The sequence below is a fragment of the Antedon mediterranea genome, chromosome 4, assembly GCF_964355755.1.
Source record: "Antedon mediterranea chromosome 4, ecAntMedi1.1, whole genome shotgun sequence".
Lineage (NCBI taxonomy): Eukaryota > Metazoa > Echinodermata > Crinoidea > Comatulida > Antedonidae > Antedon > Antedon mediterranea.
In genome coordinates this window covers 24,975,934-25,120,112 of record NC_092673.1, presented here as the reverse complement: position 1 = coordinate 25,120,112, position 144,179 = coordinate 24,975,934, and the positions used below count along the sequence as shown (strand labels likewise).

The 144,179-nt window shown below is 34.9% G+C and overlaps 8 protein-coding genes across 8 annotated transcripts; 6 read left to right on the top strand and 2 right to left on the bottom strand.

The window, feature by feature from the left end:
- Window positions 1-9,845: 9,845 nt before the first annotated feature.
- On the bottom strand, window positions 9,846-13,365 carry LOC140046116 (uncharacterized). The gene is made up of 2 exons (XM_072090644.1): window positions 13,328-13,365; window positions 9,846-11,967 (listed from the first exon to the last, which is right to left on the bottom strand). The coding sequence occupies exon 2, from the start codon at window positions 11,961-11,963 to the stop codon at window positions 10,332-10,334; it is 1,632 nt and encodes a 543-aa protein (XP_071946745.1). The 5' UTR covers window positions 11,964-11,967; window positions 13,328-13,365; the 3' UTR covers window positions 9,846-10,331.
- A 56,075-nt stretch (window positions 13,366-69,440) lies between these two features.
- On the top strand, window positions 69,441-77,108 carry LOC140047022 (ES1 protein homolog, mitochondrial-like). The gene is made up of 6 exons (XM_072091820.1): window positions 69,441-69,637; window positions 72,788-72,840; window positions 73,336-73,446; window positions 74,008-74,127; window positions 75,293-75,385; window positions 76,021-77,108. The coding sequence occupies exons 1-6, from the start codon at window positions 69,524-69,526 to the stop codon at window positions 76,304-76,306; spliced, it is 777 nt and encodes a 258-aa protein (XP_071947921.1). The 5' UTR covers window positions 69,441-69,523; the 3' UTR covers window positions 76,307-77,108.
- A 3,663-nt stretch (window positions 77,109-80,771) lies between these two features.
- Window positions 80,772-84,522, top strand: LOC140046110 (ciliary-associated calcium-binding coiled-coil protein 1-like). The gene is made up of 8 exons (XM_072090638.1): window positions 80,772-80,892; window positions 81,358-81,464; window positions 81,794-81,963; window positions 82,327-82,471; window positions 82,853-82,925; window positions 83,040-83,229; window positions 83,734-83,837; window positions 84,307-84,522. The coding sequence occupies exons 1-8, from the start codon at window positions 80,776-80,778 to the stop codon at window positions 84,391-84,393; spliced, it is 993 nt and encodes a 330-aa protein (XP_071946739.1). The 5' UTR covers window positions 80,772-80,775; the 3' UTR covers window positions 84,394-84,522.
- A 1,614-nt stretch (window positions 84,523-86,136) lies between these two features.
- LOC140047726 (aqualysin-1-like) lies at window positions 86,137-88,703 on the top strand. The gene is made up of 7 exons (XM_072092761.1): window positions 86,137-86,275; window positions 86,357-86,466; window positions 86,685-86,832; window positions 86,961-87,145; window positions 87,557-87,728; window positions 88,062-88,197; window positions 88,694-88,703. The coding sequence occupies exons 1-7, from the start codon at window positions 86,137-86,139 to the stop codon at window positions 88,701-88,703; spliced, it is 900 nt and encodes a 299-aa protein (XP_071948862.1).
- An 8,432-nt stretch (window positions 88,704-97,135) lies between these two features.
- On the top strand, window positions 97,136-106,868 carry LOC140047021 (ornithine aminotransferase, mitochondrial-like). The gene is made up of 9 exons (XM_072091819.1): window positions 97,136-97,479; window positions 100,307-100,484; window positions 101,780-102,004; window positions 102,448-102,671; window positions 103,148-103,270; window positions 103,548-103,676; window positions 104,085-104,198; window positions 104,891-105,035; window positions 105,329-106,868. The coding sequence occupies exons 2-9, from the start codon at window positions 100,310-100,312 to the stop codon at window positions 105,490-105,492; spliced, it is 1,299 nt and encodes a 432-aa protein (XP_071947920.1). The 5' UTR covers window positions 97,136-97,479; window positions 100,307-100,309; the 3' UTR covers window positions 105,493-106,868.
- Window positions 106,869-107,066: 198 nt separating this feature from the next.
- LOC140047020 (transmembrane protein 127-like) lies at window positions 107,067-112,545 on the top strand. The gene is made up of 4 exons (XM_072091818.1): window positions 107,067-107,162; window positions 107,636-108,086; window positions 109,313-109,483; window positions 109,930-112,545. The coding sequence occupies exons 2-4, from the start codon at window positions 107,780-107,782 to the stop codon at window positions 110,238-110,240; spliced, it is 789 nt and encodes a 262-aa protein (XP_071947919.1). The 5' UTR covers window positions 107,067-107,162; window positions 107,636-107,779; the 3' UTR covers window positions 110,241-112,545.
- Window positions 112,546-112,769: 224 nt separating this feature from the next.
- LOC140047014 (transmembrane anterior posterior transformation protein 1 homolog) lies at window positions 112,770-121,029 on the top strand. The gene is made up of 12 exons (XM_072091812.1): window positions 112,770-113,130; window positions 113,324-113,454; window positions 113,733-113,851; window positions 114,356-114,518; window positions 116,039-116,174; window positions 116,785-116,882; window positions 117,670-117,820; window positions 117,929-118,038; window positions 118,129-118,188; window positions 118,338-118,406; window positions 118,863-118,939; window positions 119,802-121,029. The coding sequence occupies exons 1-12, from the start codon at window positions 112,884-112,886 to the stop codon at window positions 120,124-120,126; spliced, it is 1,686 nt and encodes a 561-aa protein (XP_071947913.1). The 5' UTR covers window positions 112,770-112,883; the 3' UTR covers window positions 120,127-121,029.
- A 125-nt stretch (window positions 121,030-121,154) lies between these two features.
- On the bottom strand, window positions 121,155-124,150 carry LOC140047017 (uncharacterized protein C6orf163 homolog). Its single transcript, XM_072091814.1, has 4 exons — window positions 123,949-124,150; window positions 123,325-123,527; window positions 122,761-122,963; window positions 121,155-122,359 (listed from the first exon to the last, which is right to left on the bottom strand). The coding sequence occupies exons 1-4, from the start codon at window positions 124,064-124,066 to the stop codon at window positions 121,984-121,986; spliced, it is 900 nt and encodes a 299-aa protein (XP_071947915.1). The 5' UTR covers window positions 124,067-124,150; the 3' UTR covers window positions 121,155-121,983.
- Between the last annotated feature and the right edge of the window lie 20,029 nt (window positions 124,151-144,179).

The following is a 144,179-nucleotide window of genomic DNA, read 5'->3' as shown; positions in this document are numbered from 1 at the left end:
AATTGAAAAGAAACAAAATTACAGCAGAATCCCCTTCATCTGACACCTCTATTTTGGGTACACCATACCGGTACTTCCCGTGTAAACGGAAACCCTTATCGAAGTGTATAATTTATGGGGATTCTACTGTAATACATAATAAATCTTTTTGATTTCATTTACCTTAAAATAATAGTGATAAAACACACATTTTACATAGTATTTAGCCATTTTAAAAGTTGGATGTACACCATCGTAGATTACCATACCATTATGTTTTACAATGCATTTTTCAGATACGTTTTAAACAACTTAACTGAATTTGGAAGGGTATCAACATTGAGACTATTCCATATAATTGCTCCACGATAAGACAGACTTCGTTTTTTAAAATCGGTTTTTGGCTTCGGGATGAATAGCTGTGTATCACTGTGCCTTAGATTATAATTTATATCATTGTATGTAAATACATTATTTAGGTAAGGTGGGGCATTATCTGTCAAAACCTAATATATAACCATACAACATTCATATCTATCTTGATAAAATAAAGGTGACCAATTAATTTGTCTTAGTGCCTCACTACTAGGTGTGTCCCATGTTAGACCACACACGATTTGAGCTGTTCTGTTTTGGATAGTTTGAACTCTTTTCATTAGAGTTTGACTACTATTTCCCCAAATTATGTCACAATAGGTCAAGTAAGGTATTACAATAGAGTTTGCAATATGTTTTGTGGAAAATAATAGCTACATCGTCTGAGCATACCCAATCCATTTAGAGCTTTACCTCAAATGTATTCAATCTGATTTTTCCATGATAAATGTTCGTCTATTATGATACCGAGATGTTTGCAATATCGAACGCGTGGTACAACATCGTTATCTATATTAACTGATCTATTTTTAGTCGCGTGGAAGCGACTCTATAGTTCACTATGTCGGTCGGTCGGTCTGTCTGTCTGTCTGTCGGTCTGTCTGTCTGTCTGTCGGTCCGGTATCACTATGCGTTTTATCGCTTTCTGACCTTATCTTGATATCAGTTTAATCTAGCTAGGTCAATTTTTCACAGTATATTCCTTATGGCCAGGAATCAATGTGGTTACGTTTTCACGGTGCGCAATACAAAATTACGCGGTCTACGCACGATTTAACGAAATCACGTTTGTAATCATATCTTCACAACCATGAATCACAATTAAATAAAATTTGGTACTCATAATTCAGGGCATAAATCATCATATGGCAATACAATTACGTGCGTAGCGCATGTAACGCATGCGTACGCGCGCTTAACATTTTTAAAATTTATTTTCGATGAAATAAGAGTACATTTCAGGCAATTTTAAGCGTTTACAAAATTGCCATGAGTGCGCATATTTTGCGCGCGCACTGCGCGTTAAATGTTATTGCGCACTCTTTTTGCCCGATTTCTGTTTTCTTGACTTACTTTTCAACTCGAAATTACGTTATACGAGCACGTCGAAAGTGACAGGCTACGCACGTGTAAATTAAAAAAAAATAAATGTTTTTAAACATTTCAACATTTTTAAACATGTTCAGTAATTTCGGTCAGTATAGTTCACTATGTCGGTCAGTCGGTCTCTCTGTCTGTCTGTCTGTCGGTCCGGTATCACTATGCATTGTAGCACGCGACTTAATGGCTGTTGGCCTTGTTTTCTTTGGTGGTTGCCAATCGGTTTGTCGATCCGATCAACATGAACTCTGATTTAGAGACATTTAGACTCAATTTATTATTTTTTAGCCAATCGTCGATTTGTATAAGTTCTTCATTTATACTTTGGTATATTTCATTTTCATTTTTTGAAGAACAATAAATTTAGTGGGCCCACGATTGACCCCTGAGGCACTCCACATTGGATGTGTGTATAGTCAGACAATGTATTATTTACATTTGTGAATTGCTTTTGCTCAGACAGATAGCTCTCGAACCATTTTAAAACATATTTACTTAAACCATAAAGTCTCAATTTGCTTAATAGTATGTTATGGTTTACCGTATCAAAGGCCTTTTTAAAATCTAGTAAACAGATTCCGACCAGCTTACCCTCGTCTATTGCACTATACCAGTCTTCCGTCACTTTTGTAAGTGCAGTAGATGTTGAGTATGATGGTTGAAAACCTGATTGATTTATACATAACAGATTATTATTATTAAAAACGACTCGTTCAATTATTTTTGAAAGTATAGGTAGGACGGAAATGGGACGATAATTATTAGGGTTAGTTTTTTCACCATTCTTAAAAATTGGCGTGACCTTTGCTATTTTCCACGTATTTGGGAATTTACATGTTGTGAAGGAATGATTTATGATTCTTGTAATTGTTGGGGATATAATCGGGGCAGACAGTTTTAGAATGCTCGGTGGTAAGTTATCATGACCAGTGGCTTTGTTTTTTGAAAGATTACTTAAGTATTTATATACAAATTCACATGTGATGTGTTCGAATTCAAAATTATTTTCGGTGAAAGCATCGATTTCATCATAATTTATATCATTTATCGGCTCATGTATTTGTGATGCAAGATTTGAACCTATATTTGAGAAAAATGTATTAATTTCATTTGCGATGTCCTTGGCTTTATAGAGGACATCGCCATTATCATTGCAAATTGTTTGAATAGTTTTAGTTTTCTTTTTTGACGATATAATATATCTTATGGTATCCCATGTTTTTTTTACATCGTTTTTATTTTCTTTTATACTTTCTTGAATAAAATTAGCTTTACTTTTACGTATTAATTTATTGCACATATTTCTATACTTTCTGTACCTTTTCCAGAGTGATTCATTTTTAGAATGTTTACATTCTCTTTTGAGTTTATCTCTTTCTCTCATATTTTCAATTACATCATCAGAGAGCCAAGGAGCTGTTTTTTTTACGTACCCTGTGTTTCTTCCAAGGAGCATGTTTATCTAAGATGTTGGTTAGTGTAGTTTCGAGAAGTTTGTTGGCACTCTGACTTACGTCGCCACTGGCGGTAATACCATTCCAATTTACCATTAATAAATCGTTTAAAAAACTGTCTTCATTAAATTTTTAAAGTTTCGTGTCATTTTATAATTATGATCCTGTTTAATAATTTTATTTGTTTTATTGGAATCTTTATTATTTTTCGCCCCTTTCCCTATTGGCATTGAGTGGTCACTTAAGCCGACGTGGATAACTCCAGACTTTAATATTTTAGAAACATTTGAGAAATACATAACATCTATTAATGTTGAGGAATGTTTTTCTATACGTGTTGGTTCTTCAATGATCTGTTTTAGATTAAAATTTTCACTTAATTCAATTAGTTTCTTTGTGTAGCAATGTGGATTGTCAGACATAACGTCACAGTTTAAATCTCCCATCATCATAATATCTTTGTGTTCCAGTTCAATCTTTTGAAATATATTTTGTAAATATTCAAAAAGAACTGCTGTAGTATTTGGAGGTCTATACCACAATAGAACAATTAGATTTTTACATTTATCACGTACTATTTCAATAGATAGGAGTTCGAGTTCATTACACATTAGATCATTCCTAATTTTGTGGTTGGTTTTTAGGTTTATATAGAGTGCTACACCACCACCTTTTTTAGTTTTACGTCTATCTAGTCTGTGTAATATATAATTGTCAACATGAAAATCTTCATCAATAAATGTATTATCTAGAAATGTTTCTCTTAAGCCAAAAACATTGAAATTGTTGTTATTTTAGAATACGTTGCAATTCATCAAAATGTAAGTCTAGGCTACGTATATTTAAATGTGCAAATATAAAACCCTTTGATTTAGTTCCTCAAATATATGAGTATCTTTTTTTACTATTTGGTTTATATCTGTTATTGTATTATTCCTATCATTTATTACATATGAGTGGTTATCATTAATTAATACATCATCTATGGCCTGGGAACATTCAGTAGTATTGTTAGTCTCTTTTTCGGACTGTGACTTTAATGTACTTCTTAGACTCTTTGGTCAATTTTTTCGTTCGTAATAATAATGATCATAATTATGTACACTAGATGGCACGCTCGCTTCGCTCGCGTACCATCTAGGTCGTGCCCACAGATGGTTCTCGAATACACAGTATTTCCAGCGAGAAAAAAATGGAGATTTCAAATGTACGTACCGCAGGACTATAATACATTGTCGTTTACAGAAACGAATAAATATACACAATGATTTATGTAGTCAACCAAAATTAGCACCCTGGGAATTACTTCCGAGAGAGAAACAAAATGAGTCAAATTTTTTTATTTGGACTCATTTAAACAAACCCAATTTGTGTTTTGTATGTAACATTAAGGGTTGAGGGATGGGGGAAGAAGATAGGTACAAAGAGGAAACATTTTAAAATATATTCTTATCCACTCAGTAACGAAATATTGTTTTTAATGTTTTATAGGCCTATAAATAATATACCACTAAATACAGTAAAACATTTACGATTTAATACGGTACTTTGTTAAAACTCTCACTGTCATAGTCGATTGAAATAGTAAAGTACATGTAACGATACACCACTACGACGTTTATATATTTTTAAATTATTAATTAATACAAACGTTGAGAAGCAACTGTCAGTAATAACGTTTATTTATTTGTATATTATATGTTTATAATCTAACAGTAGGGCCTACCCACACTCACAGTAATAAAGTTTATTTGTATATATTTTTATATTACATCTAACAGTACCAACACTCACAGTAAGAAATTTGCGATTCAAATTGCGATCAAAAGTGGTTAATACCTTAACAGTATTGTACAGCATTGCAATACTATTTATGTTTATTCTCCAAGGGGGCCCATAAATCTAAATCTATACCTTTATGGTTAAACCAAATAATTTGGAATGTTTATTTGTATATTATATGTTTATAATCTAACAGTAGGGCCTACCCACACTCACAGTAATAAAGTTTATTTGTATATATTTTTATATTACATCTAACAGTACCAACACTCACAGTAAGAAATTTGCGATTCAAATTGCGATCAAAAGTGGTTTTAACCATTAAAATACCTTAACAGTATTGTACAGCCAGGGAACTCCCTGGTACAGCATTGCAATACTATTTATGTTTATTCTCCAAGGGGGCCCATAAATCTAAATCTATACCTGTATGGTTAAACCAAATAATTTGGAATGTTCCATTCATCACAAATCAATACATTTGTAAAAACGTATATTAAATGTATCAAAATAGTATTTTTTAAAGAAAATCGGCCTGTCTTCAACATTATGATGCTGTACTCGAACTGTTCAACCGGTTTTCAGCTATTAAAAACAATTATCGTAGGAGGAGATAGGAAAATGCGAAGCCTCCTCGCATTTTTGTGGCGGGTATTTTTCAAGATGGACATCCATTAGACAGTGTATACCACGATCGGAAAACACCCCTATTTGGGGCAAATCGTTGAACCTAAATTCGTTTTAATCGTCAATAACTAATTATCTAACTTAATTTAATTAGTAAACAGGGTTACATCAGGTGGTTAAAATCAGTACCGAAAGTACGAACCAACTTTATATACCATCGAGTAAAAATTCTAGAAGTAAGGCGCGATTTACCGAATTTTGCCCTTACGTAAATTTATATATAGATTACCACAATATCTTGCTTTATGACCATATTGACCACATGATTTACATGTTAACTGTTCTTGATAGTAGCATTCGTAAGCTTGATGGTTGTTTAGTCCACATTTCCAGCATGGTTCATACATAATATAGTTTGACTCTTTGGAGCAGCCATAACTAAAGTGTTGGTAACTGTCATTTCTTGCTTGTTGATTATAATAACCATGTCTATTTCGTTTCTAGGGGCGTGTATTTTGATTTCTGTTTGTATGTAAAATGTGGAATAAATGTAGACCCTTAGTATGCCGTCGTCTATTTTTGCTATCGGCCTCAATTGTGTAGGTGAAACTTTCGTCAGAGATCAATCAGAGATCAAATCAAAGATCAAAACGAAGATCAAATCAAAGATCAAATCAAAGATCAGATCAAAATAAAGATCAAAAAGATAGGCCCAGGTGTGTGTTTCGTAATCAGCTTGGATACCGGTAGCGTCCTTGGATACGGTTGATAGGCACGCTATCAAACGTTAAACGTAGCGTTGTGAGGCCTAGTCAGACAAGTTTGTTGAAAAACACACCTTAACTTACGATTTGACTTATTTCAGGTGGTATGTTAGTAAGCTTGAAAGTTCAAATCAAACAATATGCAGGGCTCAGTTTAGCAATAAGTAAGACACAATCGATTTTGTGACTTTTAAACATACAATTTATTGCCGATTTTAAAAAGCGTCGTTCAACATGTACGCCCTCAACGTTTGATGGTGGTTTTTAGGTGGACATTTATTGGAAGAAAGTTGTTTATTCAATGGGAGGGGGTATAATCTAATGGAAATAGACGCCGATTATTCCATATGATGTTTCATGGGAGTGACATGGTCACCGTTTATTTGAGGGGAATTTATTTAAAGATCGCCCTTTATTCGGTGAGTGAACATTGAGGTCAAATATCAAAAGTGATATTATTCTTCAAGTGTACAAAAATACATATATGACAAATTTGAGACAAACATTAATTATTTTAAGACCAGTGGTTATCGAAGCATTGTCCTGACGCAAACATTATTATTATTATTAGCGAACCCAGTCTTTACAGTAAATACAGGGAGTACTATATAATACGTTCGACTATCCTATGATCATGTGTGACAATCTTCAGTTTATACCAGGCTATATTTATGTTCAATCTTTTACTTTTGTTTACAATAATGAATAGTAATTCGTCAAAGTAACGAATTAAAATATAGTTATTAATTCCTATTATACACTGTTGCAGAGTCAGGTTGTTGAATGGTCTGGGTGGTAGTTGTCCGTCCGGGGGATAGTTGTTCTAAAGGGATAGTTTTCTGGGTGTTAGTTGTCCAGGGGCTAGTTGTCCTACGGAGGTAGTTGTCCTAAAAGAGTAATTGCCCTCAGAGTATTGTCCAGGAAGTAGTTGTCCTACGGGGAGTATTGTGTCAGAGGTAGTTGTCCGCGGGGTAATTACCCGGGGGGGGGGGGTAATTGTCCGGGGGGTAATTGTTCCTAGGGGGTAATTGTCCGGGGGATAGTTGTCCAGGGGGTAGTTGTCCTAAGGGGGTTGTTGTCCTAAGGCGGTTGTCCGGGGGGTATTTGTCCGGGGGGTAGTTGTCCTAAAGAGGTAGTTGTCCTAAGGGGGTAGTGGTCCAGGTGGTTGTTGTCCGGGGGGGTAGTTTTCCGGGGGGTAAATGTCCAGGGGGTGAATATCCGGATACGATTTAATATAAAATTATTAAAAATCAAAATGTTACTCATACTGTTTTTAATCAATGTGAATGAAATGTAGTATAGGCCAGGCCTTGGCTAGGGTAGAGCTACCTTATTTATTTGATTCAAATGACAGGAATTTATTTAGACGTTATATAAAACAAATAATGAATGTTTTGTAAAGCGTTATTTCATAGACAACAAAATCCAAAAATAGTGCATGAACTATAGGAAAACGCTATACAAAAGCGTTCGAATTATTTGACACAAAAATGGCTTCTAATTTTCAATGTCGTAACTCTTTATATGTCTTTCATCACATCTAGGGAGGACTAATAACAAATGAGGGCGCTATGTATGCATAGTTTAAATAGTTTAGTTTATTAATTTCTCCAAGTTGCGTGGCGCAACGAATGAAACGTACTTGTAATGGTATGACACATCATCGCGAGTCAAGTCCCAGTAGATGACTTGTGTTTATTTATCGCCAAACGCGAGTGTTGCCATACGAAAATTACACAGTCAATATCATCGTACTCCACAATTAGCTGGATTTTATATGTTTAATGACATTGAATGTATTGAAAATTACTCAGTCAATATCATCGTACTCGAGTATATAATATACGATTTACGATCCTCGCAGTGGTAGTCATGTGATGCAGTTTTACCCAATCACGTTCACGTATTTTCATAGGCTATGTAATATTATACAAATAATGTTTATGAGTGTAATGGTACAAATAATGGCACTTGGTGAATGATGAAAGGTTATATTTCAACGAGGCAATGAGCCTCCGTTTTTATTTTAGTAATTAATTTTATTAATGGTATTGATTTGTTAAAATATATATATATTTTTTATAATAACAAAAAAATAAATGCTAGGCCCTACATGGAAGTTAGGATACATCAAAGAATGAACCAATACAAAAAACACACAAATTCACCTCTCTTTTTATGCAGTATATGGCTTTTTGTGTGTTTTTTACACAAACTGCGCCGCCATGCTTATTACCATTCAGAGACTCGTTCATCATTTCATTTGTAATAATTTGCCTTTATTATTTAAATATTGTTCATACCCTTTTCAGTATATTAACAAATATATCCACGACACTTTATTATTTTATTTAGTCATCAAAGCATGCTCTATGAATTGAAAATATTATATAATTTTTATTAATGGGACGTAGTTATGGGATGTTTTGTTCCAAAATCAATCAATCGAACGTTATAATGTACTAGCGCACGCGCGCGAAATATTCTTTGGCGCAAGTACTTCTGTACGCTGTACACGTCGATATTTCACTGTAAAATGTGTAATTATATTTTTTTTAATATAAGAAAAACATGAAAGTATTTTGTTGCTTTTGATGCGTTAATGGAGACAAGTTTGACACAATTTAATCTGCATATCACGTGACTATAATCCAATGTCGTAACTCTTTATATATATGGCTCTGGACTAGCCTAGCTACACTCGACCCAGCAGTAGATGTTCAACTTGTTGTTGGCTATGTAATATGAACAGATATCACCTTTTATATCGGTAAAATATAAGATTTGACATCCACTCGGGAATGATATTATGATATTAATGTGGACCAATTTGCGTTTTTAAAAAAACCATTCCACTGTAACGTGCTTACACAGAGTGGTTGATAATTGTTTGGAAAGTTTTAATGATTCTGAACTGATCGGCGCTTGTTTCTTGGATATATATCTAAATGTTTTGTCTTGATACGATCGATCTTATATATTATAAACTTGATAAATACGGTTTCAGTGAAAATGTTTTTTGGTTTGTAAATTATCTGAAAAAAAGAAAACAGTTTTTATACTGCAACAATAGAAAATCTAAACTGAGAGATAATAACATTGGTTTTCCGCAAGGAAGGAAGTGTCCTTGGGCCCATTCTTTTTCTTCTATTTATTAATGATATTTCGCAGTCTGTATAAATGGAACTTCTGTAAAGTCTGTAAACGATTCTCTACAAATAATCTTGAATAATGTTATTGAATGGTATAATAGAAACCACCTCTCAATCAATACAGACAAAACTAAGGTCATGTTACTCAGAAACAGTCGTTTAGTAGATAATAACCAACTGGATATTAAAATTGGGTCTACCAAAATTGAACAAGTTGATAGTATAAGATATCTGGGAGTTATTATTGCTGAAATGTTAACGTGGAAACAGAATAGGGCCTACCCAGTCTATCAGTAACAATATTGGGTATAAACTTAAAATGTTGAGTAAAATGGCGGGATGTCTAAATAAATCATTATTAGAAACGTTGTTTTTGAGTACCATACAACCTTGTAGTGACTATGCGATAACTGTTTGGGGAAATACCTCTGAGCGAAGAAGAAGAGCGGCTCGCTTTGTTACCCACAATTTTTATTTTGTTGACGTGAAGGGTGATGACATAATTCAGGATCTTTCCTGGAAAACATTTGAAGAGAGAAGAGATTTTTATCTAGCTAGTCTAATGTATAAATGTATCCACGGTCTTGACAAATGAAATTGAACTAATTGGGAATGTACACACCCATTCAACGCGTGGAGTAGACAACTTAAATATTATTGTTATACTGTACCTGATTATACCCGTAGCAAAATAGATTCGTCTTTTTTAGTTGCAGGCGGAAAAATATGGAATGACTTGCCAGCAGATATAAAACATTTACCCACGAGTATGTCATTTAAAGCTAGATACAGATCTCATTTCTTTTATAGCATTTAATTTCCAGTTTATAATTTTAATATTAATAAATATATAAATAAATAAATATTATGTTCTCGAGAAATATATTTCCCTTAGCTAGCGCTTAGGGAAATATATTCCCTCGAACATAATAATAGTATAGTAATAATAGTATAATACTATTGCGCTATTTTGTATGTTCAGAATCAATTATTTCCCGAGGAGGGGAATCAGCTAGTGGCTGTTCTTTTTCACTCAAGCTGCTTTCGGCTTCAGAATCAATTATTTCTCGAGGAGGGAAATCAGCCAGTGGCTGTTCTTAATCACTCAAGCTGCTTTCGACTTTAGAATCAATTATTTCCCGAGGAGGGAAATCAGCTAGTGGCTTTTCATTTTCACTCAAGCTGCTTTCGGCTTCAGAATCAATTATTTCCCGAGGAGGGAAATCAGCTAGTGACTGTTCTTTTTCACTCAAGCTGCTTTCGGCTTCAGAATCAATTATTTCCCGAGGAGGGAAATCAGCTAGTGGCTTTTCATTTTCACTCAAGCTGCTTTCGGCTTCAGAATCAATTATTTCTCGAGGAGGGAAATCAGCTAATGGCCGTTCTTTTTCACTCAAGCTGCTTTCGGCTGCTTCAGAATCAATTATTTCCTGAGGAGGGAAATCAGTTAGTGGCTGTTCTTTTTCACTCAAGCTGCTTTCGGCTTCAGAATCAATTATTTCCCGAGGAGGGAAATCAGCTAATGGTTGTTCTTTTTCACTCAAGCTGCTTTCGGCTTCAGAATCAATTATTTCCCGAGGAGGGAAATCAGCTAATGGTTGTTCTTTTTCACTAAAGCTGCTTTCGGCTTCAGAATCAATTATTTCCCGAGGAGGGAAATCAGCTAATGGCCGTTCTTTTTCACTCAAGCTGCTTTCGGCTTCAGAATTAATTATTTCCCGAGGAGGGAAATCAGCTAGTGGCTTTTCATTTTCACTCAAGCTGCTTTCGGCTTCAGAATCAATTATTTCTCGAGGAGGGAAATCAGCTAGTGACTGTTCTTTTTCACTCAAGCTGCTTTCGGCTTGAGAATCAATTATTTCCCGAGGAGGGAAATCAGCTAGTGGCTTTTCATTTTCACTCAAGCTGCTTTCGGCTTCAGAATCAATTATTTCCCGAGGAGGGAAATCAGCTAATGGCCGTTCTTTTTCACTCAAGCTGCTTTCGGCTGCTTCAGAATCAATTATTTCCTGAGGAGGGAAATCAGCTAATGGCTCTTCGTTTTCACTCAAGCTGCTTTCAGCTTCAGAATCAATTATTTCCTGAGGAGGGAAATCACCTAGTGGCTTTTCTTTTTCACTCAAGCTGCTTTCGGCTTCAGAATCAATTATTTCCCGAGGAGGGAAATCAGCTAATGGCTGTTCTTTTTCACTCAAGCTGCTTTCGGCTTCAGAATCAATTATTTGCCGAGGAGGGAAATTAACCAGTGGATGTTCTTTTTCACTCAAGCTGCTTTCGGCTTCAGAATCAATTATTTCCCGAGGAGGGAAATCAGCTAATGGCCGTTCTTTTTCACTCAAGCTGCTTTCGGCTGCTTCAGAATCAATTATTTCCCGAGGAGGGAAATCAGCTAATGGCTGTTCTTTTTCACTCAAGCTGCTTTCGGCTTCAGAATCAATTATTTGCCGAGGAGGGAAATTAACCAGTGGATGTTCTTTTTCACTCAAGCTGCTTTCGGCTTCAGAATCAATTATTTCCCGAGGAGGGAAATCAGCTAATGGCTGTTCTTTTTCACTCAAGCTGCTTTCGGCTTCAGAATCAATTATTTGCCGAGGAGGGAAATTAACCAGTGGATGTTCTTTTTCACTCAAGCTGATATCAGGTCTACTTTCGGATTTACTCTTCACTGCTCTGCCTCTTACGGCTGACACAGCTAAAATAGCGAACATGGTAAGCCCAAGCCAAGACATAGTTCTGTAAAGAAATTTACAAATTGTATTGAACGAATTGTACCGTAGTTCTCTATTGATATTGTGTCTAAAAAGGACAGTATTTTTTATCATATATATTATATATATATATATATATTATATATATATATATGAAGGGCTGTTTTACTTTATCGTTTTGATTTAGCTTTTTGCTTTTTTTTTTTTTATCTCTGTTGAGATCCAGCCACTGACATTTTTTCAGTAATTTGCCTTTGGATTTATATAATTATACATATATCAGTATTTCACCGGGCGGTTTAGAATTTATTGTGCGATTCATTGTACCACCTGAGATGTAGCTAGTGGTGATTAGTCAACTAAATGTCTACGTCATAGAGTTGTGTCGAAGTTAACTTCGAAAGGATTGCAGCATTTTCTATTCTTTTCAAATCTATTGCTTTTCCCCGTTTTGAGGCGATTTCCCGAATGATCGTAAAATCAAAACGGTACTGAGTATGACCAACTAGCGTTCTTGTCACCAACTATTGTCATCCATTCATAGAAGTACTGAAGTAGTAGCCTATATGTACGGTGACCATAGAATGTGACCCGAGACATGACTAACTACGACTTTTAGTTGATAGAAGATTGAAAAAAAAATTGTTAAGAAGAGTTGTACTTTATGTGGATGTTTAATGAAATTATGTCAATAATGTTTACACACTAGGCATATAAATAGTAATGTTTCTTAGTATAAATAATTTTGAGTTAATAAGAATAAGATATAAGGAAGAAAAGCAAAGAGACTATGAAGCGGCTATTCATGAATATACAGTAAGTATCGTAGTTTTAAATTATAAATTTTAGGCGATCCTGTCAAAGGTCAAGCAAGCGCCTATAGCCTGCCACGTTTCGATATTCAATATTAAACTTGAGCTCGTCTCGTTAAAATAATATAATGATTACTAGCTGCAATGAGTCTATTACCACGGAATAGTATCGAATTATCAGAGTTGCCATATCCGCCATATACTGTGAATTTAAAAACTTCTCGAAGAAATAATAATAATTATAATTTTAACACATATTTAAGTGACACCAAATTGCATACCGTAGTGTGACCATTCTGTTTGTATTATATAACGGTATTTTGGAATGTTTTTTTTTTTCCTGATTTGAAAACATTTATTCATTTTTTTTTTATATTTGATTAATGCCAAGGGCTCGGTCATTAAAAAAATTACCGCTCATATTTTGGCCGCGGAGAATTGAAAAGTTATAGACGTCCCACACCACAGGTTTACGGGTTTTGAAAGTGCCATGTAATAAAATCAATAAAAATAGAACTTTTAGCGTCGATTAGAACTAATGACGAGATATAAAAACAGATTATTTTTTCTTACCTTGATATACTGTCGCTCTGCTAAGAATAATTTTGACGACCAAAAACTAATTAAGTGGCAATATGTTTTTGCCGTTTATATAGCTTGCTTCATACGATTTTTTTTTATTATACGGGTGGTCTTAAAACTTGAACCTGCTATTGAAGTATTATCATTTTGTTTTGTTTATTAAACATTCCATACATATAAACATTATAATGTTGAAAAAGGTCGAAAACAACCAGAGTGTTTACTTTCGCCATATGTTGTAGAAATGTTTAACATCATACGCATTGAAATCATAAAATAATCGATTATTTTACCGTCGGTAAGATTTTCGCGCCGCGGCTTTAGCCAGCTATGTCCTAAGAGGACATACTCATTAAGAAGCGTTATCATCGCGGTAGCTATAGTTCTAAGGCCGAACAGTTTTGGGAATTTGTAAACTCGACTATAATTTATAGGTCCTAGCTGCTGGAAAAAACGTCTGGGAAAGGAGAGTTTATGAGTCTATGAGGGCTCACGGTTAAACGATTTTGGATTCTCGCCCTTTATTGGTTGACGCGAATCAACAGACTGCGTAAGAATTTTCTCACTTGTACCGCCGTGAAGTCACGTTGTCTCTAGAGGGTATTCAGTTGCATGCCTACAGGTTGAGGTCACACACACATTTTAAATGCCATTTTTTAATTAGTAGATTGATATTTGGTGGCAAATAAAACATTGTTGGAAGGTACACATGTCTTCTTTCAAATGCTGTTGACAATTAGCAGAAATATCAATCATTTAATGAAATGCAACCAGATTACTAACACCTACCAAAATGGGAATGATGTGATTTATAATTAAATAGCTGTTAGATTTTGTGTATTTTTGTGATTAACCCACAATTAACTTTTTCTACTCACGTGGATACTATCGCTAAAAAAGCGAACCGGCTGCTCGGGCTGATGTGGAGACAGTGCAAATATCTTTCACCTCCGGCTAAATTTGCCCTTTATACCTCATTAATTACTCCGTCCTTGGACTTCTGTTCTGTTATCTACAACTCAATATCCCAAATTCATGCCACAAGAATCGATCGGATTCATACTAAATTTATCAAGTTCCTCGGCCCAGCAGCCGGTTCACACCAGTAAATTCTTGCCAAGTACTAGACGCACACGAACCGACATGATTTTTCTTTTTAATGCTTAAATTCAAAGTTTGATTGTAAATTTGTCTCTCAATTTCATTTCCTGTCCTTGTGTGTAAACTCCGTATTAATAATCTTTTAAAAGTGCAGTTTTCTCGTATTAATGTATGTAAAAACTGTATTTTTTGTCGGGTTGCTCATTCATACAATAATTTAGTTCAAATGTTTCTTTACATCGATATTTTTAGTTGTAATACTTCTGCTTTTAATGTAATTTTAATAATATATAAATTTGTTTGTTCCTTGTTCTTATTTATGTAAATCTAATGTATATTTTATGGCGATCCTGTTTTGGTGTTTTTCTTTACACTGTTGGATCTTGGATAAATAAATAAAAATAAATAAATATTTTCAATAAATTATTAAAAATTTTGTATTTATAGTATACAATTAACTAGTGAAAAATGGGCATTATGTGATTCATAAATAAAGAACTATCTTTGATTTGTATGTATTTTTGCGATTAAAGGACATCTTGTTAATAATCATTTAATATATCTGAAGAAAGAACAATTTTAAAATGTCGAGCGGCGTTTTTTGTAAGAAATATTTCTTGTTTATATATATCTGTGTATTCACATCGTGTTATTAGATAGGCAAAACTTTGGGTATATTAATAACTAACATAATTAAGTTATGTTGATTTACGGTAACAACAATGATCGTCTAAGACAATATTACCATGAACTTATAGTTATAGGACACCGTATCGATTGTATTTTAATGTTCTTCTGCAAATTAGTCATTGTTTATGTTTCTAAATATCAATGAAAACATAATGTTAATAATTTATTTTTGATTATTACAACATTTTAGAAGACAATAAAACATAATGTCGCATAAATCAATACTGGTCAAGAGTACACCGCTCTGGAGTCCTTTCGAAAGGAAAGAGTAGGGGGTTACCCCTGTGTACTGGTCCATCTTGGCATTCATCGTGACAGACACACGAGCGCCGTTTGGTGACTACTGCTGTACGACATGTTAGAGGGAAAAAAAGTTACAACTAAACACATTAGGCGGCGAATCTTATTACCTGTACTTTTTTGCGATAGTTTCTGTTATGATTGGTGCTTTTTGAGGGTTTGATTAATTATTTCTTAAAAGATGGATATTGCTGTAACATTATTTGCTTAAAAGCTTCTTTACGACCTAGCTCTTGACGTTATGCAATTGATCTAATTTGAGGTTTCGAATTCCTAATACAAAACTTGTCAATTACTCAGGAATAGCCGTACTGTTAGTTAGTAAATATATTGTTCACTTAGCTGAAGTTCATATTATTATACTATTAGCATACTACATTACAAAGTGACGACTGGTTCACTTAAATAGTAATAAGTAACAACTAATTTAAACTTAATCTAATGACAATTCATGTGGACAGACGAATGAGTGCCGTTTGGTGTTTAGCATTCAAAACATTCGTTTCATGGGTCTATATATATTTTTTTAAACCGTTCACCACATTTTTACAATGCATTCATTGGGTTACAACCATAAAACCATGACAAAAAAACTATTTTGGTTTTCCTAGGCTAGAAACGCCAGGAAACTGAAACTGATCTTGGCCAATTCTATTTCTTCCAACGAGTCTACGTCTTGTAGAGTTGTTCCAAATAATTAATCAAAATACTACAAACAATTTAAAGCTAATTTAAGTGCTTTTTTGTTTTTGGTCTAAATTAGTACATTTATTCTCCAAAAATGTTAGTTCCGTCGACGATCGAGTGCGATTTCGAATGTTATTATTCATGTATGCTAAAGTGGTCGCGAAAACAACAGGCGGCGCTGTTGATTTACGTGGGGTTGTTCACAGTCGGTCGTGAGAATTTTTTTTTGTACAAAAACAAGGTATTATCAGTAATAGATAAAATAACATGGTTACCACAATGAATAGTTTGGTTTTTTAACAGTAGATGGTTATTTGTCCTTGAGGTGAGGGTGTCCGGTGTGTAGCATGCCTAAATAATTTTAACTTTATTACTAGTAAATACTAGTCGACAGTCATCATAAAAAAACATTCTAGCTTCAGTTGATTTATTAAATACTTTAAATGCTTTCGTTCAAGCATAATGGTCGAGAGTAGAGAAAACGATAGAAAAAACTTGTCAGTCAGTATCTTGAATTCGATCGACAATGCATTTCACTGTGTCCTAACTGTTGCGAGTTAAAATCTAATGTACTGTGTATTGATTTTGAATCCAAAAAGTTACAGATATTCCTGAGGTTAGGCAATTGATGACGAATAATTTGTTTACTAGCATTCCATTTATCTTGGATCATTACTATTTTGCGAATGAATGTTCTTATACGGTATAGTAAACATGAGCATAAGGATAAAACTGGTCACACAACAAAACTTAAGAAAATAGGTGATGGGGGCATGGTTAAACTACGAACGAGTTAAAACAATGACAAAAGATTTGTGATAATATTCGTATTTAAATTTATTAGTCAATGTTTTGTATGACAGAAAGATTTCTTTCTAATGTTATATCAGTAATTTTACTCAATGCACATTTTATTTATATCCGTAGTTTTAAATTAAAATAAGATTCAAAGGTAAAACCTATCATCTTGCAGTTTAACCCGATCTTGGGCAAGTTATCCATATTCCGTTTCTTCTGTAGCGGGTAAAGATTCTCCATCTTCCACCATAATAATAATACAATCTACCACCACGCCTCCTGGAGTTTATGCTAACATAATGAGCGTGTCCACCACATAGTACTCGAAGGTAGTAATGGTTGTGTCTCCAATATACTTGTCTTCTATGTTGACAGTGTCGTCTTCGTCTTCTACGTTGACGGCGTGCTTTTCGTCTTCTATGTCGTCTTCGTATTCTACGTATTCTTCCACATATACAACAAGCTAATACTTTGTCAGCTCCTTCAGATTTAATTATGTTCTGAGGAAGGGAATCTGTCAATCTTTGTTCTTTTTCACTTAAGCTGAGACCATAGTATGTACTTCGACGACGCCGTCTTCTAAATCGATGGCGACGGTGGACATGATAGTGGTGGTGGTAGTGGTGGTGAATGTGGTGGTGTTGGAGGTGGTGATGGATGTAGTAGTGGTGGTGGTGAATGTGATAGTGGTGGTGGTGGTGGTGATAATGATGGCGGTGGTGGTATCGTCTGCAATGCACTTTGTGATGTCTACAACAAGCTAATACTTTGTCAGTTCCTTCAGGTTTAATTATGTTCTGAGGAAGGGAATCTGCCAGTCTTTGTTCTTTTTCACTTAAGCTGAGACCACAGTATGTACTTCGACGACGTCGTCTTCTAAATCGATGGCGGTGGTGGACATGATAGTGGTGGTAGTGGTGGTGGTGAATGTGGTAGTGGTGGTGGTGGATTTGGTAGTGGTGGTGGTGAATATGGTGGATGTGGTATTGGTGGTGGTGAATGTGATAGTGGTGGTGGTGGTGGATATGGCGATGGTAGTAGTGGTGGTGGTATCTGTGACGTCTACAACAAGCTAAAACTTTGTCAGCTCCTTCAGATTTAATTATGTTCTGAGGAAGGGAATATGCCAGTCTTTGTTCTTTTTCATTTAAGCTGAGACCACAGTATGTACTTCGACGACGTCGTCTTCTAAATCGATGGCGGTGATCATGATAGTGGTGGTGAATGTAATAGTGGTGGTGGTGGATGTGGTAGTGGTGGTTGTGAATGTGGTGATAGTGGATGTGGTAGTTGTGGTGGTGGTGGTAAATGTGATAGTGGTGATGGTGGTGGTGGTGGTGGTGGTGGTGGATATGGTGATGGTAGTGGTGGTGGTGGTTTCTGTGACGTCTACAACAAGCTAATACTTTGTCAGCCCCTTCAGATTTAATTATGTTCTGGGGAAGGGAATCTGCCAGTCTTTGTTCTTTTTCACCGAAGCTGAGACCACAATATGTACTTCGACGACGCCGTCTACTAAATCGATGGCGGTGGAGGACATGATAGCGGTGGTGGTAGTGGTGGTGAATGTGATAGTGATGGTGGTGGATGTGATAGTGGTGGTGGTGGTGGTGGTGATGGTGGATGTGGTAGTGGTGGTGGTGAATGTGATAGTGGTGGTGGTGGTGGTGGATATGGTGATGGTAGTGGTGGTGGTGGTATCTGTGACGTCTACAACAAGCTAATACTTTGTCAGCTCCTTCAGATTTAATTATGTTCTGAGGAAGGGAATATGCCAGTCTTTGTTCTTTTTCACTTAAGCTGAGACCACAGTATGTACTTCGACGACGTCGTCTTCTAAATCGATGGCGGTGATCATGATAGTGGTGGTGAATGTAATAGTGGTGGTGGTGGATGTGGTAGTGGTGGTTGTGAATGTGGTGATAGTGGATGTGGTAGTTGTGGTGGTGGTGGTGGTGAATGTGATAGTGGTGATGGTGGTGGTGGTGGTGGTGGTGGATATGGTGATGGTAGTGGTAGTGGTGGTTTCTGTGACGTCTACAACAAGCTAATACTTTGTCAGCCCCTTCAGATTTAATTATGTTCTGGGGAAGAGAGTCTGCCAGTCTTTGTTCTTTTTCACCTAAGCTGAGACCATAATATGTACTTCGACGACGCCGTCTACTAAATCGATGGCGGTGGAGGACATGATAGCGGTGGTGGTAGTGGTGGTGAATGTGATAGTGATGGTGGTGGATGTGATAGTGGTGGTGGTGTTGGTGGTGGTGGTGATGGTGGATGTGGTAGTGGTGGTGGTGAATGTGATAGTGGTGGTGGTGGTGGTGGATATGGTGATGGTAGTGGTGGTGGTGGTATCTGTGACGTCTACAACAAGCTAATACTTTGTCAGCTCCTTCAGATTTAATTATGTTCTGAGGAAGGGAATATGCCAGTCTTTGTTCTTTTTCACTTAAGCTGAGACCACAGTATGTACTTCGACGACGTCGTCTTCTAAATCGATGGCGGTGGACATGATAGTGGTGGTGGTAGTGGTGGTGAATGTGATTGTGGTGGTGGTGGATGTGGTAGTAGTGGTTGTGAATGTGGTGATAGTGGATTTTGTAGTTGTGATGGTGGTGGTGAATGTGATAGTGGTGGTGGTGGTGGTGGATATGGTGATGGTAGTGGTGGTGGTGGTATCTGTGACGTCTACAACAAGCTAATACTTTGTCAGCCCTTTCAGATTTAATTATGTTCTGAGGAAGTGAATCTGCCAGTCTTTGTTCTTTTTCACCTAAGCTGAGACCATAATATGTACTTCGACGACGCCGTCTACTAAATCGATGGCGGTGGAAGACATGATAGCGGTGGTGGTAGTGGTGGTGAATGTGATAGTGGTGGTAAATGTGGTGATGGATGTAGTAGTGGTGGTGGTGAATGTAATAGTGGTGGTGGTGGTGGTGATAATGATGGCGGTGGTGGTATCGTCTGCAATGCACTCTGTGACGTCTACAACAAGCTAATACTTTGTCAGCTCCTTCAGATTTAATTGTTTTGGAATCTGCCAGTCTTTGGTCTTTTTCACTTAAGCTGAGACCATAGTATGTACTTCGACGACGCCATCTACTAAATCGACGGCGGTGGTGGACATGATAGTGGTGGTGGTGGTAGTGGTGGTGGTGAATATGATAGTGGTGGTGGTGGATGTGATAGTGGTGGTGGTGATGGTGGATGTGGTAGTGGTGGTGGTGAATGTGATAGTGGTGGTGGTGGTAGATATGGTGGTGATGGTGGTGGTAGTATCTGTGACGTCTACAACAAGCTAATACTTTGTCAGCTCCTTCAGATTTAATTATGTTCTGAGGAAGGGAATCTGCCAGTCTTCGTTTTTTTTCACTTAAGCTGAGACCACAGTATGTACTTCGACGACGTCGTCTTCTAAATCGATGGCGGTGGTGGACACGATAGTGGTGGTAGTGGTAGTGGTGGTGGTGAATGTGGTGGTGGCGGTGGATGTGGTAGTGGTGGTGGTGAACGTGGTGATGGTGGATGTGGTAGTGGTGGTGGTGGATATGGTGATGGTAGTAGTGGAGGTGGTATCTGTGACGTCTACAACAAGCTAATACTTTGTCAGCTCCTTCCGATTTAATTATGTTCTGAGTAAGGGAATCTGCCACTCTTTGTTCTTTTTCACTTAAGCTGAGACCATAGTATGTACTTCGACGATGTCGTACTCTAAATCGATTGCGGTGGAGGACAGATTTAATTATGTTCTGAGAAAAGGAAACTACCATTGGTCGTTGTTTTTCACTCAATCTGATAACATGTTGATTGTCGGATTTACTCTCCAAATAATTTTCAGGATGGGAAACCGAGTTAACGTTCTCTTTAACTCTCTCTCTGTCATTTTCCACTGTTTCGCGGCTTAAGGCCGACACAACTAAAATAGCTGTCAGGGCAAGCCGAAGCCAAAACATAGTTCTGAAAGAAATATATAAATATACCATTTTAGGGAACAGATTGGACCGAATTGTAACGTATATTGTAATGATTGTTTTTGAGTGGAATGAAGAAAATATGAAAAATATATTATGACAAGCACCCTCTTGTCGCGCGTGTGTATGCTCACTCACTGACCCCCACACTCACTGTGTAACAACAATTAACAAAGTTGTAGTAGGCCTAATCGATTTACATAATGATTTACACGAGTGTGCTACATCACTTGTCTTTTCATGTGACCCACAACCGTCCAATCAAATGAAAATAATCTATTTAGGCGTGTTAAAATATAGAATGATAACACGACTCTATAAATCTTATTAACTTCATTGTCCTCATAATTTAAGGCCTTCTATTTTGTACACCTTTGAAGGAGGCGTGCGCAATGCAACGCGAATCTACAGCTCACTATGTCGGTCTGTCGGTTGGTTGGTCGGTCGGTCAGTCGTTTGGTTGGTAAACACTAACTTTAATTTGAGCACGCGACTGCAGCCATGTATATGGCCTTGTTCTTTATTAGTTTCGAGAATTTGCTAAAGAAATTCATTCACGAAGTTGCTTATCATTGTGTTAAAATATTCATAATGAATTAAGGTTTAGAAAATACTTTTTTTAGTTATTCAGATGCTCGATTCTAAAAAAACTATTATGGTAATTGTAATAATTCAATTGATTCAACTTTTTAAAAAGGAGAGAAAATGACAATAAAATCACAATTTAAAAGACAATACAAGTTGCGTTGCATTACGAATATCCATATCATGGACATATCAAAAATAAAAGTACGAACAAACGGATTTCAACGAATTCGAAACATTATTTGTTTTTTAACACCAGATGGTCGAAAGTAAACTGTTATTCAATTAGATATATTTTCAATCTTTAATCAATGTCGAAGTCTAGGACATTCAAAAGTGTATCTCTCCAATTTTGTCTAGGGATTAGAAATAGTTATAAACGGCACTACAAGTTGTCTTTAACGCGCAAAAGTCACCAGCCTCAAGTATCACAAGAATCTAAACATTTCTATAAAAAGCTGCCTGTAATGAACCATTGAACATAAACTCCTAAGCGAAGGTAAATATAACTTTTAACATGCAGAACTAATAGTTAGCCGCATGTGATACGAAATCAACAGATTAAAGTTTAGGTGATTATACAATATCTTGTTACGCAGCGAACGAAGTCAAATCGACGTTTCTCGCTGGAAAGGCAAAAGTCCTAGTCGATGTTTACTCTACAAACATTCTCTCAAACTTAGATAATATTCAATTAAATAGAATTATCGAAAGAGTTATGCAAAAGTCGTTATTCTTACCTTGATTTCTGTTGCTCTGCTTTTTTTAATGATATTGATATAGCCCAAAGCTAATGTAGTTATCTCAATGTTTTCGCCGTTTATATAGCATTCGAATAATTCGATTTTTGTTTATACTGGTGGTCATCTTCTTAATAAAGTATCATCATCTAAAGTGTTTTCTTCTTAAATGGACACCCATATGGTGTACAGTATAATTATAATTCGTTATCGGTGTATGAATAGAAATATTAAAACAATAGATTGTACATAATTCTATTTAAGAGTATGCCCTTATAGTATTGCGTTATCGACATCTGTCGGTAGTCAATGGTTTACTACTATAATGATCTTTATACACAGAGAAGAAATTAAATTGTTTCTCTATTAATTTATGCAAAATAATAATGATAGATACGATTAAAAACAACAACAAATAACCTAACAAATGTTGGACGTTGGGCTACTGATCGTCAGATCGAGGTTCGAATCCAACTCGCTTTGCTTTGCGCTGATTACTAGCTGTATTATGGGAGTATGTTTCCATACGTGTTTTATCCAAAAAAAATGACTGGGGTTCAGCGCTTAGAGGTTTCAAACATTAGGCACTATATAAATCCAGGATATTATTATTATGTTGATTTACGGTGCCCCATAAGTTAGATGGGAGATAATCAGTATCATGGACTTGTGGGACATCATATTCAGTTTTAACATTTTTGTCTGTACATTGGTCATGTTTATTGTGTTTTTCATATAAGACATTTATGTTTGCTTATAAACTGTTTCCGTAGGCCTATCGTATTCATAAAAACCGTAAAACCTTTAAAAATGTTTGCATAAACTTTTGTTATTGAGTGACATTTTTTTTTAAATTTCATTTATTATTTACATTGTGACTAAAGTGTGTGGATAGGATGTGAACACTTCTTTTAACATAAAAGTTAAATAATTACGATTGTGTAAAGTACGTACGTTATAACGAAGTACACTGTACCACCTAATGGATACCGAATGATTTTAATTCAAATTGAAGTGGCGGCTTCTAAAAGTTACATGTGTGGCCGGAAAATTAGTGTTGATATAGAAAGATTTTTAAAATCAATAAAAATAAAACTTCAACTACATCATTTGGAATGCAATGCAATATGGGAAAACTGTTTCCTATCGGAATTAAGGTTGGTTTACTTGAGACGCAACGCGATGGCATAGACGCAACGCAAGCGAGTTGCCTAATGAAAAGCAACAAGCGAATAATCCATCCATCACTTACGTTGCGCTACGTCCTTGTGTTGCGTCTCTGATGGGATCCAAGCATTAACAGATAATGCCTGGAAGATTCTTTCATATAAATGTTTCGTTGTACAGTCTCCTTTTGTGTTAAATGAATATCATCTGCGAAGTAATACAGGCGATTATCTGGATCATGTGATATTCTTGTATAATTTTTAATATTGTTGTATTAAAAAGGAAAAAGAAAAGTATGTATATTAAAATAGGTTGCATGTATATGTATATAATGTCCGACAGGTATCAGTGATTTTTGGAAATGAAATAATAATATAAAAAAAAGTATCAGTGATATGTATATTCAAGTCCGACAGGTATCAATGATATGTATATCAGAGAGTGGCCAGTGGTTGGAAGAATGCTGGTGCAAGCGACAGACGTTAGGGTAGACGTATCTTTTTTGGCTATTATTAGAGGGCGGTATGTGAGCATCATGAATTAATAAACAGGTTGTTAGGTTTGACTGAAAACAATGCTATATATATATTCGTACGATCAGATCATACGTACTGGAATAAAAAAGTGTTTTTAAACAAACTTTCGATGTCACGTGTCTTCATCAGAAGCATCATAGGAGATTCACTCCTTGGATTCTTCTGATGAAGACACGTGTCAAAAATTCAAAGTATGTTGAATTTCAAATCAAATCAAAGCAAATCAATTTAACATTTATTTCTTCCACAATAAAATAACAAATAAACAGCAATATAAATTGTAAAATGAAGGAAGAAGGCAAAACTCAAAAAGTAACGGCAGATGAAAAACAGAAATTATATTAATCATAAGACTTTGTGGCAAGCTAGCCCTAAATGAATGATATAAAGAAAAGTTACAAATGCATTAACGTACACAAACACACAGACAGGACAGGGCAAGTAAAAAGCAAAAAAAGACCATACGATCATGTGATAAAAAAAAAGCTGAGGATGGTATAAATACATTTTATAAATCGTATTTTGACAAAAGAAATTGTTTGGCTTTATGAGATAAAATTTTCCTGGAGGGGGTTGCAATGATTTCAGGAGGAAGGTCATTATATAATTTAACACCGCTATAACGGTGTTTATTTTAAAACACTTTCTATATATACAAATAAAGCTAAATGTTATCAGTGGAGTCTCCATTCAGTCACGAACTAGCCTGTAAAAACCGTTGACACAACATTTCATTTACATGCTTATATATTACACCATCTCCTAATTCATGTCATCATTTCTGGGATATATTTAACCCAAATAATGTTGAAGGAAAACTTGACCGAGAACCAAATTTTAACAACGTATTAGGGATGTAGGCCTACATACCAGTTCATTTACATGCTTATATATTACACCATCTCCTAATTCATGTCATCATTTCTGGGATATATTTAACGAAATAATGTTGAAGGAAAACTTGACCGAGAACCACATTTTAACAACGTATTAGTGATGTACATACCATTTTATTTACATGCTTATATATTACACCATCTCCTAATTCATGTCATCATTTCTGGGATATATTTAACGAAATAATGTTGAAGGAAAACTTGACCGAGAACCACATTTTAACAACGTATTAGTGATGTACATACCATTTTATTTACATGCTTATATATTACACCATCTCCTAATTCATGTCATCATTTCTGGGATATATTTAACGAAATAATGTTGAAAAAAAACTTGACCGAGAACCACATTTTAACAACGTATTAGGGATGTACATACCATTTCATTTACATGCTTATATATTACACCATCTTCTAATTCATGTCATCATCATGTAACGAAATCATGTTAAAGGACAACTGGACCGAGAACCATATTTTAACAACGTATTAAGGATGTACATTTTTTTTTCTTTATGTGGGAGCATCCCACTTTTATTTCATACAAACATCATTTTTTTTTTGTCTTGTGTGGGGTCTTCCCACTTTTATTATAATTCTCAGATTTATATGTATATATATTATATATAAAATAAAGGTACATTGTAGCAATTAATTATTTGTATGAATATTTCTATTTCTGTTGTATATTACTAAGATTGTTACAAGTTAACAAGTAGTTAAAAAGTAGGCATATTTACATAAAAAGATGATTAATTTCAATATAATAACCATGCTTTCATTTACAATTTTAAAAAGATGTTAATTAAAATATAAAGATAAAAGATGGTAATAAAAGTCTATGAACTGTCATTAAAAACGTACTTATAAAATCTTGTTCATGTTCTGGTAGAGAGGCTATAAACTCAGAGGAGAAATATAAAATATCCTCCCTTTTCACCAAGACAAAAAGGATGAGATGAAAAAAGAGGAATGCAAAAGTTTGAAAACTAGATAAGGATGATAGAGTGGAATGAAATATTTAAATGAAAACCGTAAGGTTAGAGTCCATACACCGTGCAAGTCCAAGATGCCATTTTGGCTCTGTGTGTATGTGAGACGCTTCATACCCGATGACATCTTATTATAATACTACTTCTACTTCTGTATACAATTTGTAATTGGGAAATAAACAAAACATATTGCATTTTAGAAAACATGAAAAAAAAACACTTCATACAGATTATATTCATGCTATCAATTGTAACAGAGTTTCCTTTTTTGCACCCCATTTACGTTGTGCCTTAATGAAGTTACACATATGTTCATTTTCTATTAGATTTTTAACTTCAGCAGTGAAAAGAATCCAGATCTTTTTTTTATCATCTTTATCTTTTCTTCCACCATTGGATATTATGTGTACCTTGTATATACAGAATAAAAACATAGAAATCAATTCATTTACAATATTGTTTTTTGTTCCTGTAACAATTTTAAACCATGTAATATTATCTTCAGCTGGAAAGCAATTAGCCAGCACACCTTTAAATTTGTGCCATGTCCATTGAATGGCATTGCATTCAAACAGCATGTGCTGTTCACTTTCTATCTGATTTATACAATTGTCACATAAATTATTTTCTGCCAAATTCCATAATTTTAATCTTTTTTTACACGGTAATATTCGATGTAAGAGTTTAAAGTTGAATTGAGCAACTTTAACTATATGTTTCATCTTGTATACCTTATAATACCATACTTTATTCCAATCTATTTCTACGTTATTTAGCTCACATTCCCATTTTCTTTGTGAACCTGGTTCAGTGGAACGTTTGTTTATAAAATATTTATAGTAGATAGATCCTTTAATGTTCTTATGCAACAATGAGTCATTATTACCTACATCTTGATTATTTGTATTGTCTTTTCTAATAATTTCTTTCCACCCATTTGGTATGGCATTCATAAGCTGTAAATATTCAATTAAACCATTATGTTTTTTATACAAATTTGAGATTATTTCACCTGCGGTACATACTCTATCATTTATAAATATGTCACCAATTATTTTATAATCAGAATATAACCATGATTTGAAGTACAATGATTTATTGTTAGATAGTATAAACTTATTTTCCCATAGTTGTTGATTTTTTATTTCTATTAAAGTTGTTGGTTCTGAATACACAATATTATTAAATTTTACAACAGCATTAATCATGTTCTTGTAGAATGTAGGCATATCTCTCAAGTTAGCATGATCATGTACATTAAGTTTAGTACTTTTTATTGTATATTCAATTGGGTGAAGGAAATATTTTGGTATGCATTTCCATTTACCTGGATCTGGACTTAACAGTCGCTTGACCCAATTCAGTTTAAGTGATTCAACCACAGAGCTAATATCTGGCATGTTTAAACCACCTTCCTTAATATTTTTAATTAAGGTTATTCTCTTTATCTTTTCCCTTCTGGTTCCCCATAGGAACGTATATAATAATTTTTCTATTTGTTTAACTATATCTTTGGGAACATCAATTATACTTGCGTTATATATAAACTTAGACAATGCAAGTGTTTTAATAATAGTTATTTTACCAAAAAAGGTAAGATTCCTTCTTTTCCATAAATTTAATACGTTTTCTAGGTTGGTAATTTTTTTGTCCCAGTTTCTCTTTTCACATAAATGCTTATTGTAACCTATATGGATTCCTAAAAATTTAACAGGTTCACTAGTCCATGTAATATCTAATGGTTTTGAAACACTATTTTCGTTTACACCAATCCACATACCATTTGTCTTTTTTCTATTTAATGTTAACCCTGAAACACTACAAAAAGACTCAATCTCATTAAAGAAATATTTTAAACTACCTTCGTCATGTGAAAAAATTACGGTGTCATCCGCTAATTGAGCAATTTTAACGATATTATCATCATCGTCATTGCTATTAGGTAACGTAATTCCTATACATTTAGAATTATTTCTGATATTTACTGCCATTATTTCTGATACCAGAATAAATAGCAAAGCAGATAATGGGCAGCCTTGTCTCACACCACACTCCATTTTAAACTTTTCTGACAACCATCCGTTGTTTACTATGACACATTCTGTTTCTTTATACATAACCTTTATCCATTTGATAAATGAATTTCCAAAACCAAAGAGTTTTAAAACCTTAAACAGCAGTATTCTGTCTATTGAGTCGAAAGCTTTCGCATAATCAAGAAAAACAATAGCACCTGTCATACTTTTTGCTTTTGTGTAGTCTAGTATGTCGTTTACCAGTCTTACATTTTCTCCTCCAAACCTTTTCTTAATATAACCTTTTTGATCTTCATTTATAATGGAACCTATAACGTTGTGTAACCTATTAGCTAGAATGTGAGCCAATATTTTATAATCCACATTAAGTAGTGTTATTGGTCTCCAATTGTTTAGGTTTTCCCTCTGTCCATTTTTGTATAAAAGATTAATAATACCTCTCCTTTGTGTTGTTGATAACATGCCTTTAACTAAGCTATAATTCAATGAATCACACAATAAATATTTTACATTCTCCCAAAATGTACGATAAAATTCTACACTTAATCCATCAATACCAGGACTCTTATTTATTTTCATTTTAAAAATCGTTTTTGTGCATTCTTCGACTGTTACAAGACCTTCACATTTTATTACATCTTCCTCTAACAACGTTTTTAATTTTGTGTGCTTTAGATATTTGTTCATATCGTTTAGAGGTATTTCTTTATTAGAGTATATGTTTTTATAAAATAGAACTTCTTCTTTCAGAATTTCATCATTGTTAGATGTATATTTTCCATTACTTTTTAAAACAGATTTAATGTGTTTTCTTTTAGCATTATTCTTTTCTAACCCTAAGAAGAATTTATTATTTTTTTCTTCTTTTTCAAACCAATCAATTCTGGATCTGACAATTGCACCTTTTGCTTCAACTAAATATATGCTCTCTAAGTTATCCCTTTTTGTAATTAATTGTTTTTCGATTCTTTCATCGTATACTTGATTAAGCTTTTGTGTAAGCTCGTTGACTTCTTTTATTAAGCTTACTTTATCCAAATTTCTTTCCATTTTCTTTTTTTTACAAAATTTTACAGAACATTCTTTTATTTTTACTTTAAGTAATTCCCAGAGCACGTCTGGTCTCAGATTGTTTTCATTTTTTTTTGTATTTTCAATTATTCCTTTTATTTTTCGGACGTATTCTTTATCGTTTAGGATACTATTGTTGATTTTCCATACTCCTGGACCTCTTTTTTCTTGATGTTGATCATTGGATATTTTTAGTGATATGGCCTGATGATCTGAGCATATCGAAGGTCTAATGTCTGTAGACAAAACATCACCATTTTTATTGAGGGAACTCGATATGCACCAAAAATCGAGTCTTCTATATGTATCTGTCCTTCTCCATGTAAACTGTGTTTTATTTTTATTCTTATGTCTCCATATATCGATTAAGTTATGTTTAGTCATACATTTTTTTAAAGCAGACGGTGAACTGTCATATAGATTTACACTATTGTTCTGATCCAATTTTCTATCTAAGATACAATTCATATCTCCTCCAATAATTATAAATTCGTCATTGGTAATACTTAAGTTATCAATCTTTCTTTCTAATTTATTAAAAAAGAGATACCTTTCTTTGTAATTGTTGGGTGCATATATGTTAAAGAAGTAAAACATTTTATCATTATATTTTACTCTAAGGATGATCAGTCTACCCTCATCATCACTATATTTGCACTCAATATCGTTGGGATCAAACCCTGATTTAAAAAATATTGAGACGCCTCTACTTTTCGTCGTTCCAAAACTATGATACGATGCGCCTTTCCACAACGTCTTATTATAGTTTACAACATTTTTATCAAGATGCGTTTCTTGTAGAAAAACAATGTCGAACTTTTGGTCATCTAACCAATTGAATATCTTCTTCCTTTTATACTTTTCTCTAATACCTCTAACATTTAGAGATATTAAATGTAGAGAATTATTTATATTTTTTTGTTTTTTCATTCAATATATATGCATATATACAGAATACCTCCTTATATACCCATTGGATGACCAAACACATATAATACAAAAAATTAACAAACACGCATGTGTTTCTTTCGATATTTTTGTTAAACATACAAACATCATATAAAAACAGTAATATACATTTATACAATTGCATTTTTGTTATCATCTGTTTGAATTACTAATGATCTTTGTATTTATTTCTATACCTATTATCATTATTCACCATAATTATTTTCATCATTAGGTCATCATCAATGCATTTCATTTCTTTTATAATCTTATATATTAATTATACTTTGTATAAGTATTCTTTGTACATACATTATCAATTAACAATTTTTTTTTCTTTTTAACATTTTTATATTTTTAATTTTTACTTTTGCTTGAAAATAAATACAACTTAAAATGCGTTTTTATCTTTAGTTAATTTTTATAACGTTAATGCATTTTCTTTCTTTTATAATCTTATATACCTTTCTTTAGGCCTATACCTGCGTTATCAATTAACAGATTTTTGTTTTCTTTTTAAAAAATGTTTTCATAAATACAATTAAGATGCGTTTTTATCTTTAATTAATTTTTATACATGTCATCATTAATACATTTCCTTTCTTTTATAATCTTATACATTAATTATACTTATATTTTTGTTTATACATACGTTATCAATTAACAAAAATTTTCTCTTAACAATTTTATCTTTTTAATTCTTGCTTTCCTTGAAAATAAATACAAATTAAAAAGCGTTTTTATCTTTAATTAGACCGTTTTGGTATTGCTTTCATATTAGAGTTAAGGGAGTAATATTATTCTTTGAAATAATGCAGCAAAATAAACAGATATCGGTCATGACCAACAGATAGTATAAATTCATTAATTTTTTTAAATTATATTTTATTTATAATTTTATAAATTAAGGATGTACATTCCATTTCAGAACAATCGCGAGATTTAAAATATCGCCGCGCGCGCTCGTCGTACAGCCGTCGCCGTAAATTTCTGTGCATGGCAAAATAAAATCTACCTCAAAAGTTTTCACTTTTATTAAAAATAAATACAAGAGATATGTGATGATGATACATATAAGCATTGGGTTAGAGCCATAAACTACGACAAAAAACTAGCTTGGTTTGCTTATGCTAGATAGGCAGCGATGTAGATTACGCCAGGAAAATGAAACTGATCTTGGCCAATTACATTTCTTCCATTTCATTTCATTTTCATTTATTCCACATTTATTTAGTCATCAATTACATCATATTTGCAATACAACTGATAACAAGGATCCTGCATAAAACCACGACAACAACTAGCTTTGTTTGCCTATGCTAGAAAGGCAGCGATGCAAATTACAATTCTTCCAACGATTCTACGTCTTGAAGAGTTGTTCCCATTAATTAATAAAAATGTAAGTGCTTTTTTTGTTTTTGGTCTAAATTACTGCATTTTGTTCTCCAAAAATGTTAGTTCCGTCGACGATCGAGTGCGATTTAGAATATAATAGTATAGTTTATGGCCAAAATAGTCGCAAAAACAACAGGCGGCGCTGTTGGATTTCACGTGGGGTTGTTCTAGTCGGTCTTAAGATTTTCTTTCGTACAAAAAAGAAAAACAAAGTAATATCAGTAATAGATAAAATAACATGGTTACCACGATGAACAGTATGTGGGCATTTGTCCTAGAGGTGTGGGTGTCCAGGGTGTAGTTGTACTATGGCATAATTTGCCAAATATTTTCTGAAAATAATAATCAGTCGAATAATCTCTGTTCCCGATTTCGGCATGACGCATGCGTAAATGATTTTAAATTTATTACTAGTAAATACAAGTTGTCAACAGTAATCATAAAAAAATATCCTGGCTTCAGTTGATTTATTAAATACTTTAAATGCTTCCGTTCAAGCATAATAGTCGAGTGTAGAGAAAACGATCGATGTTGGGCCCGATGCTTTTGTGTTTACCAAACATGTGATAGAAATGTGTTCGTAAACTTGTCAGTCAGTATCGTAATTCGATCGACAATGCATTGAACTGTGTCCTAACTGTGGCAAGTTCAAATCTTATGTACTTTGTTATGACTTTATTCAGGTGTCTGTTCTATTCTGTCTTTAAAAAAAAGTTCAACCATTGGGTTTATTTCAATGAATCAAAAAACGTTATAGATATTCCGGAGGTTAGGTAATTGATGACAATTAATTTGTTTATTAGCATTCCATTTATCTTGGATCATTACTGTTTTGTGAATGAATGTTCTTATACGTGTTTGTATAGTAAACATGAGCATAAGGATAAAACTGGTCAGACAACAAAACTTAGGAAAATAGGTGATGGGGGCATGGTTAAACTACGAACGAGTTAAAACAATGACAAAAGATTTGTGATAATATTCGTATTTAAATTTATTAGTCAATAGTTTGTATGACAAAAAGACTTCTTTCTAATGTTATATCGGTAATTTTACTCAATGCACATTTTATTTATATCCGTAGTTTTAAATTAAAAAGAAGAATCAAAGGTAAAACCTATCATCTTGCAGTTTAAACCGATCTTGGGCAAGTTATCCATATTCCGTTTCTTCTGTAGCGGGTAAAGATTCTCCATCTTCCACCATAATAATAATACAATCTACCACCACGCCTCCTGGAGTTTATGCTAACATAATGAGCGTGTCCACCACATAGTACTCGAAGGTAGTAATGGTTGTGTCTCCAATATACTCGTCTTCTATGTTGACAGTGTCGTCTTCGTCTTCTACGTTGACGGCGTGCTTTTCGTCTTCTATGTCGTCTTCGTATTCTACGTATTTTGCCACATATACAACAAGCTAATACTTTGTCAGCTCCTTCAGATTTAATTATGTTCTGAGGAAGGGAATCTGTCAATCTTTGTTCTTTTTCACTTAAGCTGAGACCATAGTATGTACTTCGACGACGCCGTCTTCTAAATCGATGGCGACGGTGGACATGATAGTGGTGGTGGTGGTAGTGGTGGTGAATGTGGTGGTGGTGGATGTGGTGATGGATGTAGTAGTGGTGATGGTGAATGTGATAGTGGTGGTGGTGGTGATAATGATGGCGGTGGTGGTATCGTCTGCAATGCACTTTGTGATGTCTACAACAAGCTAATACTTTGTCAGGTCCTTCAGGTTTAATTATGTTCTGAGGAAGGGAATCTGCCAGTCTTTGTTCTTTTTCACTTAAGCTGAGACCACAGTATGTACTTCGACGACGTCGTCTTCTAAATCGATGGCGGTAGTGGACATGATAGTGGTGGTAGTGGTGGTGGTGAATGTGGTAGTGGTGGTGGTGGATTTGGTAGTGGTGATGGTGAATATGGTGGATGTGGTATTGGTGGTGGTGAATGTGATAGTGGTGGTGGTGGTGTATATGGCGATGGTAGTAGTGGTGGTGGTATCTGTGACGTCTACAACAAGCTAAAACTTTGTCAGCTTCTTCAGATTTAATTATGTTCTGAGGAAGGGAATATGCCAGTCTTTGTTCTTTTTCATTTAAGCTGAGACCACAGTATGTACTTCGACGACGTCGTCTTCTAAATCGATGGCGGTGGACATGATAGTGGTGGTGGTAGTGGTGGTGAATGTAATAGTGGTGGTGGTGGTGGTGGATGTGGTAGTGGTGGTTGTGAGTGTGGTGATAGTGGATGTGGTAGTTGTGGTGGTGGTGGTGAATGTGATAGTGGTGGTGGTGGTGGTGGATATGGTGATGGTAGTGGTGGTGGTGGTATCTGTGACGTTTACAACAAGCTAATACTTTGTCAGCCTCTTCAGATTTAATTATGTTCTGGAGAAGGGAATCTGCCAGTCTTTGTTCTTTTTCACCTAAGCTGAGACCATAATATGTTCTTCGACGACGCCGTCTACTAAATCGATGGTGGTGGAGGACATGATAGCGGTGGTGGTAGTGGTGGTGAATGTGATAGTGGTGGTGGTGGATGTGATAGTGGTGGTGGTGGTGGTGGTGGTGATGGTGGATGTTGCAGTGGTGGTGGTGAATGTGATAGTGGTGGTGGTGGTGGTGGATATGGTGATGGTAGTGGTGGTGGTGGTGGTATCTGTGACGTCTACAACAAGCTAATACTTTGTCAGCTCCTTCAGATTTCATTATGTTCTGAGGAAGGGAATATGCCAGTCTTTGTTCTTTTTCACTTAAGCTGAGACCACAGTATGTACTTCGACGACGTCGTCTTCTACATCGATGGCGGTTGACATGATAGTGGTGGTGGTAGTGGTGGTGAATGTGATAGTGGTGGTCGTGGTGGTGGATGTGGTAGTGGTGGTTGTGAATGTGGTGATAGTGGATGTGGTAGATGTGGTGGTGGTGGTGAATGTGATAGTGGTGGTGGTGGTGGTGGATATGGTGATGGTAGTGGTGGTGGTGGTATCTGTGACGTCTACAACAAGCTAATACTTTGTCAGCCCCTTCAGATTTAATTATGTTCTGAGGAAGTGAATCTGCCAGTCTTTGTTCATTTTCACCTAAGCTGAGACCATAATATGTACTTCGACGACGCCGTCTACTAAATCGATGGCGGTGGAGGACATGATAGCGGTGGTGGTAGTGGTGGTGATGGTGAAAGTGGTGGTAAATGTGGTGTCGGTGGTGGTATCGTCTGCAATGCACTCTGTGACGTCTACAACAAGCTAATACTTTGTCAGCTCTTTCAGATTTAATTGTTTTGGAATCTGCCAGTCTTTGGTCTTTTTCACTTAAGCTGAGACCATAGTATGTACTTCGACGATGCCGTCTACAAAATCGACGAGGGTGGTGGACATGATAGTGGTGGTGGTAGTGGTGGTGGTGAATGTGATAGTGGTGGTGATGGATGTGATAGTGGTGGTGGTGGTGATGGATGTGGTAGTGATGGTGGTGAATGTGATAGTGGTGGTGGTGGTGGTGGTGGATATGGTGGTGATGGTAGTGGTGGTATCTGTGACGTCTACAACAAGCTAATACTTTGTCAGCTCCTTCAGATTTAATTATGTTCTGAGGAAGGGAATCTGCCAGTCTTTGTTCTTTTTCACTTAAGCTGAGACCACAGTATGTACTTCGACGACGTCGTCTTCTAAATCGATGGCGGTGGTGGACATGATAGTGGTGGTAGTGGTAGTGGTGGTGGTGAATGTGGTGGTGGCGGTGGATGTGGTAGTGGTGGTGGTGAACGTGGTGATGGTGGATGTGGTAGTGGTGGTGGTGGTGGATATGGTGATGGTAGTAGTGGTGGTGGTATCTGTGACGTCTACAACAAGCTAATACTTTGTTAGCTCCTTCCGATTTAATTATGTTCTGAGGAAGGGAATCTGCCACTCTTTGTTCTTTTTCACTTAAGCTGAGACCATAGTATGTACTTCGACGATGTCGTACTCTAAATCGATTGCGGTGGAGGACAGATTTAATTATGTTCTGAGGAAAGGAAACTACCATTGGTCGTTCTTTTTCACTCAATCTGATAACATGTTGATTGTCGGATTTACTCTCCAAATAAATTTCAGGATGGGAAACCTCGTTAACGTTCTCTTTAACTCTCTCTCTGTCATTTTCCACTGTTTCGCCGCTTAAGGCCGACACAACTAAAATAGCGGTCAGGGCAAGCCGAAACCAAAACATAGTTCTGAAAGAAATATATAAATATACCATTTTAGGGAACGGATTGGACCGAATTGTATCGTATATTGTAATGATTGTTTTTGAGTGGAATGAAGAAAATAGGAAAAATATATGACAAGCACCCTCTTGTCGCGCGTGTGTATGCTCACTCACTGACCCCCATACTCACTGTGTAACAACAATTAACAAAGTTGTAGTAGGCCTACTCGATTTACATAATAATTTACACGAGTTTGCTACATCACTTGTCTTTTCATGTGACCCACAACCGTCCAATCAAATGAAAATAATCTATTTAGGCGTGTTAAAATATAGAATGATAACACGACTCTATAAATCTTATTAACTTCATTGTCCTCATAAATTAAGGCCTTCTATTTTGTGCACCTTTGAAGGAGGAGTGCGCAATGCAACGCGAATCTACAGCTCACTATGTCGGTCTGTCGGTTGGTTGGTCGGTCGGTCAGTCGTTTGGTTGGTAAACACTAACATTAATTTGAGCACGCGACTGCAGCCATGTATATGGCCTTGTTCTTTATTCGTTTCGAGAATTTGCTAAAGAAATTCATTCACGAAGTTGCTTATCATTGTGTTAGAATATTCATAATGAATTAAGGTTTAGAAAATACTTTTTTTTAGTTATTCTGATGCTCGATTCTAAAAAACCTATTATGGTAATTGTAATAATTCAATTGATTCAACTTTTTAAAAAGGAGAGAAAATGACAATAAAATCACAATTTAAAAGACAACACAAGTTGCGTTGCATTACGAATATCCATATCATGGACATATCAAAAATAAAAGTATGAACAAACGGATTTCAACGAATTCGAAACATTATTTGTTTTTTAACACCAGATGGTCGAAAGTAAACTGTTATTCAATTACATATATGTTCAATCTTTAATCAATGTCGAAGTCTAGGACATTCAAAGGTGTATCCCTCTAATTTAGTCTAGGGATTAGAAATAGTTATAAACGGCACTACAGGTTGTCTTTAACGCGCAAAAGTCACCAGCCTCACGTATCACAAGAATCTAAACATTTCTATAAAAAGCTGCCTGTAAAGAACCATTAAATATAAACTCCTAAGCGAAGGTAAATATAACTTTTAACATGCAGAACTAATAGTGAGCCGCATGTGATACGAAATCAACCGATTAAATTAGAACGATAAAGTGTGGGTTATTAGACAATATCTTTTTACGCATCGAACCAAGTCAAATCGACCGTTCTCGCTGTTAAAGGCAAAAGTCCTAGTCGATGTTTACTCTACAAACAATTCTCTCAAATTTAGATAATATTCAATTAAATAGAATTATTGAAAGAGTTATGCAAAAGTCGTTATTCTTACCTTGATTTCTGTTGCTCTGCTTTTTTTAATGATATTGATATAGCCCAAACCTAATGTAGTTATCTCAATGTTTTCGCCGTTTATATAGCATTCGAATAATTCGATTTTTGTTTATACTGGTGGTCATCTTCTTAATAAAGTATCATCATCTAAAGTGTTTTCTTCTTAAATGGACACCCATATGGTGTACAGTATAATTATAATTCGTTATCGGTATATGAATAGAAATATTGAAACAAGAGATAGTACATTTTTCTATTTAAGAGGAGGCACTTATGGCATTGCGTTATCGACATCTGTTGGTAGGCAATGGTTTACTACTACAATGATCTTTATACACAGAGAAGAAATTAAATTGTTTCTCTATTAATTTATGCAAAATAATAATGATAGATACGATTAAAAACAACAACAAATAACCTAACAAATGTTGGACGTTGGGCTACTGATCGTCAGATCGAGGTATGAATCCAACTCTTTGCTTTGCGCTGATTACTAGCTATATTATGGGAGTATGTTTCCATACGTGTTTGATAAAAAAAAAATGACTGGGGTTCAGCGCTTAGAGGTTTCAAACATTAGGCGCTATATAAATTCAGGATATTATTATTATGTTGATTTACGGTGCCCCATAAGTTAGATGGGAGATAATCAGTATCGTGGACTTGTGGGACATCATATTCAGTTTTAACATTTTTGTCTGTACATTGGTCATGTTTATTGTGTTTTTCATATAAGACATTTATGTTTGCTTATAAACTATTTCCGTAGGCCTATCGTATTCATAAAATACCGTAAAACCTTTAAAAATATTTGCATAAACTTTTGTTATTGAGTGACATTTTTTTTTTAATTTCATATATTATTTACATTGTGACTAAAATGTGTGGATAGGATGTGAACACTTCTTTTAACATAAAAGTCCAATAATTACGATTGTGTAAAGTACGTACGTTATAACGAAGTACACTGTACCACCCAATGGATACAGTATGATTTTAATTCAAATTGAAGGGGCGGCTTCTATAAGTTACATGTGTGGCCGGAAAATTAGTGTTGATATAGAAAGTTTTTTAAAATCAATAAAAATAAAACTTCAACTACATCATTTGGAATGCAATGCAATATGGGAAAACTGTTTCCTATCGGAATTAAGGTTGGTTTACTTGAGAAGCAACGCGATGGCATAGACGCAACGCATGCGAGTTGCCTAATGAAAAGCAACAAGCGAATAATCCATCCATCACTGAAGCTTGGTTCCCACTAGAACGTAACGCAATGACGTAAACGCAACGCAAGCGTTTTAACCAATGACAAGCGAAGTTATAGACAGTTAGCAATCACAAGCGAATAAGCCATCGCTTGTGATTGGTCAATTCAATTGCATTGCGTTACGTCCTTGTGTTGCGTCGCTAGTGGGAACCACGCTTTACGTTGCGCTACGTCCTTGTGTTGCGTCTCTGATGGGATCCAAGCATTAACAAATAATGCCTGGAAGATTCTTTCATATAAATGTTTCGTTGTACAGGCTCTTTTTGTGTTTAAATGAATATCATCTGCGAAGTAATACAGGCGATTTTCTGGATCATGTGATATTGTTGTATAATTTTTAATATTGTTGTATTAAAAAGGAAAAAAGAAAAGTATGTATATTAAAATAGGTTGCATGTATATGTATATAATGTCCGACATGTATCAGTGATTTTTGGAAATTAAATAATAATATTAAAAAAAAGTATCAGTGATATGTATATTCAAGTCCGACAGGTATCAGTGATATGTATATTAGAGAGTGGCCAGTGGTTGGAAGAATGCTGGTGCAAGCAACAGACGTTAGGGTAGACGTATCTTTTTTGGCTGTATTAGAGGGCGGTATGTGAGCATCATGAATTAATAAACAGGTTGTTAGGTTTGACTGAAAACAATGCTATATATATATTCGTACGATCAGATCATACGTACTGGAATAAAAAAGTGTTTTTAAACAAACTTTCGATGTCACGTGTCTTCATCAGAAGCATCATAGGAGATTCACTCCTTGGATTCTTCTGATGAAGACAAGTGTCAAAAATTCAAAGTATGTTGAATTTCAAATCAAATCAAAGCAAATCAATTCAACATTTATTTCTTCCACAATAAATAACAAATAAACAGCAGAATAAATTGTAAAATGAAGGAAGAGGGCAAAACTAAAAAAGTAACGGCAGATGAAAAACAGAAATTCTATTAATCATAAGACCTTGTGGCGAGCTAGCCCTAAATGAATGATATAAAGAAAAATTACAAATTCTTTAACGTACACAAACACACAGACAGGACAGGGCAAGTAAAAAGCAAAAAAAGAATAAACGATCATGTGATAAAAAAAAAAGCTGAGGATGGTATAAATACATTTAATAAATCATATTTTGACAAAAGAAATTGTTTGGCTTTATGAGAGAAAATTTTCCTGGAGGGGGTTGCAATGATTTCAGGAGGAAGGTCATTATATAATTTAACACCGCTATAACGGAGTTTATTTTAAAACACTTTCTATTTATACAAATAAAGCTAAATGTTATCACTGGAGTCTCCATTCAGTCACGAACTAGCCTGTAAAAACCGTTGACACAACATTTCATTTACATGCTTATAATTATATTACACCATCTCCTAATTCATGTCATCATTTCTGGGATATATTTAACGAAATAATGTTGAAGGAAAACTTGACCGAGAACCAAATTTTAACAACGTATTAGGGATGTAGGCCTACATACCAGTTCATTTACATGCTTATATATTACACCATCTCCTAATTCATGTCATCATTTCTTGGATATATTTAACGAAATAATGTTGAAGGAAAACTTGACCGAGAACCACATTTTAACAACGTATTAGGGATGTACATACCATTTCATTTACATGCTTATATATTACACCATCTCCTAATTCACGTCATCATTTCTGGGATATATTTAACGAAATAATGTTGAAGGAAAACTTGACCGAGAACCACATTTTAACAACGTATTAGGGATGTACATACCATTTCATTTACATGCTTATATATTACACCATCTCCTAATTCACGTCATCATTTCTGGGATATATTTAACGAAATAATTTTGAAGGAAAACTTGACCGAGAACCACATTTTAACAACGTATTAGGGATGTACATACCATTTCATTTACATGCTTATATATTACACCATCTTCTAATTCATGTCATCATCATGTAACGAAATCATGTTAAAGGACAACTGGACCGAGAACTATGGCAAGCCTCAGCTGTCTGAAGTATTCAAAATATTATATTATTATATCATTTTTTTATTATATTATATATTGTATTGTAATGAATTATACGTTTTGCATTATATTACTTGGTTTTAGCATTATATTATATCTATTTCTAATATATTATGTGAAAAATGTAACAAATTATTGACTTTTTGTATTATATTATTTGGTTTTAGCATTATATTATGAACATTTAATATTATATTATTAATAAAATACATTATATTATAATATAATTGTATTATATTAAACGCATTTACTTTACTTTATAACATACAACATTATTATATTATACGGATTCGTTAGTTATATTATTATTTTGTATGATGTTTATTATACGTCACGGCTTATTTCAGTTCTTCTACCTCTTTCTCTCCCTCCCCCTGTTCACTAGCAATCAGCGGCCGGCAGAATCTGAATTGTGACTGTTGAAGAATAACTACGTACTAGGCCTAGCCTAGGCCTACTAGGGGATCTAGACAAGTGACCAAGGATCACCGGACAGCTACAACTAATACTACAATACAATAATACTACTACAATAACTACTACTGCTACTACCTAGGCCTAGCTAGTGAGTAGTAGGTAGGAATATACTAGGCTCTAGGGCGTATGTATGATGTTAACTACTAGGGCCTAGGCTAGGCCTAGAGGCCTACTAGTACTAGGCTAGGCCTAGACTTAAGTTGTAGTAGGCTAGGGCCGGGCCTGCTGCCTTAGGCTAGGCTACTACTACTACTACTACTACTAGGCAGCCCATGATGGGTACGAGTAAGCCAAAATTTTGGATATATGTAAACCAAAATTTGGGTACGAGCGTGTTGGCATGGCATGCGTACGGGTTGACCTGTATCCTTCTAGCTAATCGTACTATGCCTAGGCCTCAAGTAAGTCTACGCTACCCAGTCCGGCTACAATATGGTCTATTTTGTTTTATAGCTTTATTGATAGCTGGGTTCAAATCTGGGTTGGGACGACTTTTTCTCATTCTAAAACAGATTTCCTTATCATAATAAAATAATATATGAATTTATTTGTAATATTATTGTAATGTATACACAATATAAGTAATTGCCATTGCCTTTATTACTATTAATTATGTATTATACGGTTACTCCTAAATTATACTATAGTATAATTTCCTTGTTATATTTTACAATATTTTCTTCCTAATTCTACAATTTTGTCTTTCACAGCACAAATTTATCATACTGAATCATCACACACCAAGTCTCATAAATCTCTACTGTATTTGTCCAAGCTACTCCAGCTACATGGTATTGCCTTGAGGCTAAACTACACGGTATACTGGCACTACCATCATTCCTGGCTCGTCAACCTGTACCACATAAGCACAGTTTCAGTTTATTTACCATTTCAATTTCTGAACATAAGAGATGAACAACTTATATGGATGGATAACCGTAAGAGCGGAGCTCGTTTACCGGTCACCCGTTAGTGCAGTGACATTACAGAAAACATAAAGACAGGACAAAGGTGCAATACTTAACAAGACATGTGAACACTTGTGTTTGCCACCCCTTGGATAAAATAATATATTTATTATATAAAGGAGAAAGTTAGATATTATAATATTTCTTTTTGATCATACAATGATAATTTTTAAATTACTTCTTAAGAAGTCATACTACTGATTCAAAATAGTGACTTACACCCTGTGGTCAAGGCTTTATTTGCTCTTATGCGTATTTCCTCCAACATACAGAGTACATAGGACTTTTTTTATTCATAACTGTTGAATTGTTTCCCAATACATAGTACCTATTGGTATTATATCTAAAAATACAAAGGCGGCTAACACAGATAGTTCCATATATACAGTACTCTTTTATAGATAGATGTATCTCTCCAAACTACTCCCAACTACCTAATCTAATAATAGTACCATTAGCATACTACTATACACTTTGTAGACAAGAAATAAGTTGTATACACCTACAGGACTTATGGTAGTACAGTCGAACGCCCTCTAACTGGCCCGGTCAACATAATCTATACCTAGATTATTACAGTATTTAAAGTACATTATTACAGAGTTTTTTTTTTTTTTGCAGAAATCAAAGTTATGTGTATAGAAAGCAGTACTCGTATTAAAAACTAAGCAGGTTGCAGGTCTTGAATGCAAACTGGCAGGATATTTTGAATATTTTTTGTTGTTGAAATGATGGAATCCTAACTTCAATTTCCACGAACTGGAGACGAAGACATATTATGACCCTTTTATTTAAATTTATTTGAATAGACCTCCATGTAAAGAAATTAAAGGCTACATGATTGTTTTATATTTTAATATGTGATAGTAGGAAATCATTGTGTATAATGAGGACTATGAATCTGATATTTACTTGCATTCTTATCTTTTTAAAATATTATTTATAATGCCGGTAATGAGTTTAAAATTTAATTATATTGACTATTTATATATTATGTATTAAATAAATTGGTAAGGCCCTATACTGTTATTATTTAAGGAAAGTTTATATACACTATTATTTTATGCCTACCAATATTAGTATTAATTGTTTATGTAAATATTTTGTCTAATTGCCTTGATTTTTGTATAGGCCAATGGCATCAATGTTTTTCTCAAAGCAAATTAGCCTAATAATGCCACATTTAGACACATGATTCATTGATTTCTGATATTCTGTACTTGTGTATGCATTACTAAAATAGTAGTTAATATATTTCATTTATAATGTATGTATAAACATATATTCATATTTTTTTTAACATTTTTAAATTTAAAAATTATTACAATACCTATCTACCTTTCTGATATTGTTACTATTATATAATATTTTTGGAGGCAGCAATAAAAAAAAATTAAAAAATTTATTTGACTTATACTGTACTATGTTAGTTCAGGAGATGAAGTGTGTGTGAGCAGAAACTAGTGTGTTGGAGGTTGATGGTGTGAGGTGTATAGTTGTCACTTTAAGACCTAAATTAGATGTTTTCTGAAGAAAAGAAGTAAGCGGATACGCTTTCAAACAACTCCAAGAAGATTCACACAAAAATAATTACTTTCCAATAAAATAGTATAACAGTGTATATTACAGTACATTGAATAAACTCGAGCGGAATAATAACACACATAAAAAAACATTCATTTTCTTGTCGAAAAGTGCCCTCTCTAGTTTTCTATTAATTTATTAATAATTATTATCAATTAATGAGTAATATGAACATATTTTTAAAATTTAATGCTGGAAACTGTATCTACTCCTAACAAAGTTTCATATCTCCAAATTTCATCAACGTATTCAAAGCACTTAAATAAATTACATTTAACATTACAAATTCAGGTTTTGGATATAATTTTGCTTAAAAACATATACAAAAAACATCGATAAAAAATACTTTTCGTATTCAAAAACATTTTATACTTGGTATAAATGTTCAATATAGGTTGCTCCATCCATATTGCAAACCAAAAATAACTATCAAGCCATATCACTGATTTTTTAAATTTACGTTTTTACAAAATGTACACTTATGAAAGACCATACAATTCCAACTCGTTTTTTTCAAGCTAATAACTATTTTGAAAAAACAACCAACAAAAAACGTTCATGAATGCAATTTTTTTTCTGTGAATAGAGCAACCTATAGTGAACATTTATACCAAGTATCAAATGTTTTTGAATACGAAAAGTATTTTTTATCGATGTTTTTTGTATATGTTTTTAAGCAAAATTCTATCCAAAACCCGAATTTTTATGTTAAATGTGATATTTAATATTGAAGTGCTTTGAATACGTTGATGAAATTTGGAGATATGAAACTTTGTTAGGAGTAGAACCAGCTTCCAGCATTGAATGTTAAAAATATGTTCATATTACTCATTAATTAATAATAATTATTAATAAATTAATAGAAAACTAGAGAGGGCACTTTTCGAAAAGAAAATGAATGTTTTTTTATGTGCGTTATTATTCCGCTCGAGTTTATTCAATGTACTGTAATATACACTGTTATACTACTTTATTGGAAAGTAATTATTTTTGTGTGAATCTTCTTGGAGTTGTTTGAAAGCGTATGCGCTTACTTCTTTTCTTCAGAAAACATCTAATTTAGATCTTAAAGTGACAACTATACACCTCACACCACCAACCTCCAACACACTAGTTTCTGCCCACACACACTTCATCTCCTGAACTAACATAGTACAGTATAACTCAAATTAATTGTTCTAATTTTTTTTTTATTGCTGCCTCAAAAAATAATATATAATAGTAACAATATCAGAAAGGTAGATAGGTATTGTAATAATTTTTAAATTTAAAAATGTTTAAAAAAATATGAATATATGTTTATACATACATTATAAATGAAATATATTAACTACTATTTTAGTAATGCATACACAAGTACAGAATATCAGAAATCAATGAATCATGTGTCTAAATGTGGCATTATTAGGCTAATTTGCTTTGAGAAAAACATTGATGCCATTGGCCTATACAAAAAATCAAGGCAATTAGACAAAATATTTACATAAACAATTAATACTAATATTGGTAGGCATAAAATAATAGTGTATATAAACTTTCCTTAAATAGTAACAGTATAGGGCCTTACCAATTTACTTAATACATAATATATGAACTATATTACACAAAAGAAATATAAATGAATTTATAAGGACATGATGATTATCAAAAATAGTCAATATAATTAAATTTTAAACTCATTACCGGCATTATAAATAATAATTTAAAAAGATGAGAATGCAAGTAAATATCAGATTCATAGTCCTCATTATACACAATGATTTTCTACTATCACATATTAAAATATAAAACAATCATGTAGCCTTTAATGAGTTTACATGGAGGTCTATTCAAATAAATTTAAATAAAAGGGTTCGTGGAAATTGAAGTTAGGATTCCATCGTTTCAACAACAAAAAATATTCAAAATATCCTGCCAGTTTGCGTTCAAAAACCTGCTTAGTTTTTAATACGAGTACTGCTTTCTATACACATAATTTTGATTTCTGCAAAAAAAAAAAAACTCTGTAATAATGTACTTTAATTACTGTAATAATCTAGGTATAGATTATGTTGACCGGGCCAGTTAGAGGGCGATCGACTGTACTACCATAAGTCCTCTAGTGTATACAACTTATTTCTTGTCTACAAAGTGTATAGTAGTATGCTAATAGTACTATTATTAGATTAGGTAGTTGGGAGTAGTTTGGAGAGATACATTTATTTATAAAAGAGTACTGTATATATGGAACTATCTGTGTTAGCCGCCTTTGTATTTTTAGATATAATACCAATAGGTACTATGTATTGGGAAACAATTCAACAGTTATGAATAAAAAAAGTCCTATGTACTCTGTATGTTGGAGGAAATAAGCATAAGAGCAAAGAAAGCCTTGACCACAGGGTGTAAGTCACTATTTTGAATCAGTAGTATGACTTCTTAAGAAGTAATTTAAAAATTATCATTGTATGATCAAAAAGAAATATTATAATATCTAACTTTCTCCATTATATAAATATATTATTTTATCCAAGGGGTTGCAAACACAAGTGTTCACATGTCTTGTTAAGTATTGCACCTTTGTCCTGTCTTTATGTTGTCTGTAATGTCACTGCACTAACGGGTGACCGGTAAACGAGCTTCGCTCTTACGGTTATCCATCCATATAAGTTGTTCATCTCTTATGTTCAGAAATTGAAATGGTAAATAAACTGAAACTGAAACTGTGCTTATGTGGTACAGGTTGACGAGCCAGGAATGATGGTAGTGCCAGTATACCGTGTAATTTAGCCTCAAGGCAATACCATGTAGCTGGAGTAGCTTGGACAAATACAGTAGAGATTTATGAGACTTGGTGTGTGATGATTCAGTATGATAAATTTGTGCTGTGAAAGACAAAATTGTAGAATTAGGAAGAAAATATTGTAAAATATAACAATGAAATTATAATATAGTATAATTAAGGGGTAACCGTATAATTATTAATACATAATTAATAGTAATAAAGGCAATGGCAATTACTTATATTATGTATACATTACAATATTACAAATAAATTCATATATTATTTTATTATAAGGAAATCTGTTTTAGAATGAGAAAAAGCCGTCCCAACCCAGATTTGAACCCAGCTATCAATAAAGCTATAAAACAAAATAGACCATATTGTAGCCGGACTGGGTAGCGTAGACTTACTTGAGGCCTAGGCATAGTACGATTAGCTAGAAGGATACAGGTTAACCCGTACGCATGCCATGCCAACACGCTCGTACCCAAATTTTGGTTTACATATACAGTATCCAAAATTTTGGCTTACTCGTACCCATCATGGGCTGCCTAGTAGTATTAGTAGTAGTAGTAGCCTAGCCTAAGGCAGCAGGCCCGGCCCTAGCCTACTACAACTTAAGTCTAGGCCTAGCCTAGTACTAGTAGGCCTCTAGTTAGGCCTAGCCCTACCTAGTAGTTAACATCATACATACGCCCTAGAGCCTAGTAGTAGCTACCTACTACTCACTAGCTAGGCCTAGGTAGTAGCAGTAGTAGTTATTGTAGTAGTATTATTGTATTGTAGTATTAGTTGTAGCTGTCCGGTGATCCTTGGTCACTTGTCTAGATCCCCTAGTAGGCCTAGGCTAGGCCTAGTACGTAGTTATTCTTCAACAGTCACAATTCAGATTCTGCCGGCCGCTGATTGCTAGTGAACAGGGGGAGGGAGAGAAAGAGTTAGAAGAACTGAAATAAGCCGTGACGTATAATAAACATGTACAACATAATAATATAACTAACGAATCCGTATAATATAATAATGTTGTATGTTATAAAGTAAAGTAAATGCGTTTAATATAATACAATTATATTATAATATAATGTATTTTATTAATAATATAATATTAAATGTTCATAATATAATGCTAAAACCAAATAATATAATACAAAAAGTCAATAATTTGTTACATTTTTCACATAATATATTAGAAATAGATATAATATAATGCTAAAACCAAGTAATATAATGCAAAATGTATAATTCATTACAATACAATATATAATATAATAAAAAAATGATATAATAATATAATATTTTGAATACTTCAGACAGCTGAGGCTTGCCATAGAGAACCATATTTTAACAACGTATTAAAGATGTACATTTTTTTTTCTTTATGTGGGAGCATCCCACTTTTATTTCAAACAAACATCATATAAAAACAGTAATATACATTTATACAATTGCATTTTTGTTATCATCTGTTTGAATTACTAATGATTTTTGTATTTGTTTCTATACCTATTATCATTATTCACCATAATTATTTTCTATTTTTTTTACATGTCATCATCAATGCATTTCATTTATTTTATAATCTTATATATTAATTATACTTATATTCTTTGTACATACATTATCAATTAACAATTTTTTTTTCTTTTTAACATTTTTATATTTTTAATTTTTACTTTTGCTTGAAAATAAATACAACTTAAAATGCGTTTTTATCTTTAATTAATTTTTATACATGTTAACGTTAATGCATTTTCTTTCTTTTTTAATCTTATATACCTTTATTTATACCTGCGTTATCAATTAACACAATTTTGTTTTCTCTTTAAACAATTTTTTCATAAATACAATTAAGATGCGTTTTTATCTTTAATTAATTTTTATACATGTCATCATTAATACATTTCCTTTCTTTTATAATCTTATACATTAATTATACTTATATTTTTTTTTATACATACGTTATCAATTAACAAAAATTTTCTTTTAACAATTTTATCTTTTTAATTCTTGCTTTCCTTGAAAATAAATACAAATTAAAAAGCGTTTTTATCTTTAATTAGACCGTTTTGGTATTGCTTTCATATTAGAGTTAAGGGAAGAATATTATTCTTTGAAATAATGCAGCAAAATAAACACATATCGGTCATGACCAACAGATAGTATAAATTCATTAATTTTTTTAAATTATATTTTATTTATAATTTTATAAATTAAGGATGTACAGTCCTTTTCAGAACAATCGCGAGATTTAAAATATCGCCGCGCGCGCTCGTCGTACAGCCGTCGCCGTAAATTTCTGTGCATGGCAAAATAAAATCTACCTCAAGAGTTTTCACTTTTATTAAAAATAAATACAAGAGATATGTGATGATGATACATATAAGCATTGGGTTAGAGCCATAAACTACGACAAAAAACTAGCTTGGTTTGCTTATGCTAGATAGGCAGCGATGTAGATTACGCCAGGAAAATGAAACTGATCTTGGCCAATTACATTTCTTCCATTTCATTTCATTTTCATTTATTCCACATTTATTTAGTCATCAATTACATCATATTTGCAATACAACTGATAACAAGGATCCTGCATAAAACCACGACAACAACTAGCTTTGTTGGCCTATGCTAGAAAGGCAGCGATGTAAATTACAATTCTTCCAACGATTCTACGTCTTGAAGAGTTGTTCCCATTAATTAATCAAAATTTAAGTGCTTTTTTTGTTTTTGGTCTAAATTACTGCATTTTGTTCTCCAAAAATGTTAGTTCCGTCGACGATCGAGTGCGATTTAGAATATAATAGTATAGTTTATGGCCAAAATGGTCGCAAAAACAACAGGCGGCGCTGTTGGCTTTCACGTGGGGTTGTTCTAGTCGGTCTTAAGATTTTCTTTCGTACAAAAAAGAAAAACAAAGTAATATCAGTAATAGATAAAATAACATGGTTACCACGATGAACAGTATGTGGGCATTTGTCCTAGAGGTGTGGGTGTCCAGGGTGTAGTTGTACTATGGCATAATTTGCCAAATATTTTCTGAAAATAATAATCAGTCGAATAATCTCTGTTCCCGATTTCGGCATGACGCATGCGTAAATGATTTTAAATTTATTACTAGTAAATACAAGTTGTCAACAGTAATCATAAAAAAATATCCTGGCTTCAGTTGATTTATTAAATACTTTAAATGCTTCCGTTCAAGCATAATAGTCGAGAGTAGAGAAAACGATCGATGTTGGGCCCGATGCTTTTGTGTTTACCAATAGATAATGATAGAAATGTGTTCGTAAACTTGTCAGTCAGTATCGTAATTCGATCGACAATGCATTGAACTGTGTCCTAACTGTGGCGAGTTCAAATCTAATGTACTTCGTTATGACTTTATTCAGGTGTCTGTTCTATTCTGTCTTTAAAAAAAAGTTCAACCATTGGGTTTATTTCAATGAATCAAAAAACGTTATAGATATTCCGGAGGTTAGGTAATTGATGACAATTAATTTGTTTATTAGCATTCCATTTATCTTGGATCATTACTGTTTTGTGAATGAATGTTCTTATACGTGTTTGTATAGTAAACATTAGCATAAGGATAAAACTGGTCAGACAACAAAACTTAGTATAGGCAGGGAAGAGTTAAACTCTTCCCTGGTATAGGCAATTAGGCGACGGAGGCATGGTTAAACTACGAACGAGTTAAAACAATGACAACAGATTTGTGATAATATTTGTATTTAGATTTATTAGTCAATATTTTCTATAATAGACTTCTTTCTAATATTATATCGGTAATTTTACTCAATGCACATTTTATTTATATCGGTAGTTTTCAATTAAAAAGAAGATTCAAAGGTAAAACCTATCATCTTGCAGTTTAACCTGATCTTGGGCAAGTTATCCATATTCCGTTTCTTCTGTACCGGGTAAAGATTCTCCATCTTCCACCATAAAATAATACAATCTACCTCCACGTCTTCTGGAATTTATGCTAACATAATGAGCGTGTCCACCACATAGTACTCGAAGGTAGTAATGTAGTCCAAGAGCATTAGGGTTTGACCCGGACATTTCTGGTAACAAGCTAATTTTTTCAGGAAAGGTCCAGAACTATGATTGGAACATCATACTAAAAGTCCTGAAAAATCCTCCTTGTGCTCTCCGAGAAATTCAAGATTGCGTCCAAAATGGCTGCCATTTTAATTAGTCTATAACTTTGTAACCGCTTGTCGTAGAGTATTGATTTTGGTGTCAAATAGTTCACGATATATACATTCCTATTTACTCTAACAGAAAATTTTGTCAAAAAATGGTCGCTACTGCAGTTTCTGGCAGTTTGACCTTTGACCTGGTATTATCATATCTCGGTAATGGCTTATCATAGAAAATTGGGATTAGGCCCAAATTGTTCAGAACATGCATATTTTTATTTGGTGTAATGAAATATTTTATCCCAAAATGACCGGAAGTGAGGTTATTGACCTCTTATTGACCTATTCATATATCTTTTACCGTATCTCAAGAAATATTTATCGTATAGCGTTACTTTTGGTGTCAAATTGTTTGGAACATATACATTTCTATTTGGTCTAATACAACATTTTGCCCTAAAATACTCGAAAGTAAATTAAATTATTAAAAATTAAACAAATCAAAGAGCTGCATAGTCAATAACTAAGTTGGTTAATTTAAAAAAAAAAAGTGTTATTCCACAACAAGCGTTACATTTTATTGGGTAGTTGAAGAGTGTTTTGTTGTTTTCAACGATAACCTTGAGGGTAAATTTTACTTTGATAGAACAAAGAATATCGGTAACACTTGTTACAAAAAATGGACATGAACTAAAAACAGGGAAACGTAAATTCTCATACTAGTTATGGTTGAAATGTTATTGCTGCAAAATGTCACCCATATGTAGATGTCATGAATACATTTTAAATGCTTTATTCGTCTTTAACTCACGTTATATACGCGAATTAGTGCTTTGTTGAAATCACGTCGTTGTTTTTGTTATTTTATTATTTTTGTTCATAAAAGTATAACTTTTATGTAATTAGGAAATGTATAGACTTTATGATACTGTGAAAATGAAATGTTCAGGTCATATACATTTCGCATGAAAATGCCCAATTGGCAAACACTACAGTATGTACATGGCATATATTATACTCAGGATTGTCAGAAACAAATGTAAAGACCATTTTATTTGTAAAAATAATGTATTTTAAAACAGGAAACCAGGTCATTCCTTGTTTTAAAAGAGAATGCACCCTTGAATGTTCTCTAACTGGCAAGCCTAGACTTTCACCTTTTAACTGTTTAAAGATGAAAACAAATTAACGTCATAACTGTTTTGGGCAAACATGCAACAACACCTACAGATGAACATGATAATGATGTGAAAAAAGCAACAAACACCAAGTTGTTGAAGATGCAACATCAGATGATGAATGACTGTAACAGAATGCTGCTGATCAATGTTACAGAGATTTAAAGACCCTTATTTTGCATTATTTTCAATATATAATAAATCCTATAAAAGGCAAATGGCGATCATTTTTTCATCTTTAAACAGTTAAATATGTAACTGGGGGACTAGCTCAAATGATAGAGCACTCACTTAGTAGAGGTACCGGGATCATTGCCTGCGTCTTTCAATCTATTTTTTCATGGATTTCCACAAGTACCAAATAAAATCTGAATCTGAAAAAAAAGTCTATGCATGCTTGGTAAAGGGTGTTTGATGCGAAATACCTAGGGTACATTCTCTTTTTTTCATAAATAAACCATATAACGAACATTTAAAACAAGTAATGTTTCAAAATGCATTATTTTTAATAAGTCAGTCCATATACATGGCTGCATGCGCGTGTGCAAATTTGAGTTATTGTTTACTGAACTACCGACCAACCTACCGACCGACCAACCGACCGAAATTGGTGGAAATGTTTGAAAATGTTGATAAAATTTTAAAACATGTATATTTTCCTCCAAGTATTAATATCCACTGTCAAAATAACGAAAAAATATGAATATGAGTTAGTCTTTACCGACCGACCGACTAACCGAAATTGCTGAAAATGTTTAAAAATGTTTTAAAATGTTTAAAAACATATTAATATCGAGTGTCAAAATAACGGAAAAATATGAATATGAGTTAGTGTTTACTAACTGACCAACCGACCGAAATTGCTGAAAATGTTAAAAAAATTTGAAAAATGTTTAAAAACATTTATATTTGCCTCCAAGTATTAACATCCAGTGTAAAAATAACGAAAAAATATGAATATGAGTTAGTGTTTACCAACCGACATCGTATTGCAGATAAAGGGTCTTTGACATTTGTTTTTTACAATCCGGATATGTGCCATGTACATAGCTATTTTCCAATTGTCTTTTGCTTACTTAACCAACTTTGATTAGCCACTGACAGTTGTTCTTTGTAATTTATTGACTTTATATTTTCTTTTTGTAACAATTCACTTTACCTGATGATGTACTACGCCAAAAACATGTTTTAAGGCAGAGTTAAAATGTTGTTTTTGATTTTATCTACAGTATTCATATACTCTGCCTATGCAGCTCTTTGATTTTTAAAATGTTCAATAATTTAACTTACTTCCGAGCATTTTAGGGAAAACTTTTGTATTAGACTAAATAGAAATGTATATGTTCCAAACAATTTGACACCAAAAGTAACGTTATACGGTAAATATTTCTTGAGATACGGTAAAATATATTTGAATAGGTCAATAAGAGGTCAATAACCTCACTTCCGGTCATTTTGAGATAAAATATTTTATTACACCAAATATAAATATGCATGTTCTGAACAATTTGGGCCTAATCTTAATTCTCTATGACAAGCCATTACCGAGATATGATAAGACCAGGTCAAAGGTCATACTACCAGAAACTGTAGTAGCAGCCATTTTTTTACAAAATTTTCTGTTAGAGCAAATAGGAATGTATATACTGTGAACTATTTGACACCAAAATCAATACTCTACGACAAGCGGTTACAAAGTTATAGACTAATTAAAATGGCAACCATTTTGGACGCCATCTTGAATTTCTCGGAGAGCACAAGGAGGATTTTTCAGGACTTTTAGTATGATGTTCCAATCATAGTTCTGGACCTTTCCTGAAAAAATTAGCTTGTTACCAGAAATGTCCGGGTCTGCCTATACTTATGAACTAATGCTCTTGGACTAATGGTTGTGTCTCCAATATACTCGTCTTCTACGTAGACGGCGTGCTATCCGTCTTCTACGTCGACGGTTTCGTCTTCGTCTTCTACGTTGACGGCGTGCTATTCGTCTTCTATGCCGTCTTCGTCTTCTACGTAATCTGCCACATCTGCAACTAGCTAATACTTTGTCAGCTCTTTCAGATTTAATTATGTTCTGAGGAAGAGAATCTGCCAGGCTTTGTTCATTTTCACTTAAGCTGAGACCATTGTATTGGTAGTGGTGGTGAATTTGGAGATGGAAGCCGAAGTGTTGGTGGTGGCGGTGGTGGTGTCTGCGACGTCTACAACAAGCTAATACTTTGTCAGCTCCTTCAGATTTAATTATGTTCTGAGGAAGGGAATCTGCCAGTCTTTGTTCTTTTTCATTTAAGCTGAGACCACAGTATGTACTTCGACGACGTCGTCTTCTAAATCGATGGCGGTGGTGGACATGATAGTGGTGGTGGTAGTGTTGGTGGTGAATGTGATAGTGGTGGACGTGGTAGAAACGGTTGTGTCTACAACACACTCTATAGGTGATGAGTACTCTAAAGTGACGCCAGCTTACCCATCTTCCTTTTCTTATGTAGCGGGTGATAATTCTCCATCTTCCTCCATAATAGTAATACAATCTACCACGACGTCTTCTGTAGTTTACACCCACATAACGGACACGTCTACCACGCTGTACTCGACGGTAGAAACGGTTGTGTCTCCAGCACACTCTGTAAGTGATGGGTACTCTAAAGTGACGCCAGCTTACCCATCTTCCGTTTATTCTGTAGCGGGTGATATTTCTCCATCTTCCACCATAATAGTAATACAATCTACCACGACGTCTTCTGTAGTTTATACCGACATAACGGACACGTCTACCACGTTGTACTCGAAGGTAGAAACGGTTGTGTCTCCAGCAAACTCTGTGTAAGTGATGGGTACTCTAAAGTGACGCCAGCTTACCCATCTTCCGTTTATTCTGTAGCGGGTGATAATTCTCCATCTTCCACCATAATAGTAATACAATCTACCACGCCGTCTTCTGTAGTTTACACGGACATAACGGACACGTTTACAACATTGTACTCGAAGGTAGAAACGGTTGTGTCTCCAACACACTCTATAGGTGATGGGTACTCTAAAGTGACGCCAGCTTACCCATCTTCCGTTTCTTATGTATCGGATGATAATTCTCCATCGTCCACCATAAAGTAATACAATCTACCACGCCGTCTTCTGTAGTTTACACGGACATAACGGACACGTCTACCACGTTGTACCCGGAGGTAAAAACGGTTGTGTCTCCAACACACTCTATAGGTAATGGGTTCTCTAAAATGACGCCAGCTTACCCATCTTCCGTGTATTCTGTAGCGGGTGATAATTCTACATCTTCCACCATAATAGTAATACAGTCTACCACCACGTCTTTTGTAGTTTACACGGACATAACGGACACGTCTACCACATTGTACTCGAAGGTAGAAACGGTTGTTTCTCCAACATACTCTGTACGTGGTGCGTACTCTTAGTCCTCCAGCTAACCTCCATCTTCCACCAAAGTAATAATAAAACCTTGCACCACGTCTTCGGCATCTTACACGTACTACACGAACACGCCTACCACATTTTATATGGAGATAGTAGGCGCCTCGTCGTCGGAACAGTCGATAACGACAGCACACTCTTCGTCTTCTACATCGACGGCGTACTACTCGTCTTCTACATCGACGGCGTACTACTCGTCTTCTACATCGACGGCGTACTACTCGTCTTCTACATCGACAGCGTCGTCTTCTACACCGACGACATCGGCGGCGGCATCGTCTGCATCGACGTACTCTGCGACGTCTACAGCAAGCTCTTACTTTGTCAGTTCCTTCAGAATCAATTATATTCTGAGAAGAGGAAACTACCAATGGTTGTTCTTTTTCACTCAAACTGATAACATGTTGATTGTAGGATTTACTCTCCAAATTAATTTCAGGATGAGAAACCGAGTTAACTTTCTCTCTGTCATTTTCCACTGTTTCGCCGCTTAAGGCCGACACAACTAAAATAGCGGTCAGTGCAAGCCGAAACCAAGACATGGTTCTGAAAGAAATATATAAATATACCATTTTAGGGAACAGATTGTACCGAATTGTAACGTATATTGTAATGAATGTTTTTGAGTGGAATGGTACAGATAATGAATGTTTTTGAGTGGAATGGCGAAAATATGAAATATATATGACAAGCAGCCTTTTGTCGCGCATGTGTATGCTCACTCACTGACCCCCACACTCACGTGTAACTTTTTTTATTCGTTTATAAAATCACAATTTAAAAGACAATACAAGTTGATTAAAGGGACATTACGAATGTCCATATCATGCATTACAAATCAAAATAAAAGTATGCACAAATGGAAACCGATTTCAATGAATTAAAAAAATTAGTTGTTTTTCAAACACCTGCTGGTCGAAAGTAAACTGTTATTCAATTACACCGATTTTCCATCTTTAATCCATGTCGAAGTCTATGACATTAAAAAGTGTATCCCTTCAATTTTGGCCAGGGATGATTAGAAATAGTTATTAACGGCACTACATGTTGTCTTTATAGCGCGCAAAAGTTACCAGCCTCTCGTATCACAAGAATCTAAACATTTCTATAAAAAGCTGCCTGTAAAGAACCATTAAACATAAACTCCTTGGCGAGGTAAATATAACTTTTAACATGGAGAACTAATAGTTAGCCGCATGTGATACGAAATCAACCAATTAAAGTGTAGGTGATTATACAATATCTGGTTACGCAGCGAACGAAGTCAAATCGACGTTTCTCACTGGAAAGGCAAGAGTCCTAGTCGATTTATACTCTACAAACAATTCTCTCAAACTTATAGAATATTCAATTAAATAGAATTATCGAATAATTTATGCAAAAGTCGTTATTCTTACGGTCACGGAACTAATAAATAAACATTTATCACACCCATCAGTATAACCAAGTCATGCCATCCTCATATTAAAGAAGGATTTAATATCCAAACGAAATTGAAGGGGTCGTCGTATAGCGGTGAAAGACCGAGTAAATAAATCTGGAGCCGGTGCAAGTACGGGATTTGAACATTTTTCTGCCATAAATGATATTTTAGGTCATAGACCAAATATAAACCCAAACCCCAAAACGATCGGCTGGTTGGTATGCCTGACAACCAATCGATAATGCCGAGCCCAAGTGTTTGGTCTAGGCCTGTAACTCCTAAACCAACCACTACTACTTTTAATAACAACGAAGGTAGGTCTATGCGTGCGTTAGAGTTTGATTAATCGCCAGCGAGTGACATCATATCCGTTTGTAACGCAACTTCGTTGCAATGAATCTGAACACTTTGCTCTTACGACGCTCATTAAAATATGACCTTGGCTGTGATACGAAAGCATAACTCCGTAGGTCTGAACATACCCTTAGTCCATTTCAACTTTTGCTTTGGACACACTGATTGATTTAATGTTACTGATAATTAACAAAACAGTCCGAACACTCTACTTTAATGAAAATATTACTTTGCAGGCTCCATACTTTGAACTTAACAATTAAATTGCAGTCATTTGGGTACTGTAAATGATTAAACCACACATATTCTTTTAAATCGTGATTCAGCCAATTATAGTTTTAAAAAACAATAGGACCTTACACCTGTCCCTCTGTGTCAATACCAAAATCACCTCATGGTTACTCTAAATATAGATTTGTAGTGTAATAATGTTTATCAATTCACTACAACTGTAAACAGGATAATCAGCATAAGGATAAAACTGGTCAGACAACAAAACGAGTTAAAACAATAAAAGATTAGTGATAATATTCGTATTTAGATTTATTATTCAATAAGAGAATGTAATTTGTATAACATTGATTATGTACAGAGAATAATGTTATCGGTAATTTTACTCAATGCACATTTTATTTATATCGGTAGTTTTGAATTAAAAAGAAAATTCATCTTGCAGTTTAACCTGATCTTGGGCAGGTTATCCATATTCCTTTTCTTCTGTAGCGAGTAAAAAATCTCCATTTTCCACCATAAAAATAAAACAATCTACCACCACGTCTCCTGGAGTTTATGCTAACATAATGAGCATGTCTACCACATAGTACTCGAATGTAGAAATGGTTGTGTCTCCAATATACTCCTCTTCTACGTAGACGGCGTGCTATCCGTCTTCTACGTCGACAGTGTCGTCTTCGTCTTCTACGTTGACGGCGTGCTATTCGTTTTCTACGTCGATTGTGTCGTCTTCGTCTTCTATTTTGACGGCGTGCTATTCGTCTTCTACGTCGATGGTGTCGTCTTCGTCTTCTACGTTGACGGCGTGCTATTCGTCTTCTACGCCGATGCTGTCGTCTTCGTCTTCTATGTAGACGATGTGCCATTCGTCTGCTACGTCGATGGTGTCGTCTTCGTCTTCTACGTTGACGGCGTGCAATTCGTCTTCTACGCCGATGCTGTCGTCTTCGTCTTCTACGTTGACGACGTGCCATTCGTTTTCTACGTCGATGATGTCGTCTTCGTCTTCTACGTTGACGGCGTGCCATTCGTCTTCTACGGCGACGGAGTTTTCTTCGCCTTCTACGTTGGCGGCGTGCTATACGTCTTCTACGTCGACGGTGTCGTCTTCTATATCGACGACACCGGTGGTGGTGGCGGTGGTAGTGATGGTGGAAGTGGTGGTGAATGTGGTAGTGGTGGTGAATGTGGATGTGGTAGTGGCATCGTCTACAACGAACTCTGTGACGTCTACAACAAGCTGATACTTTGTCAGCTCCCTCAGATTTAATCGTGTTCTGAGGAAAGGAATCTGCCAGACTTTGTTGTTTTTGTCTTAAGCTGAGACCATAGGTTGTACGTCGATGACGTCGTCTTCTAAATCGATGGCGGTGGTAGACATGATAGTGGTGGTGGTAGTGATGGTGGTGAATGTTATAGTGGTGGTGGTGGATGTGGTAGTGATGGACATGATAGTGGTGGATGTAGTGATGGTGGATGTGGTGGTGGTGGTGAATATGATAGTGGTGGTGGTAGTGGATATGGTGATAGTGATGGTAGTGGTGGCGGTATCTGCGATGTCTACAACAAGCTAATACTTTGTCAGCTCCCTCAGATTTAATTATGTTCTGAGGAAGGGAATCTGCCAGTCTTTGTTCTTTTTCACTTAAGCTGAGACCATAGTATGTACTTCGATGATGTCGTACTCTAAATCGATTGTGTTGGTGGTAAGATTTAATTATATTCTGAGAAGAGGAAACTACCAGTGGTTGCTCTTTTTCACTCAAGCTGATAACATATTGATTGTCGGATTTACTCTCCAGATTAATTTCAGGATGGGAAACCGAGTTAACGTTCTCTCTGTCATTTTCTACTGTTTCGCCGCTTAAGGCCGACACAACTAAAATAGCGGTTAGGGCAAGCCGAAACCAAGACATAGTTCTGAAAGAAATATATAGATATACCATTTTAGACAACGGATTGTACCGAATTGTAATATTATATTTTTATCTTTTTTTTTTTGGAAAAGCAAAAGTCCTAGTCGATGTTTACTCTACAAAGATTTCTCTCAAACTTGTTAGAGAATATTCAATTTAATGGAGTTATCAAAAGAGGTATGCAAAAGTCGTTATTCTTACCTTGATTTCTGTTGCTCTGCTTTTTTTAATGATATTGATATAGCCCAAAGCTGATGTAGTTATCTCAAATTTGTCACCGTTTATATAGCATTCGAATCATCCGATTTTTTTTTATACTGGTGGTCATCTTCTTAATAAAGTATCATCATCTAAAGTGTTTTCTTCTTAAATGGACACCCATATGGTTGACAATATAATTATAATTAGTTATCGGTAAATGAATAGAAATATTGAAACAATAGATAGTACACTAGTATATAATTTTGTTTAAGAGTTGGTCCTTATAGCATTGCGCCATCGACATCTGTCGGTAGGCAATGGTTTACTACTACAATGATCTTTATACACAGTGAAGAAATTAATTTGTTTCTCTAATATAATGTATGCAAAACAATAACGATAGATACGATTACAACAACAACAAAAAACCTAACAAATGTTCGACGTTGGAGAGATCGAGGTTCGAATAATCCAACTCTCGCTACATTGCTTGTATCCTTAGGCAAGATAATTTACTTACGTTTGCCTCTCTCCACCCAGGTGTTTAATGGGTACCCGGTTAGATCTAGACACAACTTTGCGCTGATTACTAGATGCATTATGTTACCGTACGTTTTTGATCCCAAAAAATGACTGGGGTAATAATGTTCAGCGCTTAGATGTTTCAAACATTATATGCGTTATATATGTTATTATCATGTTAATTTACGGTGCCCCGTAAGTTATATGGGAGATAATCAGTATCATGGACTCGTTCATCATATTCAATTTTAACATTTTTGTCTGTTCATTGGTCATGTTTAGTATGTGTTTCATATACGACATTTATGTTTGTGTCAACTGTTTCTGTATTGTATTCATAAAATACCGTAAAACCTTTAAAAATGTTTGCATAAACTTTTGTTATTAAATGACATTTTTTTTTAAATTTCATATATTATTGACATTGTGAGTAAAGTGTTTGGATAGGATGTGAACACTTCTTTTAACATAAAAGTTAAATAATTACGATTGTGTAATGTACGTACGTTATAACGAAGTACAAACCACCTAATGGATACAGTATGATTTTAATTCAAATTGAAGAGGCGGTTTCTATAAGTTACATATTTATATTAAATATTAAATTGGAGATGGCCCAGTGATCGGAAAAATGCTGATGTAAGCAACAAATACAGTATTAGGGTATACGTATTTTTGGCTATATTAGAGGACGGTATGTGAGCATGCGTTAATAAACAGGTTGTTAGATTTGGCTGAAAATAATGCTATATCGAATGAAAGTGCATGCGTACTGGAATAAACTTACATCACAAATTCGACATACTGTGAAATGTCGATGTCGCGTGTCTTCATCAGAAGCATACTAGGAGTGTTGTGAGATTTACTCCTAGGATTCTTCTGATGATGACACGTGTCGAAAATTCAATGTATGTTAAATTTGTGCTGTAAGTTTATTTTAAAACACTTTCTATATATACAAATAATGCTAAATGTTATCAGTGGAGTCTCCATTCAGTCAAGAACTAGCCTGTAAAAACCGTTGACACAACATTTCATTTACATGCTTATAAATTACACCATCTTCTAATTCATGTCATCATTTCTGGGAAATATTTAACGAAATAATTAGGGTTGTACATTCATTTCAGAACAATCGTGAGATTTACAATATCGCCGCGCGGGCTCGACGTACCGTTGCTGTGACATCACAAGTGCATGGCAAAATAATATCTACATCATGAGTTTTCACTGTTGTTAAAAATGCATACAAGAGATAGGCACCGTCAATTTAACCTGTATAAAATTTGTCTGGTATTTTGAAGAAACAATAAATAAATTCAACATTTATATTTTTACGATTTATTTAAAAATTGTGTTTACTAAAAATATTCACGATTTGCCAGACTTGTCTATTGACCCGAAACAGCTAGAAACATGACGTATGATGCTCTGGAATCTTTCAACCATATCGCACTTAAAACTTTTCACGCTGCTGCTCTAGCCCGCTACGTCCCATTAGGACTACTCAATCAGAAGCTAAAGCAAACAGCAGTTATAGTTCTAAGGACAGACAGTTTTGTGAAAATGGAAACTCTACTATAATTTATTGATTCACAGTAGACCCAAAAAACGTCTGGGAAAGAGTCTATTAGGACATGTCATGCTAAATTACAAATCCCTAAGCATTTCTGGTATATTCACTGTCAGATATTCATTGAATTATTATCGAAACAGTCCATTAAAGTTTGTGTTTGTAATAGGATACTTCACAATTGAAATATCTAGGGTGATGAAGTGACCCCCAGATTTGACCTTAGCAATAAAATTAACTAAAGTGACAGAAATTGAGTATTCACTTCTGTAACAAAAATATAATATTTATTCACATATAAAAAAAGAAAAGAAACCCAAAAACCATTGTCTGACAGACAATTTAAGTATTTGTTGCTTGAAATTACATTTTTTTCCGGTAAAATAACTATTATGTGACAATAAAATGACACATTAAAAAACATTTGAAATAAAAAATAATTTTCAATAAGCGAGCAGGAGCAGCGTTTTTTGTAAGAAATATTTATTTTTTAATACGCGACGATCGCGGTGATTTTCGGTGAATAAAGACGATGGTGTTTATAGTTCTCCACCGGCCTAAACTCTTGTATTCAAAGACGATGGTGAGTAAATTTTAAAAGTTCATGAATTTAGGCGTTCATACAGACCGACTTGATACCTAGCTAGTAGTGTAGGTAGCTTAGCCGAGGCCTAGGAGGCTAGGCATAGGCGCCCTAGTGGAGGCATATCAATAGGATGATGCAGAGTCGCCGCCACACATCGACGACCGTCGTGTGTCACGCCACTACAGAGGATCGGAACGTTTTGAGTGATTCCAACGCGTCATCATATACGTCATACTTCCAGCTACCTCGTGGGTCGATAGACAAGTCTCGCAAAGAGCATGGATTAATTAAAGAATATTCTATTCTTTAATCCATGCAAAGAGCGAACATTTCTAGTAAACAAACCTTTTAAATAAATCTTTAAAATATAAATGTTGAATTTTGTTATTGTTTCTTTTGCCTATCTGGATATTAAAGTGTTTCTTCAAAATACCAGACTGAACATTTTGGCAAATTTAAGCTTAATACAGGTCAAATTAGCAATTGAAGTGACAGTACCTATCTCTTTTGTGTTAACAACAGTGAAATTTCATGAGGTAGATTTTTCCATGGACTTGTGACGTCATAGTAATTTACGGCGACGGATGTACGACGAGCGCGCGCGGCGACATCGTAAATCTCGCGATTGTCCGTACATCCCTAATACATTAAAATGATCAAGTTGCCCTTAAAGTCATGGAAATTAGGCCTTCTATAATTTATAATTAAATAAATATTAATATAAAAGAGAGTGTATTACGAAATATGTCATTGAGACATCGTTTTGAATTTAAAAAATCGGTAAACAGACACAATATTGCGTTAATTTTATTTTCGAAAGGAATAATACAACAAAAGTTCTGCTGTATAAAGATGTAATTATACTAATTAATAAAAAACATCGGATAATAATAAAGGTTAGAGCAGAAAAAATTTATGATAACAAGATTATTAATATTCTTCATAAATCAATTTATTTGCATTAATATTTTATCAACGTTATTATTACTTATCAACTATAACACATTGGATTTATAGATGACTTATCTTTTAAATCTGGATTCCTAATAGTGATGATATGTTGTTGTAGTGACGACCGTTCCACCACCGGAAGTGTGAACGGTATGAGTCGAAGTTGAGGAGTGACCACCGCCGCTGCCGCCCGAAGAAAAGCTTGAACCACCAGAACTGTGAAAGCCTCCGCTTGAGCTGGAACCGTGACTGGAAGAGTGGTGGATTACGTGGGACCCTCCACTTGAGCTGCTGCTTGAGCTGAAGCCGTGGCTTGAATAGTGGTGATAGTGGCTTACGTGGGTGCCGTAATAGTGGTGGTGGTGAACTGTGTGACTTGAACTACTTACTCGAAAGCTTGAACAGCTTACCCATTTACCGTTTCTTCTGTAGCGGGTAAAGATTATCCATCTTCCACCATAATAGTAATACAATTTACCACCACGTCTTCTGTAGTTTACACGGACATAACGGGTACTTAAACCATATCTTATTTGAAGATAGAAATGGCCGTGCCTCCAACAAATGGTATACCTTTGTAATACTTTAGAGTTATGTGTAAAGCGATATCGGTAGCTTACCCATTTGCCGTTTCTTATGTAGCGGGTAAAGATTCTCCATCTTCCACCATAATAGTAATACAATTTACCACCACGTCTTCTGTAGTTTACACGGATATAACGGACACGACTACCACGTTGTACCCGGAGGTAGAAACGGTTGTGTCTCCAACATACTCTGTAGGTGGTGCGTACTCTAAAGTGACGCCAGCTTACCCATCTTCCGTTTATTCTGTAGCGGGTAAGGATTCTCCATCTTCCTCCATAATAGTAATACAATCTACCACCACGTCTTCTGTAGTTTATACGGACATAACGGACACGTCTACCACGTTGTACTCGAAGGTAGAAACGGTTGTGTCTCCAACATACTCTGTAGGTGATGCGTACTCTAAAGTGGCGCCAGCTTATCCATTTTCCGTTTCTTATGAAGCGGGTGATAATTCTCCATCTTCCACCATAATAGTAATACAATCTACCACCCCGTCTTCTGTAGTTTACACGGACATAACGGACACGTCTACCACGTTGTACCCGGAGGTAGAAACGGTTGTGTCTCCAACATACTCTGTAGGTGATGCGTACTCTAAAGTGGCGCCAGCTTACCCATCTTCCTTTTCTTATGAAGCGGGTGATAATTCTCCATCTTCCTCCATAATAGTAATACAATCTACCACCACGTCTTCTGTAGTTTACACGGACATAACGGACACGTCTACCACGTTGTACCCGGAGGTAGAAACGGTTGTGTCTCCAACATACTCTGTAGGTGATGCGTACTCTAAAGTGGCGCCAGCTTACCCATTTTCCGTTTCTTATGAAGCGGGTGATAATTCTCCATCTTCCACCATAATAGTAATACAATCTACCACCACGTCTTCTGTAGTTTACACGGACATAACGGACACGTCTACCACGTTGTACCCGTAGGTAGAAACGGTTGTGTCTCCAACATACTCTGTAGGTGACGCGTACTCTAAAGTGGCGCCAGCTTACCCATCTTCCTTTTCTTATGAAGCGGGTGATAATTCTCCATCTTCCTCCATAATAGTAATACAATCTACCACCACGTCTTCTGTAGTTTACACGGACATAACGGACACGTCTACCACGTTGTACTCGAAGGTAGAAACGGTTGTGTCTCCAACATACTCTGTAGGTGACGCGTACTCTAAAGTGGCGCCAGCTTACCCATCTTCCTTTTCTTATGAAGCGGGTGATAATTCTCCATCTTCCTCCATAATAGTAATACAATCTACCACCACGTCTTCTGTAGTTTACACGGACATAACGGACACGTCTACCACGTTGTACCCGGAGGTAAAAACGGTTGTGTCTCCAACATACTCGGTAGGTGATGCGTACTCTAAAGTGGCGCCAGCTTACCCATCTTCCTTTTCTTATGAAGCGGGTGATAATTCTCCATCTTCCTCCATAATAGTAATACAATCTACCACCACGTCTTCTGTAGTTTACACGGACATAACGGACACGTCTACCACGTTGTACCCGGAGGTAGAAACGGTTGTGTCTCCAACATACTCTGTAGGTGACGCGTACTCTAAAGTGACGCCAGCTTACCCATCTTCCTTTTCTTATGAAGCGGGTGATAATTCTCCATCTTCCACCATAATAGTAATACAATCTACCACCACGTCTTCTGTAGATTACACGGACATAACGGACACGTCTACCACGTTGTACCCGGAGGTAGAAACGGTTGTGTCTCCAACATACTCTGTAGGTGACGCGTACTCTAAAGTGACGCCAGCTTACCCATCTTCCTTTTCTTATGAAGCGGGTGATAATTCTCCATCTTCCTCCATAATAGTAATACAATCTACCACCACGTCTTCTGTAGTTTACACGGACATAACGGACACGTCTACCACGTTGTACCCGGAGGTAAAAACGGTTGTGTCTCCAACATACTCGGTAGGTGATGCGTACTCTAAAGTGCCGCCAGCTTACCCATCTTCCTTTTCTTATAAAGCGGGTGATAATTCTCCATCTTCCTCCATAATAGTAATACAATCTACCACCACGTCTTCTGTAGTTTACACGGACATAACGGACACGTCTACCACGTTGTACCCGGAGGTAGAAACGGTTGTGTCTCCAACATACTCTGTAGGTGACGCGTACTCTAAAGTGGCGCCAGCTTACCCATCTTCCTTTTCTTATGAAGCGGGTGATAATTCTCCATCTTCCTCCATAATAGTAATACAATCTACCACCACGTCTTCTGTAGTTTACACGGACATAACGGACACGTCTACCACGTTGTACTCGAAGGTAGAAACGGTTGTGTCTCCAACATACTCTGTAGGTGATGCGTACTCTAAAGTGGCGCCAGTTTACCCATCTTCCTTTTCTTATGAAGCGGGTGATAATTCTCCATCTTCCACCATAATAGTAATACAATCTACCACCACGTCTTCTGTAGTTTACACGGACATAACGGACACGTCTACCACGTTGTACCCGGAGGTAGAAACGGTTGTGTCTCCAACATACTCTGTAGGTGACGCGTACTCTAAAGTGACGCCAGCTTACCCATCTTCCTTTTCTTATGAAGCGGGTGATAATTCTCCATCTTCCACCATAATAGTAATACAATCTACCACCACGTCTTCTGTAGTTTACACGGACATAACGGACACGTCTACCACGTTGTACCCGGAGGTAGAAACGGTTGTGTCTCCAACATACTCTGTAGGTGACGCGTACTCTAAAGTGGCGCCAGCTTACCCATCTTCCTTTTCTTATGAAGCGGGTGATAATTCTCCATCTTCCACCATAATAGTAATACAATCTACCACCACGTCTTCTGTAGTTTACACGGACATAACGGACACGTCTACCACGTTGTACCCGGAGGTAGAAACGGTTGTGTCTCCAACATACTCTGTAGGTGATGCGTACTCTAAAGTGACGCCAGCTTACCCATCTTCCTTTTCTTATAAAGCGGGTGATAATTCTCCATCTTCCACCATAATAGTAATACAATCTACCACCACGTCTTCTGTAGTTTACACGGATATAACGGACACGTCTACCACGTTGTACTCGAAGGTAGAAACGGTTGTGTCTCCAACATACTCTGTAGGTGATGCGTACTCTAAAGTGGCGCCAGCTTACCCATTTTCCGTTTCTTATGAAGCGGGTGATAATTCTCCATCTTCCACCATAATGGTAATACAATCTACCACCACGTCTTCTGTAGTTTACACGGACATAACGGACACGTCTACCACGTTGTACTCGAAGGTAGAAACGGTTGTGTCTCCAACATACTCTGTAGGTGATGCGTACTCTAAAGTGGCGCCAGCTTACCCATTTTCCGTTTCTTATGAAGCGGGTGATAATTCTCCATCTTCCACCATAATGGTAATACAATCTACCACCACGTCTTCTGTAGTTTACACGGACATAACGGACACGTCTACCACGTTGTACCCGGAGGTAGAAACGGTTGTGTCTCCAACATACTCTGTAGGTGATGCGTACTCTAAAGTGGCGCCAGCTTACCCATCTTCCTTTTCTTATGAAGCGGGTGATAATTCTCCATCTTCCACCATAATAGTAATACAATCTACCACCACGTCTTCTGTAGTTTACACGGACATAACGGACACGTCTACCACGTTGTACCCGGAGGTAGAAACGGTTGTGTCTCCAACATACTCGGTAGGTGATGCGTACTCTAAAGTGACGCCAGCTTACCCATCTTCCGTTTCTTATGAAGCGGGTGATAATTCTCCATCTTCCACCATAATAGTAATACAATCTACCACCACGTCTTCTGTAGTTTACACGGACATAACGGACACGTCTACCACGTTGTACCCGGAGGTAGAAACGGTTGTGTCTCCAACATACTCTGTAGGTGATGCGTACTCTAAAGTGGCGCCAGCTTACCCATTTTCCGTTTCTTATGAAGCGTGTGATAATTCTCCATCTTCCACCATAATAGTAATACAATCTACCACCACGTCTTCTGTAGTTTACACGGACATAACGGACACGTCTACCACGTTGTACCCGGAGGTAGAAACGGTTGTGTCTCCAACATACTCTGTAGGTGATGCGTACTCTAAAGTGGCGCCAGCTTACCCATTTTCCGTTTCTTATGAAGCGTGTGATAATTCTCCATCTTCCACCATAATAGTAATACAATCTACCACCACGTCTTCTGTAGTTTACACGGACATAACGGACACGTCTACCACATTGTATACGAATGTAGAAACGGTTGTTTCTCCAACACACTCTGTATGTAGTGCGTCCTCTAAATCTTCCAGCTAACCTCCATCTTCCACCAAAGTAATAATAAAACCTTGCACCACGTCTTCGGCATCTTACACGTACTACACGAACACGCCTACCGCATTTTATACGGAGGTAATATGCATTTCCTCTTCTAAACAGACGATAGCTGCAGCGTATTCTTCGTACTCCTCCAGCTAACCTCCATCTTCCACCAAAGTAATAATAAAACCTTCCACCACGTCTTCGGCATCTTACACGTACTACACGAACACGCCTACCGCATTGTATACGGAGATAGTAGGCGCCTCGTCGTCGGAACAGTCGATAACGGCAGCACACTCTTCGTCTTCTACATCGACGGCGACGTACTACTCGTCTTCTACATCGACGGCGTACTATTCGTCTTCTACATCGACGGCGTACTACTCGTCTTCTACATCGACGGCGTACTACTCGTCTTCTACATCGACAGCGTCGTCTTCTACACCGATGACATCGGCGGCGACATCGTCTGCATCGACGTACTCTGCGACGTCTACAGCAAGCTCTTACTTTGTCAGTTCCTTCAGAATCAATGATATTCAGAGGAGGAGAAGCAACCAGTGGTTGCTCTTTTTCACTCAAGCTGATATCAGGTCTACTGTCGGATTTTCTCTCCAAATTAACGTCAGGACGAGAAACCAAATTGACGTCATTTTGGTCATTTTCCACAGATTGGCCTCTTACGGCTAATACAACTAAAATAGAAAACAGGGCGATCCGAATCCAGGACATGATTCTGTTTAAAATATATTTAAAAAAAACTATCAATAGTAGGCCTTATCATAATTATTATATTTCAACAAATTACGTGTACAGTATAAATATTTATTAAAGTAAAATGATTATAATATCGTGTATTTCTTTATATAGTCCTGTATGGATTAAAATAAAAACTAAAACAAATTGTTCTTACCTGGATTGCTATTGCCGCTCTTCCTATAATATTGAAAACACAAACTACTCCAGTTCCCATTTTTGCCGCTGTTTATATAGCATTCGGAGCACAATTTTTTGTTTTTTCCTGGTCTTATTCTAGCCTAAACATTCTATTGAAGTAGTACCATCAACTAAAGTGTTTATTAAACATCCATATGGCAATGGAAGACTGTTTCCTAAGTTGTTATAAACACGAACAAAATGCTTTAATTCGAAAAGAATAAATTAATGATACATCAGAGAATAGGACAGTTGTATATTAAACGGACACCCTCAGGTCCATGGGGAAAGGTGGTGGTCGTTGCGGAAGAGGCTCAGAAGGCCAACATTGTTATCGATTTTTTTTTTTAGTTTACCAGTGGAATGTCAGGTTAAGTTTTAACCCAAAAGTGCCACTTGTTGTATAATAACTTTGCTAATAGTATGACATATGGCACTGCTAATATAGTTGATGTTACATTACCTACTAACTATAACCATCAATATAAACTCAATTTGAGTTCAATTGTCTACATCATACCAACTGTACTACTTAACAACCCTTTAACATAAGGCATATAATAATAATAATTTAAATATATGATTTATGAATAATTTTTTTATATTCATTAATATTTTTTTTTTTCATGAATCTTTAATTTGGTCAATTTGTTTAAAAGTAAACTTTAAGCATTGGTGGATTGGTGATGATTTAACCTGTATAGTTAGAGACGTTTTTTTCTGGCATAAGACAATAATTGATTTGATCGAATCTTTAAATTTCAGTAGATAATAATGACGTCATTACACAAAAAATCACCAACCAAACCCGGTTTTATTTTGAGTAAAAAATTAGCTGCAACGTGATCTGGATCGGGATCATTTTACTCCAATAAAGCAGGAAAGCTGCATCAAACTAGAGTTTATGACCCGTGATCTTTGTTATTAACAAACCCGCTTTTCTGTGTTTTATTTTTACTTTTTTAGCAGAAATAGAGAAAAAATATTTTTGCTCCAAAATGTTTTATTCATCTAACCGTTTATATGACCTTTGTCAGACTATGCGTAATCACTCTTGTATCTACCTAGTTTGGTTGTGTGTACCTTTAGAACTTAATAATAAGGCACTGATTGCGTTTCATATATTTGAAAGCACGCTCGAGTTGACTTTTTCTCGAGCGTTTTAGCCTATTGAAGCACACACTGTTTTTGACTGCTGTGAAAGAAGGTTAGGCCTACTAAGAGTAACATGCTGTCGCGCCTACAAATTTGGAAAAAACCTTTGTATATACACATATTACGTAGCAGTTCTTGTAGTATGTCTGGATCAAGAGATCTCCATAGCAAGGCGAGAGTCGCTGTGGTAAGACCAATACAATTGATTAACATTTAAAAAAAGGGATTGGCATATAATTAATAATAATAATATGACCGGGCGGGTATTGCTCTCCGACGGACCGGATAACAAGCCACAATGCCAAGCCTGTATTGTAGGTCTATCTAGGCTAGGCGGCCCTAGTTAGATAGCAGCCAGAGAGTAGGCCTAACATCGTGTCTAGGCCTAGCCTCTAGGAAGTCTCTATTATGTCTGTAGACTGAGGTTTCCCAAATTCAAAATCAAGGCTGTGGCCCAAATTTTGAAAGGGTCGCAGGTCATCTTGTTGAGAAATTGGAAAAAAAGAACAACAAAATGAAATGTTTTTGCATCGTATGCAGCTAAAAAGACTGGACTCTAGAAGTAAAATAACATTTAAAACAAAAAACCCAGTGAACTGTTGAGACGAGATTTATTGTCCCCTAAAAATATGGAAAATAACTTTTTTTGTGACATTAAAAACACAAAACAAGTTATTTTTTTTGGAGGGAAACATCTTTTAAAAAATATTCATCCTCAATTTCAGGAAATATTCAGTTATTTTTATATAATTTTAGTAGTCCAACCAGGGCTCTCGCAGAATCGCTTGCCCGACGTCCCACGGCAACCAAAAAAATTTTATGTGACATTAAAAACACAAAACAAGTTATTTTTTTTGGAGGAAAACATATCTTTAACAAAATATTCATCCTCAATTTCAGGAAATATTCAGTTATTTTTATATAATTTTAGTAGTCCAACCAGGGCTCGCAGAATCGCTTGCCCGACGTCCCACGGCAACCAAAAAAATTCGTCAGGCAACTAAAATTTAACATGTCAAAATCAAATTGTAAAATCACCGAAAATGTCAACAATTCTGTGTCCTCAATGGGTTAATTATTAATGTATACTGTCCATAAAATGTTCGCACAGCCCTGCTTTAGTCTACAGTAGGTAGGGATGCTAATAATAATAATAATAATGTAAATTTGAGCGATCCTATCTGTCACAATGCAAAAATGAATTGTTTTTTTACAATGATATCAAATTTAGTTTATATCATTTTCATCCATTCATTGTCAACATTTTATTATATGGTGATGAATACAAAATCAAAAATGACAGAAAAAAAAATTGAACCATAGTACAATTTATACTGTAAGCTGCAATAGCTCAATTTATACTGTAAGCTGCAATAGCTCAGTGAATACTAAATATGATTATTTAAACACCATTTTATTTTTCACTTAATATACTTTCCAATGGGACAGCACTTAGGCTCCTTAAAGGGGGATTCTGGGTTTAAAATTGCTTTTAAATATCGTTTCTTTATTAAATAAAAAATATTATAACAATATAGACATTTCAGAATGAAGAAGTAATAACGAGAAATTAAAAAAATTAAATTTCATATACATTTTAGGGTAAATTCATGGAAAGTCTGTTTTTTAGCAGCTTAGGGAAGCTCATTAATATTCATGAGATATTCACAAAATCACGTCACCAGTGGATTCCAAACTCGCGACGTCATGTACGTTGTGTTTGTCAACTAATTTACATCTCTCTCCCCTGTCAAACGACGACCACCATTGTGATCATTGTGAAATACATTTTTTGTAGATTTTCTAAGCTAGGCCTAAAGTGTAATAATAACAGTAGTAGCATATATTTATTTGACATTTAATGAAATACAAAATTTAGTACAGATACGGAGTCATAAATTATACTATTTTTATACCTCTGTAGTACAGATCGTATTATCGGCTTCACGTACAATACTACTCTAGGCCTAGCCTAATAATAATATGGGCGAGAGCCATTCTGACTAGGGATTCCATGCCACGATGGCTACGTTAAAACAATGGGGCCCATGGGCCTAGCTAGCCTACTACTAGACGATTGGCCCATAAATAACAAAACCCATCCTATCAACCAAACTCCTAAACAATCTAAACCTAAAACATTCTACAAAATCGGCTGTAAATATTGAAGCAAAACAAGGTCCGATCGCCGTCCACACGTATGGTGTCCCGATCGTCTAAGTAGGCCTAAAATAAATAGGTTTAGTTTACTCTCCAAAAAAGCGGATACTCATGCATCAAGCAAGTAGACCAGGTAGTAGGAAGGAGACCTAGCCGATCCGGCCCAGTTAAAAATTGAGCTAGCTAGTGTAGTAGACCCTATGCGAATTGATACTACCAGGCCTTTTACTATAGGCTGCAATACACAAATATTCCAACTCTCTCATTCGAGCTATATTATCTATACCATTCCGGTAGGTCGAGTCAACCTTCAATCAAATACTGTACATCGTTCATGTTGTGATTATAGACGGGGTATACTCGACCCGACCAGTTTGGTATTGTTGTATCTGCTTATCACGTGACGATGCCAGACATGGGCAGCAGAGAGAGCACGTGTATCGTCGTCTCGCTCGATCCTCAGCAGGAATGTACAGTATACGTTACGCTTCATTGATTTTGATTTTTCCCTAAGTCGGTGCTAAAATCGGCAAACGTAAAGTGCAAACATATCTAATTTTTCACTGTTTTGATGAATTCTCATAAAAAATTGACTTTATAAATGGGAAGACCGACTAAAATTACATCAGATAAGTATAATTTTACAAAATTAATTGATATGGTTTATGATAACGAGTCGTCGGAAGATGGACCATTTCACGAATTTCCTATTTTGTAACCACAGTGTGATTTTGCCGTAGCTGCACTTGTAATCTGGCCTGATTTCACAGCCTTCGTTCTGCTTCACTGGGCGCTTATATAAATTGAAACTTTTACCGTTCAAGAGACAAACAAATATATTTTACATTTTTTACTATTCATTTTAAACCCGGAACCCCCCTTTAAGTAACTCTGAAAGTCACCAACATTTGTAATGTAGGATTAGGGCCTAGCCACCTAGTTAACAGTTTGTAGTGACTAGGCCTATCTTTATTTTATGTTTACAGTTTAGTGTTTTTTTACTGCTGTAACAGTAGCCTCCTACTGTACATGTAGTATTGGTTTAATAGGACGAGGCCTACGGTCTATTATTATTACTATATTTAGTTTTAGATATTGCTGATTTGTAATGAATGTTTTTATACAGTACATACATAGGAGCTATTAATTCCTTAACTCAGCTATTTTATCCAAATAGGTTTTCTCGGGATCAGGTGTCTACGATGGAACTGAAGTCCATGAAGCGTCTGCGTATGTGGTTTTTATTCTCTTTGTGGTGGGTTGTAATAGGCCAAGGTGCAAAATCAACTACAGTACTTTTTACCTTCCATGCTGACTTTCCACTGCTCCTTTGACTGTTTCTTTTGTTTATTGTTTGTTTTAATTCTTACAGTTACACTTCTTTAGGCAATATTTTTGACGTGTTTTTTACAATTTTGCCAATTTGGCCAAGAGATGTAAATTGGTCAGTATTTTTGGAAATAAAGAGATTATATATATTATGCAATGCATACTGTATTCTCACATATTATATACTGGCCTGTATTATAAATTGTAAGGGTATAACATTACTTGGTTCATCATTTATAAGTAGCTACTGTACATTTCCCAGTTTACATACCAATAATTAGAATTTCTTGATATTTTGAGGGCATTATTAGCAAAAATTGGAATGAACAAACGCTTTCTCTTGCAATGATGATAAACAATATTACTGTATAACGCTTCATACATTTCTTTACATAGAGTGCTGGTTCATCTCAGCAGGAGTGATGCCAATGTTGCTATGTTCGCCCCTGACAAGCAACAGATGCATGTGATTGACCATACTAAGGGAGAGCCTACCAAAGAGACCAGGTTAGTACAGTTTTTTTACACGACAACCCCAAAAGGAGGCGATAATGCTACGAACAACAATTGTTATGAATGATACACAATTAAGTAGAGAGCCAACAACAACACATAATTTTTATTTTTAATATTCATTTATATTAGGCTTAAACAAACTAATGCACTGTACAACCTCTTCAGTGGAACACCCCTATTCAGAGGACACTGCTTATGAAACGAACAAGAGGCAATATGTTGTTTAAAATTATGGCAAATCTCTATTCAGGAGAAACCTTATTCAGGAGAAACCTTATTAAGGGACATCTTGTTGGGTTAGCAAAAGTGTCTCTTTAATAGAGGTTCTACTGTATCTTGTTTTGAGTTCATCTTGCATTGAATGTGTGACTAAATGCTGTTTATCTAAACCAAAACGCCATTTGACATTACAACAGGTTATTTGATGAATTTAGAGAGAAACTCAACAGTTCTTATCAGAACTAATACACATGGTGTACCGCAAGCTTTATATCAACATTGATGGATTTATTAATTATTATACAACAAAAATACATCTATATTTTGTTTCAGGAATGTTTTGGTGGAATCGGCAAGAATTGCACGTGGAAAGATTGCTGCTTTGTCGACACTTGACGTTAATAATCACGATGCGGTCATCTTCCCGGGTGGATTTGGTGCTGCCAAAAACTTGTAAGCTTTGCTTATAATTACTCATCTTTGTTATTCTAATAGATAACGGTACTGGGTTTGTTTCTGGCCATTTTCACAGAATGTTTTAAACCTAGTAACTCAGGCCTTGTCTTTTGAAAATGATAGTGTGTACTACAAATTGCACTCCTCAATACATTCAGGGATGCTGCAGGTGTGCTGTTTGTTTGGAGTGTGTTAAGTGAGTGATCACGCTCACCTTAAAAGACAAGGCCTGCTACTAGTAGACATTTTTACAGGGGTGATAAAGCTCTTACAAATGTAATAGCTAAATTATTAGCTTACAGCTAAATTACTAAAGATACTATTTGGTAAATCTTAACCAACGAGATACTGGGTAAAAAAAAAACTTTGAAGATATATTGGGAAATTGTTTATTGCATAAATTGTGCAATGTTTCAATACATCTGACAGGTTTACCTAAATTGATATACAGCTGTAGAAACCCCTGTTGAGGGGACTTTTCCTGTGTTGAAATATATGTTTACCACACAGACAACCCCTATTCAGGGGACACTTTCCTGGAAACAAACAAGGAGCAATATGCTTTAAATCGATATGCAGCATTTGGGACACCCCTGTTGAGGGGACTTTTCCTGTGTTGAAATATATGTTTACCACACAGACAACCCCTAATCAGGGGACACTTTCCTGGAAACGAACAAGGAGCAATATGCTTTAAATCGATATGCAGCATTTGGGACACCCCTGTTGAGGGGACTTTTCCTGTGTTGAAATATATGTTTACCACACAGACAACCCCTATTCAGGGGACACTTTCCTGGAAACGAACAAGGAGCAATATGCTTTAAATCGATATGCAGCAGTTGGGACACCCCTGTTGAGGGGAATTTTCCTGTGTTGAAATATATGTTTATCACACAGACAACCCCTATTCAGGGGACACTTTCCTGGAAACGAACAAGGAGCAATATGCTTTAAATCGTTATGCAGCAGTTGGGACACCCCTTTTGAGGGGACTTTTCCTGTGTTGAAATATATGTTTACCACACAGACAACCCCTATTCTGGGGACACTTTCCTGGAAACAAACAAGGAGCAATATGCTTTAACACTACAGTCCCTATTAAGGTGTCCCCTTAATAGGGTTCAGTTGAAAGAAATCTGTTGTGTTTTTCTTAATCTAGGTCTACATATGCAGTTGATGGTGCTAAGTGTAAGATAGATCCCACAGTCGAAAAAGTCATTAAAGATTTTGTTGCAGCCAAGAAGCCATTGGGGTAATGATTAATATTTTCTCATTGAATAATTTCATCTGATTAAATTAGATTGTTTACAAACAAAGTAGTTAGACATTGTATTATACTGTATATTAAGGGTAGAATAAAATGTGTCCAAATTAATTGACTGTAGGTAAGCTTCACTTTGTTTATAATACTTAATACTGTTTATGTATTGTATTTAGCATGATTTTCTTTATATAAGTTGAATTGAATTGAAGTCGTACATATATTTTTGCAGTGACTGCCTTATAAACTATGTCTACATTAAAACATATATATATTAAGTACTGCAGTAAAAAATATGTAGTTACTGCAGTAACTGCCACAGTATAATAAGTTATTTTTATTTATTCTGTATATAAAAAAAAACCAAAACAATCTCAGAGGGAAAACATGTGATTTACAATACAAGGACAATTAAATAAAAGATGATTATAGAAAATTAAATGTTATTATAATTATCATTATTTGTTATGATTAACAATTATTTATTTATATACAAATTCAAGTAAGCTATCTTTTGCTATTCTATTGAGTACAGGCAAACATTAATAGAAAGATATTAAAAATATAATTTTAAAAATTGAGTATCATATATTGGTATGATATCTTATGTTTATATAAATTTTTAGTTTGTGTTGCATTGCTCCAGTGTTAGCAGCCAAGTTAATCCCTGGATGTGAGGTGACAGTTGGACAGGACAAAGATGATGGTGGACGCTATCCATATGCAGGCACTGCCGGAGCAGTGCAAGAGATGGGAGCAAAACATGTCAACAAGAACGTATCCGAGATCCATGTGGACGAGGCCAATAAAGTTGTTACTACGCCAGCATACATGTGTGAGACGAAAGTGCATGAGATTCATGATGGCGTAGGAGAAATGGTTCGAGCTGTTCTTGATCTTTCTAAGGAATAAAAGTACAATTATCTATAATATTTTAATTATTGATTTTAATATATCGCCGTTACATAATAAGATGAAAAATGTCAATATAGATATTACGGTATGGAACTGTAATACTCTTATGTGGCATGACTGTGTAAGGCTTGGTGGTGATAATGACACCATAGCATACCAAGATACAAATAGGCTATCATGAAGACATTTATTTTGTGTTTAATTGAATCCTTATTAGGTATTTTGTTGTGGTGTGTATTGTAGTTACCTTGGGTATGGCCAGAGGTTGTGTACTATATGACCAATGCCACATCGAAAGTTTGTGAAATAATTTTTACTGATTGTGATAATGAAAATACCCACAATGGTTTGAGGTAGCTATTGTGTAAACTTTTATACGAAAAAAAAGAAATTCCTTCTCGGGCACTCCCTGAGCATCTGGTTGTTCTAGAGCACTTTGGATGCTGCTGACTTGACAACCAGATCAGAAGAGAACTAGATCAGTGTAATGGTGGATGTTGTAATCTTTTCTTGGGAGTTTAAAAAGGAGTCTTTTCAGCCAATTGATTGTCCTCACTGTTTGTACTTATATAATACCTTCCAATCCCAGAACATCATTAATAAATTAAATATTTATTTTCAGGGCTAAAGACAAATACATTGATGTAACTATAGAATCAAAACTAATTGAAAGTAGACATAAACTTAAATCAAGATGATAAACATTTATTAAAATTAATTAATATGTTATTGAATCACAGAACTGAAATAATAAATAATCTATAACTGTTATAAAAACTTAATTACATTGGCTTCTTTTTTGTTAATATTTGGAATAGATTATTTTAAGTAATGTTTAAAAAAAATGAGTGACGATTGTGTTTATGATATGCAATTGCGATGCTCCTCATATACTGCACATGTGATGTGAACCCTTACTCCTGAAAAACGTCTTCATAAACTGAATTGTTGGCTATCATTATAATGATTAGAGAACATGTGCTTTCATAAGCTTCACTGATTATCTGCAGCTCCTCCACGAAACCTAATGTGAAGAGAGAGTGGAAATGGTCAGTAAATTGTGCCTACACAAATTTATTGAAGACCGGTGAGGACACCACCCCAACAATATTTCAATTAAAAATGGCACGAAAAGACAATAAAATCTATAACAAGAAAAAAGTTTAAAAGACAAATAGATACAGGATAGACCATGAAAGTCTTATTTTCTAACTAAGACTAAGAGTCCTCTTGACGAAAACATCTAGAAACAAGAAAAACACGTGTAAACTACTGTTTTGACTACATTAAAAAAAATATAACCGACACAAGAGTTTTTATAAAATTATACATTTGATTCGTTTAGGCATAAGAGTATGTCAATATATTAGCAGAGCAGGCGTGCATTGCATTTGATAAACAATATTCTAAACCCCAAGATGCAGCAATGGAAATTGTTTTAATGTTTCTTTACTCGTTACCATGCTTCTTGCTTAAACATATTTTGGTCGATCTCGAAGTGGAGTGCACTTACCACCATCATAATCGTATATAGCTGTTGCTTTGCATAATTCTCTCATCATGTAAAATCAGACATCATATTCATTGAACGGGTGGTTATTAAGTATACGTCAACAGATCAATATAAATACAGCGGTTTGAGATTGAGACCATTGATTGTTCATTGTCCTTAAATCATGTCTGAACGACGTATGACACCGTTACACCTGTTTTAATGGAGTTGTTGATAAGAATGTTTAATAGTCCGTAGTTCATTATTTTTGTGTCTGTGATTGCTGCTAACTCACGCCGTGTGTCTTTTAGGCCTATAATTCGTTTTACTATTCGATGTAAGGCCTCCATTTAATATAAGATTTTGAACAGGATTTAAAAGATTTTCCGCAGGAATCACACAGTGTTTTTTATTTTGTAAAGTAAGTTGTTTTTTTTCTGCATCTCTGCTGTAGACCGCCCTTACCATTATTCTTGGGAAGGATTATGTGTACAGTATTGATAATATAGGCATGTATTAAGAAGGAATTGTGAACGGTAAATCAATTCTTAATTTAAACATAGTTAAAATGTGTAAATTCTATTAAGACCATTAAATATGTTTTGTAATATCTAGGTATTATACTTGTGCTGACTTTTTATAATACATCTTTGAGCGTGTATGTGTGCTACGCTGTGTGTGATATGATTTGGCTTTATTCGAGAAAAAACATACGTTTCTTTTTCCTTTAAACCCTGTTCTTTTTTTTAATCTTATTGTAACAAGTTCTCTAGCTCAATAGGCCAATAATATAAACATGATTTTCACGATGTTTTTATGCAAGTATATTTATTAACTAATTAATTATTTTATCATAAATGTCATTGTGTATTATAATATGTTGTTATGTTTTTGTTACACCATCCACACATGTTTTAATTTTCAAGATGTTCATAATTATTCTACCAGGTTCAGTTATAATGTAAATTACAACCCAAGAACTGAATCTGATAGAAGATTTATTTTTGGGGGGAATCGGATCTGGAATGCTGTGAATAATTTGAACGTGGGGTGTTATTTTATTCATTTGTTTTATAGTTTTTTGTATATGTATCGTTGGTTTGTTTTAGATATTGTTTTGTAATTTTACTGTGATTTGTGTATAACTGGGCCCTCTGTGAGAACAGTTTTTAACTGAAAAGGTTACCCAGTATAAAGAATAAATAGATAAAATATTGTGGAAGAAACAAATAGAAATAGAAATGTTATACATTTATATACATTATACTAATATTTTGCGATCTAAAATATTGAGTATAGTCTTATTTAGGAATCCTATCATGAACAACTATCATCAGTAAGCTTACAGTGTGTACGTTTATCGTTTTTTAATGAGCAGAACAAATACTAGTTAACTGAACCTGCTCGTCATTAGGACGACAAATATTCACGTTACTAAGATATGATTATATTTACTTGGCAACATTGTCGTTTGTAGAAATGTTGTCAGTATTCAAGCAAACATAGTTTGAACAGATAAGTGCAATTGTATAATGTAGGATGGTTATAAGTAGGCTTTTGATATTTCATGTGTATCAAACGTTATTGGGCAGTTACGATCACACTCGGCTAATGGTAAGTTAATGTATGCTTGCATGTTTTCATCTTCAATACAGTACGACCGAGCAAGGTTTAAACAAGTTGTTTGATGAAAAAAGGGCGGGATACGATGATGGAGCTATACTTAAATATCTCATCTCATCATGGCGACTACGATGATATATATATATATATTTTGGCCCTTTACGTTCTGGTTGTCTGGTTCCCTGTTTTTCTCCGATTTTCTAGACTACAACTAAGTGTTTATTATATTCAACTGTTTTTGCTGTTTTGTCGTCATCGAGAAAACAATAACGACCACCCAACCATGCCTTTATTCGTGGTAAAATAATAATACATAAGTATTTTAAATATTGTTTTATATATTTGCATAAAGCCATTTCAGACGATGTCAAAACCTAGGCGGCTGCGAAGAACGTCTTCGACCATCTCACCACTAGCCGATCGACAGGTAAGATGCATGTAGGCCTAATGATGGCGACCGAACTTTATACTGGCATGATATAAGCAATTAACGCGCTTGAGGATAAAAGGAAATCCCTGACCTATCATTTCATTTCTGCTAATTAAAGATTAACCCATTAATACTAACAGTTGATATAAACGTTATGATAATAATAACACCTAAATTCCTGTCATTTGATTGGAAGATTGTGGATCACATGGCGTGCAATAGTACGCACTATTTAACGATCGTTAATAGTAGTTTTTTTCGTGTACGGAAAAAAATTCTTCTCGCATACGAAAAGCAAAATCAAGACCATTACTGTTTCTGACCGTAAAATCCAGCTCGGCTTCGTCTCATTGAAATTTAACATTTCATCATTCACCTCATGGCATTATTTGTACCATTCCACTCATAAACATTCATTATTATATTATAAGTTAATTGTCTTTAACTATATTTGATTTATTTTTTCAATTTTTTTTTAGCTTGGTGATCTAAACAAGACAAAGAGACGGGCTTCTATTGCAACGTTGCCTCATAGGCCAAAATCGAAAAAACCTTCAAAGGACTATGCAATGACAATAGTACGCTTGAGCATTGATTTTTTTAAATTTTCCTACCTTAATGCATAACAAGTATTTATATAATTACTGTCCACACTATACGATTGCTTTATTAGTTTTACAATACTAATATGCATATTAACTTGGTAAATCAACATCAAGTATATTAAAAACTACATCAATAAAACAAAGTTAACAACATGTTTCGGGTAATAATTTGTTTAGGCATTTACCTTTGCGCAATTGCTCAGTATAGTTTTTCACAGCAAAAGAAATTAAGCACACACCCCCGCGCAAAACAGAAAAAGTTGGTGTATTTTTAACCGATGAGGGCGATATTTCAAAACTCCATAGCAACTTTAAAATGGCGAACACAACAGTCAAAGGGTCAGGAAAGAAAGCCAAAACATCACATGCTACTATCCAAATTATGGGGAAAGGGCAAGACGCATATAAAGATATAAACTGGAAGACGTTGAGTGTATGATTGTGTATATTTAGTTTTTTTAAAAACCAACAACAATAGCTTAAATTTAAGCGATATTCTAGGCCTGCCTTTTCCGTTTTTTGGGTTGTGTTTATGTTACTCAATTGAGTGAGGCGGTCAAAACACTCTTTTGCCCGGCCATTTTCGAATACAAAGAAGGCATGTAGGGGCCTAGCCTAGGGTACAATTAGATTCGATTTGAACCTAGCCTAGGCCTAGTGATAATATATTTCATGCATGTCTCTATCTAATATTTGTACTACTACCTAGGGCCCACTAAAGATGCATCCACTTTATAATTTAATTAATTAATAAATGAGTTAACAATCATTCAACTTACTTAAAATTAAACTTAACAAATATTAACAATAACCTGTCTGTAGAATTAGTAATAGTAGGCCTACCCGAACACTATTTTATTTGTATATAAAAGTGAGAGTGGATGTTGTATTAAAATAGGATGAAGAGGCCAGAAATCTGGAAAAGAAAGGTTCTCTTGCATGGAAGATCTTGTCAAACTCACAGACACAAGCTCTTCAAGAGATGACAGTAGAAGATGTTGAGAAGTAAGTGCAGGCGGTCGTAGACTGTGTGTATCTAGGGATGGCCTAGGCCAGTAGTCAAGACATGCATAGCCTATCAATCCATACTAGTATTTAGAGTAGGCCTAGTTGTTTTTATTGGTTTTTCAAATTTCTGACTTTCATTTATATTAATATTATAAACTTGAATTTATATTAGAATATGTAATTTTTATTAATTTTCATAAGAAGTTTTATGTTCTCTAAGATGATATTTCAATTTTAATGTAAATATGAGAATAAATTTATAGTTGATTGAATTCAGTATTGTCATCATTATAAACAAAAGCCTGTAAAAATGTTAATGTTTTCAGAAAATTAGCCGTCATCTTGGAATTAACAAATTCATCGACTGAACCTCAGGATGCTATCCTACTTGACTATTACACAGTTGGGTTTTGGTGGGCCAAAGAAGAGGGTTTCACATCACAACAACTGTCGGCATTCATCACAGTGTTAAATAGGCTGCTTGGAAATATTAAAGGTACTGTAGCAAATATGGTAGTTTGTTTTTTGTTGATTCATTTCATATAACCAATACAATAAGGAACAACAATAAAACATGAGCATAATGAATAACAGCTAAGGACATGCGATAGGTCACCCCAAACAAAAACTAAATCACAGTCACTGTTAAGCAGCAGTGACCCTCGGATATATAAAAAATACATTGAACAAAATATAGAAATAAAACTTTAAAAAAGTATCCCCAACTAAAATGATTTATTAACAATAAATATTCAGATTTAAAATTAATATACTGTAGTTAAAATTCATGATACAAATTGAAAATTCCAAAGCACACGTTTTAAGTTTAAATGCTTTTTTTCTTTTTTAATAACCATAGATAAGAATTGTTCGTTATCAGAAAATATATCAGATTTAAAGTCCATGATGGTTGGTATAGGAGCAGACAGTGTTGAGGCATCAGGTGGTCTTGATTTTTTAGATGTTGAGCAAGCAATAAAGATATCTGACTATATTAAGAGCTCGTAAGTAAATATATTTTGTAGTCGAGGTAGACCCCTGCCTCGATATTGCTCACTGGACTGTGGCGTGGTAAATGTGTATCCCGTTCCTTTATTTTGCCACCTAGTAAGTTGTTCTGGATCGTGATAGCAATAGCTGTGGATGTGGATCTCTCGGAGACTAGATGAAAGGGATTGTACATAAAATTTATTTAATTTTGTATACAAAGAAGTTGAATTGCAACTTAGCCAGTGGAGCAGTAGTCTTCAACTATGAAGTTTGCTCCTAAATGGAAGGAGAAGAAGGAAACTTTTACTTCCTGTGCATACTGAATACAGAATAGTGTATTGCCATTTATATTAATATCATATTGTTTATCAAATTTCATTACTAATCTTCTGTAGGTTATTTCAACACCATAGAATGTATGAATTCATGTTTCATGGTCAAAGGAAAGAAGAAATCATTGGTACAGAGGTAAAATACTTTAATGTTTATTGTATAGACAATGGAGAGAAAAAGATTGTTAACTGCATCGCAGCACTTGTTCTGTTATTTTGTCACTTCAATAAATTGTGTGTTTATTTACAGCTTTGCGTTAAAACATTACCTGCAGCTAATGTCCCCTTCCCAGCTCCACTTGATGAAGGTCTTGTTGAGGACGCGTATAACGAATATATTGCACCACCAGAAGCATTTGATGAAAGCGAAAATGAAGAACTGACAAAATCTGCAACTCCAAATGAAGAACAATTAACAGAAAAAAAAGATGACTTAGAAGGTATGCTATCCATTTAAACTTGCCCCTTCTTTGATCATTGTGAGGTTTTAAAAATGGGATTTATAGAAGCTCATGTGGCTTATTTGCTTTTTATTTTATTAAGGACTGTGTCAACATTATTCAACAGTAATGCTTTAATTTGTTTATACATACACATGGTTAATTGCATAAAATCATACATTATTGCAGTAAAAAAATGCTTTCTACAGTAACTGCAGTAAAATGATTTTGGCAGGTAAATGCAAAATTTGATTTCGCAAGTAAAGATTCAATGTTTTCAATCTTTATTTAATCATCATCTTTTTTTGATCATCATCATTCCCGATTATCAAATAAAGATCGAAAAGGTTGATTAATGGCTTACCTCTCGTTATTTGAAGTCTCATACTATGCTATTGTCATGATTTCTGATACTTTGTTTAATTCAGTTTGTTTATTTCCACAAAATAATAAAATGGCCCATTTAGTAGGGTTTATGTAGATTTGTTATGAATTCTTTTACAGTGTTTAAGGTCCAAGTGGAGGTTGATCCTTTGAATGACGTCACAGCTGACGATGTCAAGCAAATGTTTGATATTGTGTCTGCAGAATTGTTTGGAAACTTACAGGTAAGTTTATTGTTGTCAGAAAGTTAATTTCAGTATCCATTGATGGCACGTGAATAAATATAGTAATGGAAATAACCATGTTCCTCACAATTAGTTTTCTCAAATGTACTTGGTTCTTGAGGTGATAATCCCTATTTCAGCTCAAATAATGCTATATTGTTGGGATTAGGTGCAGGCAAACCGGATATAAAGGGCCCCCATCATTGCTGTAACATCAACAGAACACAGGGGTAAAAGATGTCCTGGGCTCTTTAAGGTGCTCATGAGCCATAAATGTATACTAGACCTCCATTTTAAGTAAGTCTTGTTCACTACTAGAACTATGAATAAGCCCATGTTGCTTGCGCTATGTTAAAGTTACTGTAGGTTGCAGTGTAAATAAACTCAGCTCGCCTTGTACTTACTATTTAGTAAAAACATTCTTCCGTCTGCCTATAATCTATCAAACCTTCACTTATTCCATTTAAAGATTGACGTCACTAGAAAGCTACGTGAAAGAGAAGTGGAGATCATAACAAGAATAAACAAAATACACAAAGTTGCAGAAACTACATGAAAGACATTGTTCAGTCATTTTAATTTATATCAATGAGTCAATTACCTCTTTGACGTATTAACATAAAATAATATTTCATAAGAGTATTATTGTATTAAAATTACATGTGTATATTTTGTACAAATAACATCAAGTATGTTTGTAAATAAAGATTTTGAAAATATTATATATCTATTTATTTATTTATTAAATTTTCTGCCATATACAATACAAAAAAGACAAAAACAAAAGGCAAGGAAAGACCAAACAGGTGCTAAACACCTATGCTAGTTGGTCAACCCAGAACAGAGCACAGAAATAAACAAAACAAAAATTACATTTTACAATTAAAGCATCTACAAGAAAGCGACCAACTACACACATTTTCAATATCAAAATTATTTAAAAAAATAAATATTGAGATATTTATTTTGCAGTTACACGTATGATTAAAAAAAGGAAATACAGTGAACTTGAGAATTTTTCGACGTTTGGGTTGTTATGTTACAACCATGTTCTGGAGTAATACATATATTAAATAATAATACGACATATTTGGATTCCTTTCTATCAACAAACTAATCTTCCATAAGCCTGAACTGTAACGATGTATAAAGGCAAAGTCTGTAACAATTATCATCAGTAATATCAAAGGTACATACAGATAGTACCAATACGTGCTTTATCCTGATACCAATTGTATGTATAATGATAAAAACAGCAATACATTGATCATCAAGTCAGGGAGTAAACCTATTTAGATTTTGTTCTCGATTGGACATATACCACATCGCAGCTATATTTCTTCTATCTGGTAAGTATGTTATTCAAATGAATTGAGTTGTAGAAATTTAGTAACATATAGTTTACTGTATATGGTATAGGCTATTAATCGGTAAAAAATCACCCATTTATACTGGAAGGAAGCCCTACAGTAAATCTGTAGGATTTTCTTAAACTCTAAAAATTTGACGTCGTTTGTTATTTTTATAATTTTATTCAGACTTCAGTTTGTTGATCTGAAATGATGAGATCCATTCGTCTGTTTTTTATCATTGCTTTCGTCGGATGTGTTCAGTCAAGAGCACCTCTGCTGAGAACAGAAGATCATATACTTGATAAATACATCGCTGTACTTAAGGTAAGTCTATAGAGCTTGTATGAGGACATTAAAGATACATTTTGTCAAGTCCCAAAGGTGTCCCCTTAAAAGTGGTTTCTTTTTGATAATTTACAATTTTATTTTCAAATTAGGATGGAGTTGACGTGAATGCGGTAATAGACCGGTTACAAGAAATTGTCTATGAAAAAGAACTTCGCTTCGACGTCAAGCACAGGTACAATGCGGTTCTAAGGGGCTTTAGTTTTACGGCACCAGTAGCTGCCATCGAGTTGGTGAGTTTCTGATGATGACGATTATAGATAAGGATGAAGGATGCCAGAAACGGTTGTATCGATACCGGTGACGATACGCAATATACTAGTGCTTTGATTTGACACAATGAAGAGATAAGAGGACGATAAGCGGTTATGTCGACGAATAGGTTCCATAAAGCTCTGTCTACACTATTAAACTTTATGTGACAAAAAAATGTGATTTGCTCATCGAACATGATGATGTCATATCACTACCATATTTGGTCATATACTACACCATATTTGGGCACATCACACTTCTTTTGTCAAACAAGTATGATAGTGCAGACAGAGCTTTAGACGAAGCTTATACTGTTAATGATATGCAAAGATAAATATGGAAGACTAATGTGTTTATTCCAGATACGTAGCCACTCGTCAATAAAGTACGTTGAAGAAGATGGTTTTGCATATGCTGATGAAACTTGGGGATTGGACAGGATCGATCAAGTCAGTCTGCCACTGGGAAACACGTTCGTCCCAGAAGGTATAAATCGTTTTAAAAGAAATGGTCTCATTTTCCAATAACAATTATTTTCATGTTGCACATTAAACGTTTGTATTACAGGAGATGGCAGTGGAGCGCATGTATACGTACTCGATACTGGTGTACGTACAACGCATGAAGAATTCGGTGATAGGGCGCAGTTTGTAAAGGACTTTATGGACGACCCAGAGGTATGTCTGCGATAAAATATATATCATATATAGCTTATGTCTAATCCAAGAAACAACGTATACATGAATATACATGGATTGTATGAAACACCTATACTGACAGGAGGGAAAAAGGAGGAAATTATTGAGGCCGATCGTCGAACACTCGTAGAACATTCAATAATTGTTTTCATGATTTAACTTTCTAAATTAAATTACCACCTTTTCTACATTCTAAGGGCAATGGCACAGATTGTAGGGGCCATGGCACGCATTGCAGTGGGACGGTTGGTGGAACCAAATATGGCGTTGCCAAGAAAACCAATATCTACGGAGTTCGTGTACTCGGGTGCAACGGTAGTGGCAGTTGGTCTGGAATAATAGCCGGTATGATTGTTTGGAAATAAATACAATAAAGATATTAAAATATTAGCAGAAAAACCTATCGTATAAAAAATATTAGGTCTAGTATCGTTATATATGGAATGGGATAATTTTATGTTCCTAAATTGCAGCTCTGGATTGGGTTTCGGTAAATGCGCTTCGACCAGCTGTCGCGTCAATGTCTCTTGGAGGTGGTGCGACGTCAGCTGTTGATGATGCCGTAAATAAACTCTACGATGACGGTATTCTATCACTCGTGGCTGCTGGTAACAACAACTATGATTCCTGTAGAAAATCACCAGCAAGAGCTGCAAAGGTATATGACGAGGTTGTGGTTCAAATCCTTGATAGGGCACTAGATGTATTTGGTTTGCTCTAGTTCGAAAGCCACAAATACTGTCAACGTTTATTTTTCTTCTATAGTGATAGTCTGGCTATGTTATCTGGTAACCTATTTTGCAATATTCATGCATGGAGAAACAAGGCCATATACACGGCTGCAGTCGCGTGCTCAAGTTATTGTTTACCGACCAACCGACATAATGAGCTGTAGAGTCACGTTGCACGCGACTAAAATAAATGCAGAGCCACGACACCTATTTATATAATCGTAACGTTTATTTATGAGGCATCTTAAGAGACATATTTATGTAAAATTAAGTAAATTTTAAGGTAAATTAAAAGTAATTTATAAAACAAAATTTATATTATTACTGCTGCACCATAGGCTGTTACAGTAGGAGCCACAAATATTTTGGACAACCGAGCTTCTTTCTCCAACTATGGTGGATGTGTGGACATCTTTGCACCAGGTAGAAATATCACAGCTGCATACAATGGAGCCGATGACCACTACAGAACCATCAGCGGTACATCGATGGCCACACCTCATGTCGCAGGTAAGTTTACTAATATAATATAAACTATATATAGGCCTACCTGATAGTTTGCGCGCTATTTTATTCTTACCGCGTACGCATTAAATTCGTTTTTAAAATTTGCATTGTCGATGCCAGCTATTTACTGCGCGTTGTAGGCAGACTTAAGAAAAAGTAGTAGTAGTACTATAGTAGTAGTAAAATAACTACAGTACTACTTTTTGGTGAGGAGGACTAATGCCGCCTCCCTCTCATAATGCGTATAAAATACTGGAATATCTTTGTGCAAACAACTGCACAACTATATGTGTTTGTTTATTGTTTGTTATTTTTAAACCTAAACAATTTTTGTAGGTGTATGTGCACTCCACTTAAGCCGTGACCCCACATTAAGTCCAGGTCAACTAACCAGTTTGCTTCTAAATGAGGCGTCACGTGATCAACTAAAAGGCATCAATGATTCGCCTAATCTTTTGTTATACATTAATGGGTACGTACGATCATAGTGATTTGAGGAGTGAGGGATGCTTTGTATCTTTATTCATTTAGTGTTTGTTTGGCAGGATAGTCAGATGCTCACATCTTTATGACACTTGTGAATAAATAGGTAGCTTATTGTTTTGACAAGTCAGTGAAACAGTGTGGTGGTGATGTCAGACTCCGTTTTCGGATCTTTTTCTGTTGTCTTGTTCAATTTGTTTTATTAGGCTTTTTACTGGTTTATTTAACAATAACATTTACTTTCTTTTTACACTTGTGTTAAACAGCGCATGAAACTATTTGTATTTTGCGCTTACAAATTTAAAACTATGAAACCATTAATAGGCCTCATATGGCATTATTAGGCGAATTATAAAACATCTGGGATATCTAATTTACATTAATCAAATTATCACTACAATACATTAAAGGCATATTGTTTAGCTTGTTTATGCATAACTTATTAGATTGTACTTTTAAGTATATTTCTATTGCCTTTTTTGCAGGAGAGTATGAACAAAAAATTAAGTGATGAAGTGATGAAACCGTCTTACAAGAAAAAGGTTAACGTGTCTGTTGTAGTCTTCTCATTTATTAAACGTATATTTCTTCTTGTAGAACAGTTGCTAAGATAAATAAAGGTTGTGTAATTTGAAATATTTATTAAAGGGTACCTCCGAGCTTTTGTTCTATTGTTATACAAAACAATAGCGATATTGATTAAATCAAAATGTATTGTTCGTGTCATTAATAATAGTCGCCGTCGCAAAATAAAGCAGTAAAACTAACTAATTTGGATTTGGAATTATTTGCGTGCTAATAAAAATGCACAAACGACGTGCCATACTTCAATCGTGGCAGTGCAAATGCAGCCATGCATTAATCCAGGTATATAAAATATACCACATTGGCTAGTTGAGAATTCTCAACTATTACCGCAGTACGCCTGTAACGACGAAGCCTACCGGTATAATGGGATAGGCTGATTTCCTTGTTAACTTAAGGGGTCATTTAATTACTGAATTATGATTGGTAGTAAAGGAAATTTACTGGAATCCTATTGGATGGTAAGGTGGTAGTAGGACCATGTCCATCCCATTGCAGTAATAAAGTTGAGCCACCTGCGACCATTACAATGTCCTACCATGCTAATGTAGGAGTGGGGAAATGTTATGCTCACTACTGTTTCTTTTAATAATTTAGTACAATTAATAAGAATAAAGAATACACTTAACAATATACAACAAATAACATTAATGTACGATGTAGTTTAACACTGTTCTCAACTATAGTCATTTTGGTATACTTGAGCACATTGATAAAGAATAGGATAAACTTAACAATATACAACAAATAACATTAATGTACGATCCCGTTTAACACTGTTCTCAACTATAGTCATTTTGGTATACTTGAGCACAGTGATAAAGAATAGGATAAACTTAACAATATACAACAACAATGTACGATCCCGTTTAACACTGTTCTCAACTATAGTCATTTTGGTATACTTGAGCACAGTGATAGAATAGGATAAACTTAACAATATACAACAAAAGACATTAATGTATGATCCAGTTTAACACTGTTCTCAACTATAGTCATTTTGGTATACTTGAGCACAGTGATAGAATAGGATAAACTTAACAATATACAACAAAAAACATTAATGTACGATCCAGTTTAACACTGTTCTCAACTATAGTCATTTTGGTATACTTGAGAACAGTTATAAAGAATAGGATAAACTTAACAATATACAACAAAAAACATTAATGTACGATCCCGTTTAACACTGTTCTCAACTATAGTCATTTTGGTATACTTGAGCACAGTGATAAAGAATAGGATAAACTTAGCAATATACAACAAAAAACATTAATGTACGATCCAGTTTAACACTGTTCTCAACTATAGTCATTTTGGTATACTTGAGAACAGTGATAAAGAATAGGATAAACTTAACAATATACAACAAAAAACATTAATGTACGATCCCGTTTAACACTGTTCTCAACTATAGTCATTTTGGTATACTTGAGCACAGTGATAAAGAATAGGATAAACTTAATAATATACAACAAATAACATTAATGTACGATCCAGTTTACCACTGTTCTCAACTATAGTCATTTTGGTATACTTGAGCACAGTGATAAAGAATAGGATAAACTTAAAAATATACAACAAAAAACATTAATGTACGATCCAGTTTAACACTGTTCTCAACTATAGTCATTTTGGTATACTTGAGCACAGTGATAAAGAATAGGATAAACTTAAAAATATACAACAAAAAACATTAATGTACGATCCAGTTTAACACTGTTCTCAACTATAGTTATTTTGGTATACTTGAGAACAGTGATAAAGAATAGGATAAACTTAACAATATACAACAAAAAACATTAATGTACGATCCAGTTTAACTCTGTTCTCAACTATAGTCATTTTGGTATACTTGAGAACAGTGATAAAGAATAGGATAAACTTAACAATATACAACAAAAAACATTAATGTACGATCCAGTTTAACACTGTTCTCAACTATAGTTATTTTGGTATACTTGAGAACAGTGATAGAATAGGATAAACTTAACAATATACAACAAAAGACATTAATGTACGATCCAGTTTAACACTGTTCTCAACTATAGTCATTTTGGTATACTTGAGAACAGTTATAAAGAATAGGATAAACTTAACAATATACAACAAAAAACATTAATGTACGATCCCGTTTAACACTGTTCTCAACTATAGTCATTTTGGTATACTTGAGCACAGTGATAAAGAATAGGATAAACTTAGCAATATACAACAAAAAACATTAATGTACGATCCAGTTTAACACTGTTCTCAACTATAGTCATTTTCGTATACTTGAGAAAAGTGATAAAGCATAGGATAAACTTAACAATATACAACAAAAAACATTAATGTACGATCCCGTTTAACACTGTTCTCAACTATAGTCATTTTGGTATACTTGAGCACAGTGATAAAGAATAGGATAAACTTAATAATATACAACAAATAACATTAATGTACGATCCAGTTTACCACTGTTCTCAACTATAGTCATTTTGGTATACTTGAGCACAGTGATAAAGAATAGGATAAACTTAACAATATACAACAAAAAACATTAATGTACGATCCAGTTTAACTCTGTTCTCAACTATAGTCATTTTGGTATACTTGAGAACAGTGATAAAGAATAGGATAAACTTAACAATATACAACAAAAAACATTAATGTACGATCCAGTTTAACACTGTTCTCAACTATAGTTATTTTGGTATACTTGAGAACAGTGATAAAGAATAGGATAAACTTAACAATATACAACAAAAAACATTAATGTACGATCCAGTTTAACTCTGTTCTCAACTATAGTCATTTTGGTATACTTGAGAACAGTGATAAAGAATAGGATAAACTTAACAATATACAACAAAAAACGTACATTAATGTACGATCCCGTTTAACACTGTTCTCGACTATAGTCATTTTGGTATACTTGAGCACAGTGATAAAGAATAGGATAAACTTAACAATATACAACAAAAAACATTAATGTACGATCCCGTTTAACACTGTTCTCAACTATAGTCATTTTGGTATACTTGAGCACAGTGATAAAGAATAGGATAAACTTAATAATATACAACAAATAACATTAATGTACGATCCAATTTACCACTGTTCTCAACTATAGTCATTTTGGTATACTTGAGCACAGTGATAAAGAATAGGATAAACTTAACAATATACAACAAAAAACATTAATGTACGATCCCGTTTACCACTGTTCTCAACTATAGTCATTTTGGTATACTTGAGCACAATATACAACAAATAACATTAATGTACACCATTCTGTTCAACACTGTTCTCAACTATAGTCATGTTCATATACTTGAGCACAGGGATAATATGAAAAACATAATAACACTATAGTATTTGTAGATGAATGACGCGGATACGTACATATGTTCATAAGTAATTGATATAAATTGACTTTTAAAAGTGGAATTAACACAAATGATTGTAGATAAATATGACGTGAATTGCACGTACATAATGTTGATGAGTAGTATATTTATATAAATCGACTTTGAAAAGTGAAATAACACTAATATTTGACTCTCTGTCACATTTACATATCACACGTTAGACCATTAATGGAATATGCAGCTCCTGTTTGGTGTAATATCCCAGATAAATTAAGTGATGAACTAGAAAATATCCAGATTTCTGCAGGTAGAATATGTACTGGTGCGTGGAAACATACAAGTCATAATGCATTAAGACAAGAATTAGGCTGGTTATCATTGGAAAAACGTAGACAATTTCTTAACCTAATACTGTTTTTTAAAATTATTCATAAGTTAACACCAGTGTATCTTTACTCCTTATTTAATTTTTCTGACAATATTGAAGTTTATAACTTGCGTAACATCCGAAATATAATAATTCCATTTTGTAAGACCACATCATATCGTTTATCTTTTGTCCCATCTATTATAACACATTGGAATGAGTTAAATAATGAAATAAAAAATTCCTCATTTCTTGTTGAGTTTAAAAAATTGCTACTGAAATCCAATTTGTTTGAAACAAAAAAACGTTCTTATTATGATACAGGTGATAAGAAGATTAACCAAATTCACACTAGAATCCGACTTGGTTTCAGCTGTCTCAATTCGCATTTATTCTTACATGGACTTCGGGACAATCCAAATTGTACTTGTGGCTTTAATGTTGAGAATCCGCTTCATTTCTTATGTTACTGCCCTAATTATAATACACAAAGAGATATTCTACTTGTAAGCGCTAACTCAATTATTGAGGATATCTTAGCCAAGGATTTTTCTTTAACATTTAATTTTACATTTTTAAGTGAAATTTTTATTTTTGGTTCCGATCTTCTTTCGAATTGTGAAAATGCTTTATTATTTTATTATGTACAACAATTTCTTGTTAATTCTGGAAGATTTAATTGATGTTTCTGTTAGTTGTTTTAAAATGTTGTATTTGTTAATCTGAGGCGCCTTGAAGCTAAGATGGTTCCATCTTGTAAGGCGCCTCTGTGTAATATACTAAATAAAAAAAAAAAAAAAAAAAAAAAAAAGTTGTACACTATTGATCATATATGAATATGACGTGAATTGCACGTACATGTGTTGATGAGTAGGCCTATATTGATATAATTGACTTCGAAAAGTGAAATAACACTGATTTGTAAATGAATATGACGTGGACAAGTACATTTATTGATGAGTATATTGATAAATCGACTTTTAAAAGTGAAATAACACTAATATTTATAGATGAATATGACGTGGACACGTACATATGTTGATGAGTATATTGATATAAATCGACTTTTAAAAGAGAAATTAACACTATTGATTGTTGACGTGAATTGCACGTACATATGTTGATGAGTGTATTGATATAAATCGACTAAACGTTAAATAACACTATCTTGTACAAGTACCCTCACTTGCACTGATGAAGGGCTAGTGTTGCCCGAAAACTCTGCTAACGTTTCTGGCTGTTTTACTTTATCGTTTTGATTTAGCTTTTCGCTTCTTTTTTTGTATCTCCATGGAGACCACAGCATTATTAATATTTCAGTATTTTGCCTTTGGATTTACTAATATTAAAAGTGAAATAACACTAATGACTGTAGATGATATGACATTTATGTTGATGTATATAGTTTTGTATATATAATATGCATACGTACATACGTTGATAGGTATTGATATAAATAGATTTTTAAAAGTACGGTAATAGACACTTTATTTGTAGATGAATACGACATGGACAAGTTGCAATAAATTCTATCGTTATATCGTATGTTGATGAGTATTGATATAAATCGACTTTTTTAAAGTAGAATAACACTAAAATGTATAGATGGATATGGCCTCAACAAGTATTGTATTAAGCGGTACTGTATATTGATAGACTTCATACCTGTAATGTCAATGAAATCTGGCAACAAGAATTGTGTTTGATCCTCCTAATAGTATTCTAATAATCTTGGTTTGTAAAGAAGGCATGAAAAATCTAAACGCATAGCCAGGGGAGGGGTTGGAGTTTCGAACAAACTTCCCTGTGCCCGTCCTACGGTTTTTGTGAACTTTTTAGTAGCGTGCAAACGCGACTCTACAGCTCACTATGTCGATCGGTCGGTCGGTAAACACCAACTCAAATTTGAGCACGCGACTGCAGCCATGTATAGGCCTATGGCCTGTTTATACTAGAAATCAGCAGTGAAAGTATATGTAAATAATATGTGTTAATATAGAATTAGTTTTTTTATTTTTTAATTTAATAAATAGTATTAAAGTTGATCTTATTCTTTATCTGTGATTAATTATACTCAAATGACTATAGTTTAAAACAGTATTAAACGGCATCTTACATTAATGTTATTTGCTGTTTATTCGAAGTTTATCCTATTCTTTATCACTGTGCTCAAATATACCAAAATGACTATAGTTGAGAACAGTGTTAAACTGGATCGTACATTAATGTTATTTGTTGTATATTGTTAAGTTTATCCTATTCTTTATCACTGTGCTCAAGTATACCAAAATGACTATAGTTGAGAACAGTGGTAAACTGGATCGTACATTAATGCTATTTGTTGTATATTATTAAGTTTATCCTATTCTTTATCACTGTGCTCAAGTATACCAAAATGACTATAGTTGAGAACAGTGTTAAACTGGATCGTACATTAATGTTTTTTGTTGTATATTGTTAAGTTTATCCTATTCTTTATCACTGTGCTCAAGTATACCAAAATGACTATAGTCGAGAACAGTGTTAAACTGGATCGTACATTAATGTACGTTTTTTGTTGTATATTGTTAAGTTTATCCTATTCTTTATCACTGTTCTCAAGTATACCAAAATGACTATAGTTGAGAACAGTGTTAAACTGGATCGTACATTAATGTTTTTTGTTGTATATTGTTAAGTTTATCCTATTCTTTATCACTGTTTTCAAGTATACCAAAATGACTATAGTTGAGAACAGTGGTAAACTGGATCGTACATTAATGTTTTTTGTTGTATATTTTTAAGTTTATCCTATTCTTTATCACTGTGCTCAAGTATACCAAAATGACTATAGTTGAGAACAGTGTTAAACTGGATCGCGTACATTCATGTTTTTTGTTGTATATTTTTAAGTTTATCCTATTCTTTATCACTGTTCTCAAGTATACCAAAATGACTATAGTCGAGAACAGTGTTAAACGGGATCATACATTAATGTTATTTGTTGTATATTATTAAGTTTATCCTATTCTTTATCACTGTGCTTAAGTATACCAAAATGACTATAGTTGAGAACAGTGTTAAACGGGATCGTACATTAATGTTTTTTGTTGTATATTGTTAAGTTTATCCTATTCTTTATCACTGTGCTCAAGTATACCAAAATGACTATAGTCGAGAACAGTGTTAAACTGGATCGTACATTAATGTACGTTTTTTGTTGTATATTGTTAAGTTTATCCTATTCTTTATCACTGTTCTCAAGTATACCAAAATGACTATAGTTTTGAGAACAGTGTTAAACTGGATCGTACATTAATGTTTTTTGCTGTATATTATTAAGTTTATCCTATTCTTTATCACTGTTCTCAAGTATACCAAAATGACTATAGTTGAGAACAGTGGTAAACTGGATCGTACATTAATGTTTTTTGTTGTATATTATTAAGTTTATCCTATTCTTTATCACTGTGCTCAAGTATACCAAAATGACTATAGTCGAGAACAGTGTTAAACGGGATCGTACATTAATGCTATTTGTTGTATATTATTAAGTTTATCCTATTCTTTATCACTGTGCTCAAGTATACCAAAATGACTATAGTCGAGAACAGTGTTAAACGGGATCATACCTTAATGCTATTTGTTGTATATTATTAAGTTTATCCTATTCTTTATCACTGTTCTCAAGTATACCAAAATGACTATAGTTGAGAACAGTGTTAAACTGGATCGTACATTAATGTTTTTTGTTGTATATTGTTAAGTTTATCCTATTCTTTATCACTGTTCTCAAGTATACCAAAATGACTATAGTTGAGAACAGTGGTAAACTGGATCGTACATTAATGTTTTTTGTTGTATATTATTAAGTTTATCCTATTCTTTATCACTGTGCTCAAGTATACCAAAATGACTATAGTTGAGAACAGTGTTAAACTGGATCGTACATTAATGCTATTTGTTGTATATTATTAAGTTTATCCTATTCTTTATCACTGTGCTCAAGTATACCAAAATGACTATAGTCGAGAACAGTGTTAAACGGGATCGTACATTAATGTTATATGTTGTATATAGTTAAGTTTATCCTATTCTTTATCACTGTGCTCAAGTATACCAAAATGACTATAGTTGAGAACAGTGTTAAACTACATCGTACATTAATGTTATTTGTTGTATATTGTTAAGTTTATCCTATTCTTTATCACTGTGCTCAAGTATACCAAAATGACTATAGTTGAGAACAGTGTTAAACGGGATCATACATTAATGTTATTTGTTGTATAATGTTAAGTTTATCCTATTCTTTATCACTGTTCTCAAGTATACCAAAATGACTATAGTTGAGAACAGTGTTAAACTGGATCGTACATTAATGTTATTTGTTGTATATTGTTAAGTTTATCCTATTCTTTATCACTGTGCTCAAGTATACCAAAATGACTATAGTTGAGAACAGTGTTAAACGGGATCGTACATTAATTTTATCCTTTGCTTTACTGTGCTTTGATTTGATAAGCAAGTTTGGTTGCCCCGCCCCCATATGCTGCCTACTAAATTAGGATTCCCTAGCTTTTCTATAAAAATTGAAGTACCCACAATGCATGTTATACGGAAGTCATAGTCTTGTAAAATACAGACACAATAGTTTTTATCGTATTGTTTTCATTTAAATATCACTAAGATTGTCTTAAACTACAAACAACTAAAATTAGTGAAGGTATGCAAGTGTTTCTAAATATTTATTACTGGTAGTATTAATACAATTTGGATTATATCATTTTCCAGAAAGGTAGAAAAAAACATAAAATAGTTGAGAATTCTCAACTAGCCAGGATGGTATAGGAAATATAGCTCATTAATCCCATTAAGTACACACACAAACGGGCAGGATCGAGGCATGTGTTGATAGGAGCTCGTCGAGAAGATAAACGTGTTTTATCACCTACTTGACCGGTCCTAAATAGATATACGGATAAAACTGGTATGAATATTACTTATTTGAACGTTTTGAACTCCTATTAATAAGTTATGCTATGTTTAATTTACCATAATTGAAAGAAGCGGCTGCAAATAATAATTGGTATGAAAATATTGAGACTCCTATAGCCTAGGCTATAGTATTTATATATAAATAGTCTCTTTACTAGCCTAGGCCGGTCACAGTGCATTTCGGCCGCCAATCATTTCGGCCGCCAATCATTTCGGCCGCCAATCATTTCGGCCGCCGGTTATGGAACGCCCAAATTCATGAAACTCCAAAAAGGACAAAATATGGCATGATCATTTCGGCCGCCAGGTATGGCGCGCCAAATTGAAATAGCCAGAAATAACTCATTAACTGTACAGTATTACACAGTGAAAAAAAAACTTTATCAAGTCTATGGTCATTTAAACTAGAGATCAGTTGTGCAATGGGCTAAATACATTTTGTTTTTGCCGTAGGCATAGATTTAAAGTTATATTAGTTACGGTATTTTACCGTCTGAATATTTTGGTTAAAATGAATATTGATTTAATGTTTATTTTTTTATTTATTTTACAAGTCCCGAAGATGCGTGTGCTTTGTAAAAATGTGTTTTATGAATCAAGTCAAGTGTTTTTGACTGGCACATAAAAAAAACTTCAGCATCACCTCCTTCTTATTAAAAAAATATCATTAATATTCACTGTAGTGATGGCAATGTGCACGCTATAATATCGCTGCTGTTTCTGGAATTGAAGACCACCGATTCGGCTTAATAATACAGTATTTAGGCCTAGTAAAATATTAACATTTTAACACACATGGCGTGTCATACATATTCAAGAATAATTACAATTCTGGCGGCCGAAATTAACAATACATATTTTGTCCTTTTTGGCGTTTCATGAATTTTGCAATTCCATAACCGGCGGCCGAAATGACTGGCGGCCGAAATGATCAGACACCGCCTAGGCCTAGTAGTAGGCCTAGCTAGGTAGGAAAGAGGCCTCCAGTCAGCAATAATAGTTTAGGCCATCGAACCAACATGAACTTACCGACGTCGGCGGGGGTTTGAACTGGTCTAGAGGCGGACACCAGTTTGGCCTAGCTAGTTTACCAGTATCTTTCATACATAATAAAAATATCTTAATTATTATTATTTGATAGAATCAGGACATTTGTCATTATTCATTAAAGTTTTTGTTTACTTTTTACACATATTGTATAGATAGTAAATACAAATATGCCTATCGCAGCCAACATGTGTTTTTATTTTTTTTCCCTTTTTTGTAGTCACTGAATTATGACTCTTCTCATACTTGTTTCTTTTAAGCCTGTTTTCCTGTCGACGTTGAAATACGTTGAGTTGCGTTTAGTTTAAAATCGTTAAAGTTGAATGAAAATAAAATAGCGATGGCGATGATCGAGTCGGACCGCTAATTTAACTTTTACACTTGTTTTTTTTAAATATCAGACCTTAAAAGTGTACAAAAAAGGTGAAAAGAATCGTTGCGTTGTAAACATTCAAGAATTGCCAGCGCGTACCTATTTTTTCACAAACTGCAATGACGTAATTTGTGGACCATTTGATTGGTCAGTTTTAACGATCGTAATCGTTAAAGTTGAACCAAGTTCAACTTTAACGATTTAAGATTTTAACGATTTTCAACGTTAATTTTTACCCCCTTTTCCTGTTAAATCGTTGAATATGTCAACTCAACGCAACTCAACGTAACTTAACGTCGACAGAAAAACAGGCTTTAATAATCGCCGTCAACATTGCATTTTCTGTCATACAGTATGTCAGCGCAAATACACTGTCAGGTCACTAATTAACGCAAAACTTGTATTTCTGAGACATATTGTACATTCTTAAAGACCCCTTCCCTGCAATTTTGGACGTTTTTTGGAAAATAATACATATATATCACTTTAAAAACATTAAACCATGTCATTCCTTGTCTTAAATGTACGTTTTATGGTAAATTATGATAAAAAGTGAGAAACAATGCACTACCTGAGTAGCTCGCGGCGATCGACCTCTCGTGGACGGTCTTAGGCCTAGCCTAGCTAGGCTTAGTTTTGTAGGCCTAGCTGGTAAACATCGGTAACGTACGAACATCGTACGCTACCTATATACCTAGCCTGACGTTGTATAGTTGCTGCATTAATTGTCTTTCTATTTTTGCCAGACTCCGTTGATACAAATTGGGGGAAAACCCGGTATTTTCGCTGAAAAGTTAGGAGTCTTCCATTTGTTTTGGCCTCACGATCGATCGAAAAGTGGGCGAATTACAGGTGAAAAACAAAAATATCAATCCGCGCGCAATGCATTTTGGGATTTATAGCGGGCCGCTATAATTATTAGAAGCGACTTATTTTTCACATTTTTAACCGTTTAAAGACGAAAAAAGTTATCGCAATAGGATCATATTTTTTTTTTTTTTACATTAAATATAGTTTGTGATCTTAAATTAGATCTAAAAAACGTAGGGAATGGGGCTTTAAGGCTGATCAATTATTTTTTACACCAAAATCACCTCAAAAGTTAAGAAATAATGTTTTCACTGGTAAAATGACAAAATAAATAGTTAAATTCAACTAAAAACCCACTCACTGGCTGGCAGCCAGCTTGACTTTTTTTTTCTTTAAATTACTGTTTTTCATTTAAACATATTTTTTTTAGATAACTATTATGCAACATTAAAATGGCATATTTTAAGGATTAATTTTTAAGGGGACAATTCATCTTTAAAGAACTTTGTACTGTTAGTCAATTCAGTCCCTGTAAATTGTTTATTAGACCCTGCTGACAGTATTACATCAGTTTATCTTTTATTTGTAGAAAATGTTCAGCAAACATGTGATCAGAGGACAACAGTTCGTAAGCAAGCTGACCCGCGCTCAGAGCACAATAACACGTCCAGTTCCTGCGACAACTTCCCAGCAAGTGTTTGATAGAGAAGCCAAGTATGGTGCACATAATTACGGCCCTTTGCCTGTAGCAATTACCCGAACTAAAGGTAAACATTTCTATTGTTTTACTTGTTTTGATTTTTTATTACAATTTATTTTATGCAAGTAATGTAAGTTGTACTGTAACTAATTGGTTTGTTTTTAATACCAACTTGTGTAATACAAGAATGTGTACTTTTGATTTCTGATTTTGCATTTATTTTTTTTAAATCACAGTCCATGGTTATTTCTTTTAAACTACAGCATAAAAACCTCTTAAATTGTAAAAGAGATATAAAATCTGAAATCAAGCATAGTATTAGTAGATCAAATTTCATTTGCTTTTAAAAGTCTGTGTTGGTTTTCCCCAACAATAGTATGTGTGGGTTTGTCTCTGCAATGTTGAGTGAACAGTATATTATGGCTTGGCCCCAGTAGTTTTACAGTAAATGTCAATGGTGTATGCAGCTTTGCCCCAGTAGTCTACCTCCGCCAAGGAGGTATATGTAATCGATCGTGTGTGTTTGTTTGTTTGTTAGCACAGTATTAGCAGGATTATTCAAAAAGTAATTACAAGATCTTTACCAAAATGAATATACAGATAGATATGTGGTTAAGGACCATTCCATTAAATTTCCATTTTGGACCATTTGAGACTAAGGTCCCAATTCTGGACGACTTTTTAGTATACTTTTCTGACCTGCTACAGTGCTTGTGTGAAAAGATAAGACGGAATTTTTCAAAAGCCGGCTAGCAGTCTTAAACTAACAAGTAAACTGAAATTGCATTTTCTCGAACTACTTGTCCAAACAACTTCATTTTTGTACAAGAAGCAAGAGTTATAATTTGTGATTTGTCATTTTAAAGCTTAATTGGATTTAATGTGCACCTTTTTTTATGCGAGTAGTTTAAAAAACCTATTTCTTTTCAAATTAACTCGTTTGATTTTCGCATTGCTGTTCTATTGTTAGTCGACTGAAGCTATTGTTAATTGAAAGGCTTGTTACATAACCATTACACCAAACTCGCATACACATGCTTGTAGTGAAATTAGCCTAAATCACAAACAGCATTAAGACACACACAAATATATATTGTGCAGCCTTTCTCCAGCAATGGTGGGTGCAGCTTTGCCCCAGAAGTTTTAAGTGTTATCTTTTTCCAGCAATGGTGCATGTGACGTGGCCCCAGTAGTTTTAAAGTGTAGCCCTTTTCCAGCAATGGTGGGAGCAGCTTTGCCCCAGTAGTTTTAAGTGTAGCCTTTTTCCAGCAATGGGAAGTGCAGTTTTTCTCCCAGCAACCTTGTGTTTCGAATTTATATTACAGCAACACTAAATTTTACCCATTTTGCCACAATCGACAGGTGTACATGTATGGGACATAGACAACAAACGTTACTATGACTTTCTGAGTGCTTACGGTGCTGTCAACCAGGGTCACTGTCACCCTAAGATTATAAATGCCCTGAAAGATCAGCTCGACATCATGGCGCTTACATCTCGGGCATTTTACACAGATGTATTGGGCGAGTATGAAGAGTATATCACCAAGATGTTTGGTTATGACAAAGTCTTGCCAATGAATACAGGTAATGAATATTAGGAAGGTTTCGCAATCTTATGAATACAATAACGAAAACGGATACATAACACATTTGTGATACTTCTGAGCTGATTTCCATTTCGTATTCGTAAAGCGTATTCGTGTTGACGAGTATCACCAGTTATATTCGTAACTACAACGAGTATAGTTGTGTACATTTTGCATTTGAATCAAGGATTGATTCATGATTATAATATAATTATAGATTCATTACTAAAAAAAAGTAAATTTTGCAGAGTATGACAGGATATAGAACCTTGTTTTCTTAATTTCTGGTTTTCTGAGCTTCATCAAGTTTTCTTATACAGTATAACCTATGTGTTTACTAGAATGCAAAAATTGTCATTTCCTCGGATGATATCAAATGTTATATTACCCCTCTTTTAAACAGGCATTATCTGTATAATAGTAAAACCTTTCAAAACCTAGGCGTTGAAGGCGGTGAAACAGCCTGCAAACTGGCAAGAAGGTGGGGCTATGATGTTAAAAAAGTACCAGCGAACAAGGCGAAGATTATATTTGCTAATGACAATTTCTGGGGAAGAACTTTGGCAGCTGTTTCATCGTCAACTGATCCTAGCTGCTACGAACGTTTTGGCCCATACATGCCTGGATTTGAACTGATACCATACAATGACCTAGCTGCACTTGAGGTACAGTAGGTTTAAATCTTGCAAGTTTATAAGTAACCATCCCCTTCCCTCTTCTTCTCCCACCCCATTGTCATACAATTAAATGAACACCCTAATTCTTCTTGTGAAACACAGCTGTTTTACTATGGTATAGCCATGATTTAGGTCCAGTAAGCTATTATTGTACAGTACATTCTTTAAAAAAGTCTCATTAATTAAAGAATAAATTAATTAAATTTTAAGTGTTTCTCTTTATAAGTGTGAACGGCCACTCTCCCTATGATTGTGAAGTTAGCATGTTAACTACCAAGCTAGAGTGCCACTACTCCAGACACCTTGTAAAGTAGTTGGATCTCTTTAAAAACTGAAATTGCCTATAGCAGATACATTTTTTACTATCTGTGTAATTAGTCTATAAAGCTTGTCAACTATACTATGCTTTTAGTGTATATTTCATGCTTGTTATATAAACAACATATTCCATTCTTTTGATTTAGAAAGCTTGCCAGGATCCAAATGTAGTTGCTTTCATGGTAGAACCTATCCAAGGAGAGGCAGGAGTTGTAGTTCCCCATGAAGGCTATCTGCAAGGAGTAAGAGACATATGTACCAGACAGAATGTGAGTACTGTAGCCTTTGTGAAGGAAAACAATTAAAAGGTGGCTCTCAGGCAGCCTAACATTTAGAAGAAGCGACTAATACAATGGGGAAACCCACATATCGTACAACCCTTTAGTTACTCAATACACGTAGCCTACACAGTACATGAATAGAAAGATTTGCTTTTTTAAGAAAAAATTAAGATAGCATTCAATGTTGTGATTGACAGGCATTAAACAGATAAGATATTAAATTGTACAAATATATTTTAGTAAACAAAACACTTTGAAACTTTAGGTACTGTGGATCGCTGATGAAGTGCAGACTGGGCTTGCCAGAACTGGCAAGATGCTATGTGTTGATCATGAAAACGTTCGTCCAGATCTAGTTATCTTAGGAAAAGCATTATCGGGTGGTGTATATCCAGTAAGTATTTACCAAAATCTGTTTCTGTATAAGAATAGGACTCAATTTGGTTTTAATATTCAACCTCCAAAGGACGTTATGACATGCATGTGAGGAGGATTCAAATTGGCTTTAAGATTTAGCCTCCAAACAACAGTCAATATGAGATACATGTGCTGAGGACTTGTTTTTTTTTTTTGCTTGTTTCAATAATCAACCTCTAAAGGATGTTATGACATGCATTTGTGATGTGGAGGATTCAATTTGGCTTAAAGATTGAGCCTCCAAAAGGCAGTGAATAAATGAACCATTACCTGGAAAACAATACAAACTTAATAAAGTAACAAAATAAAAATTAACTATCCATGAACTGTACATTAAAATCATGGCTAGTTATTTTCTGATTAATTAGCATAATTTGTTCTACAGGTGTCCGCAATCTTAGCAGATGATGAGGTGATGATGACAATCAAGCCTGGAGAACATGGCTCCACATATGGTGGAAATCCACTTGCCTGTAGGGTAGCCATCACAGCTTTAGAGGTATACACTTGAAACCTTATATTAACAGTTGAATTAATATAGTTTAAAGATGTTTGTTAATGTAAATAGATACTTGATAGTGTAATAGAAAAAAAGTAAATCTTTTATTAACAAAGTACCATATGGACCAGTCAACTGTGTGTTTAATTTATTATTCTGTTTCATTATGGTTCACTGTGTGTCTAATGTATATTTATATTTGCACTTTAAACAATGAATTTGATACATGGTAAAAAAAAAATCCCCCACACCAAGTATTGGCTCCTGATACAAATTGTTAACTGTGTGCCAATAGAAAAGACTAATTTACATGCATTTTTTACAGTGTGTTCACTGCCTATAGAAACACACAGTCAACCATGCCAAGCAGCTTTGGTTTGTGGTATCGGACTTAAGTATATAATGTACCTAGATGATAGCATAACTAATCCATATGGTTGGACATAAGGCTTATCAAGTAACCAACTTCCCTAGATTTCAGCCAAACTAAATCTCTGTCTACACTATCAAACTATTTTAACAAAAAATGTGTGATGTGACCAAATATGGTATAGAGATATGCCCAAATATGATATGACATCAAATTGTTTTGTCACATAATGTTTGATAGTGTAGAGACAGAGCTCAACAATTAATAAACCAGCTTGGTTTAGACACGAGAATAAATATTTCTAAAAAATATATTTTTTCAGGTTTTGGTAGAAGAGGACTTGGCAAACAAAGCTGATAAACTGGGTGTTATTCTTCGTGAAGAACTCAGCAAACTAAATAAAGATATCGTGTCAGTTGTACGAGGGAAAGGATTGATGAATGCCATAGTTATTAAAGATACATCAGGTATACAGTGATGTAGCTAGAGTAGTTAAGAGTGGGTGGTATATAAATAGAATTGTATTTTGAGCTACGCAGAGGTGTATTGGGTTGGTGATATGTTGAAATTATGCTGGGTAGATTACATAGCTTTAGGGTGGGTGGCAGACTTTGAAGTTTGGTATCACCACCACAAAAATTACAGTACATCCATGGCGTATGAAGCTCTGATAAGCAACAATAATTCTTGCCTTGCTGGAATGTTTTCTGGATCTTACATAATAACAATAATATATTCTTATATTATTTTTTTGTCACAGATTACAATGCATGGAAGGTGTGTCTCAAACTGCGTGACAACGGCCTGCTTGCGAAACCGACGCACGACCACATCATCCGCTTTACTCCACCGCTTACCATGACGGAAGAACAGATGAGAGAATGCACCGATATTATTAAAAACACAATCATGAGTTTCCAATAGATTCTGAAAATATTTTAGTTATATTGCAGTGAAATAAGCCTGAAATACTTATTATTATTAATTGTTATTGTTTCTTGCTGATGATGTACAGTATCTTGAATCCTCAGCATTGCTTCTGCTACTAAAATAGGCGTCATAATAAAATAATCATAATCATTACTATTATCAGGTATAAAAAATTGTTTATATTGCTCAAGCCCAATCCAACCAGGGAAGTGCGAGTGTAATTTCAGTCTTCCCTAAATCCAACCAACCAATTTTTCAATTCAATTTTTAAATCATATTATCAACCACCATACCTTGTCATTACATCGATCATTTATATTAACTATTAATTTGTTATTAGTATATAGTATTGTTACAGCAATAGTATTGACATGCATATTAAAATGTGTGTGTTTCTCACGTTTGGTGAAATTCAATAAATAATTCCCATAATACTAATTACCACAGCTCTTATTACATTGGTGATAAAACTGTGTTTAAAATAATAATTTATGTAACGATAAATAATTGATTGCAACAATAATTATACAGTAATTTTGGTATGGAATACCTTGTAATTATTAATTAGTATTCTGTATATATTACTCTGTATTATATATTTATAATACAGAGTAATGTATTTAAAATCAATCCAGTTATCATAACACTTCATTCCATGTCAATAATTTATTGAATCATAACAATTGTATACAGTTTTCCTGAATAATGTATTGAACAGTTGAATCAATTTAGATTGAATTTAATCAATTTAGATTTAATATAATCAATTACGATTGCATTTCAAAAATAATGTGCACTTTAATAATGCCATGCATTGCTGCTATAACAATAATGTATTAAATCATTAAAATAAATTATATAATTTCTTCTCTTAAATAACTTTTTCCTGAAATGGGAAATTGTGGAGCCACAAAGTAATATTATTTTGGGGGTTTTTCACACAATATCTTTGTTTATAAAACAGTTAATGTCATGTATCTTTGGGTTCATAAATGTAATAATTGTGTTAAAATTAGAATGATCATGTTTAATAAAAACAAAATGTGTTACTAGAAAACTACATATGCCACTCTAGAACTAATATAATACAGTATTTTATTTATTACTGTCAAAATTTCGCATAAAATGTGTTGATTGATATATTTAAAAATAATGGTGATGTGATCATACTTAATTGGTTATCTAGACAACAGTGGTTATACACTATAAATAATATAGTTTTTTTATTGATAATATTTTCGTTGCCTCTACCCCTAAATGCCGTCTCAACATTAATTCTCCAGGGTTGTTTTACTATTTATTTACTTTACAATTAAGGTGTTGCTTTTGACTTTTACTCTAATAAAATACTGAATATAGAAAAAGTACAATTTATTGCCTTATATGTTTTTATTTGTCAACTTTTGTTTCTACAGTATTTTTAGTTGTCAATCATAAAATAATTTATAAATCACTATTGCAATACCAAATTTCAGTTACATTTTTGGAGAAATACTGCTGTTACTGTTGTGATGATATCTTGAAAAAACAAAACAGCGCCATCTATAGGATATCGGGAATAATAAAAACAAGAAAGGAACGACGAATAATCTCAAGAAACTTATCGTGTAAAAACCTATATTATTTCATGTTTATGTAATGAAATTGTGCATTGAAATATGACTGTAAGTATCTTTAATATTTAAAGGACATACATGTACTAATATAATCGTGTAAGATGTACTATATTATCATTTTTAAACAACTTTTGTGGGCACTTCCTTGTTTACCTCTCGACTACTACGACGACGGGCGCAAGCAAGCAATGCGAAAAACACTAGCCAGCCTACACAACAGGAGGCTTAGCCTATCAATACGAGAAACTGAACATAATAGGGCCTAGAAATCTAGAACTTGTAATTGATGTAACTTATTATTCTGTATTGGATTATTTCATTAGTTAAAACAAATTAACCCGAGAATGGCATTTTGTAACAGTTTATGTTTCAATAAATATTTTTTATCTGTCCAACTGTTTTGGATGTTTATTTAGGCTAGCTAGCTAGGTCCTACAGTAGAGTACATTGTTATATTATTGATTAATATATACAATACATACTATGATGTATTATTATTAAGCATATTTTCTTTTTTTTAGAGTATAAGTGATCATCAATTCTAATTCGAAAATTCAGGAAAAGCTACAGTAGTTTATGCAACCATTCTGAATAGTAATATCTACACAATTTTCGCCATTTTATTAATAATTCTTAAACAAAAACAATAAAGAATATATTGCATCATGACAAGCAGTAACAGCAACAACACGACTTCAGCAAACACAGTGACCACCTCTTCATCGAGCTCTGGCAGGTCAAGTCGTAGACATCGTAGAAGACATCGTCATCACAGACATCGACGTAGCAGGCAAATCAGACCAAAGACAACTGAACGAAACCTTGTAGCCGCAATCATGGGCATGGTTGTTATCGCGTTCTTAATCGCTGCGCTGGCGGAGCAGAAATGGTTCAGTCTTCATGGCGGTAAATGTGACAAGGAGTATATTGGAGCATATGAATTCCTCACACCGCATGTTGAAAATACCCCTTGTAAGTTCCTATTGTTTTTAGATTTACATTTTTTTTAATGTTCATTTTTAAATTTAATAAATATTGATAATGGGACAGTAGACTGGAGCCTGCAGAGTAACTTTGGATTGGTTACCGTAAATTTTCTAATACTTTAGTAACCCACACTCTAATAGTAAGCCCCCTTCTAATAGTAACTCACCTTCTAATAGTAACTCACCCTAGTTAAAAACAATCAAAGAATAATAACCCAGGGTTACAATTAGAAGATTTACGGTAAATCAGTGTACCATAATTTACAGCTACGATAGGTAAAATCGGTCAGCTAACAGGTTTACATTTTAAATACAATACAAAAACAGTACCCCTTCTTGAACTCAATGTTAAATTTTAGTTGATGCCATCATGACATGCCCCTACTGTACGAACTCCCCCGTGATTACTGAATTACTGAATTTTCTGCTATTTATTAAAAAGATATTCAGATTATATTCAATATTTTAGTTGTTTTCAAAAGTATTATTGGTGATGTGCAAATTCCCACCTTTTGACAGCTAAAATAAAATTATGAATAACTTTTTTTTTATACAGTAGATTATTAATATTACATTTAATTAGCACTTCCATTTAAAAATCCTGGATCTGCCCTTGTCATAAGATAAGATAAAAACAAATTAACAGAATATGCATCGTCACATCCTACTTGAACCATTCCCACAAATATTTTTTAAGTAATGTCATAGTCTGTTCAAGCAACACAAATTTACACTCTACTTTTGTATTTTTGATATGACATCATCTTGTCCATATATGGGCACATCACATTTGTTTGTAACATAAAGTTTGATAGTGTAGACAGAGCTTAATAATACTTTCTACCAATATAATATATACACATTGATAAAGATGTATTTTTGACATACAGCAATACTCTCTAAATATTTTTTATGTCCAGTACCGGTAATTCATATGTTTAAATTCGACATGAGGTTAAAAATTTAATCACTAGGGGTGTAGTGTAAACGTCATGGTTTTTTCTAGTTTTTAATGATTGCTTTAACAGAATCAGAATTTATTAAGTGTGAAATTACAAAAATGATGGTGAAATATACTACAACATTCTTAATCTAGGAAAAAAATCTGAACTATATTCTTATGAAAATGTAATTATACAGTTTTCTTAATATTTTGCGTGTGGAAGAAATTGTCTTCAAATGATTAATAATAATAACATTATTTTATTTCAGCCATGGAATATTGTATCACCTCTCAGGTTGTTACAATAATGAGAATTAACATCAGTTTCATCTTCCTGTCTATCATTAGTAGTCTAATCGCATTTTTCCTCGATACACTCGGTCCGATGAAGCACGTCATAAAGACAATACGGAGACACTCGGTTGGAAATATAGTAACAGGTAGGCCCTCTTACGATCATTTTATTTCATACTGTATGCTGGCTACAATATTCATGTTTTTCAATCCATCTATGTGCCATTATTTATGTTGCATTGTGGGATTTATATTTGCAAATCATGTCCATATTTTGGTACAGTGTGTTGTGAGTAATTAAAAAATATTCTGAAAATTCTTTTTGTCTTTGTTTTTTTTTCTTTTATACGCATCCAACAGCAAACACAAACTCACCAAAAACTATGGATAAACTATTTTATTATTTATCATGCTTATAAACTAAGTCTCATTTGAAGCTTAGGGAGTGGAGTTGGAAGAGTCATGAGTAAACAACTCTGGTACTAAGTCAGGATTGGAACCTGGACCCCTGGATGTTTTAAATAGTCCACAGTACATAATATAATCTCATCAACTGTGTATTAAAAGTAATCAATGACATTTTTATTTTTAGTTCTCTTGTGTGTAACCATCTGCGGATTCTGTTACTGGGTAACAACACTTATGGAAAAAGTTTTGAACAGCTACAAGTTAGCCGAGGGAAGTAAAGTATCGGTATCATATGACGTCGGCTTTTATCTCGTGGCTGGAGCCGGCTCCCTGTCTGTCATCATCTCGGCAACTAACCTCTTACGGCGGTACTCAGCATATGAAGTCGTCCCACGGGAGCGACTGATGGATGATTGGGATAACTTTCTGGAGGCAGAGTTGCGAAGTGCTCCTCAACTTACAGAGATGCCTCCACCACCCGCTTACACCCCTTAGCAACATTTCAGTTAAACCCAACACTGATGTATTCAATATTAAATTATACTACATAGAAAAGGTTTATTTTTAATATTATTTTGTAATACAATAACTAAATTGAGGAGTGGAAAAACAATCAGGGGTCTGTCTGTTACTTTTTACAATTTTAAGGCATTTTCATATGCAAACATTAATTTGTCTTTCATTATCATTTAAATATTGATAGAATTTACAAAAAAATTTTAGAATTTTTATTTATTTTTTAGTTCAATACATAGCGTACTCATGTTTGAGTTCAGTACATAGAGTGCTCATGTCTGAGTTTAGTACATAGAGTGCTCATGTCTGAGTTCAGTACATAGAGTGCTCATGTTTGAGTTCAGTACATAGAGTGCTTATCTAAGTTCAGTACATAGAGTGCTCATCTGAATTCAGTACATAGAGTGCTCATGTCTGAGTTCAGTACATAGAGTGCTTATCTGAGTTCAGTACATAGAGTGCTCATCTGAATTCAGTACATAGAGTGCTAATGTCTGAGTTCAGTACATAGAGTGCTCATGTCTGAGTTCAGTACATAGAGTGCTCATGTCTGAGTTCAGTACATAGAGTGCTCATGTCTGAGTTCAGTACATAGAGTGCTCATGTCTGAGTTCAGTACATAGAGTGCTCATCTGAGTTCAGTACATAGAGTGCTCATGTCTGAGTTCAGTACATAGAGTGCTCATGTTTGAGTTCAGTACATAGAGTGCTCATGTCTGAGTTCAATACATAGAGTGCTCATGTTTGAGTTCAGTACATAGAGTGCTCATGTTTGAGTTCAGTACATAGAGTGCTCATGTTTGAGTTCAGTACATAGAGTGCTCATGTCTGAGTTCAGTACATAGAAGTGTTCATGTTTCAGTTCAGTTACTTGAAGAGGTAATTTTTTAGTTAAGTTACTTAACACTTAGTATATGTTGAGTTCAGTTGGAGCACTTACTGTATGTTTGAGTTCAGTTACTTTGAACACTTTCAGTATGTTTGAGTTCAGTTACCCGGAGCACAACCGAGTTAACTCTTAAGCCTTGTAAGTTTGAGTCATGATTCTTAGCCTTGTTAATAGAAATAATCACAGCAGATATTGTATTGTTTTTTTTTTGGTTTGAAGCAATGTTGTGGGGATGGGGAAAGGGTGGGCGTGTGGTCTAATGTTAAAAATTGTTGATTCTTTTTTCATAAAAATGATTATTTTTAAACAATTTTTTTTTTATTTATATTTTTAGATGAGGATGCAATAGAATGTTGCTGAATGTTCTGATTCATGTTGTGTGTATTGTGAATTGTAAATACTGTATTTGTAATAAATATATTTTTCAAATCTGTGTTGTAATTAATGACACTATTATAGGATATAGTTTTTTCTCACATTTTGTTTTTAATGTACAGAGTTATGTAAAAGGCTACCTGCTTAATGTACTTTCTGTATAACATTGGTTATTATTACATGTATACCTATAATAATGTTATAACTATCATTACAGTAAATAAAGAAGGTTACTGTATATTCTTAGCTATTATGATTATATTGCATATATTTTACAGAAATAGTATTAATAATTATATTGTTAATTACTATAGTATACAATAGCTCCAAAATGATTTATGATTATGGATTATTTTATATGATTTTTAAGTTGACTATAAATACATTTTTAATTTCTATTCATAAAATATAGTTGTATACCATTTGATAATTTTCTTATAATACTTCTACTAGAAATAGAATATTACATAATTTTATTAAAAATGAAAGGTCAACTATTCCAATAATATCTAATATTATAATTTGTAGGTAATTCTTATTTTTATAAATTGTATTATTGAAAGCTAGAACTATTATAGCGTTGTTTGATTTGAGAAAATTGGCAGCATAATAACCATGTAAAAATGATTTGGAAAAGAAGTGTTTAAAAATATTACTTAAATAATATGTGATTTTGACTTGGAAAATACCAACAGAAAGGGAGTCTGCAATTATGCAATACAATGCCTAGCGCATCATAAAATGATATTACAGTATTGGGTTCCTAATTTTGGGCTTGCCATTGACAGAATGGACGATACATTTTATTTGTATCGACAAACTTCCAAGCGTAGGGAGAAGTTACATATTTTGGATTTGTATGCTATAGGTATTTCATATAATTGTCATGAGGTAAAACCAATAGTTTAATTTTTGAGTACTGTAATATTTTGTCGGTTTTTTTTGAGGGACACGAAAACATACCTTGTGTACATTTTTAAACTTTATCAAATTTCCAAATAAAGATTTTATATACTATCATCATATGTATTGTTTGCCACTTTGTAGTTGTTAAGACCGCCAGCCTCCATCTCACTTTATGTTGTAATGATGTCTTTTTTATGTGTTTTATTAATGTGGAACACACTGAATGAAACAAGTTTTGTAAGATGACAATAATTAATTTCACAGCAATATGTAAGAGGCGAATTTGTAAAATTGTAGGTGGCGCTCTCTTTTTTTTTAGAGTCAATCGGGTGTACGCATGTTTACCATGACCATTTTGCGGCATATGCGTTGGCATTTTTATGTCTTTTTTATGTCTGTATAATGCTCAACTATTAATTCCACGTATATTTTGATAACTGCAGGTTTTTATAATGCAGTCTGATACTAGCACTTTGGGAAAAGGTGATTTTATCACACAAAAAGATGGAGAGGAATCCATTGAGGCTAGGCCTCGGTGTAGCGGTGGTAGGCCGACGAAGGAGGAAGGTGACACAGATGGCGAAGCTGTCGGTGTTGACGTTGTACCACCATCTCCTCCTGAAACTTCGAAAGCTGAGGGGGTGGCTAAAAATGTGTCTAATACAAGAAGAGAAAGCTTTACGAACAATTCAGATAACAGTACGCGGTTTTAAACGTTTTTATTTATTAATATTATTAATTATACAATAATATAGCCTTCATGAATTGAAATACCGTATTTAATCGAATCAATAAACACCCAGCTTTTTAAAATATAAACTCCCCCCTCGAGTAAACACCTCCCTCTGTATTTCATCAAAAAGATAGACTTAATATAATGTTTATTTTTCAGATCTTTCTTTATTCAAGTATCTAAATGCAGAATTAACAAGAGGTTATTTTCTACAACATGATGAGGCAAAGTATGAACAGAAGCGAGAGCGTGTTTACACATTTTTTAAAATTCAAAAAGAAGTTGAAAAGGTATTAATTATTAATTGCGTTATACTATACAGTATTATTAAACTATGGATATATTTAATATCTCTATGCTTTTATTATTTCCCTTTTTCCATAGGTGTGTGGCTTTTGACTTTATTGTATTCTTATTTTCTGCTTTAATATATGGACAGGAGGATGTCATATCACTATAATATTTGGGCATATCACTACCATATTTGGACACATCGGACTTTTTTGTCAAACTAGTTTGATAGTGTAGCTTTATGTTTTTTATTGTACAGTATTCATTTCTTTAACAGATGATGTGGTATGGATTTTTCCTCTGCATGGATGCCTTTCTATTTTTATTTACATTCCTACCAATGCGAGTGTTCATGGCGCTCCTCAAGATATTTATTGGACCCTGTCAAATGCAACGGTAGGTTGTGGAGTGTGTGCTTGCCTCTTCATCATGAATTCTTTCTATATACTTTTTGTTTGGAGATATGAACATTTTATTTAGATCTCTCAGGGTTTTGGTAATTATATATGTTATCAAGAAGTAAGGAATGCAGTGTGTGACGTCACAGGCGGTATCGTGTGGTCGCTATGTCAGAGGAAAAAAAGAAAAAAAATTAGAAAAGTTATGACTGCAGATGGTCGTACAATGGCTATTATAAATTTTCTTGTGTGTAAGCCTTTTTGTTAAAATTTAATGCAGAAAACTTCACGCATACATCAAAATTCAGTTATCTTTGTAATCCAGGAGAAAATATTGAAAACCTGGAGCACAATATTAGTCAGGGAGACAGGTCTAAAATTCTGGAAGTCTCCCGTCCAAAATGGCACTGTAGTAAAGAAAAAATTAAAACTTTATTCAAAGTTTGGAGAGGTCACCCAATATAATAAAAGAATAACCATTTATTTTATATTTAATTGGTAGAGGTGGCCGGTGGCTTGAACCAGCTCAAATGTGTGACCTGTTAAAAGGCTTTATACTGATTGCCTGCAGCTGGATTCTTAACTCTGTAGACATCTCGATGTTATATCATATTGTCAGAGGCCAGGCTATGATTAAACTGTATATCATCTACAATATGTTGGAGGTATTAATGATTTCTTCTTTTAAAGGAAAGGAACACCCTGGGCTAAATGTGCCACTGTGCTTATAGATAAATGTAATAAAAACATGATTACAATGGTTCAAGGTACAATAGTAAGCAATTTAGTTAAAAAATAGACTTTTAAACGACAACATATCGGAAATTGAACAGCGCCATTTTGACAGGTTAAGAGCAATTATGTGACGTCAGATTAGGTGGACGCATTCAAGCAAATCCAAGCGTCCATCGTCTTAGTACAGTATTTCAATATGGAAGTGCGGGATATAACCATAAATAAAATCAATTAAATAGCCTAACATACCTAATATTTTCGGAATATGGCTTGGAGTTTTTATAATTCAGAAAATCTGGAACCAGAATATACAGAAAGAGAGTTAGTTTTGCGTCGTGCTGATGAGGAAAAAAGAAGAGAAGAAGAACATTCACGAGCATAACAAGCCGTCGAAGAATGGTGTACTTTCGGCCAGTGTATCTGTACTGTATGCCTTACTAGGCCTAGAACTTGTGTTAAACGAAAATAAAGTAGACACTGCATCGTCAACCAACAGCCTTCGTTTGGAAGGTTTGCCAGTTAATTCCCCTACCAAATCCCGTTTGAAACAGCTAGGCAATAAAAGTAACAATAGATTAACAATAGCTGAAAGATTTACGAATTGGCTTGCAGAAGAAAAGATCGATCGAAGGTTTGTTTACCAAGCCAGCGCATGCTCATACCGTGTCATCGCCGTCCTGCATGACCGCATGTCGCGTTATTAGCCAATCATATTAGCGGATTCGCTTAGCCAATAGAAGTGCCAAATGCAACCGCGAATCTTAAAATTTTCGTCGGCCGTATCTGACGTCACAAACAGGCTGCCATCAAATGTCTTGAAAACAGCTTTAAAATCCTGTTTACTAGAAAACTACAAATCCGATTTAAACATAAATTGTGCTGAATATTAAGTTGGTAGGGTTACTTTTATAATAGTTAGGTAAGATATTAGGTTGTTCCTTTCCTTTAAAGATATATTGTCCCCCTCAACAACTGAAAAAAAAAATGTTTTTTTTTGTTTGTTTTTTTGTCTTTTTATAAGTGAAATAATTAATTTTGTTGATTATTTATTTTATACAGAATTGATTAACTTTAAAACTGCAAAATGGTCTATTTAAAGTCTTTAAATAAGATTTAATTAATCTTCATTTTTTATGTTTTTGGAGGACAATACGTCTTTAAGGTTTAACTGTGATACACCAGGCCTCTTGGGCTTCCTAAAGTAAAAGAATTATGGTCAAGACATTCTTGACTTTATTCCCTTTCAGAAAAACATGGTGTACCACAAACCAGACTATTGGTTGCATTTGCAGTTATAGATAAAGCATGGAAATAATAGTTTTTTCAATTCTCAGTAAGAAAAATTTTAAAAAAAAACACCATTTTGCATCTGACTTAGTGTGTCCAGTCAAACTTTATTGTAAAAGTTTATGGTTTATTTTTAATTAACAATTTATTTGTTTGAATGCAGGTAGCTGACCGTTTGTTTTCATCATTTGGTCAAGACATTCTGGATGCTTTATTTTGGACGGCAACCGAACCAAAGAAGAAAAGGAGAGAACATTTTGGCATCATTCCGCATTTGGGATTAGCTATTGTTTATGTCTGTATCCTTTTCTTGGTGAAAGTTTTATATATTTTTGAAAGCCACACTTCTATCAATGAGGTTTAGGCATGTGGGCATTCTTATCAGTATTTTAACAGTGAAAGCAATAAGTGTCCATGTAAAGTTTCAATATGGTTAGCTCAAAATTCTGATTTTCAACAAAACAAGCGACTGTTGGTTAGTGTTTCCTTGTTAAAAACGCAAAACGTGGTTTACCATTAAAAGGTTGACCATGTCATTTGGATGTCAATTTTTTGTGTTATATATTTAGTCAAATTACCAAGGATAACCATAATCGAATACATTCATAAGACAAACATACAGTACATGCTCAACATAAACAAACTTTAAGAGTGGAGTTGTAATTTGTCATTAGAAAAATTCTGACATATGATATGAGAGGACCCTTGGATTGGTAGCCAATCATCCTAACCACCAAGCCACAACTCCACATACCACAACCATGCTTATAATTTATTAATTTCTATCGACACGGTTGACTTAATTGCATTAGTAAAATGACATAGAGGGTTTGACTGTGCTGAGCCTCATTCATTACTGCTTCATCCCATCTGTCTCTTTAAAGTTAAATACCTTAATTTAATTTTCAGTTTTACATGCTGTCTTAGTCTTATTCCAGGCTACTACATTGAATGTGGCATTTAATTCACACACAAAAGCTCTCCTCACCATCATGATGTCCAACAATGTAAGTCTGTGCCAGCTATTTTATGCAAATTACCTTGTCCTTCAGATAGGACATGAAGTCATTGGTCACAATGTATGTGCATGATAAAGAAACTTTACACTATTCTGATTATACCTTGTCCAAATTTCTTTAGTTGAACTGAAGGTAGAGTGGTACTCTACATTTTTTTTAATTCACAACATGGAGGATTTAAATGTGAACATTTTAACTATATTTTACACTTTGCTTAAAGAGAACTTGCCAGTTAAATTTAAAGTATTAATTTATCCAAACGTAAATATAATATAACAGCTCCAATAATTGGTGTTATTTATTACTCAAAGAGGCCTAAGCCATTTACAGCAACCAGCCATCCATTGAATTGTGGTTTGAGAGAATCAAAAGAGCTAAAATTGTTTATCTGATATTTACTTGTGTATCTACTGCCTTTTGTTTTGATTTTCTTTGTAACACCCTGTATGGCTAATTGTTTATATCTCATTGAATAGACTGTAGTTATAAATGTCTGCCTTTGGAATTATTGTTCATTCCTGATGATCAAATAAAGATTGAAACGTTGAATCATGGCTTGCCTCTTATTATTATTTGGAGTCAGTTTTATACTACTCCATGTTATTTAAACATAATCAATGCATCTATTGGTTTTTGTGTAACTTGATATTCTGTATGTATTTCATGTTAGTACTCTTTTACACAATCATGTGTAACTCACTGTTGATGTGTAGTCATTTGTGTAAATCACTTTTGATTTTCAAATTATTTATATAAACTTTTTATTTTGGTACAGTTTGTTGAGTTGAAAGGAAGCGTATTCAAGAAATTTGAAAAGCGTAATTTATACCAGATGTCTTGTGCTGACATACGCGAGCGCTACCACTACCTGGTGTTATTGTCAATTGTCGTTCTCAGAAACATGACAGAATTTTCCTGGAATCCAGGTAAGTTTAAATGATGTACTTGAGCCTGACCTACATTTTAGAATTGTAGAATCTCTCTCTTACTGCCTGTTTTCTAGCACATACAATTTGTTTTTCTTGAAATTTCAGAACATTTCAAACAGCTAATACCGGACATAATCTTGGTGCTGGCGGCAGAGGTTTTGGTAGACTGGGTTAAACATGCATTCATTACCAAATTTAACTGTATTTCAGCCGAGGTAATTGTTTTTTTACAACAGTTTTGGCTTTGCAATATGATAACTATATAAATAAAAAAAAGTATTAATTTGTTCTTGTTTTTCTTACAGGTTTATCTAGAATATCGTGCAAGTTTAGCAAATGATTTGGTATCAAGTAGAAAAAAGACAGTGAGTATTCTTTTTATCATGTATTTTAAATATTTTATATTATTTGTTTTAGTACACTGTACTAGTGTAATTAATAATGCATTAAAGATGTTGTTCCCAGATAGAAATACCCCTTATCAATGATCAATTTCCCCCGGTTTTTTATTTAGGCTTATTCAGATCACACAGACTTGGTGTCCAGACGAATGGGGTTCATTCCATTGCCAATTGCAGCATTGGTAAGTTCCTAGAATTTATGTTTTTTATGTATATGTTATGAACTATGTTACAAATGCATTCACAATCGGTATCGGTAAAATTCAGACGAATGGGGGTTCATTCCATTGCCTATTGCAGCATTGGTAAGTTCCTAGAATTTATGTTTTTTATGTATATGTAATGAACTATATTACAAATGCATTCACAATCAGTTTGAGTTTACCCCTTAAAATTGTTTGGTCGCATCGAAAAAACTTTTTTTTTGATGATGATTCTTCACTTTGTTGTTGTGTTGATTAATTCGTATGATGACATTACAAATCTTGATTATATTTAATTTTTTTTTTTAATGTTTATTTGTATGAAACACATAGTGTCATGTATTTCATTGCTTGTTTGTGTGTATTACATTCTGTATATAGATTAGTTGAGTGAAATATACACCTAAATTAAAAAAATTTTATTTACAATTTTAGGGAATACGTATCTTCACCCAGTCATTTAAAATGAGCGGATTCATATCAGTTATCATCATCATTCTTTCCTACATAAGGTAAATTGTTGTTTTTATTCAGTTCACAGATAACAAAGATAATATTATTATTAATAACCTCCACTAACATTTAAGATTATAGTTTTTTGAACTAACTAACAGAAAACTAAATACTTTACTTTAGTGGAGTTGTAGCTTGGTTGTATGCATGCTTATATTTCAATCCCAAGGTCCAGTGTTCGATCTTGTAACTGTAAAACAAATCTACTCACTAAGGCCAATTTGCACAGACGAGCAGTAACGGTAATACAAAATATAGAATCTATGTTATTCTTTATGACTATTTACACAAAATACGGAGCGGACGGCAGTTCCCGCTCAGGATAGATACAGATTCTACATGGAACAAGCTATTTGGTTTTTCCGCTTACCATTACCGCTCTTCTGTGTATATTGGCCTTAAATCTAAAATGAGGTTTAGTTTTTATCCAGCAATTGTCTAGTAAATTTGCTGCTAGGTTCGAATAAAGCAATTTTTAAATTGAAACGCTTGAAACACTTAATCTTATCCTTCCCATTTATTAACAGGAAAAGCCATAATATACGACAACTTAAACTAAATAGAAAAATGCATGTAACAAGCCAATGAAAATTAAACAGAATCGGTGCTTGATAGATGTAAATATAAATACAAATGAAACCGACAATTTATAGGAATAATATAGAACTGTGAAACATTAATGAGATGATAGATTTATAGAAAAATATAAATAGACAATGTAACAAACCGATGACATTTAAAAAGAAATATTACTGTAGTATAAGAAAAATGAATTTATATAAATATACAACAATTATAAACCTACTATAATAAAGACGTTCACCATATTTTTATACTGAAAAGCAGCATTTTCATTTACAGCATTACATTACTGAAGATTTTAATCAGCATCGTTTTACTCGGAAAAGGCTGTCAGTATGTTAAAGATTACAAACTAGATGAACCACAAACAAACAAAGCGCACTCAACCCTGAACAGGGAAGCATCTCAAAGTGCCCCAAACCTATATCCTGACCCCCAGTCACCAGGCCTAGTCCCTTCAGATAGTTCAATTTCTTTAACAGGAAGTGATCTGACATTTAGTAGTAGGGACATCAAGGCACCCGGTGGGGCAAAGAAAGTTCAACATAATAAATCGTTAAGTGATATTGATAGATATACTCTATGTAGTAATCAAATTGTTTAACGTTTATACCCTGCCCATATTTGAAATTAAAGGTGACATAATTTTTCCTAACCAATCTTGTGTCAACTAAAAGTCAAAGTAAGTCTGGTGTCCGGGTCCAATCAACAGTCACCGCAGATTGGCATCAGTACAGTACTTTCAATAAATGGATGACTAGTTGATCATACCCACAGTACCATTTTGATTTTATGAAAGGGAGGAAAATTTGCAATCAAGGTTGGTATAACTACAGTATCTAAAAACATATCATGTATTGCCGCTTTTGTAATGTACTGTACTGAAAATAAGGGGCCAACGAGAATGAACACACAACCCAATAATAATTGAATAACGAGGCATTAAAATATTAAATATATTTATCAGAAATCTGATTGATTGTTCTCGCAAATAAAAAGCTTCTCTAATACAAATGTCTTGTTGGTAATTAGCATTGGCCGTTGCAGGAGCATACATTAGTGCAGTGTAATCCATGTTTCTGACTGGATCATATAAATGCTGTGCACTCAAAGTAGCTAATATAAAAAAGATTCCTACCGTAGTTAAATTTGTAGTTTTTAATTTCAATATTTGATATGAAAATTCTGCTACCATATTTTGTCACACACTATTTATAAGTATTGTTAATATAACTGTAAACGTAATGTGTGTAAATATCGAATAAGCGTTAAAAGCTCTAAAGTTGCTGGCGGCAAAAGTTATTGGCTTTATATTTTTACTGCACATTTTCTCTAATTTAATTATGTATTTATATATTTTTATCTAATTATAATTTTGTCATTGAAACAATAGTTGTATGCTGCTCTACAGCTTAAAATTTAAAAAAATGTACAGATTAAACCAAATTATCAAATATGTTAATGAATTGTTTATTTCTATTTATAGCAATAAAATAATTTCCGTCATGGAAATAAAAAAGTTAATTATTGAAATTATTTCATTATTTTTACCCCAGGGTTTCTTGCAGTGGTGTAGCACAGAGACATTAGGCCCTGGTTTAAAAACCCCTTAGTGGCCCTGCAACGCTGGAGTTCTGGGATATTTTTAAGCCTGTTGTTTACTCTGAGCTCAGTTTCAAGCCTGTTGTTTCCCCTGAGCTCTGATCAGAGGTCCCTTAAGCTCTGGGTTTCATTTCATTTAATTTATTTTGTCTCATAAAAATACAATGGGTTTAGCCAGTGAGCGCTCATAGCCGTTATGCCACTAACTCCTTGAGCATACATTTTACTTCTGCGAGTTTCTAGAGGTCAATATGCCTTTAAATAATTCTGTTTTACTAGCTCTAGTAATGCTAATAATAATCCTTAATGAATATTCAGTTGATTAAAAACGTATAGAAAACATAAGAAACACTTATTTATTTATATATTTAATTTCAACATTCTTTTATAAATTCGTTACAAAAATGAAGGTTGACCCGGAAAAATAAATTAGTTTTGTCAATAGCACAAGCAACGATAAAAATCTGTACAAGCGAAAAAAGCTGATCATTCTGACAGTTAATAACTTGAGTAATACTGAGCAATGTGCACAAAAGCAAAATAAGCACACGAAAGACTGAATATCTTCATATTCATGTTAAATTATGGCACATCATACTACAAAATGTAAAGAAATCTTTGTGCATTTGCTACATAAATTGTGAACTTTTGTTTTTGAAAGATAAACAAAGGACGAACTGCACTGTGGGGACAAAATTGTCTACCCTCTATCTACCCACTGGAAATACATACCTGTAGACTACGCAGATTATGATAAGCACATTTTTATTAGAAAAAAAAATTGTGTGTTCTATGAAAAGACAAATGCTGAAAGATACTTTGGCATATAAACAAATACTTAAAAAAGAAAGCACACCGATTACTCAAGCAAGAAATCTGCCTGCCCTGGGCAAAATCCTTTTGTTTCATCTATAAAAAGCTGATAAGAATCCTTTAAGCCAGTGTACTTTTTCACCCATGAGTCTTTTTCTTTGGTCATTTGTTCCAGTTCATTGTCTGTTGATTTGTGCGCTTTTTCTTCCTTGCTAAGTTTCTCTTCCAATTTTGCGATTTCTTTGGCGTGTAACTGTTTCAATTTTTGCATTTCTGTTGCAGCTGTTTGCCTCTCTATTTTCTGTGTCTCAGAAACGGCTTTTGTTTTTTCATCTGTTAGTTTCTTGTCGAGGTCCTTCAGTGCATTTTCGTTGTCGTTTGCAGCTTCCTTTGCAGCCTTTTCTGTGTTCTTGGCAACCACTCTAAAATTTGAAAAAAAATTTTGAATATAAAAAGTGTCAGGAGTAAATTTTATAGTTGTTATTATTTATTTACTCTATTAACACACCTAGAAGTGTATGATTTAGTGTGCATTGATTTCATATTTCAATAATTAAAAGTACTATTGCACACCAAATTGTTTTGTAAACATTGTTATGCAATGTGATGGACATAAATATCGCACCAGGAAACCCACCAGTGTCTATTAGTGGCCCTCCAATGCAGGAGGCCTCAACATATTTTAATGCCTGTTTTTACTCTGGGCATTGTTCAGGAAGCCATAAGCTGGGTTTAGTCAGTGAGCTCTCACCATACTCTAGCTGTTACGCCACTGCTTGTACAGTACATGTTGTGGAATACAGTAGACAATACTATCTCTTACATGGCAACCCTTGCTGCCTCTTTAGCAGCCAAATTCTTTTCTTCCTCTCTTGCACACTGCACAGCTTTTATTTTCTCCTCTTCACATTCTGTCTTTAACTTTTCAACTGTCTTGCGCAATTGTTCCTCTCCAGATTCTCGTTCTGCTCTTACTTGCTCTATTGTCATTTTCTGCATCTCTCCTTCTATTCGCAATGCTTCTTCCTGAAAAGAATTTGATTAAGAATAACCTAATGAACATTTTGTACACATCAATATAATTAATAATACATCAATTGTGTTGTTTTTATTTCTGTCTTTCTACTTATTTCTCAATCTTCTTAATAATTTCCCATCTTCTGATTTTCCCAGTGCTATCTTTAAATGACTACTATTGTCCAGGTCCCATAAGTTTTATTTAGTATAGGCCTATGTGAACAGGTTTTTTTAATAAAAATTGTAAAAAAAAACTGTATTTGATTGAAAAACTTTTTTTCACATTTATTCATTTAGATTCAATGTGTTCCATATTTGGCATTAAAAAGTGTTATCCACCTGAACATACTATTAGGCTACTGTTCTGTACCTTAAAATCCCATTCATGTTGAGATTGTAAATCTTTTAATGCTTGTTCTTTTTCTTGACCACATCTTAGTTGAACTTTGTGTATTTCTGCATTTTTTAACCTCTCTCCCTCGGCCCATACAGAGTCTTCTGTCGCTCTGATGGCAGCTTCTCTTTCAGAAAATGCATCTCGTTCCCATCTTGTATGAATTGATTGGCCAATATCTGAAAAAAAAAATTTATATTATTATTTATAATAGCCTAGGTAGGTCTATAATATGTTAATATACAGTAAAAGAATATTAATATCTGTCTATTGTTCTTTCCTACACTACATACAGGTACCCTAAGCCTAATTATCTATTCTAGCCTAGCCTAGACAGTAGGCCCCTCTAGTAGGCCTAGATAGCTATAGATACTAGAAAGGTCTAGCTAGCTATATAGTGTACTGTAGTAGGCCCTAGGCTAGAATGGCCTACCTAGATAGTCTAGCTAGAGCTACTGTAGCTAGGCTAGTACAGTAGACTGTAGGGCCGGGCTAACTACTAGGCCTAGGCCTACCTAGATACTTAGACAGGCCTGGCCCTAGCTAGCTAGAGAGGGCTAGCTAGCTAGGATCATGCCCAAAACAAAAGCACTCACTCACCTAGTATACTACTGTGGGTAAAAGCTTGTGTCTGCACTGGTTTAGTGTCTTCATATCTGCGTGGTATTCCTGTGTAGTTCGGATTTAATGCTTTATTTGACTGTAACTTTGTATTCATTTTTCAATAACTGTTCAGGACGATAAAAACATGCGCCACACTTTCTTTTTAGTGAGAAAACACAACAGAATCACTGATGTGTAACTGTTGTCATAGCGAAACCAAGCCAGCGTATTTACGTTTCTATAACAACTAACTATAGGGGACGTCCTTTATTATTTACTTTTTTCCTGACTCGAGAGAGCTTGTGTCAAGCTAGCCGACAATAAGCCAGCCGACAATAAGCCAGCCCACTTTTATTTTTTCCAGCCGACAATAACTATGAAACGCCGTTTGTGTATTTTTTTACATTTTCAGTATTGCTTAAGGTTTTTATAGTATTAGAAATTCAATATTTGTGAGAAAATGGCGGATTGCTCCTGGGAGTCACTTGGTGGGATTATACTAGGGTACCTCCTTAGTCGTCCAGTATAAGTTAGAGTAGGACCGCTGGTCCTGTTTACTTAGCCCTCATCTTTTAAATCTGAGTGTAACTCAATTACGATTTTTAATATCATAGTGAAATTTGATATTGTATTTGTGAGAAAATGGCGGATTGCTCCTGGGAGTCACTTGGTGAGATTATACTAGGGTACCTCCTTAGTCGTCCAGTATAAGTTAGGGTGGGACCACTAGTCCCGTTTACTCAGCCCTCATCTTTTAAATCTGAGTGTAACTCAATTACGATTTTTTATATAGTGAAATTTGATACTGTATTTGTGAGAAAATGGCGGATTGCTCCTGGGAGTCACTTGGTGGGATTATACCAGGGTACCTCCTTAGTCGTCCAGTATAAGTTAGAGTAGGACCACTGGTCCTGTTTACTCAGCCCTCATCTTTTAAATCTGAGTGTAACTCAATTACGATTTTTAATATTATAGTGAAATTTGATACTGTATTTGTGAGAAAATGGCGGATTGCTCCTGGGAGTCACTTGGTGGGATTATACTAGAGTACCTCCTTAGTCGTCCAGTATAAGTTAGAGTAGGACCACTGGTCCTGTTTACTCAGCCCTCATCTTTTAAATCTGAGTGTAACTCAATTACGATTTTTAATATTATAGTGAAATTTGATACTGTATTTGTGAGAAAATGGAAGATTGCTCCTGGGAGTCACTTGGTGGGATTATACTTGGGTACCTCCTTAGTCGTCCAGTATAAGTTAGAGTAGGACCGCTGGCCCTGTTTACTCAGCCCTCATCTTTTAAATCTGAGTGTAACTCAATTACGATTTTTAATATTATAGTGAAATTTGATACTGTATTTGTGAGAAAATGGCGGATTGCTCCTGGGATTCACTTGGTGGGATTATACTAATGGACCTCCTTAATCGTCCAGTATAAGTTAGAGTAGGACCGCTGGTCCCGTTTACTCAGCCCTCATCTTTTAAATCTGAGTGTAACTCAATTACAATTTTTTATATAGTGAAATTTGATACTGTATTTGTGAGAAAATGGCGGATTGCTCCTGGGAGTCACTTGGTGGGATTATTATACTAGGGTACCTCCTTAGTCGTCCAGTATAAGTTAGAGTAGGACCGCTGGTCTTGTTTACTCAGCCCTCATCTTTTAAATCTGAGTGTAACTCAATTACGATTTTTAATATTATAGTGAAATTTGATACTGTATTTGTGAGAAAATGGCGGATTGCTCCTGGGAGTCAATTGGTGGGATTATACTAGGGTACCTCCTTAGTCGTCCAGTATAAGTTAGGGTGGGACCACTTGTCCCGTTTACTCAGCCCTCAACTTTTAAATCTGAGTGTAACTCAATTACGATTTTTAATATTATAGTAAAATTTGATACTGTATTTGTGAGAAAATGGCGGATTGCTCCTCGGAGTCACTTGGTGGGATTATACTAGGGTACCTCCTTAGTCATCCAATATAAGTTAGAGTAGAACCATTGGTCCTGTTTACTCAGCCCTCATCTTTTAAATCTGAGTGTAACTCAATTACGATCTTTAATATTATAGTGAAATTTGATACTGTATTTGTGAGAAAATGGCGGATTGCTCCTGGGAGTCACGTGGTGGGATTATACTAGGGGACCTCCTTAATCGTCCAGTATAAGTTAGAGTAGGACCGCTGGTCCTGTTTACTCAGCCCTCATCTTTTAAATCTGAGTGTAACTCAATTACGATTTTTTATATAGTGAAATTTGATACTGTATTTGTGAGAAAATGGCGGATTGCTCCTGGGAGTCACTTGGTGGGATTATACTAGGGTACCTCCTTAGTCGTCCAGTATAAGTTAGAGTAGGACCGCTGGTCCTGTTTACTCAGACCTCATCTTTTAAATCTGAGTGTAACTCAATTACGATTTTAAATATTATAGTGAAATTTGGTACTGTATTTGTGAGAAAACGGCGGATTGCTCCTGGAAGTCACTCGGTGGGATTATACTAGGGTACCTCCTTAGTTGTCTAGTATAAGTTAGAGTAGGACCGCTGGTCTTGTTTACTCAGCCCTCATCTTTTAAATCTGAGTGTAACTCAATTACGATTTTTTAATATTATAGTGAAATTTGATACTGTATTTGTGAGAAAACGGCGGATTGCTCCTGGAAGTCACTTGGTGGGATTATACTAGGGTACCTCCTTAGTTGTCCAGTATAAGTGAGAGTAGGACCGCTGGTTATGTTTACTCAGCCCTCATCTTTTAAATCTGAGTGTAACTCAATTACGATTTTTTGTATTATAGTGAAATTTGATACTGTATTTATGAGAAAATGGCGGATTGCTCCTGGGAGTCACTTGGTGGGATTATACTAGGGTACCTCCTTAGTCGTCCAGTATAAGTTAGGAGGGGACCACTGGTCCCGTTTACTCAGCCCTCATCTTTTAAATCTGAGTGTAACTCAATTACAATTTTTAATATTATAGTGAAATTTGATACTGTATTTGTGAGAAAATGGCGGATTGCTCCTGGGAGTCACTTGGTGGGATTATACTAGGGTACCTCCTTAGTCGTCCAGTATAAGTTAGAGTAGGACCACTTGTCCTGTTTACTCAGCCCTCAACTTTTAAATCTGAGTGTAACTCAATTACGATCTTTAATATTATAGTGAAATTTGATACTGTATTTTTGAGAAAATGGCGGATTGCTCCTGAGTAAACGGGACCAGCGGTCCTACTCTAACTTATACTGGACAATTAAGGAGGTCCCCTAGTATAATCCCACCAAGTGACTCCCAGGAGATCTTTTAAATCTGAGTGTAACTCAATTACGATTTTTAATATTATAGTGAAAGTTGATACTGTATTTGTGAGAAAATGGCGGATTGCTCCTGGGAGTCACTTGGTGGGATTATACTAGGGTACCTCCTTAGTCGTCCATTATAAGTTAGGATGGGACCACTGGTCCCGTTTACTCAGCCCTCATCTTTTAAATCTGAGTGTAACTCAATTACGATTTTTAATATTATAGTGAAATTTGATACTGTATTTGTGAGAAAATGGCGGATTGCTCCTGGGAGTCACTTGGTGGGATTATACTAGGGTACCTCCTTAGTTTTCCAGTATAAGTTAGAGTAGGAACACTGGTCTTGTTTATTCAGCCCTCATCTTTTAAATCTGAGTGTAACTCAATTACGATCTTTAATATTATCGTGAAATTTGATACTGTATTTGTGAGAAAATGGCGGATTGCTCCTGGGAGTCACTTGGTGGGATTATACTAGGGGACCTCCTTAGTCGTCCAGTATAAGTTAGGGTGGGACCGCTGGTCCCGTTTACTCAGCCATCATCTTTTAAATCTTAGTGTAACTCAATTACGATTTTTTATATAGTGAAATTTGATACTGTATTTGTGAGAAAATGGCGGATTGCTCCTGAGTAAACGGGACCAGCGGTCCTACTCTAACTTATACTGGACAATTAAGGAGGTCCCCTAGTATAATCCCACCAAGTGACTCCCAGGAGATCTTTTAAATCTGAGTGTAACTCAATTACGATTTTTAATATTATAGTGAAATTTGGTACTGTATTTGTGAGAAAACGGCGGATTGCTCCTGGAAGTCACTCGGTGGGATTATACTAGGGTACTTCCATAGATATCCAGTATAAGTGAAGGTAGGACCGCTGGTTTTGTTTACTCAGCAATCATCTTTTTAATCTGAGTGTAACTCAATTACGATTTTTAATATTATAGTGAAATTTAATACTGTATTTGTGAGAAAATGGCGGATTGCTCCTGGGAGTCACTTGGTGGGATTATACTAGGGTACCTCCTTAGTCGTTCAGTATAAGTTAGGGTGGGACCACTGGTCCCGTTTACTCAGCCCTCATCTTTTAAATTTGAGTGTAACTCAATTACGATTTTTAATATTATAGTGAAATTTGATACTGTATTTGTGAGAAAATGGCGGATTGCTCCTGGGAGTCACTTGGTGGGATTATACTAGGGTACCTTCTTAGTCGTCCAGTATAAGTTAGAGTAGGACCACTGGTCCTGTTTACTCAGCCCTCATCTTTTAAATCTGAGTGTAACTCAATTACGATCTTTAATATTATCGTGAAATTTGATACTGTATTTGTGAGAAAATGGCGGATTGCTCCTGGGAGTCACATGGTGGGATTATACTAGGGGAACTCCTTAGTCGTCCAGTGTAAGTTTGGGTGGGACCGCTGGTCCCGTTTACTCAGCCCTCATCTTTTAAATCTTAGTGTAACTCAATTACGATTTTTTATATAGTGAAATTTGATACTGTATTTGTGAGAAAATGGCGGATTGCTCCTGAGTAAACGGGACCAGCGGTCCTACTCTAACTTATACTGGACAATTAAGGAGGTCCCCTAGTATAATCCCACCAAGTGACTCCCAGGAGATCTTTTAATTCTGAGTGTAACTCAATTACGATTTTTAATATTATAGTGAAATTTGGTACTGTATTTGTGAGAAAACGGCGGATTGCTCCTGGAAGTCACTCTCGGTGGGATTATACTAGGGTACTTCCTTAGATATCCAGTATAAGTGAAGGTAGGACCGCTGGTTTTGTTTACTCAGCAATCATCTTTTAAATCTGAGTGTAACTCAATTACGATTTTTAATATTATAGTGAAATTTGATACTGTATTTGTGAGAAAATGGCGGATTGCTCCTGGGAGTCACTTGGTTGGATTATACTAGGGTACCTCCTTAGTCGTTCAGTATAAGTTAGGGTGGGACCACTGGTCCCGTTTACTCAGCCCTCATCTTTTAAATTTGAGTGTAACTCAATTACGATTTTTAATATTATAGTGAAATTTGATACTGTATTTGTGAGAAAATGGCGGATTGATCCTGGGAGTCACTTGGTGGGATTATACTAGGGTACCTTCTTAGTCGTCCAGTATAAGTTAGAGTAGGACCACTGGTCCTGTTTACTCAGCCCTCATCTTTTAAATCTGAGTGTAACTCAATTACGATCTTTAATATTATCGTGAAATTTGATACTGTATTTGTGAGAAAATGGCGGATTGCTCCTGGGAGTCACATGGTGGGATTATACTAGGGGACCTCCTTAGTCGTCCAGTGTAAGTTTGGGTGGGACCGCTGGTCCCGTTTACTCAGCCCTCATCTTTTAAATCTTAGTGTAACTCAATTACGATTTTTTATATAGTGAAATTTGATACTGTATTTGTGAGAAAATGGCGGATTGCTCCTGAGTAAACGGGACCAGCGGTCTTACTCTAACTTATACTAGACAATTAAGGAGGTCCCCTAGTATAATCCCACCAAGTGACTCCCAGGAGCAATCCGCCATTTTCTCAAAAATACAGTATCAAATTTCACTATAATATTAAAGATCGTAATTGAGTTACACTCAGATTTATTAGATGAGGGCTGAGTAAACGGGACCAGTGGTCACACCCTAACTTATACTGGACGACTAAGGAGGTACCCTAGTATAATCCCACCAAGTTACTCCCAGGAGCAATCCGCCATTTTCTCACAAATACAGTATCAAATTTCACTATATAACAAATCGTAATTGAGTTACACTCAGATTTAAAAGATGAGGGCTGAGTAAACGGGACCAATGGTCACACTCTAACTTATACTGGACGACTATGGAGGTACCCTAGTATAATCCCACAAAGTGACTCCCAGGAGCAATCCGCCATTTTCTCACAAATACAGTATCAAATTTCACTATAATTTTAAGAATAGTAATTGAGTTACACTCAGATTTCAAAGATGAGGGCTGAGTAAACGGGACCAGTGGTCCTACTCTAACTTATACTGGACGATTAAGGCGGTCCCCTAGTATAATCCCACCAAGTGAATCCCAGGAGCAATCCGCCATTTTCTCACAAATACAATATCAAATTTCACTATAATATTATAAATCTTAATTTAGTTACACTCAGATTTAAAAGATGAGGGCTGAGTAAACAGGGCCAGCGGTCCTACTATAACTTATACTGGACGACTAAGGAGGTACTCAAGTATAATTCCACCAAGTGACTCCCAGGAGCAATCCGCCATTTTCTCACAAATACAGTATCAAATTTCACTATAATATTAAAAATCGTAATTGAGTTACACTCAGATTTAAAAGATGAGGGCTGAGTAAACAAGACCAGTGGTCCTACTCTAACTTATACTGGACGGCTAAGGAGGTACCCTAGTATAATCCGACCAAGTGACTCCCAGGAGCAATCCGCCATTTTCTCACAAATACAGTATCAAATTTCACTATAATATTTAAAATCGTAATTGAGTTACACTCAGATTTAAAAAGATGAGGGCTGAGTAAACAGGACCAGTGGTCCTACTCTAACTTATACTGGACGATTAAGGAGGTCCCCTAGTATAATCCCACCAAGTGACTCCCAGGAGCAATCCGCCATTTTCTCACAAATACAGTATCAAATTTCACTATAATATTAAAGATCGTAATTGAGTTACACTCAGATTTAAAAGATGAGGGCTGAGAAACAGGGCCAGCGGTCCTACTCTAACTTATACTGGACGACTAAGGAGGTACCCAAGTATAATCCCACCAAGTGACTCCCAGGAGCAATCCGCCATTTTCTCACAAATACAGTATCAAATTTCACTATAATATTAAAAATCGTAATTGAGTTACACTCAGATTTAAAAGATGAGGGCTGAGTAAACAGGACCAGTGGTCCTACTCTAACTTATACTGGACAACTAAGGAGGTACCCTAGTATAATCCGACCAAGTGACTCCCAGGAGCAATCCCCCATTTTCTCACAAATACAGTATCAAATTTCACTATAATATAAAAAATCGTAATTGAGTTACACTCAGATTTAAAAGATGAGGGCTGAGTAAACGGGACCAGTGGTCCCACCATAACTTATACTGGACGACTAAAGAGGTACCCTAGTATAATCCCACCAAGTGTCTCCCAGGAGCAATCCGCCATTTTCTCACAAATACAGTATCAAATTTCACTATAATATTAAAGATCGTAATTGAGTTACACTCAGATTTAAAAGATGAGGGCTGAGTAAACGGGACCAATGGTCACACTCTAACTTATACTGGACAACTATGGAGGTACCCTAGTATAATCCCACAAAGTGACTCCCAGGAGCAATCCGCCATTTTCTCACAAATACAGTATCAAATTTCACTATAATTTTAAGAATAGTAATTGAGTTACACTCAGATTTCAAAGATGAGGGCTGAGTAAACGGGACCAGTGGTCCTACTCTAACTTATACTGGACGATTAAGGCGGTCCCCTAGTATAATCCCACCAAGTGAATCCCAGGAGCAATCCGCCATTTTCTCACAAATACAATATCAAATTTCACTATAATATTATAAATCTTAATTTAGTTACACTCAGATTTAAAAGATGAGGGCTGAGTAAACAGGGCCAGCGGTCCTACTCTAACTTATACTGGACGACTAAGGAGGTACTCAAGTATAATTCCACCAAGTGACTCCCAGGAGCAATCCGCCATTTTCTCACAAATACAGTATCAAATTTCACTATAATATTAAAAATCGTAATTGAGTTACACTCAGATTTAAAAGATGAGGGCTGAGTAAACAAGACCAGTGGTCCTACTCTAACTTATACTGGACGACTAAGGAGGTACCCTAGTATAATCCCACCAAGTGACTCCCAGGAGCAATCCGCCATTTTCTCACAAATACAGTATCAAATTTCACTATAATATTTAAAATCGTAATTGAGTTACACTCAGATTTAAAAAGATGAGGGCTGAGTAAACAGGACCAGTGGTCCTACTCTAACTTATACTGGACGATTAAGGAGGTCCCCTAGTATAATCCCACCAAGTGACTCCCAGGAGCAATCCGCCATTTTCTCACAAATACAGTATCAAATTTCACTATAATATTAAAGATCGTAATTGAGTTACACTCAGATTTAAAAGATGAGGGCTGAGTAAACAGGGCCAGCGGTCCTACTCTAACTTATACTGGACGACTAAGGAGGTACCCAAGTATAATCCCACCAAGTGACTCCCAGGAGCAATCCGCCATTTTCTCACAAATACAGTATCAAATTTCACTATAATATTAAAAATCGTAATTGAGTTACACTCAGATTTAAAAGATGAGGGCTGAGTAAACAGGACCAGTGGTCCTACTCTAACTTATACTGGACAACTAAGGAGGTACCCTAGTATAATCCGACCAAGTGACTCCCAGGAGCAATCCCCCATTTTCTCACAAATACAGTATCAAATTTCACTATAATATAAAAAATCGTAATTGAGTTACACTCAGATTTAAAAGATGAGGGCTGAGTAAACGGGACCAGTGGTCCCACCATAACTTATACTGGACGACTAAAGAGGTACCCTAGTATAATCCCACCAAGTGTCTCCCAGGAGCAATCCGCCATTTTCTCACAAATACAGTATCAAATTTCACTATAATATTAAAGATCGTAATTGAGTTACACTCAGATTTAAAAGATGAGGGCTGAGTAAACAGGGCCAGCGGTCCTACTCTAACTTATACTGGACGACAAAGGAAGTACCCTAGTATAATCCCACCAAGTGACTCCCAGGAGCAATCCTCCATTTTCTCACAAATACAGTATCAAATTTCACTATAATATTAAAAATCGTAATTGAGTTACACTCAGATTTAAAAGATGAGGGCTGAGTAAACAGGACGAGTGGTCCTACTCTAACTTATACTGGACGACTAAGGAGGTACCCTAGTATAATCCCACCAAGTGACTCCCAGGAGCAATCCGCCATTTTCTCACAAATACAGTATCAAATTTCACTATAATATTAAAAATCGTAATTGAGTTACACTCAGATTTAAAAGATGAAAGCTGAGTAAACGGGACCAGTGGTCCGACCCTAACTTATACTGGACGACTAAGGATGTACCCTAGTATAATCCCACCAAGTGACTCCCAGGAGCAATCCGCCATTTTCTCACAAATACAGTATTATCAAATTTCACTATAATATTAAAAATCGTAATTGAGTTACACTCAGATTTAAAAGATGAGGGCTGAATAAACAAGACCAGTGGTCCTACTCTAACTTATACTGGACGACTAAGGAGGTACCCTAGTATAATCCCACCAAATGACTCCCATGAGCAATCCGCCATTTTCTCACAAATACAGTACCAAATTTCACTATAATATTTAAAATCGTAATTGAGTTACACTCAGATTTAAAAAGATGAGGGCTGAGTAAACAGGACCAGCGGTCCTACTCTAACTTATACTGGACGACTAAGGAGGTACCCTAGTATAATCTCACCAAGTGACTCCCAGGAGCAATCCGCCATTTTCTCACAAATATAGTATCAAATTTCACTATATAAAAAATCGTAATTGAGTTACACTCAGATTTAAAAGATGAGGGCTGAGTAAACAAGACCAGTGGTCCTACTCTAACTTATACTGGACGACTAAGGAGGTACCCTAGTATAATCCCACCAAGTGACTCCCAGGAGCAATCCGCCATTTTCTCACAAATACAGTATCAAAATTCAGTATATAAAAAATCGTAATTGAGTTACACTCAGACTTAAAAGATGAGGTCTGATTAAACGGGACCAGCGGTCCTACTCTAACTTATACTGGACGATTAAGGAGGTCCCCTAGTATAATCCCACCAAGTGACTCCTAGGAGCAATCCGCAATTTTCTCACAAATACAGTATCAAATTTCACTATAATATTAAAGATCGTAATTGAGTTACACTCAGATTTAAAAGATGAGGGCTGAGTAAACAGGACGAGTGGTCCTACTCTAACTTATACTGGACGACTAAGGAGGTACCCTAGTATAATCCCACCAAGTGACTCCCAGGAGCAATCCGCCATTTTCTCACAAATACAGTATCAAATTTCACTATAATATTAAAAATCGTAATTGAGTTACACTCAGATTTAAAAGATGAAAGCTGAGTAAACGGGACCAGTGGTCCGACCCTAACTTATACTGGACGACTAAGGATGTACCCTAGTATAATCCCACCAAGTGACTCCCAGGAGCAATCCGCCATTTTCTCACAAATACAGTATTATCAAATTTCACTATAATATTAAAAATCGTAATTGAGTTACACTCAGATTTAAAAGATGAGGGCTGAATAAACAAGACCAGTGGTCCTACTCTAACTTATACTGGACGACTAAGGAGGTACCCTAGTATAATCCCACCAAGTGACTCCCATGAGCAATCCGCCATTTTCTCACAAATACAGTACCAAATTTCACTATAATATTTAAAATCGTAATTGAGTTACACTCAGATTTAAAAAGATGAGGGCTGAGTAAACAGGACCAGCGGTCCTACTCTAACTTATACTGGACGACTAAGGAGGTACCCTAGTATAATCTCACCAAGTGACTCCCAGGAGCAATCCGCCATTTTCTCACAAATACAGTATCAAATTTCACTATATAAAAAATCGTAATTGAGTTACACTCAGATTTAAAAGATGAGGGCTGAGTAAACAAGACCAGTGGTCCTACTCTAACTTATACTGGACGACTAAGGAGGTACCCTAGTATAATCCCACCAAGTGACTCCCAGGAGCAATCCGCCATTTTCTCACAAATACAGTATCAAAATTCAGTATATAAAAAATCGTAATTGAGTTACACTCAGACTTAAAAGATGAGGTCTGATTAAACGGGACCAGCGGTCCTACTCTAACTTATACTGGACGATTAAGGAGGTCCCCTAGTATAATCCCACCAAGTGACTCCTAGGAGCAATCCGCCATTTTCTCACAAATACAGTATCAAATTTCACTATAATATTAAAGATCGTAATTGAGTTACACTCAGATTTAAAAGATGAGGGCTGAGTAAACAGGGCCAGCGGTCCTACTCTAACTTATACTGGACGACTAAGGAGGTACTCAAGTATAATCCCACCAAGTGACTCCCAGGAGCAATCCGCCATTTTCTCACAAATACAGTATCAAATTTCACTATAATATTAAAAATCGTAATTGAGTTACACTCAGATTTAAAAGATGAGGGCTGAGTAAACAGGACCAGTGGTCCTACTCTAACTTATACTGGACGACTAAGGAGGTACCCTAGTATAATCCGACCAAGTGACTCCCAGGAGCAATCCGCCATTTTCTCACAAATACAGTATCAAATTTCACTATAACATTAAAAATCGTAATTGAGTTACACTCAGATTTAAAAGATGAGGGCTGAGTAAAAAGGACCAGTGGTCCTACTCTAACTTATACTGGACGACTAAGGAGGTACCCTAGTATAATCCCACCTAGTGATTCCCAGGAGCAATCCGCCATTTTCTCACAAATACAGTATCAAATTTCACTATAATATTAAAGATCGTAATTGAGTTACACTCAGATTTAAAAAATGAGGGCTGAGTAAAAAGGACCAGCGGTCCTACTCTAACTTATACTGTTCGACTAAGGATGTACCCTAGTATAATCCCACCAAGTGACTCCCAGGAGCAATCCGCCATTTTCTCACAAATACAGTATCAAATTTCACTATATAAAAAATTGTAATTGAGTTACACTCAGATTTAAAAGATGAGGGCTGAGTAAACGGAACCAGCGGTCCTACTCTAACTTATACTGGACGATTAACGAGGTCCCCTAGTATAATCCCACCTAGTGACTCCCAGGAACAATCCTCCATTTTCTCACAAATACAGTATCAAAATTCACTATAATATTAAAGATCGTAATTGAGTTACACTCAGATTTAAAAGATGAGGGCTGAGTAAACAGGGCCAGCGGTCCTACTCTAACTTATACTGGACGACTAAGGAAGTACCCTAGTATAATCCCACCAAGTGACTCCCAGGAACAATCCTCCATTTTCTCACAAATACAGTATCAAATTTCACTATAATATTAAAAATCGTAATTGAGTTACACTCAGATTTAAAAGATGAGGGCTGAATAAACAAGACCAGCGGTCCTACACTAACTTATACTGGACGACTAAGGAGGTACCCTAGTATAATCCCACCAAGTGACTCCCAGGAGCAATCCGCCATTTTCTCACAAATACAGTATCAAATTTCACTATAATATTAAAGATCGTAATTGAGTTACACTCAGATTTAAAAGATGAGGGCTGAGTAAACAGGACCAGTGGTCCTACTCTAACTTATACTGGACAACTAAGGAGGTACCCTAGTATAATCCCACCGAGTGACTTCCAGGAGCAATCCGCCGTTTTCTCACAAATACAGTACCAAATTTCACTATAATATTAAAAATCGTAATTGAGTTACACTCAGATTTAAAAGATGAGGGCTGAGTAAACAAGACCAGCGGTCCTACTCTAACTTATACTGGACGATTAAGGAGGTCCACTAGTATAATCCCACCAAGTGACTCCTATGAGCAATCCGCCATTTTCTCACAAATACAGTATCAAATTTCACTATAATATTAAAGATCGTAATTGAGTTACACTCAGATTTAAAAGATGAGGGCTGAGTAAACGGGACCAGCGGTCCTACTCTAACTTATACTGGACGATTAAGGAGGTCCGCTAGTATAATCCCACCAAGTGACTCCTAGGAGCAATCCGCCATTTTCTCACAAATACAGTATCAAATTTTACTATAATATTAAAGATCGTAATTGAGTTACATTCAGATTTAAAAGATGAGTGCTGAGTAAACAGGGCCAGCGGTCCTACTCTAACTTATACTGGACGACTAAGGAGGTACCCAAGTATAATCCCACCAAGTGACTCCCAGGAGCAATCCGCCATTTTCTCACAAATACAGTATCAAATTTCACTATAATATTAAAAATTTGTAATTGAGTTACACTCAGATTTAAAAGATGAGGGCTGAGTAAACAGGACCAGCGGTCCTACTCTAACTTATACTGTTCGACTAAGGATGTACCCTAGTATAATCCCACCAAGTGACTCCCAGGAGCAATCCGCCATTTTCTCACAAATACAGTATCAAATTTCACTATATAAAAAATTGTAATTGAGTTACACTCAGATTTAAAAGATGAGGGCTGAGTAAACGGAACCAGCGGTCCTACTCTAACTTATACTGGACGATTAAGGAGGTCCCCTAGTATAATCACACCTAGTGACTCCCAGGAGCAATCCTCCATTTTCTCACAAATACAGTATCAAAATTCACTATAATATTAAAGATCGTAATTGAGTTACACTCAGATTTAAAAGATGAGGGCTGAGTAAACAGAGCCAGCGGTCCTACTCTAACTTATACTGGACGACTAAGGAAGTACCCTAGTATAATCCCACCAAGTGACTCCCAGGAGCAATCCTCCATTTTCTCACAAATACAGTATCAAATTTCACTATAATATTAAAAATCGTAATTGAGTTACACTCAGATTTAAAAGATGAGGGCTGAGTAAACAGGACCAGTGGTCCTACTCTAACTTATACTGGACGACTAAGGAGGTACCCTAGTATAATCCCACCAAGTGACTACCAGGAGCAATCCGCCATTTTCTCACAAATACAGTATCAAATTTCACTATAATATTAAAAATCGTAATTGAGTTACACTCAGATTTAAAAGATGAAGGCTGAGTAAACGGGACCAGTGGTCCTACCTTAACTTATACTGGACGACTAAGGATGTACCCTAGTATAATCCCACCAAGTGACTCCCAGGAGCAATCCGCCATTTTCTCACAAATACAGTATCAAATTTCACTATAATATTAAAAATCGTAATTGAGTTACACTCAGATTTAAAATATGAGGGCTGAATAAACAAGACCAGTGGTCCTACTCTAACTTATACTGGACGACTAAGGAGGTACCCTAGTATAATCCCACCAAGTGACTCCCATGAGCAATCCGCCATTTTCTCACAAATACAGTATCAAATTTCACTATAATATTAAAAATCGTTATTGAGTTACACTCAGAATTAAAGGATGAGGGCTGAGTAAACAGGACCAGCGGTCCTACTCTAACTTATACTGGACGACTAAGGAGGTACCCTAGTATAATCCCACCGAGTGACTTCCAGGAGCAATCCGCCGTTTTCTCACAAATACAGTATCAAATTTCACTATATTTTAAAAATCGTAAATGAGTTACACTCAAATTTAAAAGATGAGGGCTGAGTAAACAGGACCAGCGGTCCTACTCTAACTTATACTTGACGACTAAGGACGTAACTTAGTATAATCCCACTATGTGACTCCCAGGAACAATCCTCCATTTTCTCACAAATACAGTATCTAATTTCACTATATAAAAAATTGTAATTGAGTTACACTCAGATTTAAAAGATGAAGGCTGAGTAAACGGGACCAGCGGTCCTACTCTAACTTATACTGGACGATTAAGGAGGTCCCCTAGTATAATCCCACCTAGTGACTCCCAGGAGCAATCCTCCATTTTCTCAAAAATACAGTATCAAAATTCACTGTAATATTAAAGATCGTAATTGAGTTACACTCAGATTTAAAAGATGAGGGCTGAGTAAACAGGGCCAGCGGTCCTACTCTAACTTATACTGGACGACTAAGGAAGTACCCTAGTATAATCCCACCAAGTGACTCCCAGGAGCAATCCTCCATTTTCTTACAAATACAGTATCAAATTTCACTATAATATTAAAAATCGTAATTGAGTTACACTCAGATTTAAAAGATGAGGGCTGAGTAAACAAGACCAGTGGTCCTACTCTAACTTATACTGGACGACTAAGGAGGTACACTAGTATAATCCCACCAAGTGACTACCAGGAGCAATCCGCCATTTTCTCACAAATACAGTATCAAATTTCACTATAATATTAAAAATCGTAATTGAGTTACACTCAGATTTAAAAGATGAGGGCTGAGTAAACGGGACCAGTGGTCCCACCTTAACTTATACTGGACGACTAAGGATGTACCCTAGTATAATCCCACCAAGTGACTCCCAGGAGCAATCCGCCATTTTCTCACAAATACAGTATCAAATTTCACTATAATATTAAAAATCGTAATTGAGTTACACTCAGATTTAAAAGATGAGGGCTAAATAAACAAGACCAGTGGTCCTACTCTAACTTATACTGGACGACTAAGGAGGTACCCTAGTATAATCCCACCAAGTGACTCCCATGAGCAATCCGCCATTTTCTCACAAATACAGTATCAAATTTCACTATAATATTAAAAATCGTTATTGAGTTACACTCAGATTTAAAGGATGAGGGCTGAGTAAACAGGACCAGCGGTCCTACTCTAACTTATACTGGACGACTAAGGAGGTACCCTAGTATAATCCCACCGAGTGACTTCCAGGAGCAATCCGCCGTTTTCTCACAAATACAGTACCAAATTTCACTATAATATTTAAAATCGTAATTGAGTTACACTCAGATTTAAAAAGATGAGGGCTGAGTAAACAGGACCAGCGGTCCTACTCTAACTTATACTGGACGACTAAGGAGGTACCCTAGTATAATCTCACCAAGTGACTCCCAGGAGCAATCCGCCATTTTCTCACAAATACAGTATCAAATTTCACTAGTTACACACAGATTTAAAAGATGAGGGCTGAGTAAACGGGACCAACGGTCCTACTCTAACTTATACTGGACGATTAAGGAGGTCCACTAGTATAATCCCACCAAGTGACTCCCAGGAGCAATCCGCCATTTTCTCACAAATACAGTATCAAATTTCACTATAATATTAAAGATCGTAATTGAGTTACTCTCAGATTTAAAAGATGAGGGCTGAGTAAACAGGACCAGTGGTCCTACTCTAACTTATACTGGACAACTAAGGAGGTACCCTAGTATAATCCCACCGAGTGACTTCCAGGAGCAATCCGCCGTTTTCTCACAAATACAGTACCAAATTTCACTATAATATTTAAAATCGTAATTGAGTTACACTCAGATTTAAAAAGATGAGGGCTGAGTAAACAGGACCAGCGGTCCTACTCTAACTTATACTGGACGGCTAAGGAGGTACCCTAGTATAATCTCACCAAGTGACTCCCAGGAGCAATCCGCCATTTTCTCACAAATACAGTATCAAATTTCACTAGTTACACACAGATTTAAAAGATGAGGGCTGAGTAAACGGGACCAACGGTCCTACTCTAACTTATACTGGACGATTAAGGAGGTCCAATAGTATAATCCCACCAAGTGACTCCCAGGAGCAATCCGCCATTTTCTCACAAATACAGTATCAAATTTCACTATAATATTAAAGATCGTAATTGAGTTACTCTCAGATTTAAAAGATGAGGGCTGAGTAAACAGGACCAGTGGTCCTACTCTAACTTATACTGGACAACTAAGGAGGTACCCTAGTATAATCCCACCGAGTGACTTCCAGGAGCAATCCGCAGTTTTCTCACAAATACAGTACCAAATTTCACTATAATATTAAAAATCGTAATTGAGTTACACTCAGATTTAAAAGATGAGGGCTGAGTAAACAAGACCAGCGGTCCTACTCTAACTTATACTGGACGACTAAGGAGGTACCCTAGTATAATCTCACCAAGTGACTCCCAGGAGCAATCCGCCATTTTCTCACAAATACAGTATCAAATTTCACTAGTTACACACAGATTTAAAAGATGAGGGCTGAGTAAACGGGACCAACGGTCCTACTCTAACTTATACTGGACAACTAAGGAGGTACCCTAGTATAATCCCACCGAGTGACTTCCAGGAGCAATCCGCAGTTTTCTCACAAATACAGTACCAAATTTCACTATAATATTAAAAATCGTAATTGAGTTACACTCAGATTTAAAAGATGAGGGCTGAGTAAACAAGACCAGCGGTCCTACTCTAACTTATACTGGACGATTAAGGAGGTCCACTAGTATAATCCCACCAAGTGACTCCTATGAGCAATCCGCCATTTTCTCACAAATACAGTATCAAATTTCACTATAACATTAAAGATCGTAATTGAGTTACACTCAGATTTAAAAGATGAGGGCTGAGTAAACGGGACCAGCGGTCCTACTCTAACTTATACTGGACGATTAAGGAGGTCCGCTAGTATAATCCCACCAAGTGACTCCTAGGAGCAATCCGCCATTTTCTCACAAATACAGTATCAAATTTTACTATAATATTAAAGATCGTAATTGAGTTACACTCAGATTTAAAAGATGAGGGCTGAGTAAACAGGGCCAGCGGTCCTACTCTAACTTATACTGGACGACTAAGGAGGTACCCAAGTATAATCCCACCAAGTGACTCCCAGGAGCAATCCGCCATTTTCTCACAAATACAGTATCAAATTTCACTATAATATTAAAAATTTGTAATTGAGTTACACTCAGATTTAAAAGATGAGGGCTGAGTAAATAGGACCAGCGGTCCTACTCTAACTTATACTGTTCGACTAAGGATGTACCCTAGTATAATCCCACCAAGTGACTCCCAGGAGCAATCCGCCATTTTCTCACAAATACAGTATCAAATTTCACTATATAAAAAATTGTAATTGAGTTACACTCAGATTTAAAAGATGAGGGCTGAGTAAACGGGACCAGCGGTCCTACTCTAACTTATACTGGACGATTAAGGAGGTCCCCTAGTATAATCCCACCTAGTGACTCCCAGGAGCAATCCTCCATTTTCTCACAAATACAGTATCAAAATTCACTATAATATTAAATATCGTAATTGAGTTACACTCAGATTTAAAAGATGAGGGCTGAGTAAACAGGGCCAGCGGTCCTACTCTAACTTATACTGGACGACTAAGGAAGTACCCTAGTATAATCCCACCAAGTGACTCCCAGGAGCAATCCTCCATTTTCTCACAAATACAGTACCAAATTTCACTATAATATTAAAAATCGTAATTGAGTTACACTCAGATTTAAAAGATGAGGGCTGAGTAAACAAGACCAGCGGTCCTACTCTAACTTATACTGGACGATTAAGGAGGTCCACTAGTATAATCCCACCAAGTGACTCCTATGAGCAATCCGCCATTTTCTCACAAATACAGTATCAAATTTCACTATAATATTAAAGATCGTAATTGAGTTACACTCAGATTTAAAAGATGAGGGCTGAGTAAACGGGACCAGCGGTCCTACTCTAACTTATACTGGACGATTAAGGAGGTCCGCTAGTATAATCCCACCAAGTGACTCCTAGGAGCAATCCGCCATTTTCTCACAAATACAGTATCAAATTTTACTATAATATTAAAGATCGTAATTGAGTTACACTCAGATTTAAAAGATGAGGGCTGAGTAAACAGGGCCAGCGGTCCTACTCTAACTTATACTGGACGACTAAGGAGGTACCCAAGTATAATTCCACCAAGTGACTCCCAGGAGCAATCCGCCATTTTCTCACAAATACAGTATCAAATTTCACTATAATATTAAAAATCGTAATTGAGTTACACTCAGATTTAAAAGATGAGGGCTGAATAAACAAGACCAGTGGTCCTACTCTAACTTATACTGGACGACTAAGGAGGTACCCTAGTATAATCCCACCAAGTGACTCCCAGGAGCAATCCTCCATTTTCTCACAAATACAGTATCAAATTTCACTATAATATTTAAAATCGTAATTGAGTTACACTCAGATTTAAAAGATGAGGTCTGAGTAAACGGGACCAGCGGTCCTACTCTAACTTATACTGGACGATTAAGGAGGTCCCCTAGTATAATCCCACCAAGTGACTCCTAGGAGCAATCCGCCATTTTCTCACAAATACAGTATCAAATTTCACTATAATATTAAAGATCGTAATTGAGTTAAACTCAGATTTAAAAGATGAGGGCTGAGTAAACAGGGCCAGCGGTCCTACTCTAACTTATACTGGACGACTAAGGAGGTACTCAAGTATAATCCCACCAAGTGACTCCCAGGAGCAATCCGCCATTTTCTCACAAATACAGTATCAAAATTCACTATAATATTAAAAATCGTAATTGAGTTACACTCAGATTTAAAAGATGAGGGCTGAGTAAACAGGACCAGTGGTCCTACTCTAACTTATACTGGACGACTAAGGAGGTACCCTAGTATAATCCGACCAAGTGACTCACAGGAGCAATCCGCCATTTTCTCACAAATACAGTATCAAATTTCACTATAATATTAAAAATCGTAATTGAGTTACACTCAGATTTAAAAGATGAGGGCTGAGTAAAAGGGACCAGTGGTCCTACTCTAACTTATACTGGACGACTAAGGAGGTACCCTAGTATAATCCCACCAAGTGACTCCCAGGAGCAATCCGCCATTTTCTCACAAATACAGTATCAAATTTCACTATAATATTAAAAATCGTAATTGAGTTACACTCAGATTTAAAAGATGAGGGCTGAGTAAAAAGGACCAGTGGTCCTACTCTAACTTATACTGGACGACTAAGGAGGTACCCTAGTATAATCCCACCTAGTGACTCCCAGGAGCAATCCGCCATTTTCTCACAAATACAGTATCAAATTTCACTATAATATTAAAGATCGTAATTGAGTTACACTCAGATTTAAAAGATGAGGGCTGAGTAAACAGGACCAGTGGTCCTACTCTAACTTATACTGGACAACTAAGGAGGTACCTTAGTATAATCCCACCGAGTGACTTCCAGGAGCAATCCGCCGTTTTCTCACAAATACAGTACCAAATTTCACTATAATATTAAAAATCGTAATTGAGTTACACTCAGATTTAAAAGATGAGGGCTGAGTAAACAAGAC

Excerpts from the sequence above, each read along its gene's own strand:
- LOC140047022 (XM_072091820.1), top strand. The coding sequence starts at position 69,524 with ATGCTGTCGCGCCTACAAATTTGGAAAAAACCTTTGTATATACACATA. Across the intron at positions 69,638-72,787 it reads GCAAGGCGAGAGTCGCTGTG|GTTTTCTCGGGATCAGGTGT; the intron begins GTAAGACCAATA and ends TTATCCAAATAG. Across the intron at positions 75,386-76,020 it reads GCAGCCAAGAAGCCATTGGG|TTTGTGTTGCATTGCTCCAG; the intron begins GTAATGATTAAT and ends ATAAATTTTTAG.
- LOC140046110 (XM_072090638.1), top strand. The coding sequence starts at position 80,776 with ATGGCGAACACAACAGTCAAAGGGTCAGGAAAGAAAGCCAAAACATCA. Across the intron at positions 80,893-81,357 it reads TAAACTGGAAGACGTTGAGT|GATGAAGAGGCCAGAAATCT; the intron begins GTATGATTGTGT and ends GTATTAAAATAG. Across the intron at positions 81,465-81,793 it reads ACAGTAGAAGATGTTGAGAA|AAAATTAGCCGTCATCTTGG; the intron begins GTAAGTGCAGGC and ends TAATGTTTTCAG.
- LOC140046116 (XM_072090644.1), bottom strand. The coding sequence starts at position 11,963 with ATGTCTTGGCTTGGGCTTACCATGTTCGCTATTTTAGCTGTGTCAGCC.
- LOC140047726 (XM_072092761.1), top strand. The coding sequence starts at position 86,137 with ATGTGTTTATTCCAGATACGTAGCCACTCGTCAATAAAGTACGTTGAA. Across the intron at positions 86,833-86,960 it reads TTGGTCTGGAATAATAGCCG|CTCTGGATTGGGTTTCGGTA; the intron begins GTATGATTGTTT and ends CCTAAATTGCAG. Across the intron at positions 87,146-87,556 it reads CACCAGCAAGAGCTGCAAAG|GCTGTTACAGTAGGAGCCAC; the intron begins GTATATGACGAG and ends GCTGCACCATAG.
- LOC140047020 (XM_072091818.1), top strand. The coding sequence starts at position 107,780 with ATGACAAGCAGTAACAGCAACAACACGACTTCAGCAAACACAGTGACC. Across the intron at positions 108,087-109,312 it reads GCATGTTGAAAATACCCCTT|CCATGGAATATTGTATCACC; the intron begins GTAAGTTCCTAT and ends ATTTTATTTCAG. Across the intron at positions 109,484-109,929 it reads GGTTGGAAATATAGTAACAG|TTCTCTTGTGTGTAACCATC; the intron begins GTAGGCCCTCTT and ends TTTTATTTTTAG.
- LOC140047017 (XM_072091814.1), bottom strand. The coding sequence starts at position 124,066 with ATGAATACAAAGTTACAGTCAAATAAAGCATTAAATCCGAACTACACA. Across the intron at positions 123,528-123,948 it reads TACCCACAGTAGTATACTAG|ATATTGGCCAATCAATTCAT; the intron begins GTGAGTGAGTGC and ends TTTTTTTTTCAG. Across the intron at positions 122,964-123,324 it reads AACATGAATGGGATTTTAAG|GAAGAAGCATTGCGAATAGA; the intron begins GTACAGAACAGT and ends AATTCTTTTCAG.
- LOC140047021 (XM_072091819.1), top strand. The coding sequence starts at position 100,310 with ATGTTCAGCAAACATGTGATCAGAGGACAACAGTTCGTAAGCAAGCTG. Across the intron at positions 102,005-102,447 it reads AGTCTTGCCAATGAATACAG|GCGTTGAAGGCGGTGAAACA; the intron begins GTAATGAATATT and ends TTCAAAACCTAG. Across the intron at positions 103,677-104,084 it reads TATCGGGTGGTGTATATCCA|GTGTCCGCAATCTTAGCAGA; the intron begins GTAAGTATTTAC and ends TTTGTTCTACAG.
- LOC140047014 (XM_072091812.1), top strand. The coding sequence starts at position 112,884 with ATGCAGTCTGATACTAGCACTTTGGGAAAAGGTGATTTTATCACACAA. Across the intron at positions 114,519-116,038 it reads TCATCTACAATATGTTGGAG|GTAGCTGACCGTTTGTTTTC; the intron begins GTATTAATGATT and ends GTTTGAATGCAG. Across the intron at positions 118,407-118,862 it reads CATTGCCAATTGCAGCATTG|GGAATACGTATCTTCACCCA; the intron begins GTAAGTTCCTAG and ends TTACAATTTTAG.